This window comes from Mustela lutreola, chromosome 9, assembly GCF_030435805.1.
Source record: "Mustela lutreola isolate mMusLut2 chromosome 9, mMusLut2.pri, whole genome shotgun sequence".
Lineage (NCBI taxonomy): Eukaryota > Metazoa > Chordata > Mammalia > Carnivora > Mustelidae > Mustela > Mustela lutreola.
Window position 1 is genome coordinate 46,175,090 of NC_081298.1, and position 144,179 is coordinate 46,319,268.

The window sequence follows — 144,179 nt, forward strand, 5'->3', positions numbered from 1 at the left end:
ACTGGCTTGCCACCACATCTGCTCCGGATATTCAATCTATTAAGATATCACATCCCATTGCCCCTGAAAAATTCCACTCTACACTTGGAGAATGAGAGTGAAGAGGAAAAATCACATCTGAATATTATTATGAAAATAGTTTGGACCTCATGGCCCCTCCCCCAAAGGGTCTCCTGGACTCTAGGGATCTCTGGACCACATTTTGAGAACTATTGGTCTCAGAATTCAATTCAATAAACATATTTATTTTGAATCTACTGGATGCCCACCTCAAGGTAAATGGAAAGACACAAACTGGCCTCCAGGGAACTTAGAGTGTCTCTTTCCACACCTCCTTATTTTCAATCAAATCTTACTGTTATTTCAAGACTCAGTGTGTTCCACTTCCTCCCTATCACCTGATGACCCTGTAAATAACTAGATTTGTCTTTTCTAAATGTCTGCAGCGATTGTTGTCTGTGCAGTTCATTTGGAATTTCAATCATACACTGTGGTATGAGACTTTGGTTTTGGTAAAACTGTGACTTATTTTATTATTTCATATTTTTAAAATATTTACATATTTATTTGAAAAAGAGCATGAGTGGGGGTAGTAGCAGAGGGAGAGGGACAAGCAGACTCAAGCCACGTGGGGCTCGATCCCATGACCCTGAAATCATGACCTGAGCCAAAATCAAGAGTCAGATGCTTAATGGACTGAGCTACCTAGGTACCTCTTATTATTTCATATTTTGTGGCTGTATCTTGTCCTTGCTACTGACGGTAGGCTCTTTGAGAAATAATTTATTTTGCTTATGGTGCCCAACATATATAGCAAAGACTGTGGACCCTAAATATCTATTTAACAATTTGATTTGCAACTTTATTAAGGATTGTGACAGAGATAATGCTACATTTTCACCAATCCTGTATCCTTCTCTTATCCTCAGGCATTCAGGAAGACTATTCTTCCTTATCTCCTCTGCAGCTGGGTTGGGACTAAATGACTGGATTTTGATCAAAGGGACCAAAATGGAAATAAAAAAGTCACAACCAATCCTGGCCTTTAAAAATACCCAAGATTGCCCTCCTGCTAGGTCTTTCCTTTGTAGCAATGGTGCTGGTCACATGTTGAACTGGTGGACTTACAGGAAGAAAGCAGCTGGATCCTTGATTCACCATACGGAGGACACCTCTGGGGTGCCACGCAACCCCACATATGGTAAGCTAATAAGATTTCAGGTATTATTTATTACCTCAGCAGAGCCTAGCGTATCCTGATAGATCAAGGAGAATGCTCACTAATGAAATAGGAAAGAGGAATAATGAAATAGTAGATGGGAGTACCATGTTGGAAGTCAGGGGAGTGCTACGGAAGATGAGAGTGGACAGGAACAAATTTGGGCTCACATTGTGGGAGATATTCATGCAGAAGAGGAAAAAGAATAAGTAGAATTTGAATTGGCAGAAAGGTGGTGGGAAGACTAGCAGCATATACTCAATAAGATGGGAATGAGTAGGAAATACAAGAGAGAGAGAATGAAGACAGCCTTGACATTAAGGAGTTAACAGTAGATGGGGGCTGGAATAATGAAGCTCTACTAGATTATTAAATTGTCCAAAATCTTTTAGGTGGAACTCATGAATAAAATAGATAGGTTTCTTCAAAGCAAAAACCCAATGGATAACCATTCAATGACTAAGAGTTGCTCGGTGCTTAGCATGTTTGGGGCTGTGCTCTGAGTATTTTATCAATGAATCTTCACAGAAATCCTGCGAAGTATATAATCCTCATTTTACTGTTGGGAAAACGAAGGTGTAGAAAACAGGCCAATATATTAGTCATGGTTCTCCAGAGAAAAAGAATCAACAGGTATGTGTGTGTGTGAGAGAGACAGAAAGAGAGAAAGAGAGAGTGTCAGAGACACAGAGACACAGAGAGAGACAGACGGAGAAACAGTGAGAGAAAGAGAGAAATAAGCTTTCAGGACTTTTTTTTCTGGCATTGGCTCACGTAGTTGTGGAGCTTGGCAAGTCCAAAATCTAATGGGGGAGGCTGGTAGACTGAAGACTCAGGAAAGAGTTGCAGTTCAAGTCCGAAGGCAATCTGCCTGCAGAATTCTCTTACTCAAATTGAGTCTGTCTTTGTTCTCTTAAGACCTTAAACTGACTAGATGAGGTCCAATCATTGTAGAGAGGAAACTGCTTTACCTGAAGTCTACCCATTTAAATGTTAATCTTGTTTCAAAAAATAAATTTCAACTCTTGCATTCCTCCAGGAGTAAACTGCTGGACAGTAGAGTATGTGTTCTTCAACTTTAGTGGATCACATGGAATTCTTTTTCCAAGAGATTCTACAAATTTACATTCTTACTATACTTGGTATAGTCAGACTTTCGAATTTTTCTTTAAAGATTTTGTTTATTTATTTGGGAGAGAGAGAGAGAGAGACAGAGAAAGAAAGAATGCGAAAGAGTATGAGATAGGAGAAGGTCAGAGGGAGAAGCAGACTCCCCGTGGAGCCAGGATCCTGATGTAGGACTCGATCCTGGGACTCCAGGATCATGGCCTGAGCTGAAGGCAGTTGCCCAACCAACTGAGCCACCCAGGTGCCCCAGACTTTCTAATTTTTGTCAATCTATTAGATGTATAATGATATCTCACGGGGTTTTAATTTGCAGTTCTCTGATTGAGACGGAGCACTTTTTCACATATCTTGGCCATTTAGAGTTGCTCTTTGGGAAAGGCTGGTTCAAATCTTTATCTGATTTTTGTGTTGAGTTTTATGCCTCCTTCTAATAGATTTGTAAGTGTTCCTTACATATTCTACATGTTAGTGCTTTGTCAGTTGTAAGTGTTGCAATGATCTTTCCTAATTTTGTGGTGGGCTTGTCTTCTTACTGTCTTTATCATGTTTTGGGAGAACAGAGTTCTTAACTATAATGTAGTCAGTTTTATGTCTTTCCCTTAATAGTTACTGTTTTTCGTATCTCCACCACCCAGAACCTATTGGGGGTGCCTGGGTGGCTCTGTGGGTTGGGCCTCTGCCTTCGGCTCAGGTCATGATCTCAGGGTGCTGGGATCGAGCCCGACACCAGGCTCTCTGCTCAGCAGGGAGCCTGCTCTCTCCTCTCTCTCTGCCTGCCTCTCTGCCTACTTGTGATCTCTGTCAAAAAAATAAAATCTTTTTTTAAAAAAGGTTTTCTATAGAACTGCCCTATGACCCAGCAATTGCACTATTGGGTATTTACCCTAAAGATACAAACGTAGTGATCCAAAGGGGCACGTGCACCCGAATGTTTATAGCAGCAATGTCCACAATAGCCAAACTATGGAAAGAACCTAGATGTCCATCAACAGATGAATGGATCAAGAAGATGTGGTATATATACACAATGGAATACTCTGCAGCCATCAAAAGAAATGAAATCTTGCCATTTGCGACAACATGGATGGAACTAGAGCATATCATGCTTAGCGAAATAAGTCAAGCAGAGAAAGACAACTATCATATGATCTCCCTGATATGAGGAAGTGGTGATGCAACATGGGGGCTTAAGTGGGTAGGAGAAGAATAAATGAAACAAGATGGGATTGGGAGGGAGACAAACCATAAGTGACTCTTAATCTCACAAAACAAACTGAGGGTTGCTGGGGGGGAGGGGGGTTGGGAGAAGGGGAGTGGGTTTATGGACACTGGGGAGGGTATGTGCTTTGGTGAGTGCTGTGAAGTGTGTAAACCTGGCGATTCACAGACCTATACCCCTGGGGATAAAAATATATGTTTATAAAAAAAAAAAGGTTTTCTAGTTTTTCCTTTCATATTTAGGATTATAATCCGACTAGAGTTTTGTTTTGTTTTAGTTTTGGGTAGATTATCCAATTGCATGTTTTTCATATAAAGAATTACTCTAAAATAATTATTTTTAAAGATTTACTTATTTATTTTAGAGAGTAAGAAGGGGGGGCAGAGGGAGAGAGAGAATCTCCACCCGACTTCCTGTTGAACACAAAGCCTGATGCAGGGTTCGGTCTCACAACCCTGAAATCATGACCTGAGCCAAAAATAAGAGTTGGAGGCTTAACTGACTGAGACATCCAGATGCCCTTCTATCATCATTATTTTTAAAAGTATCCTTTCCCCACTTCTCTCCAATGCAAACTCCATCATTTTTCAAGTGTTTATACATGTGCGGGTCCATGCATATGCATTTTCAAAAAAACACAATAGTAAGTTCATAGTTCTCCTAACATGATCCAACTATCAAACATTACTAACCCTTTAAGCAGAAGGGGATGCAAGTTCCTTGGATCATGTTTACTCTTCTAGATACTCCATAACTTAAATACTACTATATAGAATTAACAATACTTAAATACTGTGTTGTATAGTCAGTGCATATTATGTTACATAAAAAGAAGTGAGAATATAAAGATATTATACACACACAAACACTCATAACAAAATGAGGAAATACAACAATTACAGTTCTCATTTCTGGGTAGTTGGTAGTCAGAACTACCCTCTTCCACTATCTGCTCTGTATTTCCTTTGCCTTCGTCAAATACCTCAGTTGGTCTTCGTTCTTTACTTTGTTCTTTACTTGGTTCTTTACTTGGTGGGGTAACTAAAACCTTCACGTCTGAAGAGTCTCAGCCTTTAGCAGTCCTGCCTGAATTGGGTTGTGGTTTTCCATTGACTTTAATTCATAAGGCATGGTGATACTAAGAAATGCTCAAGAGGTCTCCTATATTCTGGGCACACTGTTTTTTACCCTCACCATGGAGTAGCAGCCCCATTTACCCTGGTAGTCATGGTCCATCACAGTAAGTCCCTTCTTTGCCTCAGTTTAAAATGACCTGGTAGCAGTCTTAACTTATGGTTCAATGGAATCATTACCGTGTATCCTGGTGGAAGCATTCCTTGCTTTGAAACTAAGACCTATAGGTCAGCAGGGTAAAAGGTCACAAAAACAGCAGGCAAAATTTTTGCTAGTGGGTCACTGTGGGTAATAGTGAGGATGCCACTCCTATTTCCACCCCTCCATTCCTGGACTACCAAGTCTTGGCTATGGGAGAACTAGCATCATATACTGAATGCTGTTTTAAGGCATATACAGGCTCCTGGAGAACCTTGTCTCAGTCCTGTAAGGTACTGATTGCCACCTGATACTCTAAAAGAGTTTCAGAAAGTCATTCCACTGTTCTATCAAGCCAGCTGCCTCAGGATGGTAGAGAACACAGAAAGCCCAGTGAATTTTATGAGCATAGGCTACTGCTGCACTTCATTGATATGAAGTGAGCTTGCGTCTGAGGCAGAACCATCTATGAACCAGGCCTTAGTTTTCTCTTCTTTTACATTACGCCAGGTCTAGCATTTCTAACTCTCTCACAGTGGGCCATCTTTTTATCCATGTTTTAGCCAACCAACCAAACTGTCAGAGTCCTTTTTAAGCCCCCGAGATGCAACATTCAATACAGAATCCCTGCTCAGTGTGCCCATCTCACTAAATGTGGCCTGATCCAACTTTCTTCTACCTTATTTCATACAGTTAATATCCCTTCCCACACATACTCTCTGGATTTCTGTCTGGATAAATTAGAAAACTCAAGCAGTTCTTCTGGAAGGTAGTGTACCTCATGAGTCACACTTTGCACCTCACTTTTAGTGGCCTGCTGGAACTTGTGTTTAATTATTGGTTGCTATAGCTAGAATGAATTCTTGTGCTCCCCACAAATTCATATGTTGAAATCCTAACCCTAAGATGATGGCATTAGGAGATGGGGCGTTTGGGAGATAGCTACTCATGAATGGGATTAGTGCCCTTATAAAAGAGACCTTAAGGAGATCCTTGCCTCTTCTTCTGTAACGTGACATTACAGTGAGGAGAGGACTGTCCATGAGGAAGCAGGTCCTCACCAGACACTCGACCCCGCTAGTTCCTTGATCTTGGACTTCCCAACCTCCAGAGCTGTGAGAAACCAATTTCTGGTGTTTATAAACCACCCGGTCTATGGCACTTTGTTATGGTGACCCAAACAGACTAAGACATTGCCTAGAAGCAAAGAGGAGTGGTGAGAGTGGGTCCTGAGGAGAATCAGTATTGTCTTTCAGGGCATCTGCCTGAGGGAAAGCCATTACAGTTTCTGCAGGTAATGCAGAGTAAATCCTCTCAGGTGGGAATAGAGATACTATTTCTACAGGCAAAGACAAATCAGAGTTAACGGTCTTAAAGCTCCCAACTCCAAGACACCTGGGTGGCTCAGTTGGTTAGGCTGCTGCTTTCAGCTCAGGTTCATGATCCCAGAGTCCAGGGATCGAGTCTCACCTCAGGCTCCTTCCTCACAGGGAGCCTGCTTCTTTCTCTTCCTCTGCCTACTTGTGTGTGCTCTCTCTCTCTCTGATAAATAAAATCTTAAAAAAAAAAAAAAAAAGCTCCCAACTCCATCGGTTTTCTCACATGTGCCCATCCCACTTTCTAGGATCTCATTCTTTCCCAGTCAGTGCCTTTACCTTAATAGGAGACACCCTGTGAGGCTGGGAATTCAATGTGTGTTGTAGATCAGTCACTCAAACAATGAGGTTCTGAGTTTGGCTCTCAGCAATTTCAGCCCTCCTGTAGGTGATAAAAGTCTCTTTCTGGGCATATATAGACACTATTAGGTCATTTATGTGATGCTTGAGTTGAGAAATTGAATCCCTGAGCTCATCTTTTTCTTCCCCAACTTTGTTCAGTGATGTTAGGAGAAACCAACTCAAGCACATATTTCAGAACACAGCTCATATGCTCCTCCCACCTTTCAGGTTCCCTCTCCTCTCTACCTTTTTTACCCTCATCTTTTCTGCCCCAAATTTCAATTTTTGTACATCTTTCAGGCAAAGCAAATTTAGCACCCAGTGAATTAGTTGTGTACTCCTCAAATGTTGTTACTGGTTTGTTTGTATTGTTTCCTTTGCAAGGGATAGGAACTTAGTCCAAACCAGCTTAGCAAAAGGAGAATTTATTGGTTCATGGAACTAAGGGACAGGTTTAGCAACCAAACTGCAGGAAGAGGAATTTAGCTGTACTCAAAAACCACTGGAACCAGGAACTAAAATCTGCTTCTCTCCTCGCAGATGGGCAACAAATCCCATTCTTATCTTTCAGCTTTCAACCATCTGGGAGGGGTGCCTTCGCTTCCTTACCGTTCAAAGCTCAAAAATGCTGGGCAAGGACTCTCACTGTTCTGACTTACCCAGCTGTCCTTCCCCCCATATGATGTGTGTGTGTTCATATAAGAACACAGCACCTCCCAAGGAAACCAAATAGGTGAGGAGGAGGGGCTGTTTCCAGGAGAAATGAGGGATTTCACCACACATATTAATAATTTCAGCAATCCTTAAGTAAAATATTGGATAACATTTTCGCTAATTTCTGCAACACTTTAAGCAAAACGGCATCAGATCACGGGGAGGGGGGGGCAATAAATATTGCATGCCAGGTAGCAATGAGAAATACTTTCCGAGAGGCCTCTTGAGGTGAGCCTTTAGGATTGAGTGTGATTTGTCAAGCCAGGAGGGGATTCCAGGGAGAGAGAGAGTTCCAAGCTTGAACAAATGGACATAAATACCTCCTCTTCCAGAACTCTCTTTTTATATTCTGCAAAAATGTATTTGATGCCACCATAAAACAAAGGATAAAAGTATCCTTTCAGTGCAAAGTTAGAGGATTAAATGATCTTTAGTTAGACTGAAACACAAGCTGTGTGAATAAACAAGTGACTAAATCCCCAACTTGACTTTCTCATCCGCCCCATAAAGATGGTAATGGTACCTTAAGGCTCAAGTAACGATTAAATGAGATAATCCCGAAGCCAATGCTTTCACACATCGTAAAGGCTCAAAAAACCTGCTAGATCTCAGCAGTTATACTCATAAATGTAGCTGAAAAAAAAATGAATTAAATGCGAAATCCCAGCTAGATACCATTTTTTAAGTATTCAGAGTGAACTCGTTATGCAAACCAAACACCGTGAGGTCAAAATATTTAAAATTACTCCTTTTAATAGTTCAGGTACGCACAGTGTTACAAAACCAGGAGAAACCAGGAAGGAGAGTTGACGAGTGGGTTTAGATGCTCTGATTTTGTCAACTGAGAGGTGAGAAACAGGTGATCAAACCCATAAAGAGCACCCGAGGACCTGCTGAGCGCCCGGATTGCGCGACCCAGGGGAAGCTGCGGCGAAGGCACAGCCTGGGGGCCCACACAACTCAGACGCGCAGGAGCGCGGAATCTACGCCTGGCCCCAGCAACAAAGAGCAACCCAAGATGGGGGCTCCCCCAGCCCTCACCACTCCGCCTGCAAAAGAACCCTGCCCCGCCCCCCGGCCGGTCAACGTCCCTAGCGGCGCGGTCGTGACGCCATTTCCTGTCGCCGGCGCGCACGTGGGAGGAAGTGCCGGTGCCCGCGGCCGCCGCTCTTGCTTGTCTCTCTGGTTACGTTCGTCTGCCGGCCGGGCCGCTTATTCCAGCTGGGCAGCCGCAATGGGAGTCCCGGCTTTCTTTCGCTGGCTCAGCCGCAAGTACCCGTCCATCATTGTCAACTGCGTGGAAGAGAAGGTGAGGAGGCGCCTGACGGCCGCCAGGGGCTCAGACGCGTTTAGGCCGCGGCCCTCGGCGCCCGCCACCTGCCCCCGGGGCACGGTGCTGGGTCCCGCGCCACCCTGTCGGCCCCGCGGACAGGGCGGCCCGACACGCTTTTGGGCACCGGCACCCGGAATCAGGGCCCGGGAAAGCGGGCAGGGCGGGGCAAGAGCCGAAAGGGGTACGAACTCACTTGAGGGCTGTTCCTCCCTTGCCCGCTTTTTCCGGGACCGGGAGGCCCCGCCCACGGCTTTGTTTCTTTCCGGCCCCGTGTGTTTGGTTTTCCGAAGAGTCTTAAAGTCTATTGAGCCGCTCCCGGCGGTTCCACAGAATTAGCTGGTTAGGGCTGCGTAGATGCTGATCCTGGCCTTTAACAACCTTGTAAAGTAATAACTGGCGGCGAGCTTTTCTCTTGTTTACTGTCCGTGCCTGAAAGGCTTCGTAGTGCCAGAGGCCATTCGTTGCTAGATTTGTTAGATTCCACGGCGAAAGCAGCCTTCCAGGACAAGGTAGGACAAGATAGAAGTCTGATAAGTGCCCCTTGTCTAGATGCTCTCCTGTCGGACAGCTTACTTCTTAAAATTTTCGGAATTTCTCGATGCACTCGAACAGTACACTTTTTGTTGTTAGTTTGTTAGTACATTGACTTTTGTCCATTCTTCAGTTTTGTAGTTATTGTTTTCGTGTTACCAGTCCGAGTTCGATTTTATACTCTTAATTATAATTTTTGGGTTGGGAAGGTTGAGGGGGGCACATCATGCCTTCCACCCTTTCGTTTTTGAAGGAAGTACCCAGCTGTGACTGTGAAAACTTACTTTTGTTTACTCCTGGAACCGTGAGATCTTAATTTTTGCTTATTAGCTATCCAAAGGGGGAATCGAAAACCTTGTTTTGATGGTATTCCCAGTATTCTTTTTTTTTTCCTGAAAGGGAAACTGTAACTTAATGCTTGTTTCCTTTGTTTTTTTAAGACTTTTCTCAAACATAATGTACATCTCATTCCATTTTTACTTTAGTGATAACCAGTTCTAACTCTTTTGGTTCTATTTCTGAGTATCATGCTTCTACCTGATTTACTGGTTTTGGATCTAGCTGTGGAATTGCAGCTATGATAGAAGACGGTTTAGTCCCTCTTGCAATCTCCTTCCCCCCTCCAAATAATAGTACATCACTGTCTTCATTTCTTCTAATGGTAAGCTTGATAATTTTACTATGCCTTTTGAAAAATTGTATTTCCTATATAAAGTATCCCTTGACTTTTCACTGTCAAAGCTTAGGTATTAGCTTTTCTACTCTGGCTGCCCTTCTGCAGCGTGTCAGTTATACTTTTCCCTTGTTGGCATCCAAAATTAAATTGTCAGGGCGTTGGCAATACTGATTTATTTCAAAAGCTAAAAAAGTTAGGGGTGCCTGGGTTGCTCAGTCCGTTAGGTATTTGATTTCTACTCAGGTCATGATCTTGCTCCTCAGCCTGGAGTCTGCTTGTCCCTGTGCCCCTCCTTCTGTATCTGTCATTCATTCATTCATTCATTCATAAATACATACATACATACATACTTTGAAAAACAATAAAAGCTGAAAAAAATCAAATAGTATTGTCACTGTGCCGACTCAGGTTATGTGCTACTTTTGTCTTTTCCTTGGTGTTGCTTTTCTCTTTTCCTCTTTACATCATTCCCTATTCAATCTCCCTCTTGTCTCAGATATTCTATCAAGTCCTCTTTCTTCTTGGAGACAGCTTTTTGTGTGGGCCCCCAGGCTGTGCCTTCACCGCAGCTTCCCCTGGGTCGCGTAATCCGGGCGCCCAGCTGGTCCTTGGGTGCTCTTTATGGGTTTGATCACCTGTTTCTCACCTCTCAGTTGACAAAATCAGAGCATCTAAACCCACTCGTCAACTCTCCTTCCTGGTTTCTCCTGGTTTTGTAACACTGTACGTACCTGAACTAATAAAAGGAGTAATTTTAAATATTTTGACATCACGGTGTTTGGTTTGCATAACGAGTTCACTCTACTTAAAAAATGGTATCTAGCTGGGACTTAGCATTTAATTCATTTTTTTTTTCAGCTACATTTATGAGTATAACTGCTGAGATCTAGCAGGTTTTACTTAAGTAGCGTTTAACATGTATTGAGTGTTGTTCTGGCACTTTACAGATTAATTTATTAAATCTTCATACTCATATGATTATTACTCATTATTATTACTATTACAGATGAGAAAACTAAAGGACGGAGGGGTTAAGTAATATACTTAAGGTCACTCAGTTAATGTCAGAGCCAGTGTCAACCAGGAAGAACATGCTCTTAATTTATGTGTTCTTCTGCTTTCACTCTTTTGTAATTGATTTATTTTTATTTCTGAATTTTTTAAAGATCTTTGTATCCTTGGTAGTATAAGCTTTCATGATTATGTACTTAGGTATAGGGTTTTTTAAAATTTAAATTCATTTGGATCAGAACTTGGCTGACTCTCTGAGTCTGGAAACTTGTGTTCTTCAGTTCTAGAGAATGTTCTTTGATTTTTTTTTTTTTTCCCCTGACTTTTTTCCTCTGCCCTCTGAATTCTGGATACTGGGTCTCTGATTTCTTTTTTTTTCTTAACCTATAATGTATTATTTGCTTCAGGGGTACAGGTCTGTGATTCATCCGTCTTATAAAATTCATAGCACTCACCATAATCACATGTGTACAGATATCTACACACACACACCCCACATCTTCTTTATCTATTCATCTGTTGATGGACATCTAGGCTCTTTCCATAGTTTGGCTATTGTGGACATTGCTGCTATAAACCTTGGGGTACACGTGCCCCTTTGAATCACTACATTTGTATCTTTAGGGTAAATACCTAGTAGTGCGATTGCTGGGTCATGGGGTAGCTCTATCTTTGACTTTTTGAGGAACCCCCATACTGTTTTCCAGAGTGGCTGCACCAGCTTGCATTCCCTCCAACAGTGTAGGAGGATTCCCCTTTCTCTGAATCCTCGCCAACACTTGTCATTTCCTGACTGGTTAATTTTTGCCATTCTGACTGATGTGAGGTATCTCACTGTGGTTTTGATTTGTATTTCCCTGATGCCGAGTTATGTGGAGCACTTTTTCATGTGTCTGTTGGCTATCTGGATGTCTTCTCTGCAGAAATGTCTGTTTATGTCTTCTGCCCATTTCTTGATTGGATTCTTTGTTCTTTGGGTGTTGGGTTTGATAAGTTCTTTACAGATTTTGGATACTGGATACTGGACCTCTGACTGATTTATTTTTCTTTCTTTCTGTTCTCCCCTTCCCCCCTCCTCTTTTGTAGCTTTATTGAGATATAATTGACCTACAGCAAACTGTACATATTTCATATGTACAATTTAATAGATATTGACATATGTGTGCATCCATGCAACCCTCACCACAATCGAGATAATAAACATCACTCTAAAATATTCCATCTGCCTCTTTATTATTTCTCCTTAAAGTCCCTCCCTGTTGACCATCTTTAATCAACCACTGGTGTATTTCTGAATCTGTAGATAAGTTTTCATTTTTTACAGTTGAATATAAATGAAATTATATTGTAGGCACTCTTTTTTTTTTTTTTTTTTGAGCTGGCTCAGTTACTTTCATTCAGAATACTTATTTTGAAGTTCATTCATGTTATGTGTATCAGAAGTTTGTTTCTTTTTATTTTTTATAGTATTCTGTGTTGTGCATATATCACATTTTGTTTATTCATTCATCTGATTGAGGAGCATTTGGATTGCTTTGGGCCATCATAAAAAAAAAAATGATTAACAGCTAATGAACAGTGGTGTCCAAACCTTTGTGTGAATGTATGCTTTCATTTCTTTAGAGAAATTACCTAGGAGTGAAATGATTGAATTGTATGGTAGATGTGTGATTATTTCAAAAGGAAAAATTGCCAGACTGTTTTCCCAAGTGATTGTACAATTTTGTATTGCCACTAGTAGTTTATGAGAGTTCTAGTTGTTCTGTTTCTTTGCCAACACCTGGTATGGTTAGTTCAGTTTTAGTCCTTTTTTTTTTTTTTTTTTAAAGTCTTAGTCCTTCTTATGTAGTTTTATCTCTTGGTTTTAGTTTATATTTCCCTAATGATAAATGATGTGGAGCATCTTTTTGGGTGCTTATTTGCCTTCCATATATCTTCTTGAGTGAGATGTCTATTCAGATCTTTTGTTCCTCCCCCTTTTTTTTAAGAGAGGGAGAAGGGGGGCAGGGGCAGAAGGAGAGGGAGAGAAAGAATCCTAAGCAGGCTTCAGGCCCAATGCAGCTTGATCTCACAACCGTGAGATATGAAACATGAACCAAAATCAAGAGTCAGCTGCTTAACTGATTGAGCCAATCAGGTGCCCCACGTTGATTTTTTTTTTAATTGTCAAACCCACTTTGCATTCCTTGGATAAATCCTGATCACGGTGTATTATTTTTATGAATCGTTAGATTCAGTTTACCAAAGTTTTCTTGAGAATTTTTACCTTTATGTTCAAAAAGAATATTTGTGTTCTGGTATTCTTAGGTCTTTGTCCATTTTTAGTATCAGAGTAATCTTGATGTCAGATTGAGTTGCGATGTATGCTCTCTTTAGTTTTCTGAGAAAAGTTTTTGCAGAGTTGGTATTATTTCTTCCTTATGTATTTGGTAGAATTCACCAGTGAAGCCATTTAAACCTGAAGTTTTTTGGGAAGGATTCTTTTAGCTACAAATACAGTTTCTTTAAGTGAACATAAAGCTGTTCAGATTATCTTTTTTTTTTAAATGAGTTTGTATGTTTCATCAATTCTGTCCATTTCATCTATGTAGTCAAATTTGTTGACATAAAGTTGTTCATAGGATTCCTTATTGTCTTTTTGCTCCCAGTGGAAAAGGTAGTGATGTTATCTTTCTCATTCCTATACTAATTTTTTTTTTGTTTCATTATCTGTATTGCTAGAGTGATCTCAAAGGACTAGCTTTTGATTTCATTAATCGTTTTTTCCTGTTGTTTCTTCTGCTTTTTATTGAGTTTTATCCTTATTTTCATTATTTATTTCTTATGCTTACTTTGGGTTTAACTGCTTTTTTTGTCCTCCTTTCTAAAGGAGGCAGTTGAGGTCATTGCTTTGATACATTGTTTCTTCTCATAGGTTTGGAGTGCCTGCTACTACTGTGTTAGTTACATCCCACAAATATTGACATGTTATGTTTTTATCTTTATTCAGTAACAAATACTTTCTAATAGACTTTTTTTACTTCTTTGGCCCATTGTTTATTTACAGCTGTTACTTAATTTTCAAGTATTGGTGGTTTTAGGCATTTTTTGGTTTTTGATTTCTAGCTTTGTTCACTGTCATTGAACATACTTTGCATTATTTGAATCTTTTTAAAGTTTACCTGATTTGATTTATGGCCTAGAATATGTGTGTTGGTAAATGTCATTTTGCCTTAAAAGAGATACAAGTTCTTCTGTTGGGTGGAGTGTTTTTATAAATGTTATCATGCTGGTTTATAGGATATGGAAGACTCGAACAATACTTAGTGATTTTGTTTCTACTATCAATTACTGTTGGGGTGTGGAAATCTGTTACATATAATTATTTGGATACATCTGTTTCTTGTGCATAAATGGGTAGGATTATTTTGTCCTCTTGAAAAATATGCTCTTTATTGTTGCAAAATTAACTTTTTTGGCTCTCCTGGGTGACTCAGCGTGGAGTCTGCTTGCTATTCCCTACCTCTCCTTTTGCCCCTCCCCCATTCATGGTTTCTTTCAATTAAATAAATAAAATCTTTTAAAAAATTATCTTTTTTATCCCTGGCATCCCTGCCCCTTTGGTATGAAATTTGTTTTGCTCAGTATTGAGATAGCCAGGTCTTCTGATAGGTGTATTTCTTTTTCTGTCTTTATATTTAAAGTGTTTGTTTTTATAGGCAACATGCAGTTGGTTTTTTTTTTTCAAAGATTTTATTTATTTGACAGAGATCACAAGTAGGCAGAGAGAGAGGAAGGGAAGCAGGCTCCCTGCTGAGCAGAGAACCCCAATACGGGGCTCAATCCCAGGACCCTGGGATCATGACCTGAGCCGAAGGCAGAGGCTTTAACCCACTGAGCCACCCAGGTGTCGCTGGTTGTTTTTTTTTTTTTTTTTTATGCTGTTTGATGATCTCTTCCCTTTTTTATTGTGGCAAATACACGTAACATAAATTTTGCCATTTTAAGCTTTTTAAAGTGTAGAATGCAGTGGCATTAAGTACATCCACAATATTGTGAAACTATTACCATTATTTATTTCGTCATCATCCCAAACGAACTCTACCCATTAAACAATAATTCTCTGTGCTTCCTCAGCCCCTACTTTCTGCCTTGTGAATTTGTCTGTTTTAGGTACCTAATGAAAGTAGAATCATATAATATTTGTCATTTTGGGTCTGGATTTTCACTTAGCATAATGTTTTCAAGACTTACGCATGTTTGCATGTACCAGAAATTCATTCCTTTTTAAGGCTAATAATATCCCATTGTATGTTTAGATCACATTTTGTTTGGACATTTGGGTTATTTTTACCTTTTGACTACTGTGGATAATGGTGCTATCAACATTGGTGTATAATTATCTGTATTCATGTCAATGCTTAGGGTATATAACTATGAGTGGAATTGCTGGATCTTGTGGTAATTCTGTTTACCTTTCTGAGGAACTGTCAAACTGTTTTCCTAGTCTGCATTGTAAGCAGGGTATTAAGGATTTTTACATTTCACGTGAGTATTGGTATGGTTAGATTTAAATTTGTCAGCTGTTTTCTGTCATACCCAGTTTTTGTTTTCATTTTCCAATTCTTTTGGATTGAGTGTATTTTTTCATTTCATTTTATCTCTTCCTTTGGTTTAACTATTTATTCATTCAACCATCAGTTTTTCACTTTGTGTCCTTGGCTTATATAGGGCTCCATTAGCTTTACAATCTTAAGAAAAATGCCTTTGGGCACCTGGGTGGTTCAGTCAGTTAAGCATCTTTCTGCCTTTGACTCAGGTCATGATCCCAGGGTCCTAGGATTGAGCCCCATATCTGGTTCTCTATTTAGTGGGGAGCCTGCTTCTCCCTTTCCTTCTGCCTGCTGCTCCACCTGCTTGTCCTCTCCGTCCCCCCCCACCCCGGGTCATTAAGTAAATAAAAACCTTAAAAAAAAAAAGAAAAGAAAAGAAAAGAAAGAAAGAAAAATTCTTTAAACTCTCCTAAACTCTAAAGAACTAGTGATTTCTGCATTATACTCCGCGGCTCCCTCCGGTCTCTATTTTCTGGTTATTTCTGTGAGAGCTGTTGCCTTGTTTGACTTCAGCTGGTAGTGTGCATGTTGGTGAACTCAAATTTTTCACTGCTCTGCTCATGTTTGTGAATGACTAAGAGTGCTGCAAATACTGATTTAGGGGTTACCAAAAGATTTTTAGTAAGTAGGTGAATTAGCAAATATGGAATTCATGAATAATGAAGATCAGTGGTATATATGCCACACAGGTAGTTGTGTGAATTAAATCAATTAATACAAGTTAAGTTGTTTCAAACATTGCTTTGTATAGACACTTGGTATTTCAGAATCTTACTGCTAAATTAAGTTTCAAGAGTTCTATGTCCAAGTAAAATTGGGGATATATTTGTGTCTAACTTTTGGTAATATTGTGTAGTGTAAGATAGTACTCTACCCTTCCTTTTTTTTTTTTTTTTTTCCTCTTCCATTTGATTGAGTACTTTTTTATGACTGGCTCTAGTTTAAGGGCAGGAGGGACAATAATGAACAGGATGGCTGTTGGTCCCTGATTCTGCATGCAGTTTTGATCAGTATAATACTTTTGGGGGAGATGGCTACTACATTTTTAGGTAGCTTAATTCACCCACTTGAAGTTTATAATTAAAGGGTTTCTTGTATATTCATGGATGTGAGTAACCATCGCCACAGTCAGTTTCGGGACATTTTCATCACCTCAGAAAGAAACCTATACCCTGTGGCTATCAACCCACTATCCCCTGCCCCTGCTACTCCTATCCATAGGCAACCACTAGTTTACTTTCTGTCTCTCTGTAGAGTCTCTATTGTGACTTCCATGTAAATGGAATCATGTAGTCTATGTTTTTTTACCTGGCTGGCTTCCTTCACTTAACATTATGTTTTTAAAGTACATCCATGTTATAGCATGTATCAGTACTTCATTCTTTTTTATGGCTAAATAATGCTTCATTGTGTGGTGTGGATATACCACATTTTGTTTTTCCATTTGTGTGTTAATGGACTTTTGGGTTGTTTCCACCTTCTGACTGGTATAAGTAATGGTATTACATTCACATACAGGTTTCTGTGTGGACATGTTTTCATTTACTGGGTATATACCTAGAAGTGGAAACTCTGATATAGGATAACTCTGTGTTTGATTATTTGAAGAACTACCAGACTGTTTTCCAAAATGGCTGCAACATTTTAATTCCCACCAGCAGTGTTTCAGGGTTTTAATTTATCCACATTTCACTAATACCTGTTATCTGACTTTATTTTTGCCATCCTAATGGGTATGAAGTTGATATCTCACTGTAGTTTTAATTTATATTTACCTTAGGACTAAATTATACTGAGCATCTTTTTTCATGAGCTTATTGGCCCTTTGTGGATCTTTCTTGGAGAAATGTCTATTCATATTTTTTGCCTGTTTTTCAAATTGTGTCATCCTTTGATTGAGTTGGAAGAGTTTTAAAAATGTACATATTCTGAATACAAGCCTCTTAAAAGATATATGACTTGCAAATTTTTTTTTCCTGTTTTATGTTGTCTTTCCACTTTCTTGACAGTGTCCTTTGAAGCATGAAGTTCTTACTTTTGATGATGAAATCTAAATTACTTTTTGTTTGCTTGGACTTTTTGTTTGTCACATCAAAGAATCCATTGCCAAATCCAAAGTCATGAAGATTTATGCCTGTATTTTCCCCTGAGAGCTTTATACTTCCAACTCTTAAATGTGCATGTATGATCCATTCTGAGTAAACTTTTGCATATGGTATGAGGTTAAGGTCCAACTTCATTCTTTGGTGTGTGGCTATTCAGTTGTTACAACACCATTTGTTGAAAAGTGTTCTTTGCTAATTGAATGGTCTTGACACCTTGTTAAAAATCAGTTGACTATAGAGGTATGAGTTTATTTCTTGTGTTTAATTTCTGTTCTTTTGATTTATATGTTTATCCTTGTACCACTACTATAGTGTCTTGATTACCATTGCTTTGTAGTGAATTTTGAAATCTGGAAGTCTAAGTCCTTTATTTTATTCTTTTTTGAGGATTACTTTGTATATTCGACTTCCTTGCAATTGCATATGAATTTTATAATCCACTTCATAGTATAGATTTTACATTTCTTTGATTAACTTTAGTTTTAGGATACTACTATGATTGGAATTGTTTTATTTTTTCAATTGTTCATGGCAAGTGTATAGAAATTAAATTTTTTTTATATTGATCTTGTATCTTGCAATCTTGCTGAACTCATATATCCTAATAGTTTTTGGTAGTTAATTTAGGATTTTCTATATACAGGATCACATCATGCAAAGTTCTACTTCCTCCTTTACAATATAGATGCTTTTTATTTCTTTTTCTTACTTAATTGCCCTGGGTAGAACCTCCATGACAATTCTAACCTTAAAGGGAGACCACCTACTTCGTCACCATTGAGTATGATATTAACTTTTTTTTTTTGTAGATGCCCTTTATGTAAGGAACTTATCTTCCATTCCTAATTTATTGAGTGGTTGTTTGGTTTCTGTTTTTACCATGAAAGGGTGTTAGATATCCTCAGATGCTTTTTCTACATCTATTGAGATGGTCGTGTAATTCTTGTCTTTCATTCTATTCATGTGCTACATTTTATTAATTGATTTTTTGATGTTAAGCCTTGCATTGCTAGGATAAATCCTACTTGGTAGTGCTATATAATTCTTTTCATGTATTGTCAGATTCAGTTTGCTAGTATTTTGTTGAGGGCTTTTATATCCCTGTTCATTAGAGAGTCTGTGGTTTTGTTTTCCTGTGACATCTTTGTGTAGTTTTGGTTATCAGGATAATACTGGCCTTGTAAAATGTGTTGGAAAATGTTTCTTCCTTTTCTTGTTTTTGGAAGAATTTGTGAAGAATTGGTATTTTTTTTTTTTTTTAAAGATTTTATGTATTTATTTGAGAGAGAGAGAACATGAGTGGAGAAAGGTCAGCAGGAGAAGCAGACTCCCTGCCAAGAGCTCAGAGCCTTATGTGAGACTAGATCCGGGGACTCCAGGATCGTGACCTGAGCTGAAGGCAGTCGCTTAACCAACTGAGCCACACAGGAGCCCAAGAATTTTTATTCTTCTTTGGGTGTTTGGTAGAATTGAGTGGAGAAACCATTTAGGCTCAGGCTTTACTTTTTTTTTTTTTTTAAGATTTTATTTGTGAGAGTGAGCGAATGGGTACACACAAGCAAGGGGAGTGGCAGGCAGAAGAAGAGGAAGCAGACTCCCTGTTGAGCAGGGAGCCCAATGTAGGACTCAGTCCCAGAACCCTGGGATCATGACCTGACCTGAAGGTAGATGATTAACTGACTGGATCACCCAGGAATCCCTAAGCTTGGGCTTTTCTTTGTGGGTAGTTTTGTTTTCTAATTTTTTTTAATTGGTTTTGCCTCATATAGGTTTATTCAGATTATTTCTTTTGTCATTTTTATAGTTTGTCTTTTTATTAATTGTATGCTTCATCTAAGCTATCTAATTTTTTGGTGTACTATTCATGACCTTTTTAGTTTGTTTCTATAAAGGTGGTGTAACATCCTGTCTTCTATTACTGATTCTGATAATTTGAATCTTCTCTTTTTCTAGGTCAGACTGATTAAATGTTTGTTGATCTTTTGAAAGAACAAGTTCTGGTTCAAAGGTTTTTTTTCTTTTAATCTTTTCATTTTCAATTTTGTTATTTTTCCTTTAATATCATTTCTTTTGTTGGCTTTGGGTTTAATTTGCTATCATTTTTCTAGTGTCTTAAAGTACATATATTTTCTAGTATTTTTAAAAAGATTTTATTTATTTTATAGAGACACAGGGAACACAAGCAGGGGGAGTGGGAGAGGGAGATTAGGCTTCCTGCTGAGAAGAGCCTGATGAGGGGCTCAATCCTAGAACCCTGGGATCATGACCTGAGCCAAAGGCAGATGCTTAACGACTAAGCCACCCAGATACCCCTATTTTGTAGTGTCTTAAGGTACATAACCTATAAGGTTAGGTTGTGGATTTGAAGTCTTTCTTAATATAGACATTTACAGTTGTAGATTTTCCTCTGAACACTGCTTCGATTCTATACCATAAGTTTTGGTATGTTTTATCTTCATTTTCATCTATCTCAAGGTATTTTCTGATTTCTCTATTGATTTTCTCATTTCATTGGTTATTTATTCATGAGTGTGTTGTTTAATTTCCACATATTTATGAATTTCCCAGATTTCCTCCTGTTATTTCTAATTTCATTTCATTGTGGCTGGAGAACATATTTTAAATTATTTTTATGCTTCTAAATTTTTTGAGATTTGTTCTATGGCCCAGCGTTTGGTCCACTGGAAAATGTTCCATATGCAGTTGAGAATGTATGTTCTGTTGTTGGATGGGGTATTCTATAGAAGTCTGTCAGATCTGGTTTGTTAATAGTGTTGTTCATGAGAGGAGGAGTAAGATGGCATAGGAATAGACCTAAATATCATCGGGTCCCAGAAGTTCAGTTAGATAGTTATGAAACCATTTTGAACACCTACAAACTCAACAGAAGACTGAAGAGAAGAAGAGCAGCGATTCTAGGAATAGAAAAGCGACCACTTTCTGGAAGGTAGGACATGCGGAGAAGTGAATCCCAGGCGATATATGGGAAGACACATTGCAGGGGGAGGGGTTGGCTTCCAGCAAGCGGTAGAGCAGCGGAGCACAAAATTGGAACTTTTAAAGAAGTCTGCTCCCCTGAGAGACGTCACTCTAGAGGCTAAGTGGGAGATGGAGCCCTCGCTGAGACAGTGTGGTCTCAGGACCTGTGGGGTCACAAAAAGACCAGGGGTGCCTGAATGTGGAAGAGCTCCCAGGTATTGGAGTGGGGAAGCTGGCTGCAGAGACAGAGACAAGGAGTGGGCTCTCAGCTCAGGATTACCTTAAATCATGACCCAAGGCACAGTCTGGCCGTTTCTCTTCGAGCAAGGACCACACGTGTGGTAGATTGGGGGAGACCTCTTCCTTCCTTCTCTGGGAGAAGTGGCACAGGAGTGCGCTGCAGGAATCTGCTGGGTTTGGAGACTCTAAACACGGCCCTGTGCCAGAAATAAAAACAATAGGTCACAGGCTAGGTGAGCACAGAGTGCGGCTGGAGACTGGGGACATGGGAGTGATTGACTGCTTTTTCTCTGAGGAGTGGGGCCCCAAGCTCTCACCTCCTACAGGGCTGGAGATTGGGATGCTGCCATCTTCATTCCCGTCCTCCAAAGCTGTACAGAAAGCATTCAGGGAATAAAAACCACAAAGGACAAAATTGAGCAGATTACTTACTTAGCCTGGCCCTTAACAAGGGTGGTGCAGTTCCTCCTCTGGCAAAGACATTTGAGAATCAATGCAGCAGGCCCCTCCACCAGAATGTCAACAAGAACATCCAGCCAAGACCAAGTTCACCAATCAATGAGAACTGCAAAACTTCAGAGCTACAGGAATACAGCACATAGAATTAATTCATGGCTTTTCCCCCATGATTCTTTAGTCTTTCAAAGTTAAATTTTTAAAATTTTATTCTTTTCTTATTCTATTTTTTAAAATTTTACCTCTTTCGGGGCGCCTGGGTGGCTCAGTGGTTTAAGCCGCTGCCTTCGGCTCAGGTCATGATCTCAGGGTCCTGGGATCCGAGTCCCGTATTGGGCTCTCTGCTCAGTGGGGAGCCTGCTTCCCTTCCTTTCTCTCTCTGCCTGCCTCTCTGCCTACTTGTGATATCTCTCTCTCTCTCTCTCTCTCTGTCAAATAAATAAATAAATAAATCTTTTAAAAAAATTTACCTCTTTCCTGTTTTAACATTTTTAACTATTCTATATTATCAATACCTTTTTAAAAATCTTTTTGAATGGTCATTGTTATAATTCTATTCTATCCCTTCATTGTATTTAGCCTTATTTTTTGTATACATAGAGGTTTTTCTTTCTTTAAAATTTTGGAATACAGTTTCTTCTAACAGATCAAAATATACCCTAAATCTAGCACATGGCTTTGTTCTAGTCTCCAGCCTGATCACATTCTTTCCTCTTTTCCTCTTCTTTTTTCAACTTTTTTTTCTTACTATTTTCTTGTTTAGAATCTTTTTATGTTTTCATCTTTACAATCATATTTCATCCCTTAATTGTGCTTACTGTTACTTTTGTGTATATGTAAGTTTTTCTTTCTTTAAAATTTTGGGAGTATTTTCTTCTAACAGACCAAAACACACCCAAAAATTCTTCCCCCACTCCCTGGTTTTGGGTCTTTTCCAATTTGGCTAGTGTATATTTTTTGGTGTCATTGCTACCCTTTTAGTATTTTGTTCTCTCAGCCATCTGTTCTTACCTGGATAAAATGACAAGGCAGAAAAATTTACCTCAAAAAAAAAAAAAAGAACGAGGCATTACCGACAGCTGGGAACCTAATCAATACAGACATTAGTAAGATGTCAGATCTAGAGTTCAGAATGTTGATTATGAAGGTGCTAGCTGGGCTCAAAAAAAGCATAGAAGAGAATCCCTTTCTGGAGAAATAAAAGAACTAAAATCTAATCAAGATGAAATTTAAAAAGCTATTAATGAGGTGCAATCAAAATGGAGGCTTTTATTGCTAGGATAAATGTGGCAGAAGAGAGAATTAGTAATATAGAAGACCAAGTGATGGAGAATAAAGAAGCCGAGAAAGATAAACTGCTGGACCACGAGGGGAGAATTCGAGAGATAAGTGATACCATAAGACAAACAATATTAGGATAATTGGGATCCCAGAAGAAGAAGAAAGAGAGGGGGCAGAAGGTATATTGGAGCAAATTATAGCAGAGAATTTCCCTAGTTAGGCGAAGAGAGCAAGTATCAAAATCCAGGAGGCACAGTGAACCCCCCTCAAAATTAATAAAAATAGGTTCACACCCCATCATCTGATAGTAAGTCTCAGCGATAAAGAGAAAATCCTGAAAGCAGCTTGGGATAAGAAATTTTGTAACATGCAATGGTAGAAATAGTAGATTAGCCGCAGACCTGTCCAGAGAGACCTGGCAGGCCAGAAAGGACTAACATGATATATTCAGAGCACTAAAAGAGAAAAATATGTAGCCAAGAATACTATATCCAGCTAGGCTGTCATTGAAAATAGAAGGAGAGATTAAAAAAAACTTTCAGGACAAACAAAAATTAAAAGAATTTGCAAACACTGGACCAGCCCTACAGGAGATATTGAAAGGGGTCCTCTAAGCAAAGGGAGAGCCTAAAAGTAATAGACCAGAAAGGAATAGAGACAGTATACAGTAACAGTCACCTTACAGGGAATACACTAAATTCATATCTTTCAGTAGTTACCCTGAATGTAAATGGGCTAAATGCCCCCAATCAAAAAACACAGGGTGTCAGAATGGATTAAAAAACAAGACCCATTGAGGGACGCCTGGGTGGCTCAGTTGGTTAAGCAGCTGCCTTCGGCTCAGGTCATGATCCCAGCGTCCTGGGATCGAGTCCCACATCGGGCTCCTTGCTCCGCAGGGAGCCTGCTTCTCCCTCTGCCTCTGCCTTCCACTCTGTCTGCCTGTGCTTGCTCTCACTCTCTCTCTCTCTCTGACAAATAAATAAATAAAATCTTTAAAAAAAAAAAATAAAAAAAATAAAAAACAAGACCCATTGATATAATGTCTACAAGAAACTCATTTTAGACCTAAAGACACCTCCAGATTTAAGGCGAAGGGGTGGAAAACAATTTACCATGCTAATAGACATCAAAAGAAAGCTGGGGTGGCAATCCTTATATCAGATAAATTAGACTTTAAGCCAAAGACTATAATAAGAGATAAGGAAGGACACTATAGCATACTTAAAGGGTCTGTCTAACAAGATCAAATAATTTTAAATATCTATGCCCCTAGCATGGGATCACCCAGTTATATAAACCAATGAATACACATTGACAGTAACACCATAATAGTAGGGGACCTTAACACCCTCTTAAATGAATAGGACAGATCATCCAAGCAAAAATCAACAAGGAAATAAAGGCCTTAAATGACACACTGGACCAAATGGACATCAAGGATGTATTCAGAACATTCCATCCCAAAGCAAAAGAATACTCATTCTTCTCTAGTGCACATGGAACATTTTCCAGAATAGATCACATCCTGGGTCACCAATCAGGTCTCAGCTGGTACCAAAAGATTGGGATCATTCCCTGCATATTTTGGACCAAAATGCTTTCAAACTAGAACTCAATCACAAGAGGAAAATTGGAAAGAACTCAAATACATGGAGGCTAAGGAGCATCCTACTAAAGAGTGAATGGGTCAACCAGGAAATTAAAGATTTTAAAAAATTCATGGAAACAAATGAAAATGAAAACACAGCTGTTCAAAATCTTTAGGACACAGCAAAGGCAGTCCTGAGAGGAAAGTATATAGCGATACAACCCTTTCTCAAGAAACAAGTAAAGTCTCAAGTACATAACCTAACCCTACGCCTAAAGGAGCTGGAGAAAGAACAGCAAAGAAAGCCTAACCTCAGCTGGAGAAGAGAAATAATGAAGATCAGAGTAGAAATCAATGAAATAGAAACTAACCAACCAACCAACCAAACAGTAGAACAAATTAATGAAACTAGGAGCTAATTCTTTGAAAGAATTAATAAGATTGATAAAGCCCTGGCCAGACTTCCCAAAAGGAAAAGAGAAAGGACCCAAGTGAATAAAATCCTGAAAGAGGAGAGATCACAACCAACACCAAAGAAATACAATGATAAGAACATATTATGTGCAACTATACACCAGCAGATTTGACAATCTGAAGAAATAGATGCATTCCTAGAGACATATAAACTACCGAAACTGAACCAGGAAGAAATAGAAAACGTGAACAGACCCATAACCAGTAAGGAGACTGAAGCAGTCATCAGAAATCTCCCAACAAACAAGAGCCCAGGACCAGACCTCTTCCCAAGGGAATTCTATCATACATTTAAAGAAAAATTAATATCTATTCTTCTGAAATCATTCCAAAAAATAGAAATGAAAGGAAAACTTCCAAATTCATTTTATGAGGCCAGCATTACCTTGATCCCCAAACCAGACAAAGACCCCCCCCCCCAAAAAAAAGGAGGATTACAGACCAGTAGCCTTGATGAACACAGTTTTTAAAATTCTCACCAAAATACTAGCCAGTATGGTCCAACAATAAATTAAAAGGATGATTCACCATGACCAAGTGGGATTTGTTCCTGGGCTGCAAGGTTGATTCAACATCTGCAGATTAATCAGTGTGATACAGTATATTAATAAAAGAAAGAACAAGAACCATATGATACGCTTTAAAAAAATGCTGAAATAGCACTTGACAAGATACAGCACCCTTTCTTGATCAAAACTCTTCACAGTGTAGGGTTAGAGCATGCATACCTCAGTATCTTAGGAGCCATCTGTGAAAACCCACAGCAAATATCATTCTCATTGGGAAAAAACTGAGAGCTTTTCCCCTAAGGTCAGGAACATGGCAGGGATGTCCACTGTCACCACTGCTATTCAACATAGTACTAGGAGTCCTAGTCTCAGCAGTCAGATTACAAAAAGAAATTAAAGGCACCGAATCGGCAAAGAAGAAGTCAAACGCTCACTCTTTGCAGATGATAGGATACTTTATGTGGAAAACCCAAAAGACTCCACTCCAAAACTGCGAGATCTCATACAGGAACTCAGTGAAGTGTCAGGATATAAAAAATCAATGCACAGAAATCAGTTGCATTTCAGAAGAAGAGAAATTAAGGAGTTGATCCCATTTATAATTGTACTCAAAACCATAAGATAGGGACGCCTGGGTGGCTCAGTTGGTTAAGCAGCTGCCTTCGGCTCAGGTCATGATCGCAGCGTCCTGGGATCGAGTCCCACGTCGGGCTCCTTGCTCCGCAGGGAGCCTGCTTCTCCCTCTGACTCTGCCTGCCACTCTCTCTGCCTGTGCTTGTGCGCTTGCTCTCTCTCTCTCTCTGACAAATAAATAAAATCATTAAAAAAAAGTTTTATTAAAAAAAAAAAACCATAAGATAACCTGGGAATAAACCTACCTAACCAAAGAGGCAAAGAATCTGTACTCAGAAAACTATGAAGTACTCATGAAAGAAATTGAGGAAGACACACACACAAAAAAAATGGAGAAATGGTCCAATGTCTATGTTATCTCGAGCAATCTACACATTTAATGGAATCCCTATCAAAATACCATCAGTGTTTTCAAAGAAATGGAACAAATAATCCTAAAATTTATATGGAATCAGAAAAGATCCTGAATAGGCAGAGGAGTGTTGGAAAAGAAAACCAAAATTGGCAGCATCACAATTCCAGACTTCAAGCTCTGTTACAAAGCTGTTATCATCAAGACAGTATGGTACTAGCACAAAAACGGACACATAGATCAATGGACAGAATAGAGAGCCCAGAAATGGACCCTCAACTCTACGGTCAGCTAATTTTTGACAAAGCAGGAAAGAATGTCCAATGGAAAAAAAGACAAGTCTCTTCAACAAATGGTATTGGGAAAATTGGACAGCCAGGTGCAGAAGAATGAAATTGGACCATTTCCTTAGACCACACACAAAAATAGACTCAAAATGGATGAAGAACCTCAATGTGAGACAGGAATCCATCAAAATCCTTGAGGAGAACACAGGCAGCAACCTCTTTGACAGCCACAGCAAAGTCTTCCTAGGAACATCACCAAAGACAATGGAAGCAAGGGCAAAAATGACCTGTTGGGACTTCATCTAGATAAAAAGCTTTTGCAAATTAAAGGAAACAGTCAACAAAACCAAAGACAACAGAGAGAATGGGAGAAGATATTTACAAATGACATATCAGATAAAGGGCTAGTATCCAAAATCTGTAAAGAACTTACCAAGCTCAACACCCAAAGAACAAAGAATCTAATTAAGAAATGGGCAGAAGATATGAACAGACATTTCTGCAAAGAAGACATCCAGATGGCTAACAGACACATGAAAAAGTGCTCCACATCACTCGGCATCATGGAAATACAAATCAAAATCACAGTGAGATACAACCTCACGTCAGTTGGAATGGCAAAAACTAACCAGTCAGCAAATGACAAGTGTTGGCGAGGATTCAGAGAAAGGGGAACCCTCCTCCACCATTGGTGGGAATGCAAGCTGGTGCAGCCACTCAGGAAAACAGTATGGGGGTTCCTCAAAAAGTCAAAGATAGAGCTACCCTATGACCCAGCAATCGCACTACTAGGTATTTACCCTAAAGATACAAATGTAGTGATTTGAAGGGGCATGTGCACCCCAGTGTTTACAGGAACAATGTACACAATAGCCAAACTATGGAAAGAACCTAGATGTCCATCAACAGATGAACAGATAGAGAAGTGTGGGGTGTATGTATGTTTGTATGTGTACACACACACAGACACAGGAATACTATGCAGCCATCAAAAAATGTAATCTTGCCATTTGCAACGACGTGGTTGGAACTAGAGGGTATTATGCTAAGCAAAATAAGTCAGTCAAAGACAATTATTATATGGTCTCGCTGATATGAAGAATTTGAGAGGCAGGGCGGGGGGTCATGGTGAAAGGGAGGGAAAAAATGAAAGAAGATGGGACCAGGGAGAGTGACAAACTTTAAAGACACTCTTAATCTCAGGAAACAAACTGAGGGTTGCTGGGGGGTGGGGAGGGAGGGATATGGTGGTTGGGTTATAGACACAGGGGAGAGTACGTTGTGTAAGTAGAGTTGTGTAAGAATGATGATTTACAGACCTGTACCCTTGAAGCAAATAAAATGTTACATGTTAGTTAAAGAAATGAAAAGGAAGAGTGTTGTTCACGTCATCTGTATCCTTATTTTTTTTTTTTAAGATTTTAATTATTTATTTGACAGAGATCACAAGTAGGCAGAGGCAGGAGGGGCAGGGGAAGCAGGCTATTACTGTTGAATTGTCTATTTTTTCACTTTTGTCATTTATTAAAAGATTTGTGTTTTAAAAAGTTTTTTTTATAATAGCTCTTGTTTAATTTAAGTGTAATTAGAACACAGTGGTATTCAGATGTACTCATTGTTAGTTTTGCATGTACAGTATGATTCAAGAATTCTGTACATTACTCAGTGCTCGTCAGGAAAAATGCATTATAAATCCCATTTATGTTTCACCCATCCCTTCACCCATCTCCCCTCTGGCCACCATGAGTTTGTATTCTTAGATGAGTCTGTTTTTTGATGGTCTTTTTGTCTTTGTTTTTTGTTTTGCTCCTAGTACTCCACGTACAAGTGAAATATGGTACTTGTCTTTCACTATTTAACTGATTTCACTTTGCATTATATCCTGCTGGTCTATCATGTTGTTGCAAATGGCAAGATCTCATTTTTAATGACTGAGTGATATCCCATTGTGTGTGTGTGTGTGTGTGTATCACAGTTTCTTTATCCATTCATTTGTGGATGGACGCTTGGGTCATTTCCATGTGTTAGCTGTGGTAAATAATGCAGTAAACATAGGGGTGCATGTGTCTTTTAAAATTAGCATTTCTGTTTTCTTCTGGTAAATACCCAGTAGTGGAATTAACTGGATAATATGGTAATTCTGTTTTTAATTTTTCGAAGAACTTCCAGCTTGCTTTCCAGAATGGCTGCACCAATTTGCATTCTTACCAGCAGTACAGAAGAGTTTCTTTTATTCCAAATCCTCGCCAGCACTTGTTATTTCTTGTGTTGATTTTAGCCATTCTGACAGATATGGAATATCTTGTTGTGATTTTGATTTGCAGTTTTCTGAAAATTAGTGGTGTTGAGCATCTTTTCCTGTGTTGGCCATTTGTATGTCTTCTTTGGAAAATGTCTTTGCAGGGCCTTTGCCTATATATATATTTTTAAAGACTTTATTTATTCATTTGACAGGCAGACATCACAAGTAGGCAGAGAAGCAGGCAGAGAAAGAGGGGGAAGCAGACCCCCCCTCCCCCCCGCTGAGCAGAGAGCCTGATGCGGGGCTTGATCCCAGGACTCCGAGACCACAACCTGAGTCGAAGGCAGAGGCTCAACCCACTGAGCCACCCTGGTGCCCCCGGCCTTTGCCTATTTTTAAATTGGATTATTTTGGGGGGTGGTTGTTGGTGGTGTATAAGTTCTTTATATGTTTTGGATAATAACCCCTTATAGGACATCTCATTTACAGATGTCTTCTGTTTTGCTAGGTTGTCTTTTTTTTGTTGTTGATGGTTTCCTTCACTGTGCATTCATTTTTGTATAGTCCCAGCAGTTTAATTTTGTTTTTGTTTTCCTGGCCTGAGGGGATGTATCTAGAAAACTATTTCTATGGCCAGTGTCAGAGAATTATTGGAAGTGTTTTCCCCTAGCAGTTTCATGGTTTCAGATCTCACCTTTAGGTCCTTTGTTAATCCATTTTGAGTTTATTTTTGTGCGTCGTGTAAGAAAGTGGTCTAGTTTCAGTTTTTGCATGCAGATGTTCAGTTTTTCCAACACCATTTGTTGAAGAGACTGTCTTTTCCCCATTGTATATTCTTGCCTTCTTTGTCATAGATTAATTGACCATGTATGCATTGGTTTATTTCAGGGCTCTCTATTCTGTTCCATTGATCTGTGCCTCTTTTTCTTTGTGCTAGTACCATACTGTTTTGATTACTGCAGCTTGGTGTAGTACATCTTGTAATCTGGGATCATGATACCCGAAGTTTTGCACCTTTATTTCAAAATTGCTTTGACTATTTGGGGTCTTTTGTGATCTACTACATACTTTAGTATTATTTGTTCTAGTTCTGTGACCAGTGTTATTGGTATTTGGATAGGGATTGCATTAAATCTGTAGATTGCTTTGGATAGTGTGGACATTTTAACAGTATTGGTTTTCTCAGTCCCTGAGAATGGAATATCTGTCATTTTCAGTTTCTTTCATCAATACTTTGTAGTTTTTAGAGCACAGGCCTTAAACCTTCTTGGTTATGTTTATTCTTAGGGATTTTATTATTTGGGGTGCAACTATAAATGAGTTTTTAAATTTCTCTTTCTGCTACTTCATTATTCATGCATAAAATACAGTGGATTTTTGTATATTAGTTTTGTGTCCTGTATCCTGTGACTTTACTGATTTTATTTATCAGTTCTAATAGTTTTTTGGTGGAGACCTTAGGGTTTTCTGTGTATAATATATGATCTGCAAACAGTAATAGATTTACTTCTTTACCAGTGTGGGTGCCTTTCATTTCTTTTTCTTGTGTGATTGTTGTGGCTAGGACTTCCAGTATCATGTTGAATAAAAGCGGTGAGAGTAGACATCCTCCTCTTTCCTGATCTTAGAAGAAAAGCTTTCAGGTTTTCATCCATGAGTATGATGTTGACTGTGGGTTTTTCATATATGGTTTTTATTTTTTATTTTTATTTTTTTTAATTTATTTATTTGAAGAGGGGAGGGCCAGTGGCGGGGAGAGAGAGAATCCCAAGCAGGCTCCATTACTGAGTACGGAGCCCAATGCAAGACTTGATCTCAAGACTTGAGATAACCTGTACTGAAATCAAGAGTCAGATGCTCAGCCCACTGAGTGACCCAGACACCCCCATATTGTCTTTATTACGTGGAGTTGTGCTCTTAATCTGCTTTATTGAGTTTTTTGGGTTTTTTTTAAGTCACCAATAGATGTTATACTTTATCAAGTGCTTTTTCTGCATCTATTGAAATGATTGTATGGTTTATATCTTCTTTTTTCTTATTAATGTGATGTATAATATTGATTCATTTATGAATATCAAATCACATTTGAATCCTTGAATCTCTGGAATAAATCCTGTTTGATTATGGTGAATGATTTTTTTTTTTTTATATTGTTCGTTTGGTGTGCTAATATTTTGTTGGGGCATATTTGCTTCTATGTTCCCCAGAGATATTGGCCTGTAGTTTTATTTTTTGGTAGAGTTTTTATTTGCTTTTGTTATCAGGGTAATGCTGGCATCCTGGAATAAATTTGGGAGCTTTCCTTCCTCTTCTGTTATTTTTGGAATAGTTTGAGAGGAATGGGTATTAACTCTTCTTTAAGTATGGGGATAGGAAGGGACTGCAGAGGGGGAGAGAGAGAATCTTAAGCAGACTCCAGACCCATCCTAGAGCCTCTCTGGCCTCAATCTCACAACCTGAGCCAGCAAGTAGGGATCAGACACTAATCCTGCTGAGCCACTCAGGCATCGCTAGTGATACAGTTTCATTGCCAGTAACCAGTCTGTTCAAATTTTCTATTTCTTTCTGATTCAGCTTGGGTAGTTTATATTTTTCTAAGAATTTACCAATTTCTAGGCTCTGCAGTTTGTCAGGATATAATTTTTCACTATTCTCTTATAATCCTTTGTGTGATGTTGGTTATTTTTCTTTTTTCATTTCAGATTTTGAGTTCTCTCTTTTTTTCTTGGTGAGTCTGGCTAACAGTTTATCTCTTTTGTTTATCTTTTCAAAGAACCAGCTCCTAAATTTATTCTGTTCTATTGTTTCCTTTCTTGCACTGGCTTTGGAAGGCTTCATGTATTTTGATGCTCTGTTACTACGAGCATGTATGTTTTTAATTGTTTTAATTATTGATGGATTGATCCTCTTATCATTATGAAATACCATTTCTGGTAACTTTTTTTTTTTTTTAAGTGTATTTTGTCTGATACTGATATGACAATTCTAGCTTTCTTGTGGTTGCTGTTGCATGGTGTTCCTATCCATTTACTTTCATTTTCTATTTGTGAATTACAAGTGTGTCTCCTGTAAGCACTTGTACCTATATATAACATAATTGGATTTTATTTTAAAATCCGGTCTGACAGTTTCTCACTTTTGATTGGATTCTTTAATCCATTTACATTTAATGTTATTGATGTAGTTGGATTTATATCTATTGTTTTACTTTCTGTTTTCCATATTTATTTTATAATGTAAAACTTAACTTTCATTACTGACTTTTTTTCACTATATTTTTTTGAGTGTTTTTTTAAGTGGTTGCTCTAGGGTTTGCCAACTCAAGAGTTGAGGGTTGCTCAACTCTTGAGCAACTTGAGGGTTAGGGTTACTGGCCCCTCACATAGTTGAAAATCTGCCTATAAACTTCTGATTCCCCAAAACTTAACTACTAATAGCCTACTCTTGACCGGAAGCTTTACTGATAACAAATAGTCAATAAACGCATAGTTTGTGTCTGTATTATATACTGTATTCTTCCAGTAAAGTAAGCCAGAGGAAAGAAATGTTAATAGAGGGGTTCCTGGGTGGCTTAGTGGGTTAAAGCCTCTGCCTTCAGCTCAGTTCATGATCCTAAGGTCCTGGGATTGAGCCCCACATTGGAAGGGCTCTCTGCTCTGCAGGGAGCCTGCTTCCCCCCCACCCCTCTTCCTGCCTCTCTGCCTACTTGTGATCGATCTCTCTCTCTCTCTCTCTCTCTGTCAAATAAATAAATAAATAAAATCTTTTAAAAAATGTTAATAGAAAAATCATAAAGAAGGAAAAAATACATTTATAGTAGCATACCTATATTTACTGAAAAAAACCTGCATATAAGTGGGCCTGGCCCACAGATGCTGATGTTCTGCAGCCTGGTGGCCTGGGCTCAGGAGCAGCAACCACCAAGCAGGCCTACGAGCAGCAACAATGATCTGGAAGCCCAGAAAAGCTGCCTCATCTGCTTGGGGGTGTACCACCAGCCTGTGGCCATAGCTGTGGCCATATGTAAGTGTACTAACTTCTGGGAGGCCACAGGAGTGGGGCAACAGCTGTGGGGAGGAGTTTATGCCTGATGCAAGAGGGGCCTGAGGTACAAGACTGCTCCCTGTGCAATATCGTGCCTGCCCTTTGGGTGGATTCCTCAGCTTGGGTCTGACCTCATGCCTGCCAGCCCAGGGCACTCAGTCCAACCACCCCATCAGCACATGTGGTGACCTGCAGCCCTACCTGGTCCTGGGGTTCTCTGAGGGCTCTCCTGGGACTCTCCTGACAGGCTTAGCTGGCCTCTTCCGCTACTCAGAGGGCAGCAGGTCACCTTCAGTTTGGTCCCATGAAGACTGCGGTGGGCATTTGTAAATAAATGTTTTACAGCTTTTGCTCTCCACTCTTAAAGGTCCTTGTATAAGTGGACCTGCGCAGTCAAACCCATGTTGTTCAAGGGTCAGTTGTACATCTTATCACCTTTAGACTTACAGTAGTTTAATTTATAGCACCTTTACCGCTACATAGCTTGATTCCCACTTTCCCTTTTCTGTGGTATTGCCGTGATACATATTAGACTTATTAATGTTATAAACCCAACAGTGCATTATTATAATTATGACTATACTATTTACAGGAACTTTCTTAGCCCGTGGCATCTTTGCTCCCACTCCATCTCCATTTGTGCTGTTACTGGGAAATACATTGCACTTACATTACATTGTGTTAGAAGCCTCAGTACATTATATAATAATGTACATTAATGTACATTTAATCCAATTGCTTTTTAAATCAGTTAAGAAAAGAAAGGATTAAAGATATGCGTATTTACCTTTATTGTATTTACTTCAGCCTATTTTCTTAAGTTGGTTTTGCTATCAACAGATTCTCCCAGTTTTTGTTTATCTGACAGTCTCCGTTTTTGTTGTTGTTGTTTTGTTTTGTTTTAATTCTAAGTAGGCTCTGCACCCAGCATGGGGATTGAACTCTTAACCTGAGATTGAGAGTCGAATGCTCTAAGGACTGAGCCAGCCAGTCTCTTCACTTTCATTTCTGAGCAGTAACTTTCCTTGGTTTAAGACTTTTGGCTAACAGGTTTTGCATTCTGGACTTATCTTATCCCATTGCCCTCTCTTGATTCTGTTATTTCTGCTAGGAGCCAGCTGCTGATCTCATTGCAGTTCCCTTGTAAGTGACTCATTTTGTGGATTCTTTTAAAGGTTTCTCATTATCTTTCATCTTTAGCATTTTTACTCTTATGTGTCCATCTGTGGTTCTCTTTATTTTACGTGGTGCTCTTGGAGCTTCTTGCATGTTCAGGCTATTGTTTTTCAATACATTTGGGAATTTTTTGGGTTATCATTTTCTTGAATATTTTTTCTGTTCCTCTCTCCTCTCTCTTAGTAGGTACTCCATTTACATGTGTGTTCATGATTTCATTGTGTCCCATATTCTCTCAGGTTTTCTTTCCTTTTTCTTTTTCTTTTTTTTCTTCTTCTGCTCTTTGGTTTGTGTAATGTCTATTCATCTATCTGAGTTTTCTAATTCTTTTGCTTGTTCAAATCTGTTGGGTGTCTCAGGTGAGGTTTTAAAGTTATTGTTCTTTGCAACTCCGGAATTACAGTGTTTTTATTTTTTATTTTAATTTTAATTTAATTTTCTTAAAGATATTTTTTATTTTTATGTATTTGTTTGACAGACAGAGATCACAAGTATGCAAGGAGGCAGGCAGAGAGAGAGGAGGAAGCAGGCTCTCTACCGAGCAGAGAGCCTGATGCGGGGCTCGATCCCAGGACCCTGAGATCATGACCTGAGCCGAAGGCAGAGGCTTCAACCCACTGAGCCACCCAGGCGCCCCCTAATTTTTATTTTTGTTTACATTCTCTATTTGAAACAGATTGTAATCCTACCTTTTTCCCCTTAGGCATACTTTTATAATAACTACTTTAAAATCTTTTCTGTTCATTATGAAATCTGGATATGTATATATGGTTTTTGTTGCTTGTCTTTTTCTGGTCTGTGGTTTATTCTTTTCTGTTTTTCTACATATCTAGTAGATTTTTGATGCAAACAGGATATTTTAGATAATATACTGTAGCACTTCTGGGTACTGGTGCCCCCTCCCTGCCCCACTCCAGGGCTTGTTATGTGTTCCTAGTTTACTTACTGGTTAGATTAGTGTAGTGAACTACCTTTCTTTCTCACTGTGTTACATGGCTCTAAAAGATCAGATGCCTCCTTAGGGAGGTATAGTTTTGGGCCTGCCCATAGCCATCCTGGGATGACCTGTGGTACAGGTAGGGGGCTCTCTCCCACTTTCTCTGATCACACCCAGCCGTTCAACTCTGCTAATTTTGGCGCTTTGCTCTTTTGTTTTCATTATTGCCCTGGGACATAAGTTTCTCTATAGACAATCCAGTCAAACAGGTTCTTTCCAGGGATTACTTTCTGAGGTTAATATGGGGTATTTGTTCCAACCAAACGAAGGTTCCTCCCAGCTATCTTATACCCTGGTTCTCTTCTCAAACTAGCTGGCTGGGGAATCTAACTAAGGGAATCTAAAACTGAGTTCTGTAGTTTGGTATCTGACTTCAATAGCGGGAACTTTATTTACAGTGGAACCTCAGCTAGGATTCATGATTTTTCTAATGCTGCTGTTAAATATTAGGCAGGCTTAAGCAGAACTGCATCTACTTAGCTATTACTAAAAGTAGTGGTTTCTGCCTCACGTTTGAGGAGCCAGAAAGCCTTGTAAGGTTAAGTAGAACAGTAAGTTGGTGTGAAATTAATTTTGAGTGGTTTATGTTAAAACCTGTGGAGTATCTTTTTTTTTTTTTTTTGAGGTTTTATTATTTTTTGGCAGAGACACAGTGAGAGAGGGAACACAAGCAGGAGAAGTGGGAGAGAGAGAAGTGGGCCTTCCGCATAGCAGGGAGCCTGATGCAGGGCTGGATTCCAGGGCCATGGGATCATGACCTGAGCGGAATGAAGGCAGACACTTAAGGACTGAGCCATCCAGGTGCTCCTGTGGAATATTTTTTTATACATACTCACTATTTGTGTCTTTGTACTATCTTTACTTTTTAAAATATTTTCTTTAGGGACGCCTGGGTGGCTCAGTTAGTTAAGCAGCTGCCTTCGGCTCAGGTCATGATCCCAGCATCCTGGGATCGAGTCCCACATCGGGCTCCTTGCTCAGCAGGGAACCTGCTTCTCCCTCTGCCTCTGCCTGCCATTCTGTCTGCCTGTGCTCTCTCTCTCCCCCTCTCTCTCTCTGATAAATAAATAAAATCTTAAAAAAAAAAAAAAGAATTTCTATTAAAAAAAATAAAATATTTTCTTTACCTTGATTGCTTGGGATCTTTATCAAACAAATAGGATGATTTCTCAAACTGCCTATTTGGGATATATATACCCTTTTTTCCATGAAAAGGAGAAGGCTTCTTGCTAGGCAAGAACTGCCTTGACTGCCAGCCTTCTGGGTAGGTGTACTTGTTTCTCTGGGACAAGTGAGTCAGCCTGGGTACTGCACTGCCTTTCCTCCTCAAGCACCCATCTTCCTTGGTCCCTGTGGGGCCTGAGTGGTAAGGAAGGGGGAGAATGCAGGGTACTGACTCTCCTGGCTGTTAGTGCTGCTGGTGCTGATGGGTTATCCAGAAGCTGACCCTTGAGTCCCTCTCTGGGTCTGGAGACCTTTTGTGTTTACCCACTTCTTGGCAGGAAAGCTCCTGTCTGCATGTTTTAGTTGTCAGATGTTCTAGTTTTCCACATTTCAGATATCCCTCACAAGTTTTCAGCCACAGAGAACTCTGGTTTTCTGTCACAGATTCTGAGTTGTGGATGTTTGTTTGTTGTTAGTCTTATGGTCTTGGGTTAGAAAGGGAAGCCTGCAGTGTATGCTCCGTCTATCATTTGGAAAACCCAAAAGATAATTTTCATTAATTGATTTTGGGGTTCAGAGTGGCTCCTTTTATCTGCCCTTTGATTAAGATCTCTCTTTAACCAGCAAGAGACACGTTGGCATTGTATTTGGCAAGGCTTTTAAGGAGTGAATTCCTTTGTTGAGCATCAAAGTCTTCTCTTGAAGAAACTCTAAATTTGTGTAATTAGCATGTTGAATATATCTGCAGTAATTCTGAGAGGAAAATATATTCACAGTCTTCTTACTGGAAATTCCTGGAATGCCCTCTTTATTTCCCCAAAATTAATGCCACCCTCCCACCTGCCCCTCCTCCCCCGCTTCCCCGAAACATGCTTCATTTTCTAGGTAGTATAAATAGAAATTCTCATGCAGCTATATACTCAGCATTCATTGAGGAGCTGCAATATGCCTAGTGGTGTACTACGGACAAAGGGCAGAGGCTATTGCAAGCCAGTGGCCTCCTGTTTTTGTACACATAGTTAAATTGGAACACATTGGCTATGAAGCCATATTGTTTATGGCTGCTTTCACTCTGTAAAAGCAGATATGAGTTATTGCAACTGATATCATATGGCCAAGTCTAAAATATTTTTAACCTGATTTCCTGGGGAATGTAAAAATGGTGAGTCTTGATTCACCTGAGAGTGGTATCTGGCTTCATGCAGAGAAAGAAATGTGTGGACTTTGGAGTGTAGAGGCTAGATGGAGAGGTTATAGCTGACTGCCTTTGTAGAGTTTGTTTTTGTTTTTTGAGGGGAGAGTTTATCAGGTGGTCCTCTATTGAAATAGACGCCACCAAAATTGACCTCTTACTTTCCTTACCATTTTTATCGTATTCATTCTGATCAGGCCCTTTTTCCTGATACACAAGTATATGTGTACAGAGCAGTATCTGAAAGTTGCTGCTCTCTCTGTTCCTTCCTTAAATCCCTTTTGTGATTGTCTTGTCTCGCAATTATAAATGTACATTAAAATGCAGTCTCATTTCTTTCCCTCTCTCAGAGATAACAACCAGGGTCTCAAAATTGTTCCCTTGCTTTTCTTCTTATGCATTCACTGTGTATGTTGTACTCAGCCCTGAACAATACCTGTTATTATTTTTTTTTGTTTTGTTTTAGAACTTTCTATAAATGGTACTGTTTCTATTCTTCTGAAGCTTGGTGGATTTTGGTTTTGTTTTTTGTTTATCTGTTTTTGGCTCAGTATAAATATATTTGTGACTGTCCTTTATTTCTTTGACTCTCCCTTGTGTCTGACATTCTGGTATATGACATCCACAGTTTAACATTAATCCATTCTGTGGGCTCTTTTTCCCACTAATTAAGTTGACCTTTCAATTTTTTTTTTAATAGTCTTACTGAAATGTAGTTTATATGCCGTAAAATTCGCCTGTTTAAAATGTACAATTCAGTGGCTTGTATACAGAGTTGTTACCACTACCTAATTTTAGAACATTTTATCACTCCCAAAGAAATGTTGCACCCATTTGCATTCATTTCCTATTACTTTTCTTCTCCCCCACCCCCAGATTGAAACTCATCTGTTTCTATCTCTATAGATTTATCTATCCTGGATTTTTCATATAAATGGAATCTTCTGTGGTCTTTGGTGACTGGCTTTCATTTAAAATGTTTTTGAGGCTCATCCATGATGTACATGATGGCTTTTAAGTTCACAATGTTTTGCTGTTACAAATGATGCTTTTATATGCTTTATGGGAACTTTTTTTTTAATGACTTACTGACAGTAAAAATTTAGTCTCATATTCTTATTATTCACTGAAGCTCTGGAAGAAAAAACAAAGGTAATATTCATTACAAAAATAAAATTGAGGAGTGTCTGGGTGGCTCAGTCAATGAAGTTCCTGCTTTCAGCTCAGGTCATGATCCCAGGGTCCTTGGGATTGCTCCCTGCTAGTGGGCAGTCTGTTTCTCCCTCTCCTGCCCCTCCTCCTACTTGCACGCGTGCCTTCTCTCTCTCTCTCTCTCTCTCAAGTAAATAAATGCAGAAGGAGAAGCAGTTAGTTTTCTGAGGGATGTGTATGAAGAGTTATAAAATGAGTGACATTTGATTTCAGTCTAGACTGTGGAAAATCAGCAAGGTTTCAGAAGGTGGATGTGGGCAGGAAGGAGAAACTACACAGAGGCAGGAGATGGAAGAGGGTTTTCTAGGAACTTAGAAGAGATAGGGTTGGCCTGAATGATACTGTGGTGGGCCAGAAGGCTAGTAAGGGTCAGTCTTTGAGGCAAGTGATGATGCAGTGATGGTCATAGCAGTGGGACTGAGGAAATGAAGTGGAGAGGCCTTTTTTTCAGGTTAGATTGATGGACTTACTGATAATGGGTTGGGGGCAGAGAAGAATTCTAAGATGATTCCCATGGTTTCTCACTTGGACAACTGAACAATTTGAGATTTTGATAAATATCCTTCACATAGTTGAGATTAACTTGTGTTGAAAACTATCCACTTTCCACAGTTCAGATATCTGCATTAGTTTGCTTTAAGGAGGAAAATCTTTTCTTACCTTATAGTTTAAAGATGGCTTAAACTGTTTTACTTCCAGTTCAGAAGTGAAATGGGTTTATACTGAGCCTAGGATATTTTAGACATGAACAATCAAACTATTATTGTCACTTTTCTCGTAGCCAAAAGAATGCAATGGTGTAAAGATCCCTGTTGATGCCAGTAAACCAAATCCAAATGATGTGGAGTTTGATAATCTGTATTTGGATATGAATGGAATCATCCATCCCTGTACTCATCCTGAAGACAAGTACGTAATCCATTTTTGTCACTGATAGCAGAAGTTACAGGGGAGTATTGTATTCTGTTATGTTGTTTGTTTGTCCTTATAGACCAGCACCAAAAAATGAAGACGAAATGATGGTTGCAATTTTTGAGTACATTGACAGACTTTTCAATATTGTAAGACCAAGACGACTTCTATACATGGCAATAGATGGAGTGGTAAGTGCTAAGAAAAAGTTAGCTTATAATCCTCTGTTTTTGTTTTTGCTGTGTTCCCGAGTGTCTAGAGTTAAAGTCAACTAAATAACGAAAAATGTTGACTGTGGTGAAATTGAGAAAGGCAGCCTGATTCTTCAGTCATGCATTCAGACATTTCTTGTACCTGTTTTGTGCCAAATATTGTGAGATACTGGGGATAATGGTGACTGCTCTTTCTTTTGAAGGGCTTAAAATGAGCAAGGTAGTTACTCGTGGGCTTTATAGGTATTAGATAACACGTGCACAGTACTGAGGGAAGAGGAAATCAGTGCTACTAAGGGAGCTAAGAGATAGGAGGTGACTTTTGTCCCATTTCTTGAAGCATAAAGAATAATGGGAGATTGGTGGGCAGTGGAGGGGGATCAGATAGATAGGAAGAGTGAAGAGCTTCTGGATTTCTCAAATGGGCCCAGTAAATATACTTCCCATGCCTTTGACCACACTAACACATTTGAGCAATTACAGTTGTTTTAGATTGGAAGGGGAAGTAGAGCAATGTCTTGAGAAGGCTTTATTGCCATGCTTAAGAGTTTGTATTTTCTCCTATGGGCAGTGACTAGTCCTCAGAATACTTTAAGAGGGCAATAATTTACTGACCTAGGGTGATATGTCCCATATCAACTAGCTTAGCTTATAAATAACCAGCAAACTATATATCAGCATTCAAGGAAAATTAAGGTAAATCATAACCCTTAAATTTATTTAGCTATACACAAACAGATTATCTTTCTTTTAGATTTAGTAATCCTAGTGGCTAATAGAATGATTTTAAAAATCTAGAAGATTAATTTTTCTGTGAGGTTCTCTTTATACAATGAAAAATCATAGTTACTTGATAACTTGGTAAGTTGCAGTTGAAGTGCAGTGAAGAATAGAGGGAACAGGAATATTTTATTTGGTGCTTATTTCCATTCATATTAGTGAAAGGTCTTGGAGAAAATCTGTCACTTTACATCCAGTGTTCCCTTACTGCTAGATCAAGTATAAACTGTATGCATACCTGTATGAGCGTCTGTATGTCTGTCTGTCTGTATACTCAGGTGCGTAGCATGTTTTTGTTGAAATAGATGTGTGGATCAAAGAACATGGTACTTGAAAGAGTTAGGTTAGGTGGTCTTATTTTATAGGAAAAGGAACTATTTAAAAGAGAATTTAAAATAACTTATTTTATGTAGACAGGATGCTTGAATCCCTTCCAGTTCCAAAACTAAGTTCAAAATCTTAGATTCCAGTTCATTTCATTCAAGCTTATCTAGTGATTTTAAATTATATTTGGTCAGAGTAATTCAAAAGTATTTTCAGTTAAAACCTTGTTCCCTTTCTAGTTGCTTTGCTTTCTTGTAGAGACAGAGTGGTTATTGTGGGACATACAATATAGAAGTACCTTGAAGTCCTACAGATTAAGAAGTTGTTTTCTTTAGTTTTTATGGGACATGGTGAATCTCGTTTGGAGACCATTCTTCCTTTTAGGCATGGACATAAGGTCTTCTTGATCCTGGTTCTGTGCTAGTATCTATTCATTTTATGCTGGCTGGGTGTTTGAGTAAAGTGAGCTGTCCTTGGGTGCCTTGAAGCACCATAGCCCAGTATAAATGGCTTTGGATTGTGGGCTCTATAGTATTAAGTGGCTTGTTAGGATGTTTGTCCATTTTACCTGTCACTCATGTACATGACTGAGGCCAGCTTTTAAGGTCTTCATCCAAATTTAAGTTCTCAGGATTTATTGTCATGAAAGGATTATTAGATATATTAGATATTAGGCATATTACTTTTCCATTTTAGTGTATTATTTTTAAAAGAACAACTAATTGAAAATAATGGATAGATTTTATTACATGTATTTTGAATGGTATGGTATGACTATCTAATAATGTTTTCAGGCACCACGTGCTAAAATGAACCAGCAGCGTTCCAGAAGGTTTAGAGCATCAAAAGAAGGAATGGAAGCAGCAGTGGAGAAGCAGCGAGTCAGGGAAGAAATATTGGCAAAAGGTAAATAATGTGCATCTTGAACTTGGACTTCTTAAGAAATGTATATAGAAAGAGGGAGAGGTGTCCGCTTTCTGTCATAGTAGGTATGGTTTTAATTTAATTGGGATCTAGAATATCTAAGGAAAATTTATGTTCACTGTCCAAAAGTAGTTAATGGAATCCTTTGTTCCCACTAACAAGCTTTTCTTTTCCCAGCTCTGTAGTAGAAGGGAAACCTAGGAATAAAAGGAGGGAATTCTGGTAGGGAGAGCTGTTTGGCAGCCCCTTTCAAGGCAAGTGCAGCTCTTCAGCTCACTTTGATGTATCTGTAAAGGAGGAATATATTAAGAGTGCCTCTTACTTTTCTTTTCAATGGGGCCTGTTAGAAAGCTACAATTCCGTAAACATTTTCCTTAAATCAGTCTGAGTAGCTTGCTTATTACTTTCCCTTAGAACTCAAAGGTCTGTAAAAGGAGGCCCAGGATGACGTGATCCATATCTTCAGGCTTTCACTAAAGTCAGACACACTTCAATAGAAGAGTATGCAGCAGGCACGAAGGCAGTGAAGTACCCAGGGTTCCCTTGACTTGGGGGAATTGTGGGGTGTGATCATCTTTGCAGTTCCCCAGAGCTTGAAATTCCTGTTGGATAAATAGGTGGACCTTGATCAAGTCTCAGAGGGACGGAAGGTCAGGGAGTCCAGATACTCCATGGGACCAGTTCTCTCCTAAGACGCTTCTGTCTGTGAGATGGGGTGTTTTAGTGGCAGGGTGATTTGTTTGGTGTTTTGTTACAAGGTCAGTACGATAGACCAGAAAAGCAACAATTTATTGGCTCAAGATATTGTACTTTGCAGGTAAAAGGATACCATAGTGTAGTCAACTCAGGCCTACAATTAGGATACATTTTCTGTTTTAATTTGCTAGAAGCGTGCGACTATATATTTACTTTAGCTGCAGCTCATAATGCGCTTAAGGCCTGTTTGTACTTACAAAAGATAATCTTTGATTTTAAAGAGGTCTTCTTTCTTGAAGATATTTTGAAATATATTTGTCTTTAAAAAAGCTAATCAGTGATATAGAGAACAAATAGGACTTTTATATCACAGCTGGTGATTTTGTTTCTTATCATATAAGGCTGTAATAAACTTGGCAGTTTACAGGCAACTGGGTGGCTCAGTGGGTGTATCTTTCTTTGGCTCCGGTCATGATCTTAGAGTTCTGGGATTGAGCCCCGCGTCGGCCTCCCTGGTCGAGGGGAAGTCTGCTTGGTCTTCTTCCTTTCCTTCCACTCGTTCGTGAGCACACACATGCGTGCCCTCTCTCTGTCTCAAATAAATAAAAATCTTTAAAAAACAAAAAACTCAGCACTTTAATTTTGTTTTTCTAAGATACCTTTACCTCAGGAATTACTATCCAAAAGAAAACTCCTAAATTGTGTATGTGTGTGTATGTGTATGTGTGTTCTGCTGCAGAGGGCATTATGAAGAATATCATAATTTCCATATTTCTGTGTAATTATAGTGTCTTTTGTATACCATATATTGTTTGATGGTCATGTTAAAGCTTATATTAAATTTGAGAGGATGACTCTTATTTTCTTTCCCAGAGGGGGAGCATTTGTTCCTCAGGTGACAGTATTTCCCTTTCTTTTGTATTTGGACTTGTTTTGTTGTTCTGGCTTAATACTGAGTAATTTACCTGACTTTTTATGGAGAGAACAAAACATTGCCTCTTTTTCCTTTAGGTGGCTTTCTTCCTCCAGAAGAAATAAAAGAAAGATTTGATAGCAACTGTATTACACCAGTAAGTAGTCTCATACTTTGCCAGCTATTGCTAACTCCTAAATGGTAGGTTAATTTATTTCTTTCTATCATTTTAGGGAACTGAGTTCATGGACAATCTTGCTAAATGCCTTCGCTATTACATAGCTGATCGTTTAAATAATGACCCTGGGTGGAAAAACTTGACAGTAAGTTTCACATTTTGGTACTTCAGAAAGATAAGGGTGATTATTTTAGGCTGTACTTTGATATGACTGATACCCCATAAAATGCTAGTTGACTGTCAGAAGAAAGAGAAGCTTCCAGGTTATTAGAGATGGGATGCCCTGCATGGTCCAGTTTTAGGCTGCTGAATTTTCTCTCAGTGCCAATTTTGTCTTCTTACCATCACTTTGAAGCTATAAAACAGGACCCATGATTTAAAAATATATATATAATATTTTATATTACATTTAAATATGTATATATAGGAAAGTAAATTTTAAATGAAAATTTCTACTGTTAGAAATTGAAATAGAGCCAGATTAAAGTCATGGGGCTGTCTTTAAAGAATAGTTGTGTTCTCCTACGTGTTTAAGTAAAATTGTATTGTACTTTCATGTAATTTTAAATTCAAAGCTTGTTGGGGCACCTGGGTGGCTCAGTCAGTTAAGCATCTGCCTTCTGCTCAGGTCATGGTCTTGGGGTCCTGAGATCACGCCCCTCATTGGGTTCCGTGCTAGGTGGGGAATTTGCTGCTTTTTTTTTTTTTTTTTTAAGATTTTATTTTTTTATTTGACAGAGAGAAATCACAAGTAGACAGAGAGGCAGGCAGAGAGAGAGAGAGGGAAGCAGGCTCCCTGCTGAGCAGAGAGCCCGATGCGGGACTCGATCCCAGGACCCTGAGATCATGACCTGAGCCGAAGGCAGCGGCTTAACCCACTGAGCCACCCAGGCGCCCCGGGGATTTTGCTTCTCCCTCTCCCCCTTCCCTTGCTCATGTGTGCTCACTCTCTCACTCAAATAAATAATAAAAATAAAAAATAAATAAATTCAAGGCCTATTTTGCTATAAACTAGATATGTAAATTATATTTAATGGGTATTTTTTATTGATTACTCCCAGGGTTTATGTAGTTTGGGGCTATATCTTTGGGTAGCAGTGAGTATACTAGAAAGTGATTAGTTCTTCTGGCTAAATTTGACTGAAACGTTTCATTTTTTTTCTATTCCTGTAGTAAATTAACCAGTGAAACTAATTTTGGTGTTTAACACGTACCTTATGAAACATTTCTAATAAATAACACTGTCTTAATGGAATTATCCTAATTTATTTTAAGTTGTTCAGTTTTATTGATTTTTGTGCTAGAAAATTGGGGATGCACTGACAGTGTTAAAAACTGTTTTGATAGGTTATTTTATCTGATGCTAGTGCTCCTGGTGAAGGAGAACATAAAATCATGGATTATATTAGAAGACAAAGAGGTAAAATTCCCTTACAAATATTTATTATATCTTCTATTAAAAAAGTCAAGCCATTATATAGGAAATATTTGGTAGAATGTGATATTCCTGGGCTGTAAAATACATTTATATAAATACAATGTATCTTTCTCCCATCTTTAGCCCAACCTAACCACGACCCAAATACTCATCATTGCTTATGTGGAGCAGATGGTAAGTTTCTTCTTACCATTTGATTTGATGCTCTTGGATTAAACCATAGCTAATTGATGGTTTCGTGTGTAGTAGTGGATTATTCCTGGTTTCTTGGAAATTCTAATATATCTTGCTCATTTTATGTTTGAGAAGGAATTGGTATTAAGGTTAATCTGTGATTTATGTTCATTTATCTTAAATTTTAAAAATATTTTTCAACCTTTTGATATTGCATACCTTTAAGTTGGAAGATTTTCGTTGCCCATGTGTCTGGAGGACAGCTTGTTGCTTGAAAACTAAAAAATTTTAGGTTTTTTGGCCTTATCACCTTTATTTATGTGCTTGTTTCGGCTTTACTTTGTGTTGTATCTTGTGTCACAGTGGTGTCCTTTATCATTGGTTGTGGTAGGGTCTTCTCAGAGTGTTCACTGTTCATTGTTTTATCCTTGTTGGTTGGTAGCTGATCTCATTATGCTTGGCCTTGCTACACATGAACCCAACTTTACCATCATTAGAGAAGAATTCAAACCAAATAAACCCAAACCATGTGGACTTTGTAATCAGTTTGGGCATGAGGTCAAAGACTGTGAAGGTTTGCCAAGAGAAAAGAAAGGAAAGGTAGGAACTTTGAAATGGTAATTGCCTCACATTCAAATTTTTTCTGTTTTATTTTTTGTTTTGATAAAATACACTTAACATACAATATACTGTTTTAACCATTTATAAGTTTACAGTTTAGTGGCTTTTAAGTATATTCATTCAGATTGTTTCATTTTTAGAATGGATAAAGAGAAGACTGTATTGTATTACCCACTTGCTCTGTTAGCCCTCATAGGAATGTATCTTTCATAGCCCTTTAAAGTGAACACACATTCAAAAGCATGCGTGCACTTGTCTTTCACCTCTGACTTCTGATACAGCTTATGTCTACATGAAGCTTAGGTCTCCTAGTTAGTAATGCCTCTTGCACATGATTTGTTTGTAGAAGTATTTGTTTCAAATGATTATTTTTCTTTAAAACAATATAAATAAAATACATTAATTTGCTTGATACTTTTAAGTTACTCCTAGTTCCTATATATTTTGGGTTCACTTGATTATATCCAGCTCCCTTTGAGTGTTTTCATCTGGTTAAGAATATGGTGCCTCTTTAACAGACATGCTGAGTGGGGAAAAAAAGGTAATAAATACACTGTATATTCATAGAGAAGGGTCTAGAATTATATACCTTGAAATTTAATATTGGCTGGATGTAAGTCAGGGGTTGGCAAACTACAGCCCCCCAGATTTGACCAGTGAGCTAAAAATGGTATTTATGTTTTGAAAGAGTTGTAACAGCAAAACAAAACATGAAAGAATATGCAACAGAGACCATATGTGTCTCCAAAAAGGCTAAAATGTTTACTATCTAGCCTTTTACAAAAAATATTTGCTGATCCCTGGTCAGGTATGATTGGGATTATGGATAATTTTCTATTTTTAAAATGGTTTGGGGAGTTCTCTTTTTTTTTTTTTTTTTTTTTGGTAGTTCTTGTAATATTAAAACGGATTTTGCTTTAGAGAAATTCACAATATTTACTTCACTGGAAAAAGTTACAGGGTTTAAAGTAGACTTGTTTAATCTTGACTCCCCTTTCCTGCAGCATGATGAACTGGCAGATAGTCTTCCTTGTGCAGAAGGAGAATTTATCTTCCTTCGTCTTAATGTTCTTCGTGAGGTATGTAGTAATAAACATGGGGATCAGTTCTCTAAAGCAGGGTGGCTTTTGATAACTTACAATGGCAACGTTCCTTCTTGGTTGTAGTATTTGGAAAGAGAGCTCACCATGGCCAGCCTGCCGTTTACATTTGATGTTGAGAGGAGTATTGATGACTGGGTCTTCATGTGCTTCTTTGTGGGAAATGACTTCCTTCCTCACTTGCCATCATTAGAAATTAGGTACGTGTGTTTGTATGGGTTTTCAAACTAGTGTTTTAGCCTTCTTGCCTTTATAGTACACACTGGTCCTAATGCGTAATATTTGTTTCCTGGTGGCAGGGAAGGTGCAATTGACCGTTTGGTTAACATATACAAAAATGTGGTACACAAAACTGGGGTAAGTTAACTCTTGAATAATTTCAAAACAGAAGTATTTGCTTTTATTAGAAGATCATTTTACATGTATTTTATCACTTACAGGGTTACCTTACAGAAAGTGGTTATGTCAATCTGCAAAGAGTACAGATGATCATGTTAGCAGTTGGTGAAGTTGAGGATAGCATTTTTAAAAAGAGAAAGGATGATGAGGTAAAGTGTTTCTATTGCAGTAGCTAAATTGCTCCTGTCTCTAATAGGCTGTGATGATCTTGTGATTGTACTTTTAACCTCTTTGAGTGCGTTGTTATATCATTATAGTGTATCTAACACCAATGTAATCATGAGTGGTCAGTGCTTTGATTATTTTATAAAGGTGGTGATGCTTGCTGTGTGGAACTATGTATTGCACACTGTGTGGTTGGTTGTAATTTTTTTCTCTCTTCATAATCTTAATGAAGATAAAAATCCAAACACCTGTCTAATCAGTAGGCTGTGAGATGCGGGTGCCAAGGCCAGATGAATCCTGGGATTGAACTTGTGGCTGCCATGTTTTATAGGAAATATTTATGCCCTGGAAGATAGTTTCAGACTTAGCAGTTCTCTACTCTGGTAGTAGAGTATAGGGGGTCAGGGTTGGATTGCATCAGCCAAGGCAGCGGGTTGCAGCTCTGAGTAGGAAATTTAATACATGAAAGAAATAAAATAACAAAGCACTTGGAAATGATTACATATAATAGGATGAGTACTTGGTGAGAAGTTCAGGTTTCTGACTTGGGTAGTTGGGAGATTGCTGGTTCCATTCACTGAGATAGTAAGCGCTTAGGGTAGAGCAGGTTGAGGTGGGGGACAAGGTAGAATTAGAGTTTAATTTTGGAGATACTAAGTTTGAGATGCCATATGGCAACATTGGAGAGAAGAAAGTCCATGAAGCAGTTAGATGGGTTTGTGTAATGCTCAAGCAGAAGTCTTTTGAAAGGAGATTTGAGAACCCTTAGTAGAGGGTAGGTACTTCAAGCTGTCAGTGTGAACTTGGAAGTCCCTGGGACCCTGTGTGTAGTGAAAGTGCCTCCAATAGAAACGTTGAGAAACATGGACATTTACGGAAAAAGAGGAGCTGGTTGTAGAGAGATGGGAGGAAATCCCTGAAGAGAGAAGCCATTGGTGCTCTCTTGTCTTGTCAGGGCAAGATGGACAGGCCCCTAGTACATGGCCAGAGGTTCGGAGGCTCTGGGGAGTCAGTGGGTGGAGGGGCAGTAGCCTGGAGCCAAAGCAGGGTGGAGGTTGATTGTGGGAGAGGGTCAAAGGAGGCAAGAAGTGGGTAGAATTAACAGATAGTGCTTCTTAGAGAGTGAAGGAAATCCTTAAACTGATCTTAACAAAAAATTCATATGCCTATTTTGAGCAAATATTGCTACTTTACTTCATAATTTTCTTAAGATTAAAACATATCATTTTTTTATATTTTCTTCAACTTTGTGTACTATTGCTAGTGGTCTCTTTCTTAGAACTTTCAGTACCATTTTATGTAACAGAGTGAGTGGACTGTAATTCTTTCCAAAACCTTTGGTTCTTGGTAATCCACTATGGCAGCAAGAATTTTTTACAAGAATTTTTTTTTTAATGTTTTTTCCAATAACATAACTGACTTTGTCTGGGATATCAAATGTCTATCAGTGTAGCCATTTTGAACTGAGACTTCAACAAGTGGAGTTGGTTCTTGCATTTATGCTTAAGAAAAAAACTATACGCATGTACTGTGTACTACTTGATATAAAAACCTTAGAACAGCCCTTTTATGTGGCTTTAGCAGACTCTGTACTAATAAATATTGGTGATATTTGGCATTAGAGAAGGATGTATGAGATTTGATAGGTACCAAAGTGCTTCAGGCTTAAGTAATATGGTTTCCAACTGGACTAGCAGAGAGGGCATTTTAAAGCTCTTTGGATCTTTTTTGGTGTTCTGACATCATAATGATGTCTATCAGCAAGGTTGGGCATTGATAGAAATATATGAACCTTCAGAAATTCAACGTAAAATTATCTAGGTTTATGTGTTTTCCTGGAAACTGTCTGTGGCATTTGACCAATTTCCAAAGGAGTTCATAGCACAAAATAGTAGAAAAGGAATTTGTTATTAAAACTGAGTGATGCTTTTTATATTATAAGCTTTGATGTTTGCCCTTTGTCTTGCAAATGTCCTTCATTTATCCAGTAAACATTTATTGTTTCTCGTGTGCCAGATAGTATTCTGAGTGTCATTGATATAAAAGAAAAACAAAAATGCAGACAAAAATTCCTGACCTCATGGAGCTTACATTCTTCCTGAAATGGACAATAAGCACAAAAACTGAGTGAATTGTGTACTGTGTTAGAGTGATGAGTGCTGTGAAGAAAATTAAAGCAGGTGAAGAAATATCTGGGAAGGTGAAGATGTTGTGATTCTAGAAAAGGTGATTAGCGAAGGCCTCACCAACAGATGACTTTGAATAAAGACCTGGAGAATATGAAGAAGTAAACCATGTAGGTGTTTGCAAGAAGAGCATTTCAGGCAGAGTGAATAGCCAGTGCAGAGGCTCTAGGGCATGTACCCAGGATATTGACTATATGGAGGCAAAGATGGAAGCCAAGAGCCCAGTTAGGAAGCTCTTTAGCAGCCATTCAAGGGAGCCAGCATGGTGGCAGTGAAAATGATAAGAGGTAGTTAGATTTTAAATATGTTTTGATGGTTAAACTACTGGATTAGCTAATAGATTCAATGCTGGTTTGATGACTCCACGGCATTTTATCTGAGCAGTTGAAAAATGATCTGAGCAACTGATGAAGAAGACTGGGAGGTGCTGAGTTGGGGGTGGGGATTCCATTTTGGGCACATTAAGTTTGAGACAGCCAATTGGAGATGTTGAATGAGGAGAGGTCCCGGTTAGAGACTCATCACTATATAGATATAGATGGTGTTTAAAGCTATGAGACTAGATGATTACTCTTATAAGAGTAGAAGTCTAAGTATTAGGCACAGAGGAACACTAACATTGAGAGGCTGGGGAGTCATGGAGCAAAGGCATACAGCAAGAGTGAAAAAAGAGAACCAGGTGAGTGTAGTGGTTTTGAAGCCAAGAAAAGAGCGTGATTCAAGACCAAAGAGTCATGGTCAGATAAGGACTGAAAACTGACTAATGGCTTTCACTGTCTGCAGCTTGTTGGTACCCTAGATAAGGAATATTTCAATTAAAGATAGAGGGAAAAGCTTGATTAAAGAAATCGGTGGATTTCATATCTTAGTAGGTTTTAGGGTAGCCATTCACCATATATCCAACATTCAGCCTTTCTTCTGGAAGAAAGTATACCTTTCAGACCTTAAGTAAGGGTGTTATTTTGCATTTGGCATTACTGACCTGAAAGGGATAGAAGTCCAGCTAGTCAGGTGGCAGCCAGTATAGTACCTACTGGCCCTTGTTTTGGGCTATTGTAGGACCTTAGTTGCTCCAGTGCCTTGATACTCAAGGAATCTTGGGCATGGAAGGAGTGCTTTCTGGGACCAGGGAGGCCTTTGAATGGCCGAACAGTTAGTGGGAAACAAGATCAGTCCCAAATCTGTTTAATTGAAACCATGACTACATTTTGAATATGAGTGGAGGGGAAGAATCAATACAAACTGGACCCTTTCCTGTGAATTAAGGTAGCTCAGAATGAGCAGTATAAACATCTGAATTTCTTTCCTTTCTTTCATGAGATTGACTTTTTGGACCCCGCAGTTGGGTGGGGGCGGGGGTCATGTTTGCACAGAGCCCCACTTCTCTCTTTACCCACTTGGTGCTGTGGGTGCTACAGAATTAGGAACTATTGAGCCCTCTTTAGGTAACAAATTCATTATTAAATTGTCTTGTTAATTTTTTTTTTTTTAATGGCTATCTTGGTTATTAACTGTATTCAGCTAAAACTTAAGAATTGTTTTCTTTTATTTGTATCTTCTCCATGTTGGCAGCCTGTTCGCTCCAGGGTAAAACCAAGAGTCTTTGTCATGACTCTTGTATTCTTTCATGAAATGATTTCAAAAACTATCTGAAAATATTAAGAGAAACAGTTAAATTACATCTAAACTTCGTTTAGAATGCTCTCTATCCATCTGAAGTTCTGATAAAACACACTTTGAACATATAGTCCTTTGCCTAGTTTAACTATGTACCTACGTTTCTGGGGTCTTCCTTTAAAACCTGAATTGTTTCCCAAATCATTCCTGGTAATGTTTATCTCTGGCACTTTTTGTGTATGTAATATTTGACAGAATATGTGGATTTTATACTTTTAGGACAGTTTTAGAAGACGACAGAAAGAAAAAAGAAAGAGAATGAAGGTGAGTTTTAATTAATTTCATAAGATTGGCAATAGCATAAGTTTACGGTGTGGGAGAAAGATGTTTATTGCAGCAGCTTTATTCCTTATCCTGTAGGAGTTGGATAGGGGTGTAATGTCTACCCAGCTGCCTTCTTGCCCAGAGGAAGAATACTGGTGTCAAGTCTTTTCTAAACTCTGGAGTCTGAAAAGATGCACTTGATGCGTGTGGGGTGCTTAGCTATTTGACTTTTTTTGTGATAATCAGGTATTTTTGCAATAAAAATTGTCAACCCTTTATACAGTCTTTTAAGTTACTGCATTCTGTCTACATCTTTGTCAGATTAATCTTCCTGAAACTCTTGTTTCTTTGTCTGGATATGACAAGCGACTTTGTAGTCCCCTTAGAGCCACTTCTCTCTCAAGCTGGCTTGTGGAGTGTAGTCTGATATGGTCCGATATTAGCCACTGAGCTTTTCTGTGCTGTCCTCTAAATGTACCACATCCCTCCTGACTCAGAGTGTTACCTATATTTGCCAGCTCCGCGTGGAATTCATGACTCCCTCACATCTTAGCTTTTCCACTGGGGCCTCCCTTGAGGCCTTGGCCCTAGTCGAGGATGAGCAGTCCTTTTCTTTGAACTTCACTGCTTCTTGCTTGTGGTATTTGTTTTCTTACCTCATTGCATAATGTTCTATAGTTCCTTCTTTAGTTCTTATTTTTCTTGTCCTAACTGGATTTAAAACTTACAGTATTTCCTTTTATTAGAAGTAAGCAAGTTGGGGAACTTAGAAGGGAAAAAAGTAGAGTTATTTATTGTTACACGTAGTTTCAAAACCAGTTAGGTTGAGAGGGGAATATATGCTTTCTACCTTATGTATTACTATTTTCTTTAAGTCAATATCTGCATAAAAAGTATGTTTTACCAGTCAGCCACAATGGTCATCGATTCCAGCTATGATTATAGCTCTAATTAATTGGAAATAGTTTATTCTAGCAAGGTGAAGGGTAAATAAAAGTGGGTTTTCTTAACTATAAATCAAACTCTTGACTAGTTTTTTAACCTTCGTTGTTATATTATTTTTATGTGCCTGAAATCCTTTGTCGAATGTATTCTGAAATTGTCAGTAAACATAATAGAATAGCTTACTGAGGCTTGAATAGATTCTGTGTATCAGAACATTGTTATTATATGTACTTTTAGAACTGTTATTATTAAATACTACAGAGTATTGTTTGCAGGGTGAGTTACCATCAAATCAAATTTTGGACAGTCCTGTAAATGCTAACAGAAATCTGGTTCCTCCTTTTATGTGCTTACAGTGAGGACTCTATTCCCGTACCATCTTTTCTTCCTGTCATCTGACTGTATTGTGATTTAATTTTAATTTCTACATTTGTTTCCACTTACGTTAGAGAGATCAACCAGCTTTCTCTCCTGGTGGAATATTAACCCCTCATGCCTTGGGTTCAAGAAATTCACCAGGTTCTCAAGTAGCCAGTAATCCGAGACAAGCAGCCTATGAAATGAGGATGCAGAATAACTCTGTAAGTGACTGACTTTTACGTGGCACTGAAAAGGGGAGACCATCAGAGGTCTCTTGTGGTTGTATGTGAATTTTGTTACTAAGTCTGGAGTTGTTTTGTGTTGTAGTTTTTCTCAATTTCTTTTTCCTTGAGATATTTTTAACTTTGTTGCATCCATGATTATCAATATGTAAATATCTAAATGATATGAAAGAAAAGAAAATGCATGTAAATATATATAGCTAAGTGGCAGCAGAGTTTCTGTAATGCGAATGGGCCACAGTGCTTCCCCCTTCCCCTAAAGGTACTGGGTGCTAGAAGCATGATGGGGACATCTGAGTATCTCATAGCTGGGGTAAGAGAGAAAGGTGGGTTTTCCCCTTTCTTTCCAGGGATCAGCTATGGGCATTTTATTATATATATTCCTCAGTCTGTCAAATACAGGTATTCCTCACTGCCTAAATTCTTGCTTTCCAACTCAGGCATGGAATAGATTTGAATACATATTTTCAAGTAGCTTTCACTATGCAGATTCTGGTTGCTCTGTACTTAGAAATTCAGGAATTGAATGGATCTGCCACTTGGTATCCCTCCTTGCTTGAACTTAGTGAACCAGACTGAAGAAGCAGATCATCTCAGCCAGCAAGGCTGTAGTCTGTCCAGTAGCTTCCTGTTGTAGTGGTAACACACCATGAGCTCAGAGCACAAGGCAGGGCAGCAACAGGGGTGAGGGAACAGACAATGAATTGATGTACAGCAAATAATCAAAGCTATTGCTTATTTCAGGCTGGTAGGCATAAGAGAGAGTATGTGTTATAAAGAGAGGAAATATATTTTGTAAAGTTTGATATCTAATGTAAATTTTTGTTTTGATATATTCAAGGAAATTGTGTGTTTTGATATTTCATTATTCTAACAGTTACCCTATTGATGCCCCAAATCTTTTATTACAAGGCAATCCTGTATATGGAACTTTTGCCGTATCAGGAGACTGATTTATATTCCTGCAAATTCCCATCTTGAAATTTTAGGACCTTAGCTATGGAATTTGAGAATTCATGAGAATTTGCATCTCCTGAGAGAAGCAGCCTGGGTTTCTGTTATGTTTTTTGTTCTGTTTGATTTTTGTGTTCTTATCTTATTCCTTCCACCATTAACAGTGGGATATGGAGGGTCAGTGAAGGGATTGCAGTGAGACACTTGAATAGAACAGAAAAGGCTGATGCTTTTTCTTAATCTCAGGAAGGCAGGGAGGTTTACACTTTGCCAGCTCTGCTTGCTTTGAGAAGGATTCCAGTATTATATTGAGGCTCCACAGGACTAGACCCATTGTTGATTAATAATGTCTGCCATGGAAGTAGGAATAGAGAGATTGATGATTAAGTTGCTTATTTGATCCTGTTTTAATTCCCCTTGACATAATTATTTCTGTTGCAGTCTTTGCATAGAGGGATTTTCATCTAGAATATTATGAATTTAAGGAAATCACAAGCCTAATTACCACTTCATTTCAAGGGTGATTTTAAAGTTATAGATTTATTGTTGTTTTGTTTGTTTGAGCTGTTCGGCATATTAGTATCTAGTACTGAGTAGTGTCTGCCTGTTGGTCTATACTGTTAATGCTTTACTAGCTGGCTTCTGTTTCCTGATAAATGTGTTTTTAAATTTTGCATTCTGAAATACAGTTTGACTATATCTGTGACCATTTCATAAAATGTAATTGCAAAAAGAGCTTTTTAAAAAGGAATTTGAGAGGTGCCTGGGTGGCTCAGTGGGTTAAATCCTCTGCCGTCGGCTCAGGTCATGATCTCAGAGTCCTGGGATCGAGCCCCACATCGGGCTCTCTGCTCAGCAGGGAGCCTGCCTCTCCCTTTCTCTCTGCCTGCCTCTCTATTTGTGATCTGTCAAATAAATAAATAAAATCTTTTAATAAATATAAAATAAATAAATAAAAAGGAATTTGAATCATTTGGGGTGGTATGTTCAGGAAAGACTTGGTTGGTGGAGAGCAGAAAAGAGCAATAAAGATTTAATATTAAAAAACCACTTTCTGTTTTCCTTTGCCAGTATATTACTTTTGTTACCAGATAAAGATAGTTTGTATCATTTTTGTCAGTTTGGGAAAGTTTGCTTTTTACCCAGCTTCTCTGTACTTAGACAATTGATAGGAATATTGCTTTCATCGTTTAATCCAAATGGATTTAGTGATGGTTTAGAAATTAGTGATAACTTACTGAAAGGTGAGCCACCATTGCCACACCTTCATCTTGCTGTTGATCCTGTATACATATCGGTTCATTTAATCCTTGCTGTAACCAACAAAGAGGACATAATCCCCATTTCAAGTTGAGGCTGACAGAGGTTAAATAAATTGCCCAAGGCCACACACCAGTAAAGATTAGAGTTGGAATGTCAAACTCAGATTTGACTAAAAATATTCATCTCATTTTCAAGTACAATAGCAGCTTCCTGAATTTATGTTTTGTAGTTCGGGTTTTTTTGAACAGTATTGACCATAAAGTGTCAGGAATAAAATGGAAATTACACATTTTTAAAAAATAAGTTATAAACTCACTGAGAAATACAATTTTGCTTTGTTGTAACTTTTTTTGGCATATAGTGTGAACTACATTCATACTGAGTTTTTAGTTGTAGTATCATTAAAGTAGCCTCGTAAGCTCTCAGTTTAAAAATAATTCAGTTTAATCACAATATCTAATATGCTGTGAATAATAGAAGAGAAACTTTATCATGAAAACCTTTTTTGCCACTTGTGGTTTTGGTCTCTTAACATAAAACTAAAGTTGCAGAGAATTTGAATTTTTTACTTAAATGTTAAAATATTTTCAGGTGTTAACTGTGTTCATTGAATTGGCTACAAATGGAAGAAAATAGTGAATTTAAAGTGGTATCTAAGTCTTTGAAATAATGTTTGCATTTTTCTAAGTTACTAATACATTTTTACTTGGACCTTGAATTTTAAACATTATCTATAAAATAATTTAGCAGTTATCTGACAGAGTTTTGTCAAACTTTTGCTTTCCAGATGGTTGTGTGAGGTTGAGCATTTACCATTTAACTTCATTCTCACCAGCACTATTTTGTGTATTATAATTAATACATTTGTATTTTCCTCCTTATAGCTTTGCTGTTTGATTGGTAGAAACTGATCACAAACTCATAACATGAGGGAACCACCGAAGAAAAAAATAATTCCCATCCTTTAATTTTTAAAAATCTATAAAATTAAATTCTTTTTTCTTCTGAAATAATTTTTATTCTAATAATGTTCAGATTCTTTTGAATTTAAGCATAGGAAGCTTAGAACTATATAATTCTTTTTCTGAAGGAGTATGCCAAGAACAGTCTTCATATTTTCTAAATGTACTTACCATATCTATTTAATAGCTTTAAGAGTTGTATTATGAAGCATGATTATAATAGCAGTTGGATGTAACTTCTTATGTGAAATGAATAATTAAATCCTTCCTCTGTAATATCATAATTGTTTGCAGAGTCCTTCAGTATCTCCTAATACGAGTTTCACTTCTGATGGCTCCCCATCTCCAATAGGAGGAATTAAGCGAAAAGCAGAAGACAGTGACAGTGAACCTGAGCCTGAGGATAACGTCAGGTGAAACCATTTTTTGGTAACACTTTGTTATGAAATTGCTGAAATAGATGCTATCTAATTAATGCTATTTAGCTTAGAGCAGCAGTGCCTTCAGATGCTTGCCTGTGATCTTTTTATCCACCAGTAATTAATGTGGAGGGTTAGAATAGTCAGTAAATTCCAGTGAGATGTGTAAGCTATATCTGTTAAATCTAAGTATCTAGATTAGTATGCGTGCAGGTTTTTGTCCTCCAAGCCACTTTTCCCTCTGAGACCAGGCACTAGATCAGCTAGACATGCGGTGTTTAGCTCTGACTATGTGATCTGAATGTTACTGTTTTGAGATTAAATTTTCAAGCTGCTTAACACAGGAAGTTCAGTTACACTTGGATACTTAACATAGTTTATTTTAATCTTCTCAATTGGAAAGGTTCTTCCTCAAATGAAATATGCAAAAGTCATTCAGTTAAGAGATAAATATGTATATTTTTTAAAACCACAAATGTGCGTGTATACAATTACATTTCATGACAAAGAAGTTTCCCTTTAGCTATATACTTAAAATTTCTAATAGGAAACTTTGATTCTTTATCCAGAAATTTGAGATCATTATATAAGATTAATAATCTCTTTTATAATTAAATCCAGATTTGAACCCTGGGTTCCGCATGCAAAAGGCCAATAATCTTAACAATTGTAATTCATTAAGAAGTTAGCAAAATGGTATATTTCAAAATTAAACAATGGTGGTCCACAACTCGTGCTTCTTTTATAGGACATGGATGGTATGTTTGCATTTATGATGAGAAACTTCTCAGGTGTCGTGTATGGTTCTGTATTTTCCTAATGTCCTTTGAAGTTAGATTCTGAGATCTCTGATGGCTTGTGATTGAACATTTTCCTTATCCTCTGTTTCTGCAAGTCTGGATTTTCCTCTTGGAATATGTTATCTGTTTTATTGGGTAGCCATCTTGATCAATACCAGCTTAATAGTTGAATTGATTTGTTAGTACTTCATTGTGTAATCCCAGTGCTGAGAATAGTCAAGGTAGAAATGCTTCTGTCAAAAAGTGCTCGAGACACTTGACGTGTATTTCATTATTTTCTGTAAAACAGTTATAATCCACATCATAGAGGATATTTCTCCTAATTGATGTTCTGTGAATGCATTGGGGCAGGGGAGGGAATTAAAATTGGTGTGGTGTATTCTGGAACATGACTGTAATTAATTAGTAAGATGTGGCACATGGTGGAAAATAGTCCTTAATGAGAATCATCTTGATGTTCTTGATCTGTCCTAATTTGTTTCTTTAGTGTTCTTTGGCTTCTTTGTGTTATGTTTAAATCTTTTAGAGAATGAATAATGAGTACTTAAAAAAGCATTTTGAAAAAGTGGTTCTTTACATGTATTTTCGGTGATTAATAATAATTTAGTGTATTGACTGCTTCTGAGTTCTACCAGAACATACAAACATGTGTGTATGTTTCCTTCACTTAAGCCAACAACTCTTAGCTGAAAGAGGGATGAGGCCCAAGGATGGGAGAATTGGTATAAACATAATTTTCTGCCTGGTTCCTGGAATGTTATTTTACAAACCACTTTTTATCTTTTAAAAAATTACCCATACAAATCTCTTCTTCTTCATCTTCTTTTTTTTTTTTTTTAAGATTTTATTTCTTTATTTGACAGAGAGAGACACAGTGAGAGAGGGAACCCAAGCAAGGGCAGAGGGAGAAGGAGAAGCAGGCTTCCCCCTGATCAGGGAGCCAGACTCAGGGCTTGATCCCAGGACCCTGGGATCATGACCTTAGCCAAAGGCAGACATGTAACAACTGAGCCACCCAGGCACCCCGCAAAACTTTTTTTTTTCTTTTTAAAGTAATTTGGTTGGCTGCTTTGTTTAGTTTAGATGTATTTTAACAAACTGAGGAACTTACATAAAATATCTTCAATATTTGAATCTTACGGTATAGTTTGAGAATTGGTCTACAATCAAAAACAAGTAAAACAGTATTAAAATTTGAGCAAACAAGTGTTCAGTATCTCCTTTAGTAGTATTTTTCTCTTTTTCCAAAATGTAGTTTTATAATGGTCTCATTAGAATTAGTGTTTGGATTTTTGATGTTTGATTGTCTTAATAAATTCTGTGAAAGTGGGCTTTTTTAGATAATTAAATGAAGCTGTGTTAGCATTACTGTTTAACTCATTCACATTTCACCTGGATATTAAGTATAAAATGATTTGGGTGATAAACCAGTGGACAATTATGGAAAGTATTAATTCAACATGAACCGGCTTTGCCTGGGTTTTAGGCTATGGGAAGCTGGTTGGAAGCAGCGGTACTACAAGAACAAATTTGACGTCGATGCAGCTGATGAGAAATTCCGTCGTAAAGTTGTACAGTCTTATGTTGAGGGGCTCTGCTGGGTTCTTCGATATTATTACCAGGTACAGAGAGAATATTTTCCTTTAAACCTAGCTAATCATTTTAGGAAGATCATAATTTCTGTGTATTATTGAGCTTTAATGAAATTAAATCCAGACTCATTCTTTTAAAGCTTCCTGTTCAGAAATTCATTACCTTAAATATTTGTTTATAAAGGCTTTTACACTTCTCAGGTGTTAATATATAAGTAAAGATAATTTTTGCTGTGCTTAAGGATTTCAGCATCAAGTAGTGTGGGTTGAGTGTACTTTGTCTTAATATAATTAAGTATGGTGGTTTTTTAATTGGAAGTAAAAAATAATAGTCACTAATGACTGAACAAAGGACAAAGACTAGAAAATACTAGTAAGAATTTGAAAGGCATTTGAATGATAAAATTTCCTCTGTGTAGTGTAGTGATGTTACATGAAATGCATTCTAATTGGAGTAATCCGTATCTGACTTAAAGCCTTTGATAATTGAGATGTCAGATTGGTGAGAGATTAGGTAGATATATAGGGGATTTTAACACTAGTTGTTAATATCTGGTTTCATTCTCTGAGAGCAAGGCAAGTTAAGTTTGGTGTGATCTAAGAAAAGATGAAGTTTGTTATTAAGTAGAGAGTATAATTTAATGTATTGTCAACTGTATAATAATAAATTCATGTTTTACTTTTGTTCTCAGGATTTTAATTCATTTAGGCATAGAATCAAAATACATATTAAGAGTTGTTTTTTCTATCAGTAAAAACTACTTTTTGATGGGTTTACTTAAATATTTTTATAATAAAGAGAAAATTGTCACAATAAAATACAATAAAGAATTATAAAATGAAACTTTCGGTAATTTTATTTAGTCCCTGTTCAGTGTGATGTCCCTTCCCATCTATATGCTAAGTAAGTAAGTGCCAGCTATCACTGCTCTTCATTTTATTTGATAATGGCTGCTGTAAAATTGGAAATAAATGTAACCAAGCACATTTTAAGGGTAAAAATCTTCACCAAATTGTACTATACAAATTGTATTTACAAAGTTTGGTATTAACTTACTGATTATTAAAGACACTTTGCAGTAGTTTTTAAATCAAGGAGCTATTGATACAAAGTAAAAGTTCAGTTAATCAAAACAACTCTTAGGACTCATGGGGAAAAAAATATATGGAATGTACACTGGAAGTTATGTATTTTATAGGCTAATACTCTAATTTTTATTTGCTTTTCTGTGTCCGTATTGAACGTAGATTTTTGTTTTTGGTTTTTTTTTGTTTGTTTTTGGTTTTTCTTTTTTGTTATGATTCTAGGGCTGTGCTTCCTGGAAGTGGTATTATCCATTCCATTATGCACCATTTGCTTCAGACTTTGAAGGTATTGCAGACATGCCATCTGATTTTGAGAAGGGCACTAAACCAGTAAGCTTAATTATTTAGAGTCATGAAATTCAAAGAATTTTGGCTTAGATAAAAATTGTGTGTCTTATCTTAAACCTTTTTTCTTTCTTGCAGTTTAAACCATTGGAACAACTTATGGGAGTTTTTCCAGCTGCAAGTGGTAACTTTCTACCTCCATCATGGCGGAAGCTCATGAGTGATCCCGTTAGTGTCTTAGTATTTTTAGTATGTTAGTAACTGGATTTTTGTCATGTTTCACGAACATTAGTCACAAGTGCTTTTGCATCTGATAGTTAAAACAGTGAAGTCCAAAAACAAAGTGAAAGTATTGAGTTTTTCTGTATGTTTTTCACCTCCCCCCCCCCCCCCCCCACTTTCCTTGGCTGTGAGAACACTACCTGGTATAAATAAAATTAATTTGTGTTTAGGAGCAATTCTTAAAACTGTTATTTTGTTCTAAGCCTACCTGTAAGTCTTTTTTTTTTTTCTTTTCTTTTGTTCCAGCCATGTGTGGTGGCTACCATTGTTCAGACATCTCTGAGCTTATTTTGTGTGCCAGATAGAAAGGAGAGCCAGGCAAGAAGTAGGAATCGTTAGAGTCCGTAAACTCTTCATTGACTGTGTTGGGTTCACAGTTGTCAGTTATAAAATCCCTCTCTAAAAATGCCCTTATTTTTTTTCATTTTTTAAAAATAAAATTGTTAATTTTGTTTTACTATTGGGATTAATGACCTGAAATCTTATTAACATTTTTTAAAGAAATGAAACCGTATTTTCTCATCAGGCCTGATAACATGAATGAAAGAAATGTCAGATTCTTTAAAACTCAGACATGTGTGACTTTTGTTTTGAATCTTTATTTTTCTCCTTGACATAGGATTCTAGTATAATTGACTTCTACCCAGAAGATTTTGCTATTGATTTGAATGGGAAGAAATATGCATGGCAAGGTAAAATTTAGACATTATTCCTTTTTGTTAAAACAGTTTCCACTTTTTGGTAAACTGTAAATGAACATGATTTAGGTAATGAAAGAATTTCTGTAAAAGATAAATATTTTAAGACTTGGATGTCAAAATTTGATTTTTTTTTTCTATCTACCCTGGCATTGGCAATGATTAATAGTAACATTCTGATAAACAGTAAATAGAGTTAAAGTAGACCGATCGTTCTTTTGTCTTCTCTGATTAATTAATGGGACTTGGGAATTGCTTTCATTTAGTAGCTCATTGACACCTTGTAAGGTTGCTGAGAAATACAGGTTTACAGTTTTTATAAGAATGTCATTTTTAAATTACTACTAAATTTAATGTGTTATTTACCACTCAGCAAATGTGTGATGATGACAATGTAAAACACAATAAAGAAGTCTCGCACATAGTAAGTCCACTATTATTTCATGCCAGAAGCCCTTTCAGCAAATCACTTTAAACTTTGCTTCCACTGTATATTTTTCTAAGATAATTTCATTTGGGAAAACCATGTTTTTACTTCCTGCTTGGTTATTTCCTGTGGTATAGATGACTGGTAACATGACTCAGAGAATTGTGAGATGGGAGGAGGGATAAGTAATAATTTACAAATTGAAAATCATTTTATGAGATTTTAGGGTTGATTTTGGGTTTATGTAGTAAAGGAAATTTCATACTACTTTAGTGGGTTGATAATGGGAAATGCAGCCCACTGATTGGGGTTAGCAGGTATTGTGCTCTATGGTCATATTTTATTGTATGTAAATTGGTTGGAGTCTTAGGTTGTTTTTAAGGTGCTTTGTGGAGGGTATTTTGATTAATAGAAGGAAAGGGCTAAGAGGCAGTAAAGTAAAAATGTAAGTACATAAGTAAGTGTCGAATAAATAAGTAAATATATAAACATGCCGATGTCTTGCTTTCTATATATAATCATCCAGAGGAAAAGTGAGATAGTGCACAATGGTTATAATTTCTTCACATCCTTGCCAACATTTGTTACTTTCTTTTTTTATTCAGTAAATGGCGTATTTAAGTGTTTTTGGTTGAAGTATAATTGACATACAATATCCTGTTTCAGATGTACATCATGGTGATTTGGTATTTTTATAGGTTATGAAGTGATCCCCATGATAAGTCTAATAACCATTTATCACCATACAAAGTTACTACAGTATTACTGACTATATTCCCTATACTGTATATTATATCTCCATGACTGACTTACTTTATAACTAGAAGTTTGTACCTCTCAATCCACTTCACCTAGTTTGCCTATCTCCTCACATTCTTTCCCCTCTGGTAACCAACAGTTTGTTTCCTTATCTGTGAGTTTGTTCATTTGTTTTGTTTTGTTTTTTAGATTACATATGTAAGTGAATTGTATGGTATTTTTCTTTCTCTGTCAGGACCTGTTTCACTTAGCATAGTACCCTGTAGGTTCACTGATGTTGGAAATGGTAAGCTTTCTCTTTTTTATGGCTGAGTAATATTTCATTTTCAATATGCACATATATGTGTGTATACACACACACAAACACACACCGCATCTTTATCCATTTGTCTGTTGATGGACACTTGGGTTAGTTCCATATTTTGGCTATTGTAAATAATGCTGCAGGGAACATAGGGGTGCATTTATCTCTTCAGATTGCTATTTTTCTTTTCTTTGGATAAATATCCAAGGGTGGAAATGCTGGATTGAATGGTGTTTCTATTTTTAACTTTCTGAGAAACATCTAAACTGCTTCCCATCGTGGCTGCGTGTAAGAGTTCCCTTTTCTCCACATCCTCACAAACACTTTTTTGTTGTTGTTTTTCTTTTTGGTGATAGCCAATCTTAAAGATGTGAGGTGATGTTTCATTGTGGTTTTGATTTGCATTTACCTGGTAATTAGTGATGTTGAGCACCTTTTCATGTGTCTGTTGCCCATCTGGATGTCTTCTTTGGAAAAAAATGTTCAAATCCTCTGCCCATTTTTTAATTGGGTTTATTTATTTATTTTTGGGTATTAAGTTGTGTAAGTTTCCTGTATGTTTTGGGTATCAACCCCTTATTGGATGTATGATTTGGAAATATCTTCTCCCATTCAGTAGGTCGCCTTTTCATTTTGTTGATTGTTTCCTTTGCTGAAACAAAAGCTTTTTAGTCTGATGTAGTCCCATTTGTTTATTTTAGCTTTTGTGGCCCTTTCCTGAAGAAACTGGTCCAAAAAAAATATTGCTGAGGCTGATGTCAAAGAGCTTACTGCCTGTGGTTTATAGTTTTAGGTCTGACATCCAAGTCTTTAATTTTGAATTTATTTGTGCACATGGTGCAAGAAAATGGTCTAGTTTTACTCTTCTGAATGTAGCTTTCTGGTTTTCCCCACACCATTTCTTGAAAGACTGTCTTTTCCCATTGTATATTCTTGCCTCCTTTATCATAGATTAATTGACTGTATATATTTGGGGGTTTTTCTGGGCTCTTTGTTTTATTCCACTGATCTATGTGTTTGTTTTCATGTCATACCATACTGTTCTGATTGCTATAGCTTTGTCGTATGATTTGAAGTCAGCGAGTGTGAGACCTCCAGCTTTGTTCTTTCTCGAGGTTGCTTTGGTTCTTTGGTGTCTTTGTAGTTCCATACAAATTTTAGGATTCCTTGTTCTAGTTCTATGGTAAATGCCAGTGGTATTCTGATAGGGATTGCATTTAATATATAGTTTGCTTAGGATAGTATGGACATTTTAACAGTATTCTTCCAATCCCATCAGCATGTAATATCTTTTCCATTTATTTGTGTCTGGTTTTTTTTTTTTAATAATGGCCATCCTAAGGGGTATGAAGCAGTATCTTTTTTTTTTTTTTTAATGAAGCAGTATCTCACTGTGCTTTTGTATTTTCCTAATTATTGGTGATGTTGAGCATTTTTTTCATGTTCTTCTTAGCTATTTCCGTATCTTTGGAGAAATGTCTTTTCAAGTCTTTTGCTCATTTTTAAATTAGATTTATTTATTTATTTATTTATTTGACACGCAGAGAGAGAGAGATCACAAGTAGGCAGAGCAGCAGGCAGAGACAGAGGGGAAGCAGGCTCCCTGCTGAGCAGAGAGCCCGATGTGGGGCTCGATCCCAGGACCCTGAGATCGTGACCTGAGCCGAAGGCAGAGGCATTAACCCACTGAGCCACCCAGGCACCCCGGTTTTTGTTTTTATATTGTAGGAGTACTTTATATATTTTGAACACCAGTCTCTTATATATGATTTTGTATTTATTTTCTTCCCTTTTGTGATTGTCTTTTTACTCTGTTTGACAGTGTCCTTTGATGCACAAAGTTTTTAATTATGAGGGAGATTCAGTTTCTGTTGGACTATTTTGTCGTTCCTGTGTTTTTGGTGTTATATGCAAGAAGTCATTGCCAAATCCAGTGTCATAAAACGCCCCCCCACCCCGCGTGTTTTAGGAATTATATAGTTTTAGCTGTTAACATTTAGGTCTTTGATCCATTTTGAGTTTACTTTTGTATAGGATGTAAGGTTAGAGTCCATCTTCATTCTTTTGCTATGGATATCCATTTTCCCCAGCACCATTTGTTGAAACAACTGCTCTTTCCCCATTGAACAATCTTGCCACCCTTATTGGAAATTATTTGACTGTGTATCTGAGGGCTTACTTGTGGGCTCTCTATTCCACTGCCTAATACGCCTATCCTTACGCCAGTACCAAACTGTTTTAATTACTGTAGCTTTAGTAAGTTTTGTCATCGAGTGGTGGGAGTCCTCCAACTTTATTTTTCTTCTTCAAAGTTGTTTTGGCTCTTTGGGGGCCCTTGAGATTCCAAATGAATTTTAGGATGAGTTGAAACTCAGACCTTTAATACTTTTATATTTTATGTAAGTATTTTCAGTTATTAGACTGCAGCAAGAACATAACTTTTTTGAGGTCAAATTTAGTACTGTGAGGAGTTATAGTTATTCCCCATGTCTTTAAAACTTGTTAAAAGTAATGGTAATACTTAAGTTCTTACCTAAGTTGCATGCATCTTAAAATGATAGAAGATAAAATATATCTGGGTAGTTTTTTGACATTTACTGAACTCTTGCAATGTTGTGTTTTTGTAGTATTTCCTTAATATATGTAAGAGGAATATAGAATACCCATTTCTAATGCTACATATTTTATGAACAGAGTATTTTAAGTCCTTTGATCAAAGTCACACAGTGGCTGAACTAAGATTGGACCCAGGGAGTGTGACTACTGTGTATTTACCTAAGTGCTGTCACTACTTGGGTTACTTATGTTGTTGAGGTAGTGCATGTTAACGTAATAAATAAGTACTCAGGAGAAATTAGCTGTAAATGTCATTTTTACTATCAGCTCACTCAAGAACTAAATTTATCACATCTGGGTATAAGGCATTTCTTTCTGTCTTGCACAGTAGGGCTGATTTTTTGTTTAGTAACCTTATTGCTTTCATTAGCACTGCAAGTTGCTTACCAGTTGGAGCTGGCTTTTAGAGTTGATATTGTAGGACAGTCTTTCTGATAATTTGTTTAGGTCTTAAGTGTATGACTAAACAAAACTTGAACAACTCCCTGCATTTTTTCCATGTATATGTTCACCAGTAGATGAAACAGCCTAACTTTGGTGATAGATGATAATATTCTTGAAATCACTTTTTAGGCCCTTCAGAATTCACTTAGTTTCTTTTTAACTTTAAAAAATGCATATTTCCCTTCTAGATAATGAAATTGAACCTGTTTCTAAACTTTGAAAATATGGTAGCTAAATAATTAATGACAACTTTGGGAACCTTTCATTTCTCTCATTTTAAAGGGAACAGTCACAATTGTGGCAGTTTGGACTGGCAATAGTTTCTAATTAGCATTTCTCTTTTCTTTTTTTTTACACTTTTTATTTTGTCAAAAGACTACTGTATACAGTATAACATATACATGTGGTTCAATAACTTTGTATATCTTTCTAGAAATAGATACTGTATTACTGGTGTGCTGCTTTGAAAATTATGAATGTAGGTTGAAACAAAACAATTACTTTAATTCCAGCACATTCCATAGGACAGTTTTCAGCCTGAATATGAACAGCTTGGATCCTACCCAGCCCCCAAGATTACTTAAGGAAGTCCTTAAACACTTTTTATATCTAAATTAGTTATAACGTTTTGAAATGTAAAAAACAGAATGCTGTGCAGTTTTAGAGCTGGAAGACATTCCATGTATTTATTCACATTGAACAGACCTTCTGAATATTTTAGTTGAAAACAAAGTCCTAGAAAGATGAAAGGACAAGTTCAGACTCTTTGCAGATTAACTGGCTTGCTCAAGGACATCCTCGTAAGTAAGGCAAGAGAACATAGACTGGTGTCCAGGTGGCCACTTGTTCATTTAATTTAAAAGTTTTATCATCATGGAGTTAAGATTCTGCAAACATGGTTTTTTATATGAGCTATCTTAAGGATGGAAAATATATGAAACTTCTTTCTTCTCTGAACACATGGAAAGTATTTGCATCTGAGTTTTGAATAGAGTTCAATTCCAAAATGTTTTTACGGCAACAGGGATATTCTACTAGAATCGTTTATTTGAACGAGTAATAAGTTGAATTTGGGTGATCCTAATAGCTCAGTGGTTGGTGTGCGTTTCTTTCTCCAGGTGTTGCTCTGTTGCCTTTTGTGGACGAGCGAAGGCTGCGAGCTGCTCTAGAAGAGGTTTACCCAGACCTCACTCCAGAAGAGAGTAAGAACTCTGCTTCCACTTGGTCTCAACATTGAGTCTGTATCTTACAGACATTATATTTCTGTATAGTATTAGACTCTCTTTTCCATTTGTCAAATTTCACATACAAGGGGCATAAACTGTTGATTTTTACTTCTTCATAAGAAAAGTCAACTTTGCTTCTTAAAATGCATTATCCAAATTGAATAGTAAATACAGTTGTTGTTTTTTTTAAACTTACAAGTGTTAGATTTATTAAAAAGCAATACTTTGAGGGGTACTAGGGTGGCTCAGTCAGTTAAGCATCTGACTGTTGATCTCAGCTCACTTTTTGGTCTCAGTGTTGTGAGTTCAAAGTTCACAGTGGGCTCCATGCTAGTTGTCGAGCCTGCTTTAAAAAACACACACACACACACACACACAAAAACAGCGTTTCAGGAATATCCTTTGACTTTCTGATTCCTTTTTTTTTTTTTTCCCTTTTTACATTTATTTATTTATTTTAGAGAGGGCAAGCATGCATGAGCAGGGGTAGGGGAGGAGGGAGAGGAAGAGAGAGAATCCTCAAGCAGGCTCTGCCTTGAGTGTGGAGCCCAACGTGGGGCTCAATCCCAGGACCTTGAGACCATGACCTGAGCCGAAATGCAGAGTCAGCCACTTCACCAGCTGTGCCACCTAAGTGCCTGCCCCTTGACTTTTTGATTCTTACATGACATGCACACACAAAACTAATTTTCCATGCTGTGAGTGTATTAATTTCCTCTGTGTCCCTTCTTTCCTTCATCCCCTCCAATAAGTTAACTTTGTTTGAAAAGCTATGTTGAAATAAAGGCATTTACTTAGTATGCTAACCTGAAATGTTATTGGTATGGAGTCGCATTTAAAATACTGACAGTTAAAAGTGTTGGAAAATTGCAAAGCTAGACTCTATTGGAAAATTTATTTAATACCAGTATAATAAACCTATAGAAATAATTTCTCTGTCAGCCATCCTTAGAGTAGTCTTTGTTATCAGATGGTGTAATTTGTTTGGGTTTGCTCAGGAAATGGTTATGTATTTCTTACAGTAAGAAATTGAGTTCTATATAAGTTTATCCCTTATCTTACAGTACTATATTGAAATATGTTTTAGTGATAATATTTTCTGACAGTCTTTGATCTTTGAAACCTTAATGTCAAACTTGTTTTTCTTCTACAGAGACCTCACACATTTAGGTCTGTCACTTTTAAATTATTTTTTGTAGGGACACTCAGCTCTTAAGTGTCTGTCTGCCTTTGGCTCAGGTCATGATCTCGGATCCTGGGGTCAAGCCCTGCATCGGGTTCCCTGCTCAGTGGGAAGCCTGCTTCTCTCTCTCCCACTCCCCCTGCTTGTGTTCCCTCTCTCGGTGTGTCTCTGTCTGTCATATAAAAAAAAATCTTTAAGAAATAAAAAGTATATTTTATTGTAGACCTTATACTAAAGTTTTTAAAATTTAGATGTTTCTTTTTATTTTATTCTCATAAAGTTGCTCTTGCAGATATAATTGTTTGATCTTATTTCTTTCCTTATTTTCCCCCCAGCTAAAAGAAACAGTCTTGGAGGTGACATCTTATTTGTGGGCAAACATCACCCACTCCATGACTTCATTTTAGAACTCTACCAGACAGGTTCCACAGAGGTATGATCTCTTTTTCCATCATGAAGTGCTTTTAGACAGTATAATCGGTTAATTCATCAGAAATATATCTGTTAAATCTATTTATTTATTTATTTATTTTAAAGATTTTATTTATTGATTGGATAGAGAGATCACAAGTAGGCAGAGAGGCAGGCAGAGAGAGAGGAGGAAGCAGGCTCCCCGCTGAGCAGAGAGACCGATGCGGGGCTCGATCCCAGCACCCTGGGATCATGACCTGAGCCGAAGGCAGAGGCTTAACCCTCTGAGCCACCCAGGCGCCCCACATTTGTTAAATTTAGATAAAATAGAAACAAGTGGGGTGCCTGAATGGCTCAGTCAGTTAAGCTTCTGCCTTCAGCTCAGTCATGATCCTGTGGTCCTGGGATCAAGTTCTACATTGGGCTCCCTGCTCAGCAGAGAGTCTGCTTCTCCCTCTACCGCTTCCCAAAGCTCATGGACACATGCTTGCTCTCTCTCAAAAATAAATAAATAATATCTTTTACAAAAAGAAAAAGAGGGCACCTGGGTGGCTCAGTGGTTTAAGGCCTCTGCCTTCGGCTTAGGTCATGATCCCAGGGTCCTGGGATCAAGCCCCACAATGGGCTTTCTGCTCAGCAGGGAGCGGGCTTCCTCCTCTCTCCTTCTCTGCCTGCCTCTTTGGCTACTTGTGATCTCCGTCTGTCAAATAAATAAAATCTTTTAAAAAAAAGAAAAAGGAAAATAAGAAAATGTACCATTTTAATCTTTAAAAACCATTTTAAAAGTATATAATTTTGTGGCATTAAATCTATGTACAGTGTTGAGCAGCCATTCACCACTATCCACTTTCAGAACTTATCATCCCAAATAGAAACTGTTATCCCTTAACAATACCTCTCCATTCTCTCCCCTTATTTCTGATAACCTGTCTTCTACTTTCTGTCTCTGAATTTACCTGTTTTTGGAAGTGGAATAAATGGAATCCTATAATATTTGTCCTCTTGTGTCTGACTTATTTTACTTCGTGTAATGTTTCCAAGGTTCATCCATGTTGTAGCACGTATTAGGGCTTCCTTTTATGACCATAGTATGTATACACCGCATTTTCTTTGTCCATTTATCTGTTGGTGGAAACTTGGGTTGTTTCCTCCTCCTGGCTTTTAAGAATAATGCTACTCTGAACTTTGGTGTACACGTATATATGTGAATCCCTGCTTTCCATTCTTTTGGGTTTATGATCAGGAATGTATTTTTCTACAGCCAGTGGATGTACCACCTGAACTATGTCATGGGATTCAAGGAAAGTTTTCTTTGGATGAAGAAGCTGTTCTTCCAGATCAGTAAGCATTCATTTGTGCACATTGGGGTGACTGGGAGGAAGTTTAGCTAGCATTTTTTCCTTATTGCCCAAATGTTTTATTTTCTAGTAGTAGTAAGAAAACAAAACAACAGAGAACCTGCTGGACTATAAAAATACTTGGGGTCAGAGCCCACCTCTTCAGCCTAGTAGCTGTATCACTGTGTGCAGGGAGCCCCTGGGGGTCCCTAAAGCCCTTACAGGAGATCCATGAGTTCACGGCTATTTTTATAATAATACTAAGATGCTATGATATTATTTGCTTTTCTCATTCTCTTTCTCTCTTGAGTGTACAGTGGAGTTGTCCAGAAGCTGAATGTAGTGTGGTAGCTATCTCAAGAGATTGAATCAGAAGCAGATAAGAGAATCCAGCTATTAAGATAGATATTAAGCCAGATATTAAAGAAATTTTCAAAAATGTAAGACAATGACCTTCTTTTTTTTTTTTTTTTTTTTTGCTTGGTAAAATGGTTTTTCATTAAAAATGTTATTTATGTTAACATGTAATAGGTTTATTACTGTTATCTTTAAATTAGTATTTTAGAAATTTCTTAGTTTTAATTTTTAATAGGTAAATATTGATACACATAACCAACATAACCAGAAGCTCTTTGAGGTCCTTGATTTTTAGAAATGTTTTAAAGGGATTCTGAGATCAGTTGTTTGGGAATTGCTGGTCGGTCATATCTTCCTCTTTTGTAGATAATGGGTGGTTTTCCAAAGTGATTATACTATTTTGTAATCTCAGTGGCAGTTTGTGAGAGATCTTGTTGCTCTACATTCTTGCAAACCCTTGGAATTGATTGTCATGACCTTAATTTCTGTCAGTTTAGTGGATGCTTATTGGCACCTTGTGTCTTATAGATGCATTTCTCTAATTACTAATGAAATTGAATGCCATATGTTATATTTATTAGCCATTAGGTTTCCCTCATTTACCAAGTACCTGTTCTGTTCTTCTGTGCCCCTTTCTGGTTTGTTTGTATCCTTTACAAATTCTGATATGAACCGTTTGCCCAAAATAGTTTTCTGTTGAGATTACAAGCAAGGAAGACAGGGTCCTTTTTTTAAAGATGTAATTGGTTGTGTCATTTTTTTGTTGGTACATTTTAATGATTTCTCTTTCCTAAAGCAACGTTTTAATTCCACTTGTCCAAAAGGTTACAACTTACTCCCTTTTTTCTCTTTAGGATAGTATGTTCTCCTGTCCCCATGTTAAGGGATCTGACACAGAATACTGCAATCAGGTAAGTCTTCAAAAATTAATGTCGTTTGATCAAAACACAGCTCTGAACTTCCAGATAAGTTTAAGAAGATCCCTGAATCACAAGGAAATGGCAGCTATTATTCCACCAGTGTTTTGAGATTGGAGAGTCCCTGTGTTGCAGACCTCAGAACAGAGCCTCTTGACTTTAAATTATGTATATTGTTAAGGTTACTGATTTAACAAGCTTGCTTCTCTGCTTACTGGTTTCCCCTGACAACCTCTTAATTCTTCCTGGATTAGGAAAGTAGGAGGTAGAAAGTAGGAGTTTCTAAGAGTAGTTTACTATGTAGGAGCAAACAGACCTCTTTACCCCAGAGACCCACACAGCTTCTCTTGTGTTATAACAGATTATTTTAATTATATTTACAGGTGTGGCCCTGCAGCATTTAAAAACAAAACATTACATACTTTATTTTGGTTGAGATAGAATAATTTTGCAGAAATGTTTACCAATAATTATTATAAACTAAAATTAGATCATTTCTGCTACCTGGAAAAATGTATTTCATTTCTTTTCTTTTCTTTTCTTTTCTTTCTTTCTTTTTTATTTTCAAATTTTTTTAAATTAACATAATGTATTTGTTTCAGGGTACAGGTCTATGATTCATCAGTCTTCACACAACACACAGCACTCAACACAGCACACACCCTCCCCAGTGTCCAACACCCAGCCACCCCATCCTTTCCACCCCCCATATTTAATTTCTTGCATTTCTTCATACAGCATTCTGTATGTGTAAAATATAATGTGACTGTTTTGAATAAAAACCAACACACTTATTACTCATTTGCTTAATTCTTATATGTAATTACAAATCTCGATTGCAGGATTTATGTTACCATTTTCTTCAGTCTTTGGGCAAGACTAAGGAAAACACATCCTAGTAATTCAAGGATTTTGTAAAAGCCTGCTTGCGAAGACTGTTACTGAATCCTTCTCTCCAAGTCATTGTTACTATTTCTCTTACTCTTCAGAAGTATTTTGGATTTTATTTAAATTTATCATTGTAAAGTGTGAGCATATTTATTTTCCTATTAATAGATTTAGATAGATAGCAACTGCCACTTTAGAGGAGCTTTTATTTAAAGAAAACTGTCATGAATTTGGAAAATCTTTCTAAATTAGTTGCTTTTATCTTTACACACATTTTTAATTTATCTTTACATGTAATTTGTTCTGGCTCTCTGTCTTTGGGTTCTTCTGTTAAGGGTGGAGTTTAGAATTGTGGGCCATGCTCTTGCACCCATCACAAATAGTCTGGTTCAGGTAGATCCAGTGTGGACATTTTATTAATCCATGGGATCTCTCTGCCTTGAAACAGTGCTTCAGGCCAGTTAATCCTACCAGTTCCATCCTTGGATTGTCACATGCTTGCTGATGCTCCCCAGTTCTGCATGTTTTCAGGGGCCTTTCTGCCCAGCCCTTTAGAAGTACTTAACTTTTTTTTTCTACTTAACTTTACAATTAGGACAGAAAGACTTGTCCAAGGGAAGAATTATAAAATTGGCAAATCCTCTAACTTCTGTGTGTATTTTGGTGTTATTGTTGGCTGGTTGGTTCTGAGCCTGAAGAAGGCCTTTGATATTATTTGGTATCCCTTGTGTTCTCCTAAGATTATTAAACTTAACAAGACAAATACCAGATCTAGGTAGAAATTCAGACATATGTTGAAAACTTTATAATAAAATCAATTTGAGTTAATGTCCTAGAGATTTATGAAAGACCACATTCACTTTTACCTTATAAGCTAATTTTCAGTGTTTCCTATGAGGGGTAATGAGGTTGATCCAGTTTATTGCAGTTTTTGTGTGTGTGTTTGGGGGCTTGTTTTTCATCCCAGTCTTGTGTTTGTTTTATAAATGAAAATCTGAGAATGCAGGCTTTGGTTCCAATTGCTGGTTATTTCCATTTTGACTCCTGTCAAATTTTTTTTCCCTTCTCTGTTTGTATGCCTCCAGTATTCCATCCCATATTTGAGAAGTTCTTCAAGTTGAGTTTAGGTGGGTTTTCCTACCACATAGCTCTTACCTGTAGTGTTAAAAAGGCATATGATAAGAGGTTATTGAAGTGTTTAAGTTCCTAGAAGGACTCTTAGAAAAATACAGTCAGCTGTGACCTAGGAGATCTCCCTCTGCCCCAATTCTGATTCCATAAATCAGCCAACATATTAGTAGCTTAACTTTGAATAGAACAGAGCTATCTCCCTTATTTTTCCTGATCCCATTCTTCACCATTTTAATTTGCTTAGATGTAATATTTTTAGACTAATTCTTTGTTAACTTCAAATATAGGGGCGCTTTGGTCGCTCAGTCAGTTAAGCGTCAGCTTTCAGCTCAGGTCATGAACCCATGTCGGGCTCCCTGCTTAGCAGGGAATGTGCTTCTCTTGCTCCCTCTGCCTCTTCCCCTGCTTGTGCTCTTCCCTGTCCTCAAATAAATAAAATCTTGGAGGGGGGGGGCCTTTATATATATAAAACCTCATATGATCTTAAAATTAAATTTTCTTCCCACTGCAGTGGCACAGTTTTCTATTCATCTGGAGTAGAGAGACAGACAGACAGACACACATACACACACACACACTCACCCTTTGTTTTACCTCAGACTCCGCGTTCTGGCCTTCTTTGTCCAGTGCCCCCCATCAATTCTCCTAGCTGATCTCCCCTTTCTATCCCTGACCGTCCTGCTGCTCTGCTCTCTTACATTATGTGCTTTGGCTTCTCATTCTACCTTAATTCCTATATCTATACTACTGCTCTGGATTTTCTTTTTCCCAGTTGTTGTTTGTTTCTGGCTCTTCCCAGTGAGCCTGTGTTTTAGGGGGTTTTGTTGTTTTGTTTTGTTTTCCTTTATTTTGAGTTTCTTCTGAATTACTGTAATGATCTCCCAGCTAATTTATTTGATTCCACCTTCCCACTGAATCTACTGGCATATGCTATGAGGCTTATCTTTGTTAAACACTGCCGCTCCTCAGAAATCTTCGCTCTGTATTGTCACTGGAATTATACTTCTTTGCTTTTTGAAGGCCTGTCCTGGTTTGGCAGAGCTATAGCTCTGTGCCTGAATCCCCACAGTTCCTCAAGGACACCTGCCTCCTCCTTCAATGCAGGCTCTTCCCATGAGTATCCCATTGACTTTTGTGCCTTCCTTACATTGTTTGGAATGTTCGTTCCTTTATATCCTATCTTTCATAGCTTTTCTTCTCTTCTGAAATGTAATCTGAAATTTACTTAGTCTTTTATGTTATTTTTATCCGTAGCACTGTTAAGATTTTGGTGGTTTTGGTTTTGGTTTTGGTTTTGGTTTTTTTCCTCCTAGCACCTGGCATAGTTCTAAACTTGTATAAAAGCCCAGGTGTTCATAGTGTTCATAGTGTCAAAGCCCAGTGTTTGCCATCATCTTCCAGCAACGCTTATTCCTTCAGAGGAGGGTTTCTCAGACTTTCTATGAATCAGGCAAGGGGTAGAATGTTTTATCTCTTCAAGGAGGTTTTCTAAAAATGTGAATTTTTAATGTAACCATTACTGCAGTATTTGTAAGACTCATGGTTGGCAAGCAGATAACTTGAAATCAGAAGCCTAGAGGAAGGAGAATATATACAGTCAGTCACAGATTTGATGGTGAAAGCTCTTGGGAGGGCTTAATTTCCACTGCCTGGTTAGCCTCCTCTGATAGAATGTCAGAAAAGATATCTTAAGTCCTATAAACTTAAGTGCTTTAAAATGTCAAGTATATGAATCATGAAGTTTTTTTTTTACAAGAGCAGTTTGCCTTGGTATGCTGATTTAGCATTAATTAAGGAATGTTGGGAAGGTAGAGTAAAAATATGTAACTTGATATTTGGAGTTTTCTGCTATCTTTGTGAAGTGTGCTAGCACTCAAGCAGTAATAGTACTTAAAATAGCATTTCTAAGGCTAATTCTTAAAGTGAATTGAGTTGGAAAGGGGTGTTGTACATTCCATTCCTTTTCTGTTGAGACTTTGCTATAGTATTTTCTTCTTACTAATGGTGTCTAAAGTACTACTTGTAATACAAATAAAAGCACTGCTCAGTTTTGTTATTTTCAACCATGCTTAGGTTTATAGTTTTTATATTCTGTCCTTAATGTGCTTGTGATGACAATTAGGTGATTAAAATAACAGGGAGGTTCCCTACCAATGGAAGGATCCATTATGCTACTCCTGGACATGATGGTCTGGTAGATAGAAGCCTAGGCTTTGTAAGTCACCTCTGTGCCACCTGGAAGAAGTAGTGAAAAACACTTGTGTTTACAGAGTTAGATGAGCAGTACACATCTAAACACAGTTCTCTTACCTCAGAAGGGCCACCTGTTGAATCTATAAGCTGTTCTGTTAACTCATTTCCTCCCTGAAGGTGCTTTTGTGTTATCTCAGTGTTACTGCTTTCTCTCCCCTGACTAGCTCCACAGTTAAGCTCTTTTGTTTCTGGTGGTAGAAATTGTCAAAAGATTAATCTTGTTTTTCTTCTTTATTATTTCTATTTTTATTTATGTATTTTATTATAATAACATCATTTTTGTTATTTTAGTTTTTCTATTTATAAGAATTTTAATTACATAAACCTGAAAAAAATGAAGGAAATTTGAAAGGTTGGGTCTCAATAAAGTTCCCCTTTGGGACTTTGACTAATGGGCTCCTGCCTGGTTTATGTGTTTCAGGTTTTGTTTTTTGTCTTTTTTTTTTTCTTTCTTTTTAAGATTTTGATTTATTTATTTGACAGAGATCATAAGTTAGGCAGAAAGGCAGGCAGAGAAAGGGGGAAGCAGGCTCCCCACCGAGCAGAGAGCCTGAGATCATGACCTGAGCCAAAGGCAGAGGCCCAACCCACTCAGCCACCCAGGCATCCCTGTATTTTCTGTTTTTGGAGAGGTTTGTTTAAGTTGTGGCTGGTGTTTCACGTTGGAAAAGTACAGTTGAGTTGTACTTTTCTTTTGTTTTATTTTCTAAAAATATAATAGTTCTTAGTATATATTTTTGGGAACAAATTACTAAAAAAAACCCACCCTGAACCAATGAAAGCTTAACTCATTTTAGGAGAGAATAAGTCTTCAAATTGTTCTCCAAGATCCAAGGGAAAAGAATGCTTTAATCTTTGAGATCAAAAATAGCATCACTTATCTCTTCAGTGGGGACCTCCAATCTTATTTTTAGATGCTCCTTTTCTGTCTCCTAATAGTTTGTTTCCTATGAAGTATATAGATCACTCTGTTGAGTTTGGTTCTGAGGGTAAGTAGGGGAGATGTTGGAGATTTTTTTTCCCATTATCTTGGAAATTTTTTCCCTTTTAGAACATGACCATGAATGATGGAATTTTTAAAGCAGTTTTATTGAGGGACAGTTGACAGTAAACTGCACATATTTCATAAATAAATGGATTTGTTTTCTCAAACACTGGTTTCGGCTGTCTTATTATGTTTCTTGTAACCATTATCCTTCAGGAGAGATTATCCCTGTAAATCTGGGGTTCTCTACTCTGCCTGGGAACCCATTACCTTGACTGTTTCTTTCATTTAGTTTCCATTTTTCTGTACATCACTTACAGATCTTCATCTCAAGCCCTCACCTGAATGTGATCTTCATTCTAGTTCCAGCCCTGCTATTTATTTTGCCTGCCCAGCATTTGCACCTCCAGCGCCTATTGAAGGCCCTTACCTAGACTGTGTCGATGATCTTTTAGCTCTCTCTTACACACTGTTGCCAGGAATTTCTTTTTGAGTTGCATTCCTGATCATGTTTACTCCCTGACTGACTACCTGACATGATTTCACATTGTGGTAGAACTGGCTGTCAATGATATTAACCCAGTTTGGCCAGCCTATGTTCCTGCTCACCTCTGCTCACAAACTTGCTTGCTCCAATCTAGCTCTTCTCAGCTGAGGTTTCACTTGGGAGTTAAGGCTTGAGACGTTGGGATGCCTGGGTGGCTCAGTTGAGTGACCAGCTCTTGATCTCAGCTTAGATCTGGATCTCAGGGTCATGAGTTCGTCTCCTGATCTCAGGGTCATGTGTTTGTCTCCTGTGTTTTGCTCCACGCCCTGTTCCATGCCCAACTCTACTTAAATTTAAAAAGAAAAAAAGTCCTGGATGCCTGGGCAGCTCAGTCAATTGAGCATCTGCCTTCTGCTCAGCTCACAATCCTGGAAGTCCCAGGATCGGGTCCTGTATCAGGCTGCCGGCTCAGCAGGGAGTCTGCTTCTCCCTCTAACCTTGCTTCCTTTGTGCCCTCTCTCTCTCAAATATATAAAATCTTTACATAAATAAATAGATAAATGATTTCTAAAAGGCCCTCAGGCCAGTTCTCAAACTTAAAGCATTCATTTCATATAACCAGTCAGTTTGTGTCTTATTCCTTTAGAATGGGAGTAGTTATATGTCTTTCTTGGGAGAATTTAGGATGTAATCACTTAGATCATTTGTATAGGGATGGCTTCTCTCCCAGATCCCTATTGAGAAGGCTGCTCCAATTAAACTGAGCTATTACTTAGTTCCTTTGGAAGCCCTTTCCATGTCTTGGTTACATTTATTTCCTCCCATTCTGTAACCAATCCTGTCTCACTTTATATCATGACCTCTTGGATGATGTTTTCCTTGGTCCCAGGTGAAAGAATCCTCTTCCCTCTCCCCCTTGCACACATGCTTTTATCCCATATTAACAAAGACATGAGTGGAAGGTATGTGTACACACATCCTTTGACTCAGCATCTTTTCTGTGTCTGTTGTTGCCTTTTCCACTTTCTTATGAAAATGTTATTAAATATTTCCTATTTCCTTTATCAGAAGGGGAGACAAGCTTGATGCCTGGCCAGGATTTGTATCCCCACGCCCACCCTGAGACTGTGTATGCTGTGGGAACTCTTTAAGTTTGTTTGGTAAACTGCTGAAAAGCTCTCCTGACACAAAGATAACTGCTTTGAGACATTCTAGTTGCAAGTCTTGCTTTTTATTACTGATTTTCTCTCTTTACTTTGTATCTGGAAGGCCCTAACGAACCTCTATATTTAACTACCATTTTCTTTGTCACCCTCTTAAACCTGTAACAGTGCCCTAAGCCACTTTGCCCAGTAGAGAACATTTGAGATAAAGACAGTTGCCAGTGAAGAGTGAATTGTAAGAGGAATTGATTCAGTAAATGAAGTATTGTTTAGCTACTCTTGAGATCAGCATTTTTATTATAAATGAAGTTATTTTTGTGTACTTAAAATGTAGTTAAATCCCAGTGCTACAAAAGTAGGTCCTAATAATTTAAAGTGGCAATATTTGAAGAGAAAAAATTAGCTATCTAAAATGTCAACCAATTCAATAAAACCTTCTTGAGTAGAAACGTTTTCCTGCCTCACATTGAGGTCTTTTATCCATTTCAAGTTTATCTTTGTGTATGGTGTAAGAGAATGGTCGAGTTTCATTCTTCTATACATAGCTGTCCAGTTTCCCAGCACCATTTATTGAAGAGACTGTCTTTTTTCCACTGGATATCTTTTCCTTCTTTGTTGAAGATTATTTGACCATAGAGTTGCAGGTCCCCATCTGGACTCTCGAATAAAACCATTTTCAAGTGTAATCATGGAGGAATTTTAGAAAATAAAAAGCACAAAGAAGGAAAGGAGATAATTATACAGAGCATATCACTGATTACTTTTTTGAATATATGCCTAGGCTATTGTATACGTATTGAAATGTCAATTGAGGATTCCATTTTTGTGGAGAATCATAGTTTCTTTAACCAGTACACTATTAAATCCCACACTTAGGTTTTAGTTTTTCAGCATGAATACAAATATCTTGAGCATCCTTAGGTATAAACCTTTGAGTACAGATCCAAAATCCTAGAAGAGGCATTGCTATATCAAAAGGAAAACTTAAATATTTACCAGCTTTCGGGACATGCAAACCCCACCAGAAAGGAAGCTTGATCCAGCTTATACTCAACAGTCTGAGTGTACAGATTTATAAAATACAATAAGCCTTTTGTGTAGTTTTCAAATTGTGACTGTTCCTGATACAAGGGAAGCATTAAGAGAGCACGATAGAGGGCTCCAACTGGGAAATTTAACGTTTTTCCCCATAGATTATTTGTGTTCACTTTCTGATTTTGTGAGGATTTCTAGTGGCATTTGCATCTTTTCTTTCTTGCCATAAGAACTAATTTTCCCTAAGGTGCTGGAGGGTAAGTCTTTGCCCCCCACTAAACAAAATGAAAGGTATTTCTTTTAGGGATGCCTGGGTGGGTCAGTGTGTTGAGCCTCTGCCTTCAGCTCAGGTCATGATCTCAGGGTCCTGGGATCCAGCCCCACATCGGGCTCTCTGCTCAGCAGGGAGCCTGCTTCCCCTTCTCTCTCTGCCTGCCTCTCTGCTTACTTGTGCTGTCTCTCTCTGTGTCAAGTAAATAAATAAAATCTTAAAAAAAAAAAAAAAGGTATTTTTTTTATTGTCTTTTTGTTGTTTGTAAACCTCTTACCCCTGTCTCCAGTATCCTGTTGGAATTGCTCAAGATTTGAAGCAGTGTCTGTTTCTTCTCTCTGATCACACCCACAGTTAGCTAGAGCATGGTTTTTCCCACAGAGAAATTTACGTGTAGGCTATGTACTAGGGATTAGCAGCAGTTTGGTGAAAAAGATACCTAGCTCTTTGGTCAAACTATTGATTAAAATAATTTTTGGAGAGAAGACTTTTGAATTTTAGTTACTCTTTTTAAACATGAAAAATACCTCAGTTTACATAATAGTTGAGCCAAGGGAATATAATGAAGTCATTAAATTGTATGTTGCTCTCTCCTAGTATTAATTTTAAAGACCCACAGTTTGCTGAAGACTACATTTTTAAAGCTGTAATGCTTCCAGGAGCAAGGTAACAATAATGCGGTTATAAAATATGAACTATCTCATTTTATTTTGTATGAACAGTGTTTATTCCAGTACTAAATATTGTATTTTCAAATGGTCAGAAAACCAGCACCAGTACTGAAACCTAGTGACTGGGAAAAGTCCAGCAATGGACGGCAGTGGAAGCCCCAGCTTGGTTTTAATCGGGACCGGCGGCCTGTCCACCTGGATCAGGCTGCATTTAGGACTTTGGGGTGAGTAATAGGTTGCTATCCTTTGTATGTTTTGCTTTTTTTGAATCATTCACAAGGATTAAGTTAGTATTTATCCTACAAATATTTAAGAGACCATTAATTGAAACTACTTGGCAAATATTTTAATGACTTTGATACTCTCATGCTCTTCATTTTTAAAATTCACTTTTGTTTCTTTGGTTTATGCTTTATGTGTCATTTGAGAATTCTGTTATTTTTTCTTAAAAGGTTCTCCTGTCTTTCTGACAGATCTTTCAAAGGAATAAAACATTCTCTTTACCTTCAAGAAAGTTTTAGCTGAATTAATATATGGCAGAATCTGTTTAAAGTGTTAATCAAGGGGTGCCTGGGTGTCTCAGTCAGTTAAGCGTCTGCCTTCAGCTCTGGTCATGATCCCAGGGGACTGAGCCCCCCATCAGGCTCCCTGCTCAGCAGGAAGCCTGCTTCTCCTCTCCCACTCCCCTTGCTTGTATTACCTCTCTGTCTTTCTCTGTCAAATAAATAAATAAAATCTTTAAAAAAAATAAAGTGTTAATACATTACAATATATGATGCATAGTACATAACAAGTACATAATAAAGTATATGATCAGTACATGAAGATAACTCAACTTTGATCCATATTCCTACTTTTTGGAATTTATCTTGAGAAAATAATTTTAGAGGGGCATAAAGTTATATGCCCAAATCTATAGTGCATTATTAATAATAGTAGTACTAAATGAGAGGAATAATTTAATAAAATGAGACATCACCATAGTGAAGTACTCAATAGGTATACATCCTATAATTATGAAGCCAACGAAAAATATAGGGAAATGTTTCATAGAATTGAAAACGGCAAGTTATAGAACAGAAGTATATGTAGTGATAGCAATAGCATGGGTCCCTGAGGGCAAGATTTAAATATGATACAAAAAAGAAAAGTAGACTCCCTCTTTACATGAAGTAATTAATTAATAATTAATTATCAGTTAAGAATCTTGGTGTGGCAAACAAACATACGCTATCACCCTTACCATTGGTACTATTTTGAACTTTGTTGACCATAAATCTTTTTTAAAATTTTTTTATTTTTTATAAATATATATTTTTATCCCCAGGGGTACAGGTCTGTGAATCGCCAGGTTTACACACTTCACAGCACTCACCATAGCACATACCCTCCCCAATAATTATAAATCTTTTAAGTTTGTATTATCTTTATCAGATCTAGTAGTAAAGGGACAACTACTAGCATTTATTTAATTTATATCAGCTGTCATGTAATGAATCTGTCTATAAATTTTTTTCTGGTTGGTGGGATCCTTTTACAGCCATGTTATGCCAAGAGGCTCAGCGGCTGGCATTTATGGAAATGCTGCACCACCACCTGCAACTTATCAAGGGAACTTATACAGGCCGCTGTTGAGAGGACAAGCCCAGATTCCAAAACTTATGTCAAGTAAGTTTTTACAAATTGATATTTGACATGCTAAATGAAATATTACAGCAAAGGTTGGTTTCTAATCTCATTGCTAGAAAGATGTATTTTATCAGGGCAGAGATCGTGGACTATAAAGACATATAATTTAGAAGAATTATAAGGGAATGTAAAGTTTTCAGATACTTTTATTTTGGCTGTATATAGTTAATTGAATAATATGAATTGGATTTCTTACTTTTATCTATAAATATGCCACAGTGAACCTGTGCAGAAGGAGGTGTGTGGAGTGAATTGCTTTTTATTCCATTAATACAAGTACTGGGGCAGTTAAATCTGGTGCAGTAGATACGGAATTGCAACCTCTTAATCAACTGAAAGGCACTAGTATCTCCCTTTCATGATGCACATTGTATATTGTGATGCATGTTAAGATAAAGCCAGGTATTGGTTTAGGAATACTCCTTTAATTTCGTGGTTCTCTGAAAATCTTGGCCTTTCCCTGACCCCTTGTAACCTGTTTTGTGGATAGAAGTGGTTCAGAAATGTTACCCATTGAAAATAATTACATGGCATTTGGATTATATTGGAAAAGGAGAAGAAGGAGTTAAATGTTAGGCTTTTTATAGATTTTGTATTAATTTTAAATTGTGTCCCCATTTTGTTATTTTTTGAGTTTTGTGGCTGTGTTCAAGTCATGTGCCAGGTTCTAAAAACCATCTTCTTCATAAAGCCTTTGCTTCTCCATTCCTGATTATCTGGTTGCTGCCCAACCAAACTGGGACAGCATGGTGGTGGGGGAGACAGGACATGTGACTGTGGCAAGATGCTAAACCTTTGTTAAATCTAAGTGTTATTTTATTAAGTTTCTTTCTGATTGTTGGAAATATTTCATCCAAATTAAATTAACAAAAACAGGGGGCTGCTCTGAGAAATCTTTTTTAAACCAAAGTTGTAGTTGTGAAAGAAATACCAGATTAATGTGAAGATTGTTGGGAAGTATTTATCCTATGTGCCTACCACTGATTTCATGCTAATTAAGTTACAGGCCCACTTTTTTTTTTTTTTTTTTTAATACTACCCACATTTTCCTGGTACAGTATCCAGGAAGAAATTGGTTCTGAAGGTCTCATTCTGTCTTAGAGCTCTCTCTTTTCAGTGTATTCTCTCTGCCTATCTCTGTCTCTCTCTCTCTCTGTGGCTTTATGATATTGAATGGAACAACATTAAGACTACATGACAGGGGCGCCTGGGTGGCTCAGTGGGTTAAGCCGCTGCCTTCGGCTCAGGTCATGATCTCAGAGTCCTGGGATCGAGTCCCGAATCGGGCTCTCTGCTCAGCAGGGAGCCTGCTTCCTCCTCTCTCTCTGCCTGCCTCTCTGCCTACTTGTGATCTCTGTCTGTCAAATAAATAAATAAAATCTTTAAAAAAAAAAAAAAGACTACATGACAACTATGGAGTTCAGAGGTTTTATTCTACTTAGTGAAACACAGAAAGGGCACAGAGTTTAATGGGCCTTGTGGGGATCTGCTTATGCAGTAGTTTACTTAGCTGCTTTCCCCCTAAGATTTAGCAAATGACATTTCTGAATATTTCCATATATATATCAAGCTATGCCACATTCAACAGAGAGGTCTAATTACTCTGGAAGAGTCACCTATGCCCTGACATTTTACTAGTAAATGGTGAAAGCATATCCAGCTTTTGATAAAGCCAGCTGTTTGACATATTCCTTTTTAGTTCCTTTTTTTTATGACTCTTCACCATGTACTTCTATCCATAATGGTATCATAGCTTCCAAATAGGAAGAAAAAAATGAGATGCAGAGTGCTAGAACCAAGTATACTCTCTATGGCTTAGGTTAGCTGGTATTTCTCAAAATGATGGTTATGAGGCATTTCTGAGGTTGTTCCATTTAGTAAACTTTGAGAAATTTGGAGAGAGGTTTGATCAGCAAAGGTGAAAGCAGGTATTCTCCATTATGTAGCTTCCTTTCATTTCATGTTTCCTAAGGCCCAGTCTCTGGACCTGCTGTCATCATAATCCAGATTATCACCCAGACAACTACTTAAAGCCTTTTAGAATCCTTTTTTTCCACTTAAATTGGTTGACTTTAAATATAAGATTATATCAAAGGATATGACATTGTATTTTTTCAGATATACATAAAAATAAGTATGTAATTATGAAGATAAAATGTTTGTTCACATTCCCCAGAAACTGATCTTATATACCACCTGTGGTATGCATACCACACTTTGGGAAATATTCCCTAGATCTTCTAGGGAATCATAGACCCATATGGGAATCTATAAAAACCATGGACTGCCTTCACAGAAAATAAGTCACTCACTCAGTATGGTGTTCATGTAAATCCAAGTGCTTCATTCTCAGGCCCCCTTTCATCCTGCAGGATCCATCTCCAACAGTAAGAGTAAGAAGAAAGTCAGGAAGGTCTTTTATTTATCAAGGTCACATCAGAGGTAAAGAATTCATGTCTTTCACGGCCTGTAATTTTTTATAGTTCTTAAGTTTGTCATCTTCATCAACAGTCAGCTCTTACCAGATTAGCATCTGTGCATTTTATTTCAAATAGTAGGGTCACCTCTCCCTTTTTATTACCTTGAGTCTCTCATTTGCCATTGTTACCGGTCTTATGAGTGACTTTAATTAGAATCTATTTCATTCAGAGTCTCTATTTTAATTATATCATTAAAAATAGGGAATATGTTTTGTAAAGTAGGGATTGATTTAGGGCAAGAAATGAGTGTCCCTTTCTGCTTGGTGACTTGTGTAATGCTGGGACTTTCAAAGGGAATGCGAATGGTAGGAATGAAAAAGTTTATGGGAAAAAATCAGCAAGAATGTGCTATTCAAACTGAGCCTACTGAGGGGAATTTGGGCTACTCTGGCTTGATGGGGGGGAAAAAAAGAGTTTAAGGTATATGGCAAAAAGTCAGGTGGTATTAAGCTTAGAATAACTGGGGGCGCCTGGGTGGTTCAATTCTGCGTTTGCCTTTGGCTCAGGTCATGATCCCAGGGTCCTGGGATCAAGCCCCTCATTGGGCTCTCCCTCTCCCACTGCTTGTATTCCCTCTCTTGCTGTCTCTCTTGTCAAATAAAAAAATAAAATCTTAAAAAAAAGAAAAGCTTAGAATAACTAGTACAAAATTCTGGGAGCATAAATGGGAACCAATTATGAGGGTGGGAAAGCTGATTTTTTTCCCCTCCATACTTCTAGTGACATTTTAAATGGATTTTAACCGTAATACATGTTAATTAAAGGAAACATGGCAGATAATAAAATATAAACACCCGTAATCCCACGGTCCTGCAATAAAGCAGTAGTTTCTTTCATTATATTCTTACATGCAGTTTTTGAAAATTGGATTATTATACATGTATCTTCATATGCTTTTTTACTACAATGTAACATATAAAGTTCTGAGTCACAGGTGTGAAGTTTGATTAATTTCTATGAAATGAATACATTCATGTAACCACTACTTTGATCAAAAAGTAGAAAGTGACCAGTCTCCAGAAGGCCCAGGTGCCACTCCAGCCCATTAAAGTAATTATTTTCCTGACTTCAATGTCATAGATTTGTTTCATCTGTTTGTTTAATGGACTCTTAACACGATTGACCTTTTTGAAAATTTGCCCTCTTTTGTTCCATATTTTGTTTCTGAGATTTATCTGCATTGTTTCTGCAGCAGTTCGTTCATTCTCATGCTTCCCCTGCTCCATCAGTGACTATGTCGTCATTTCTCTCTCTTCGGGATAGTGTTTGGGTTGGTTCCCGGTTTGGGGCTTCTGGAGTAGTACTGCTATGAAATTCCTGTGTCTTTGAGCACACATAAGTAAACATCTCTGATGGGTAGGTATGTACAAGTAGTGGAATCGCAAGGCTACGTGCACGTTCAGGTCACATGCATGTTCAGCTCTTGTGAATAAAAATGCCAGACACATTTCCCAAGTTAAATTCAGTTTATACCATTTTACCTTCCTTTAGCGGTGCAAGGAAGGTCCAGTTGCTCCACATTCTTACCAGCCCTTGGTATTGTCAGTCTTTACACCTGTAGCCATTCTGTTGGATGGGTAGTGGTCTTCTGCTGATATTTAATTAACATTTTCAGATGTTTTAGCCAAAATTTTTTTCTGATTTTCTCCCCATAAATCAGTCAAGATGGTAACCAAAGTGCATGTGTTAAGTACATTTATTTTTCCTTCCTGTCTTAATTAGATGTGTGGAATAATGTTAATTCAAAACTTCTGAAATGTTGAAAGTAGTTTTAAATCCCTGATCCTGCCTTCACAAACCCTAAGCTTGTGAGCCTCCTGGTTAAGGTAGTGGCTCTCATCTGATCTTCCTGAAGTAACCTGGAGAGTCACCTATACCAACAGCACAAGTTCATCTGAACTGTGGAGTAGCATAGTGTAGCATGTAGAGTGGTTAAGAGAACATAGCCCCTGCTTTTACCATGCCACTTAGGAGCCCTGTGACATCCCCGCCACCCCCCTCCTCATTTCTAAAATGGTACTGAGAATACCCCTCTCACAGAATATCCATAATAAAGGAGTTTGTTATTAAGCACTGGAAATGGTGCCTAGCACACAGTAAGTGCTATGAGGGCATTAAATATTAAAAGATCAGCTTTCCTTTTTATAAAATCGTGAACTGTGAAATTTGGTCAGAAATAGTTACAGTAAAATTGAGATCTAAGCCATTTAATTTTTTTTAATGTTTGTAGTATCATAGCTATTTTCTTTATGTGGTACAAAATAACACCCAAGGCAGGCCATTTGGTCAAACTCTGTGTCTGCTATAGGTGTTTTTCACTGTTGGTTTTTGATTTGTCTTTGATGTGTCAGTTTTTGGCTGATGAGTAATTGTCTGGGTACTGATAACTTGCTGGAGTCAAGTGCAGCCTTGAGTGCTCCATGTGAATAAAGCATTTCATTTCTGTAACCCAGAGAACCCAGTATGTCACTTCTCTTCATTTCAGTTGGTAAACTTGTCAATTAGCTGCATTTGGAAAGTGATTTTTGATTAGTGCAATCAGTAAACATGGAATCTTTCCTGTGATTGCCGCGCTGATTAGGTAAATTGTCACTTGAGGAGCTATTGGCAAAGCCTTGGTTTATATGGCCTTAGAGCTTTAGAAAAGGGATAAGTTTTTAAAGACCAAAGGAAAAAATTAACTGTCATTTTCCCTCTCTCGCTGGTACCTTTCTGAAGTGCAATTCACTACCTCAGAATTTTTTTTTCTTCCTCTCAATGGATCTTCTGTTAGAGCCATACAAATGAATGATAATAAGTTTGTTTTACCTTCTACTTCATTACTTATCAGCCAGGAAATATTTCTGCTTTATGAATACTTAAGGGTTATATATATTTCTCGGAGCCACATGAAGAGATTTGTTTAAAAGTAGCCTTGAAGGTTTTCTTTGATCCTTTTTATTTTTCTTTTCTTGGTTGAAAGCAAGAGATGTTTTAGTAAGTGTGTGACAGAATTTTTACATCCTAGGAAATTTGCTTAGGTTTTAACAAAAACTATAGTTTTTGCATGTGCTAAGTTTATGTGAAAGCAGTTATTCTGGAAGTGAGAAATAGTAAAAGCAAAATAGAGTGTGAAGTACCTGGCATACTAAAAATGGAAATAAGGACTTTTGCCATTTGTCTAGGCAGGTGCGTAGATAGACTATTAAGAAGGATTCCTTCTCTCTACAGACAGTATTTGTACTTAATGAACTTTACATTCCAATTCCACTTAGAAATATTGTTGTGCTTAATCTAACATGAAGCATATATGAATCTAATGAATATGTATTCTGGATGATGGTGACTTTCCCTCCATTTATTTGTTCTGTTTCTAGGAGAAAATATACAAGATTTTTTTCTGCCTTTGTTTTTCATGAAACATTTTTGAGGTTTTTCTTGATTTAGATGTATCTTATTTTTGCTTGATTTAAAATTTATTAGGGATCCTGTTTGGAAGCTTCTACAAGTACCATGGAGAGTATGTATTCTGTGATGATACCATGTATATAGAGACCCCATGGAACCAAAATCATGGAATTAAGTCTTCATGGTAAAAAGAGGCATGTGTCCAGGATGACTATAAGTGATTCCGGGACATGAGAAATACAGAGCTAGACAGGGGTCCAAATGAAATTCACTGTATTCCTTTTGATTTTGGTTAGTTAAATTAACTAATTTTATATATGTAAGACACTAAAATAAAATATACTTCTGGAAACATTTTAACCAGTTCTCATGAAACTAACTTGTGTACAACATCTGAATAGACCAGTGGACTTCCATGTTTAACAAAGTAATGATCAGAGGGCACCTGGGTGGCTCAGTCGGTTAAGTGTCTGCCTCAGTTCATTAAGTGTCTGCCTTTGGCTCAGGTCATGATTCCAGGGTCCTGGGATCAAGCCCCAAATTGGGCTCCTGCTCCTCCTCCCTTCCGTGCATGTTTTCTCTCTCTTTCACTCTCGTTCTTGCACTCTCTCTCAAATAAATCTTTAAAAAAAGAAAAAGTGGCCCAACCATTTATTTTACTTTCAGTAGATTGCTTTCTCATGAATGGTAAGGTGTTGAAAATCATATATGTGTTGAAGTAAGTGTATTTCACGTTTTTCCATAGTAATAAACCACACATTATCATTGCTGTTTTTGTAGGAATTTCTGGTTTTACCTCTAATGATTATGATTTCCTATTTATATATGGTCTGTAGAAATGATTCAGAAATTATTCTGGGCCTGTAGGGATCCTTCTTTCCCTGTTGGTTGTGGGTTCTGTGGTGATAACCCCCGTGTCCCCATTCAGGTTTGGAATATCTAATGACTGCATGAAAACTCCTCAGCAGTGTTCCTCAGTTTGACCTCTGCTAGTAATGGCTTTTAAGAGATGGAAAGGGTCTTAACTGAAATCAACTAGAGGTGCCACCTTCCTTTTTATGTTTTTTTAGATTTTATTTTTATTTATTGATTTTTTATTGCCATATAACATGTATTATTTGTTTCAGGGGTACAGGTCTGTTACAGGGGTACACAATTCATGGCGCCCACCATAGCACATACCCTCCCCAGTGTCCATAACCCAGCCACCCTATCCTTCCCACCCGTCTCCTCCAGCAATCCTCAGTTTGTTTACTAAGATTAAGTCTCTTGTGGTTTGTCTCCCCCTCTGGTTTTATCTTGTTTCATTTTTCCCTCCCTTCCCCTATGATCCTATGTCTTATTTCTCAGATTCTACCTATCAGTGAGATCATATGATAATTGTATTTATCTGATTGACTTATTTCGCTTAAAGTAATACCCTCTTAAGTAATTACCTTAAAGTAATCCATCCATATTGTTGAAAATGGCAAGATTTCTTTTTTTTTTTTTTTAATGAGATGCCACCTTTCAATTCAGAATGGGTCTCTGCATGAAAATAATGGTGGTGAAGGCTTCCTGCTGCTTTCCAAGAAAAGCATCTGTTGTGGGTTTGGCTGCTGGACACTTCATGCTGGCCGAGGCGCAGTGCGCTTTGGCTGCCCCCCTGCTCTGGCCAAGGGTGGTTGTCTCTAGGAAAACTGTCTTCAGGGGGCAATGTCAGCCTTGTTGAGGTGGGGAGAGCCCAAAACAGTAGTAGTAGTTGTTCACACCATAATCATGTGAACAGCTAGATCCTCTGCTTGTCCCATGTTCTCCTTTGTGGGGCTTTTAAGCATAATTCCATTTTTCTCTCCACCTCCCCCCTTTTATAAGTAAACCCAGATTGCATTTTTTTGGTTCCTAACCAGAGATAAGCTTTCATTTCTTTTTTCCTTTAAGGAAGTAATTTTGAAAAGCATGTTTCTAGTTTGTGTTTCCATTAAAATGTGAGTCTGAATACATTATGGTAAGCCTGGTTGTCCTTGGGTCTCAGGAGTCTGGAGGAGGTTACTGTCCTCACACAGTGAACTCATTAGACAACTCCTGGAACCAGCTGTTTTAATTAGGTCACACACAGACCCTGCTGAAGGGTGGCCAAGGTGACTGCAAGACTGGAAACCGGAGCAGAACAGCACTTGGTTAACATGACCTGCTGAGCTGCTGAGTGCCGGCCTGACCGGTGTTTGGGGCTGCTCCTTTCAGCTCAGCTACGTGCAGGAGTAGCAGCCATTTAGTTGTTCCTTGGAGTCAGATGTTGCCAGTTCAGCTTTGTGTTAGAGGAGGAAGTTTGAGTCTCAGAAAACCATGGAAAAGTGGGTGGTCCCTTTATTAGCATCTTCTGGCCTGTGTTGGAGAAATGTGTGCCCTCCACTTTGTTGTGATAGCTAGGTAAGCCAGAGTTCCTTCCAGTTTCCGTGCTAAGGGGGAAATTCTCAGGATTTCTATTGAAGTTACTATTCTTTCAGTTGTATTTATGGAAAAGAACCTAAATTCCTTTCTTTTGCACAACATTTAAAATAAAAATATGAAAAACATACCTTTACATACTCATACACACATACATAGGTAGTAAGAGAGAAATGTGGGCGTTTAATGACTAAGACTCCTGAAACTATGTTTCATTATCAAAGGAAAAATAATAAAAAATTTACTGACCCTGTTGATTTTGTGTCTTTTTACATTTGTAGTTTGTATAATTATGCTAGTTTATTTAGTTTGTATTTTGTCTCTTTTTTTTTGTTTCAAGAAATTTTATTTATAAGATTATAATATGGGTAGCTGAATAGTGATTACTTCTTAATTGAATTCTGGAGTTTCTTTGATGTTGAGTTGTGTCAGTTCTTTATATATTTTGGATACTAACCCTTTTTCAGATATATCATTTGCAAATATCTTTGGTTCTGTATGTTGTCTTTTAGTTTTGATTGTTGGCTTCAGTCTGCAGAAGCCTTTTATTTTGATGTAGTCCCACTAGTTTTATTTTATGCTTTTGTTTCCCATGCCTCAGGAGACCTATCTAGAAAAATGTTGCTGTGTCCTGTGTCAGAGAAATTACTGCCTGTGCTCTCTTCTAGGATGTTTATGGTTGTGATTACTTAAAATCTTCTGTTGACCCTTCCCTGTTTATTTTCCAGATATGAGGCCGCAAGATTCCTGGCGGGGTCCTCCTCCTCTTTTCCAGCAGCAAAGATTTGACAGGTAATATTAAAGCAAACATGACTTTTAAATATTTTTCCACATCAACATTTGAGGTTTGGGCTTTCTCCAGTGTTTGAAATGTACTTTCTTCCCTCTGAACAGTTTATGTTGTGCTTCTTTTAGGAAAATAGATGCCAAACACATTGAATTAAAAGACTCCTCTTTATATACTTTCCCACTTCCCTTGGTCCTTGGCCTTTATTTTAGTGAATGTTTTAAGGTGGCCTGAAAAATGCAACACAGCGGGCTTAAAATTGTATTGGGTTTTGGTCAGGCTAAACAAATTTCTTTTTATAAGGCTTGTGCAGCTTAATGAGGCATAACTAATGGTGTTCCACTTTTATCATTTCTGTGCGGGCAACACCGCATTAGTACAGACCAACCATTGATTCTTGCTACAGACCTCTTGAAGTCCTAATCAGCTTCTTTGGTACAACTTTTTCAGGGCTGACAAGCCTATTGTAGGGCAGTGTCACTGTAGGTCAGTAGTTATTAGTTGCCACTGAAAACAGTTTCTTTAACTGCTTAAGACTGAACTGAATTAAACGCAGAAGGGACTCAGAAAAGGATTATGGGATCTGCAGTCTAATAAGTACTGGGGACTAGGAAGAGTGTGACATGGTTTAATAACGAGGGATGTTTGACTTAACGTTCTTTCATTGATAAGTTGTGTGCTCCTAAGTCAGGTGGTTTCTACATGACAAGACAGCTAGGCATATTATGAATAATTATATTAACATCTGTAGAATAATTTTTTACAAGGCAGCTTTCAAACCTATCATTTTATGCTGGTTTGCCAGCATCAGTAAATGCTGAAACCAATTAAACCTATAGTAACGTTTCCCTCTTTGCCTTCCCAATTCTAATCTGTTTTGTTCCCCTCTCTTTTACTGTTTTAGCAGTCTGATCATCTGAAATGAATAAAAGTGTTGTTATGAACGGGATTATAAATGTTGCTCCCCTTTTAAGAAAACTTTCTTTGGAGATTCCCAAACTTCATTTCACGATTTTCTTCAAGAAGATAAAAGAAATCATGTTACTAAATTATGTATTAATAGTAGCAACTACTTAGTGCAAGCTTTTTAAATTTAAGATGACTCATACAATGCCTGAATTTATGTTTTGTTTTCAATGTAAGTGCCCCAAGCATACCCTACTTCCACATCTTTGGGATACGACCATTTTCAGACAAATTAGAAAATGAGTAAGGCGTAAATTTTTCCTAAATTACAAATTACCACATTGGAACTGATCTCATTTTAAATAACTGTCTTTCTGCTTTAAGTTTGTTGAGTTTGATTTTCAGTTTCCCTACTTTGTTGCTTGCTTCTCTCCTGTGTTGTTAATAATCACGAACTTTTACAGTCTGCCTACGAAGTGTCAGCACTGTGAGCGAACATGCCTTTAGAAAAGACTTCATTTATTCCTCCTAGCAAGCCTCTGAAGTAGCTGTTTTTTTTACAGATGAGGAAACCTAGGTACACAGCAGTCGAGCAATTTCCATACATTTCTCTTTTGTACCATTCTTTACTAAGAAACTTTGACTTGAACAAACAGAACTTTTTAGAATGCCTGTGTGAACATAATGTTATAGTAAAGCTGTAGGGACTTAGAGGAAATAAAAGATCTCCTTCCACTTTTGAGACATTCTTTCTTCCTTTCCAGTGGCTTTGCTTCCCTCTAGACACTGAAAGATGTCCTAAGATCATCACCATTGTCCTGATTTCCATCAGGTTTTTGTTCTTCTGCCCTAGCCAAGTACTTGTATTGTATCCTGACTGTCTTTGTGAACCCAGCAGGTTAGGGACAAGTTTTGTGGAGCATTCATTTTTGGTCTAGTTTCATTTGGAAACTTGAAATACTACCTTAAAGCAGAAGTTAAATGTGAGCATAAGAAAATTCTTAGACCATGTCATTTAAGAAACGTAACATTCATAAAGAAAACAAAGTTTGAATTCAGCCACGTGAAATTTGTCCATTAACCTGTTAGCAGATACAGACTGACAAGTGTGTCTAACCATTCTGACTTCACAAAGCATAGAGGTGAAAATAAAAACTTGTAGTCACTTTGACTTTACTGAGATGTGACACAACTGGTAAGTAGTAGAATTCTTACTGGAACCAGTTTTACTGATTTTTTAAAAAATATTTTATTTATTTATTTGACACAGGGAGAGCACAGGCAGGGGGAGCAGCAAGGAGAGGGAGAAGCAGGATCCTCACTGAGCAGGGAGCCTGACCCAGAGCTTGGGCCCAGGACCCCAGGATCATGACCTGAACTAAAGGCAGACACTTAACCTGCTGAGCCACCCAGGCAGCCCTGATCCTTCTTATTAGTTCAGTACTTGCCCATTTCACTATTTTGGGTATTTGGTTGAGAACCCTACTAGAAAAGAAAATGTTGAATGTACTTTTTTTTTTTTTTTTTTTGCTAAAATACACTGTTTCTTGAATTTTCCTAGTTTGAAGTAGTATCTATACTCCATATGTTCATTGCATTTAAAAATACAACAAGGGGCACCTGAGTGGCTCATTGGGTTAAGCCTCCCGACTCTTGATTTTGCCTCAGGTCATAATCTCAGGGTTGTGGGATGGAGCCCTACCTCAGGCTCGTGCTCAGCAGGGAGTCTCCTTGAGATATCTTTCTCCCTCCGTCTCTCTGCCCCTCCCTTGCTTCACTCATGCTCTCTTTCTGTCTCTCTCAAAAATAAATAAATCTTTAAAAAAAAAAAATACAACAGGAACTGCCTCACCCTTGCCTTCTCATGCAGAGACAAGCCAGCTCAAACTGAGTGAATGGTAGAGAGTATTTGAGTTCTCTTCCTCGCTAGAGTTCTGCCCTGTTGTGTGTGTAATTCTTGCCAGGGAAGACTTCTCTTTTCTGGCCATATCCAAGGTGGCCATTTACTTTTTAACTTATGGGCATTAGGCTTAGTCAGTCATGGAAAATCTTTAAAAACTGCCATATATGTAAATTTCAAATATCCAGATTGGTCATAGTGACTTCATATTGTAAGCTACTTTCCAAAATGGGAATTTAGAAACTTAAGAATTTTTTTTTAAGATTTTATTTATTTATTTGACAGAGAAGAGAAATCACAAGTAGGCAGAGGGGCAGGCACAGAGAGAGGGGGAAGCAGGCTCCGCTGAGCAGAGAGCCTGATGAGGGGCTCCATCTCAGGACGCTGGCATCATGACCTGAGCTGAAGGCAGACTCTTAACCGACTGAGCCACCCAGGTATCCCAAAACTTAAGAATATTGTTGTCATAGATAGAAACCAAAAAACAGAGTCTTAACCATAGAGGGCAAACTGTTGGTTACCAGAGGGGAAGTGGGTGGGGGATGGGTGAAATAGGTGATGGGGATTAAGGCACTCACTTGTCATGATAAGCACCAGGTGATGTATGGAATTTTTGAATCACTGTGTGTACACCTAAAACTAACACTGTGTTTTAACTATACTGGAATTAATTTTTTTAAAAAAACATTAAAAAAAAAAAAAGAAAATCGAATGTTGGCAGTAATGTAAATATATATATGTAGTTGCCATCCATGATGCCAAATGCCTCAGGTAAGTTGTCTCAGTAGATAGCTACTAATTTAAAAAAGGTAAAATGTGTCAACCTCAGTACTTTGGTCCCAGATTTAAAGTGTATTTTTGAAGGTAAATTTACTTGTAACTACTTGCAAATTAATACAAGTAGTATAGAAATATGGTAGACCTGTGGAAAAGAAAGGACTGCCAGTAAAAAGCAAAAGAGGATGGTACCTGTGTCTCCTACTGTTCTTTTTATTTAATTTCAATTTAAATATTTTTATAAAAATTATCTTTCAAAAACATTTTAAGTAATTATTTTGAACAAAAAGAGGACTTTGTGCTTTTAAATTGTGGCTTTGTTTCTAACCTATTTTTAGAATATAAAATAATGTAAAATTGCATTTATAATATCGTCCATACCAGCAGATTTTCCAGAAACCCAGTTGAGTGAGTTTGATCATTGCAGAACTGAAAATAAAAATTGATTACAGTTAACACAATGTGTGAGTTGCATCTTTGGTATGTGGGCTTTATGTTAATGGCCCAGTTTTGATAAGCCTCCTTGGTTACAGTACAAAACATTAACCCCTCACTCCTTAGAGAGCAGAAGAGAACATTCCTATCTCTCTGCATAATTGTTCTTTCCAAAGAGATGGGACACTCTTACTAAAATATATTTGTATTAGTAATGAGCCTGAAAAATAATAAAAGCCCTGAATATATGGATATTCCCTCTGAAATATATTTTTTGAGTACAGCAGATTTTATTGGTTAAAGCTCTGGTTTCACCACTAACTGTGAAGAATAGTATTGGCTTCTCTATAGTTCTTCAAGGAGTTGTTCTTTGAGTCATCACACAAAAAGAATTATCTTTGGTATTTAAAAAAAAAAACACAAAAAACAGCTCCAAGTGAAGGCAAGGAAAATGGGAGGGTAGAGAGGATGGATTCAGGTTTGAATAGCTGTGAGAAGAATGCATTACCCAGCATTACCCAGTGAGCCCAACTTCAAGCTGTTCCCCCCACCCCCAGCACCTGGGAAGTGAAATTCATATGCTGGTATGATTGCAGTTAATGCTTTAGCAATTTTAGAATTCTGTGATTTTTCCTAAAATCTGTAATGGCCTCAAAGCATCTGGTGTTAAAATATATTGGAGAATTTTGCTTCTATTCTTTATAGTGACTGTTCTGTAAAATGGAAGTTGAAAATGCCTCGATAAAATTGTTTCTTACATGGTGATTATCTTTAGAAGGTGTATCTTGGCTACATTGTTTATGTGACAGTTTTATATTATTACTTAATACTTCATACCTGTTGCTTTGTATCTGCAAAGTTAAAATAGGCACTTGAAGACAATTAAAACATTTCTTTTGACTAGTAATCCGGGCCGGCAAACTGGGTTCTAATAGCTGTTGAATTTGTGTTCCCATGTAAACTGTACACCAAATGCCAGTCAGCCCATGCCAATTAGTGCTCATGTTGCTAGGTCACCATGGTCAATTGAAAACTGCATCAATAGAACTTGAAAAGGTTTCCTCCCGATCAGACCTTCTGACATATTGAGCAGAATAATGGATGGGAAAAAACAGCCAAGTCCCCTACCCTAGATTCAAAATACTGAGCAGTAAGAATTCATTTGCAACCTGCAATTAATAGAAAGAATGGACTCCAAGAACGAGTCTAGACATTTTTAAAAATAAAGCCCATTTTCCTGTCTTGTACATGTTTACTCTTTGGATAGCATCTTAAATGTAACCAACTTGGTGATCTTGGGTCCAAATATTCAAGTGACCGAAAAGGAAATTTCATAGTTGAAAATGAACAAAATATTTTAAGTCATACGTTCCTGATTCATTCGAGTTTAGATCCCTCTTCTTTAAATGCTGATACTTAAACATGTTAGACTACATTGAATATGAGGGGCGTAAAGGTCGCTCTGATGTTGTAAGTTCCATTTGACAAATGCAGGCAAATTTGATTGTCCTAAGAGTTGGAGATGATGCTAGCCAGTTTGAGACTTTGAGCTATGTAACAGGTTTGACTTATAATGCAGACATAATACTTCTCCACAGAGGCGTTGGGGCTGAACCTCTGCTGCCATGGAACCGGATGCTCCAAACCCAAAATGCAGCCTTCCAGCCAAACCAGTACCAGATGCTAGCTGGACCTGGCGGGTATCCACCCAGACGCGATGATCGTGGAGGGAGACAGGTGATACAGTGTGGGCTGTGGGATGAAAAGCATGCTGTACACTTGGTACTTAGCCTTGCTTCTCAGGACACTGTATTTTCTTAAGAACATTTCTGGATGAGATACTGGTAGTGTCGGTCAGCTGAACTTGGTTCCCTCAATTTAAAATGTATATAGAGTGAGTCTATACCTTACTATATCTGCTACACCCTGAAGATGCTAAAGGTTTTCCAGCCCCAGAGCTCTTTTAATCATAGCGGTCAGTAATATTTAGCACAAATAGAGTCAGTTGCCAAAACATTTTTTTATCCTTTAAGGATGTTCTTTGTAGTAGTAGAAACTAGATTTCATAGTAGATAATTTTATAGAAACTGAAAGTAACAGTCTACCCTTTTAGCTGTTACCTTTATTCATCTTAGAAGTCTCCTCTGTCTTGATTCATCTGGGATACCCCTTTTCATGGAAAGAAATATCTCCTTCATTATTTCCCACATATGTTTTTAGCTAAATTTAAATAGCTTTACAACGAGTATAACAATTCCTAGACAAATTTATTTAGCATGTGTGAGCTTCATTTCCTTCTCTGTAAAGTATCCAGTTTAAGCAGAATTTAAGACAGAGGTCTGTTTGCCTCAGTCTATTTGTCCCCCCAGCCATTTGACGCCTGGCTAGTATTTACGTGCTCTGCAATCAAATCCTTGCCAGAGAACAGGGTCAGAATGCTACGATTTAGTGTGTGCAATGTTCATGGAGTTTAGCACCTGTGGTGATTTGAAGTGGATTTAAAATTGCTTACCTGGTGTTGCCTACAGGCCTTTTGCATTGCTTCAAATATTAATTTTCTTACACAGGTTCTTGGCATGTGGTCCCTTTGTGTAAGACCTCTCTTTTGACAGCTTAGAAAGATTTTTTTTTTCTTCTACACATTTTTGTTTATCTTTTTACAAGGCTATTCACTTTATAAGAAAATAATCATCTTAATTATCTTTTGAGAGAATTTTGTTAAAATTTATTAAAATCTGTTCATAGAATTTTATTTTGAATTACTGTCAGCCCCAGAGGTCTAAAAATCATATCAGTAGTTTGCCATTTTATGCTGAAGAGTTGATGGGATGATAGTAGGCAGTCTACAAAATGAGTATTACTGAAATGGGGACATACTTATAAATTAGAAGAAACCCTGGAGAATTTTTAGTCCGATTACCTCATTTTCCAAGTGGGAAACAGCGGTGGCAGCAGAGCTGTGTCCTGGCTGCCGGGTTCTTCTGAGCCCAGTTCCTCTGGTTTCTCATCTCCTTCAGAGAAGGTCTTCCCTGGAAGAAACTCTCTGTTTTTACAGCAGGTAAAATCGTTATTCATTTAGAAGATACAAACCAATTGGTAAATTATAATTCTTTTAGGACCTTTTACAAATACATTTCTTTTTCTCACTCTTTTTTTTTTTTTTTTTACAAATACTTTTTCTTAAATCATGGGTTTTGAAGTACTATTAAATTGCAGAAGTTCATTGTTTAAAAAGTGTAATTATGACCACTCTATTTAGTGATGTTTACATGACTAAAAATAAAGCCTTAATGGTCTACACATACTCATTCTAATTTTTAAACCACTGAATGACAACACTGGGCCAGGGAGTGGGGTGGAGAGTCTGTTTCAGAATCCTAGAGGCCTAGAAAGGGAATTGTGAGGGAGTTTTTTTGTACAGAAATTTTATTTGTAAACTTACTAGGATATGTTGTGAATGTCACTAGTAATTATGTAATAATCTAATGTGTTACTTAATACTCTACTATTTATAGCTAAACATACCCCAAAAAAATCCCTAAAATTAATAGTTCATTAGGCCTCAGCTGCTTTATCAAGCTCTTGTCTTAGTTAAACAAAATGACTTTTCCAGCGTATGTCTAAAGTTGATGTGGACATCTTACCACAATGTGACTTGAATTACTGCTAGGGGTGGCAGGGAAGATTGAGAACCACTAGTCTTTTACACAGGTCCCTTCACTGTAGTTCATTTGTGTGCATTTTAAGGAGTTTCTTAAGTGCATATTATAGCTCCTTTGGGTAGTTTTCAGTGGTACCATTTATAGCAAGCTTTGCATGAAACTGGGGGTTTCTATTTATGAAAGACCTTCCATGTTAAATACTTTTAAGACCTATTCAGCTTCTTTATGGTGTGTTTTTCCAGAGAGATATAAAATTAATTTCTTTGAAGGGGTGTTAATCCAGAAGATAAACTCTTGCTTTTGCTTATTTACAGGGATATCCCAGAGAAGGAAGGAAATACCCTTTGCCACCACCCTCAGGAAGATACAGTTGGAATTAGGCTTTTGTAAAGCTTTCCCAAATCCTTTCATCATTCTACAATTCTATGCTATTTGTGGAAAGATTTCTTTCTCAAGTAGTAGTTTTTAATAAAACTACAGTACTTTGTGTATTTCTTTTAACTGTGTATATTTCTACTGACCTGATCTCACTGTTTATGTTGCTTTCCAAAGATGTGTGTTGCATAATACAGTGGATCTGAATTTATTATTGCTTGTAAAACACATTTGATGGAATAGGAATACTGGTTTTTCATTATGGTTAAAATCAAACCAGCTGTGGATTTTAAAACACAGTATATTCTAGATCATCTAAGATCCATGCTGATTTTTAATGCACAAGAATTAGGTATGAACTCCTGAGCTGGAACCCTCAACTAACTAGAGTATATATTGTTCAGTATTTCTTTGGAAACATTTCATTAATGTACTTGTCTTATGGAAATTTCGGGACTTTAGTAAAAAAGAAAAAAGACAAAAAACTGAAAACTCTGGTGTCTTGTGTCCTTATTATAGAATTTCAACATTGAAAATCTTGGCCATGTGTTGTTTTAAGTCATTTTTTCAGACAATCATTTCTATAATTAGATGTCAAAAGAACACCAATGAAGAAGGAAGACAACCCAACGAACTCTTATGTTAGTATGTGAGCTACTGACTTGGCTAACTATACAATCTCTAAGAATAAGTTACTTATGTTTTATAAATTTCATATAGACTTGTCCTTCCGTTTTAAGGCTTGTTTTACATCTTTAAGAAAAGCTGAAAAGTTTAATTTGTAGCTACTTAGCCTGTGCTCCTTAGTGTATTTTTTGCATTATTTTGTAATAATTTCAGTTTGTACTCATTTTTTTTTTTTTTTGCTAGTCAGCACACTTACTCCTTAAATTTATTCTTGATGTTCATACATGGCATTTTCATATGCACTTTCATTTGTTTGCCACAACAAATTTACACACATGTGTAAAGACTTGCTGCTTTGTTACCATTTGCTTATTCTAGCCTAAGATTGTAGAATAAGGTTTTTCTTTGACCTTCTGATTTAGGACATTTTTGCTTAATACTTCAACTAAGGCACACTTGTTAATCTTAGCCTATGCAGAGAAAAGGCCACCTTAATCTTAAATAAGAAGGTATTTTGAAGCTGTTGAGTTCTTTGCTGGTGACGTCCTTCATTGTTAAGACAAAGCCTCTCTGCTGGGAATTAACAACACAACCATTATAACCTTCACAATATGTTAAAGTGATAACACCTTTTAAATTTCTCTATGTTCCAAAAACTACAAATGGATAGCCACCTAAATCAAGTATTTCATATTCCAGAGGAGCCCATATAAATGTCCTACTCTCTATAGCTTCATAGATACCTCAAACCCACACTTCCACAGAACCTATATTTTCTCAGATTTGGTTTTTTTTTTTTTAAATTTTTAGCTGTTATAAATGTGTATAAAATAATTGTTTTTGGTTGGCCTATACACAGTTACATATAACTGTTAAAATGTTTTAATTTGAATGTTTAAAGTATTTTGAAGGCGTCTAAGCCAAAAGCCTGTGGAAAAGCTTTGCCAGCTAGATTCCCTCTACCTGGTGGGGTGTCCTGGAGGACACCTTCCCCCTAGATAAACCCTCATTGACAGGCCTGCTCCATTCCTTCATCCTTGCTCCCTCCTTTTGCTCCTTACTCCTCCTTCCTCTCCTTCCAACTTGTCCCCCCAAGTCTGAATCTGCCAGAAAAATGTCCCATTATTTCAACAAATGAAGGCTTCTTAGAACTTCAAATAGAATATTTAAAGCTATAAGCATTCCCTCCATATTCGGATATAAAAATAGTTAATGAACCCAATTTAAATAACTACTCATACTATCTAAGTAGGAGACAGGTTTTCAGGGTCTTCTATTAAAGATGCTTAAAAATCTTAGAACATGGAACAGTGATACTATTGTAGCTCTAAGGGCCCTTAATGAGCAGTTGTCTTCCCTTTAAGGATCAAATGAGGTAATGCACGTTAAAATAACAAAGCCATCCACAAACTATTAGATTGCCATTTGGCGTTACAAAGGCAAATTGAGTGTAATGAGCTATGGTTAATTTTCGTCCTAGGGCGCGGGACGTCTGGGCGGGCCGGGGTGGAGCTGAGGGTTGTGAGCTTCCATTTTCCGCGGGGCGCACCTCCGACCGAGTCGAGGGCCTCCGGGCGCGGTGACATCGCAGCCGGGCGGGACAGTGGCGGCGTCCGGGAGCCACTGGCCTGGCGCGGCGGGGACAGACGGGCTCTGAGGCAAGGTCCCAGGCCCGCGGGCAGGCGCGCCGGCGGGGCGAGTTAGCGCACCCCATCCACACGCTCCTTTCGGCGCCCGCTGCCTCTCGCGCCCGCGTTCCGACCCCGCGTCCAGCCGCTCGCCGGCTCGGGAGCCCCGCGAGCCGCCGGTGTCTAGTATGGTGGGCACAGGAAAGTTCAAACCCCCGGCCCGCAGTCTGGGAAGTGTGGTTTCCGCCGCCGCCAAGCTCAAAGTGAATTATTGCAGCCGCAGCCCTCGGTTCCTGGAAGTGGCGCTGCAGCTTTTAAACCTGCTCGTTTTAGCGTCTCAACTCCCTGCACGAAATGCAAACACCGAGCCTGTAAGGGGATAGCGGAGCTCTTCCTTCCAAGGCTGCAGTTTTAAGTTCTAAGTCTGAGCGTAAACCAAACTTAGCTAAGCTTAGAAATCTGAAGTTCAGACATTCTCTTAAGAGTCAGCTAAGATTCCCCATTCCCGGACTGCTGAGAGCTGCCAGGCTCCGTCCCGCTAGTCCGACGCCTCTTTCTGATCGCTCCAGAGGGTCAGGGAGCGGAGTTCTCGCCAGACTCTTCTAATTTCTAATTAGGAAAAAAAGTCAACAAACAATAAAATAAGAAATGGCCCGTTCTCGACAGATTTTTCCTCCACTCAGGGTAAAGTTAATCTCTTGTGTTGCTTGTTTCTGGATTTCGTATTTACGGAATGAGGAGGGCTAAAAGGAAACATGCTTTGATTTTTTTATGTGAAATGGGAATAGAGCTATATTCACTACTGCAAAATAGCACAACTTAGAGTTACGCAATGTTCGTGGTTAAACCTTTATTAGAAGTTACCTAAACAATAACTGAAATAGAGGTTACACGGGATTTAAAAAATAAAATAAAAGGCATTTCATTCAATTTTGGGTACACATTTCATTGAGTTGCGTGTATACATCTAAAGCAAAAACAATGAAACCAAAAAACTCTCCCAGAAGCTTCCACTACCCCAAAATGAAAAATGATAAAATAAAAGTGATCCTGAAATCACAAAGTTTTCTAAGTACTTACTAGGGAGAGCAAATTCCTGATGGAATGTGAATGCAGCGCCTGTCTGCCATTTTCTCTGAATCTTCTCCAGATGCTCACCAATTCTCACTAGCATTCTCACTAGCAGTTTAAAAAAAAAAAAAACTATCTAAATTTTTTTTTTTTTTTTTTTTTTTTTTTTTTTTTTTTTTTTAGTAAATTGTATCCTAATTCCCTGTCTCATTGGGTTTGGGCATGACAAGTAGCAGCATTTTAAAAAACTGGACCGAAATTGTCAACATAAAGGGTTTTCACACAAGCTACTGTTGTGTTAAATCATTGGGCAATATCATTCATGCTTTGAACATCTGAAACTTGTACTGCCACTACATAATGCATTATTTATGCACAAATTCATATCTAAAAACCCAGTCCATGGGTCTTTGTGATTGTGGTTCGCAAATTTACTCCGAAAGTCTTTTAAATCAGCAGTATTCAATGCAGCTAACAAAGACATTCTTTGGAAGGTGCTTGCATTTAGTGACCAGGATAGAGGTTCTGATTTGCTTTAAATTGAAAGTAAACAATTGCTAGCAGAATGGAGTTTGGACACAACATCTGTGTTGATAAAAGTCTGGCTACTTGTTTTGACCATCGGGTTTTAATTCTAAGCAAAACCTTAAATAGAAAACTGGGTTACACCCTCTATGCTTTCTATACAAAACACCATTCCTGCGCCTTCAACATTGCACACTGCCACACATTCAAAGCTTCAATTCATATCCCAATGAAGATTACAGAAAAGTACCTGCAATCCCTGTTCCTCTCTGCAACTTTGCTTCTGGGTTTTTGTTTCTGTGCCTCAACTGGAAAAGATAAGCTTGTTGTGAAACCCCAAAACATTTAGGAAAATATCACATCTGCAGTTAGCATTTCTGGAACCCAGTTTTGCTCTGGCCTCTGCTAAACTTTGAGAGGGCTTTGTTCCACTCAGACCCTGCCTCGGCCCTCCCTCTTGGTTGTGAAGACACTTATCCTCCTCTTCAGTTAATGAGTTTCACCTAGTCTGGCCGTTTGTGTTTTTATAAAAGATCTGCAAAGCACTAATTGCAACAGAAGAAAAAAAGCTCTTGCTTTGCATTAATCAGAATGCAGAATTCTATAGTAAAAACATTTTCTATTCCAATGTTTCAAGAACCAAACCTTATCCTAATTTCAGAATGTGCACACATAAACTCTGTGAATTTCTGGGTGTAGGATGTTAAGCCATCTGCAGCGATTACTTGTGGCAGTGGTTCCTTTACTACTTAAAGGAATGCTGAAGGGAAAAAACATGCCTACAGCAAATACACTTTAGAAAATACTGTATAAAGAAGGCTGTTTTTTCTTAATGATCTTTTGGATACAGAGTTCACTTAATCTAAGGGGCTCTTTGTTCCAGAAATAAATTATCAATGGAAAAATTGTCCATGAAGATTGTTTTCTTTAAAAATGTTACTTGGAGCCTTTAGTCCATAAGCTAGTATTGGTAAGTATTGGGTTGTAATAGGTATATATATCGCAAACCATGTGGACTTTCGGAACACATTTCCTAGAAGTTAAATTTCAGAATTCTGGTACTGATGTGAGGGAATCAAATCAATATAGAAAAGCATTTTGAAATTTGGCATATCAGTAATAATTACGCTAGCTTGGCAAAAATTTTGAAAGTCAGTTCTATCAATATGCAAAAACCCAAATTGGGAGAATTTTCTGTAGGTGTATTGCATCATTTTTATATTATTTTCTTGCTCAAATTATTTCCTTTTATGTAAATAGTTTTTTAAAAAAATTAGTTCTCATTTTCCCAAAAATGCATTCACATACCGTTGATAAAGCTGATCCCTTACTTGTTCAGTGGTTGTTTTTTCCCTCTGTGAAAGGGACTGGAGTTTTATTATTATTATGTAAAATACAGTTTAGAGAAAGTGCAGGTTTAATTTCTAAAACACCTTCTGAAGGATTCACTTTGTACATTCAGAAAAACACCCAAACAATGAAGTGAAATGAAATGTTTCAGTCTCAAACTAATTCTAAAACTTCAAATGTGTAAGAGTTTTAGGGTCTCTGTTAAGTAGTTGTGATCATCTATAAATCACAATTCATCCATGTTAGGTCTTTAATTTTCATTCATTTTGTAAGCTAACAATCTTCAGCTTGCTTTTGGTATTTTAACTCCAATACCAGTTATTTAAATCATGAGTAAACTGAGCTGCGGTGTCATGTCATGCCAGGAGGTGGGGGTGGAGAAAAAAGCCAAACCAAAATAAAACCTATACAACTTAGTGAAAAAGAAATGACCACTTGACTTTAACCAAAAAAGTACTTAAGATTCTTTTAAGTTATATTTAAATATTCATTTGAAACATAAGAAATATAAATTGCCATATTAAAGAGTAAATACATTATTTGTACAATAAAACACCAACAAAATCGGTGTGCAACCCCTATTAAGTTGTAAATATGATGGGAAAATTATAAATAATTCTTACTCTTTACATTCTGATTACAATTCAACAAATCACCTTCTCTTCCTTCTTGACATGCTTTGAAATATAGAGATTGATGTCAATTTTAGCAAATTTGCTTCCTTGTTCTAGTATTTTATCAAGGTATTCAAATTCAGATAAGCAAATAACTTAGAGCAAATAACAGATCTACGGAAAGACAGCGTGCATTTATTTTATCAACTGATTTTGGGAGACCAGATTCCACATAAGAAGTAGTTTACAATCCTTCCTTCTTATGAGCCGCTTCTTACGGTAGGAAATATCCTCTTTTAGAGTAATGTAGAAACACTCATTTGCCAAATAACGATCAAAACATTTTAAAATCGCCATTAAACTTAAAAAGCTTTATCAATCCATATAAGCAGTTATTTTGATTATTTTTATTCCATTTCTCTATTACCTAAATGGCAATAATTCCCCTGCAATAATGTTGCTATGTGCATGATCCATCTTGAGCTACAATGTACTTTCAATCAAACATTAATGAAATTGCACTTAATGGGGAGGCCTTTGAAAATTAATCTCTCAAGTTCCACTCCAAAAAAGAATTCATTATTAAAGCTGGGTTGGTTTTTTGAGCTACAAACACCAACAAAGTTTCCAACTTTTAAAACTCTTGAGAGCTTTGGTTAGGACGTGGTGGATGTGGACTCAGCCAGCTTTCCGAATAATTTAGGAACTTCTGAAGGAGTAAATCACCACCTCACAGCCTCCTGGTGTCGCATTATTCAGTCCCGGGACTGTCGCTGTTCCCCACCCCCAGCAAAGAGGTGCCGAGGCTGCCCCTCTCCACGACCCGTTCATTAGTTTCTGATCGCCGTGTACGTAAGAGTCCGCTTCGGTGTGTTTCCCCCATCCGTTCTCGAAGTTTCTTACACAGCCTGCGCGCCGCAGGCCGGACCCCGCCCCGGGGCACCCGCGCGGTCACCACGTTCTGCCATAGAGCAGGTTGGCGCCGAGCACGCCGCCGCCGTAGTCCCCCGCGGTCGCGTCCAGGGCCGCCAGACCGCCCCCCGGCCCGTGCAACGCTGGCGGGCTGGGTGACAGCTCCTCGAGCTCAGGCGCCGGCGTCGGGGCGGGCGGCTGCGGGCCGGCCTGGCCGGGTGTCGGGGTGCTGGCACCGTTCTGGCACGGCTTGCCGTCCTTGACTAGCACGGGCACCGCCACGCGACGCGGGGACGGCGGCGGGGGTGGTGGCGGTCCCAGGCCACCCTCCTGCTGCAGCTGCTGCGCCGCCTTGTCCTTGGCCTGCCGCTTCATCTTGTAGCGGTGATTCTGGAACCAGATCTTGACCTGCGTGGGCGTCAGGTGGATCATGCTGGCCAGGTGCTCGCGCTCGGGAGCCGATAGGTACTTCTGCTGCTTGAAGCGACGCTCCAGCTCGTAGACCTGCGCCTGCGAGAAGAGCACGCGGCGCTTCCTTCGCGGCGCCGCCGCAGCCGCATGCAGCGGCGCCAGCGTCTTGGCGGCGTCCGCGATGCCCGTCAGCGACCCCATGCCGGCTACGTTCACGCCCGCTGATGGCCCCATGAACCTGGAGACTGGGGAGGGCCCCAAGGGGAGAAGCCGGGTGAGCGCCAGGCCTGCTGGGATCCTGCTCCCGCCGCCGCCCCAAGCTCTTCACACCGCGCGGCCCGCGACGCCGGTGGGACCCCCGCTGGTCCCAGCACCTTACGCGCGTCCCGGGGCCCGGCGCCCCTCAGGCACCCCGGGCCGGGTCCCAGGACACCCTCCGCGCGCCCCCAGCCAGGTCCCGGCACCCTCCGCGCGCCCAGGAGCCCGGCACCCACCGCGCGCCCCCGGCTGGGTCCCAGGACGCCCCGCGCGCCCGAGCCGCGTCCCAGGACCTCTCGCGCGTCCGTCCCGCCCGGGACCCTCGGCTCCGCGCGCGCACCGGGCTGCGATGGGCAAAGCCCGCGCCGTCCGCCTGCCCTCAGTCCCGCGCTGCCCGCCCCGCTCACTTGACGAGTAGCGCGGATCCGGGTTGGCGCCGTACCAGCCGGTGGCCGCGGCGGCCGCACCGCCCCGCATGCCGTCCGTGTAGGCGGGCAGCTCGCCCACGTTGCCCAGGCCGCCGTTGCAGTAGCCGCCCATGGCGCCGTGCGAGAACTGCGAGACGCCCGGCGGCATGTGGTAGGTGGCGGCTGCCGCCGCCGCCGCGGCTGCCGCCGCCGCCGCCGCCGCCGCGTTGTGGCCCGCCATGGCGTGGGGCGGCTGCATGCCCGCCACCGCCGCCGCCTGCGAGGAGGGGCCGAGCGGCGGCGCACGGTAGGCGGCCGCGGCCCCCAGGGGCGCCCCCAGGCCGGGCGGCGCGCCGTCCATGGCGCCGCCGAACTTCTTGTAGGTCTCTTCGATGGGGCTCAGGATGTCGGACACGGAGAAGGGCGTCGTGTGCTTGGGGCTCAACGACATGGCTCGGCGAACGGCCAGGTAGGGGGGCCCGGGGCGGGCGCAGGCGGGACGCGGCGGCCGCTCGTCGCCGCCACCCCGGCTGCGGCGGCAGCGCCTGTGACGAGGAGTCGGCGGCGCGTCGAGCCCCCGAGCCGCGGGATCTGGGGTTTATTTTAGTCTGCCGCCAGGTTTACGACAGACTCGGGGGGCGGAGCAACATCCCAAACGAGCAAACAATGGTCATTGACATCTTTTTCTCTACCCCCCCCCACCCCCGTAATGGAGGCAAAAAAGGTAAAGGGGGCAGTTGGGTGTTTCTTGAGAAGATCACACCCCTCTGCTTTCTCCATCCTTCCCGCCTCCATCCTCAGCAGTTACCCAAGCCCTCAAGCACCAGAAATTAGAAACTCCGAGGTCGGCGTCGGGGCTTGACGTCAAGAACTCAACGCTTCTTTCCTACCAGACCGGAGTTTCCCTAAAGGGACTTTGTAGCAAAGTCCACTATATTTGGGCATCGGGAATGGGTGCTGAGCTGCAGGGGTTATGCAGGGCTCACCTGGTCCTCTACAGCGACCAGCGCCTCATTCGCTCCATCATCCGAAGTGTTGAAAAAAAAGAAAGAAAGAAAGAGAAGGAAAGACAGAAAAAAGAAAAGGCTCTTGGGTCCCACCGTAAAAGCGCATAAAGAGATGAGGTACAATGACCATCATCTGCCATTGCAGGACTTCTAATTTATGCATCTTTAGACCCTTAAGCATCATTTTGTGCGCAGCCAAACGGGCACTTCCAAATTAGTTCAAAGTGTCCAAATCCAAAGAAGAGAGAAAACATGCACACAGAGATACCCACAAATGCACTGATGCTAACTTGTAAGTATTCTGTTTTTAATCTGTGGGGGTGGAGGTTGGATAAGGGAAAGAGGGTACATTTTTATTTGTTAGAAGGTTTCATGTTCACTTTACACTAGTAAAGTTCTCCACAATTTTCTTTCCGTTGCTGCTGCTCTTTTCCCCTCTTCTTCGCTCCCTCCTTCCCCGTTTTTTTCTCTCTTCCCGCCTCATATCTCTGTCTCAAGTAAATATTCAATTTAGGATTTATTCTCCTATCACTGCCATGATCCAAAAAAAAAAAAAAAAAAAAAAAAAAAAAAAAGAGAGAGAGAGAGAGAGAGAAAGAAAAGAAAAAAACCCAAAACCCAAGTATTTCTAGCTGTTTAAAATGGATCTTTTTGTTGTTGTCAGAAAATATGTAATTTGTTTAAGGAATATGAAATGGATGCAGAAACCATGTAAAAAAGATAGTTTGTCTTGAAAAATAGAAAGCCATAGATAACTGATTTTTTTTAAAAAAAACTGTCATTTCTTAATTTTCAAATTTACCTGCAGAGCAAAGAACTTAGACATTGTGAACTCTCCACCAAATGCTGAACATGACAAAACAAAAGAAGTGTGCAAAGCACAGTGAATAAATGTTGAAAACAATCTTGCAGTTAAAAAAATGAAAATGGGGAAATGAGAATACAGTTTTTAAGTTTTCCTGCATACTGGTGGGGCAGGAAAAAGAACAAGGGGTATGCTTTCTTAAGCGAAATTTTATTGTTCAAAAAGAAGAAGAAAAGAATGTGTGAAAAACGTTCTAGGTTAACTTAGCAGTACCTGTCTTGAAGACAAGAACAGTGTTACCTATTCCTTTTCCTGTTTGGTTTTAACCCTTTGGTTGGAATGTCTTCCAGAGTTTTGATCTTACTGTTTTAATCATTGTTTTGTTCATTTCAACCAGTTTTGCAAAGAATGTGTTCTCTCTGGGGGTGAGGGGGTGGGAAGGGACCAGTATGGTCATCTGTGAGAACAAAGTATCAACCAGGCAAGTGTGTAGAGGAGTATTTTAAAATGCTAAAGGAACAAAAGGCAAAGTTACATGAATTGTTTGTAGTTGTCAGTTAATTGATTTAGCAAGGTTAGTATTGCTACAATTTTAACATGATACTACTTTTACAGGTCTGTGCTGAACTTGAAACACTTGGGCTAGGTCTTCATCTTCACCTGCAACTGGAAGAGCCTATTAATTTTTAAAAAATTGGTGGCACACAAAGAAGCATTTATATATGTACTTAGGTGATTGTTGGAACCCTGAAACTGCAGTTTGGCTTTAAATTTTGTTTTAATTAAAAATTAAATTGTTTCCTTGTAGTAGTTTGAAACAAAAGAAAGTAGAAATACATTTCAAACTTTTATCAGAGACAACAAGGAAGCAAAAATCATTGTGTGATGGCATCTATGGATAAAAAAAAGTCCATGTGAACCATTATATTTTATTTTTCAAGTTCAAACATGTCTCAGAAATGAAACCTTTGGTCATAATGTTCATGTTAATTAGTTACCCAAATTGAAGAATGTTTATAATTACATTTTCCCAGTTATTATTTAGTCTGTTTTCAGGTTATACATTTCATCTAGTATAATTTGTTTTATAGAACTACAGGATAGCATTTCCCATGAAGTGGTTATACTGCAAGTTGTTGCTTATTTTGTTTTTCAGCTGTACTGAGTCCTGCTACAGGTTCATTTACATATGGAAGGATCCCGTTTTTTAAATAAAAAGTACTTTATCATATCTGGAGGCTCTCTGCAGAGAGTCACTTACTGGCTGCTGGAGAGTTTGATACCCTGAATGTTACTCTTTCACTGGAGGTCAGTAGTTAAGAAAAAAAAAATCACAATCTTTGACATTTCTCTTTATCAATTATTTGTGCCTCATTCTAGAAATGACATACTTTCATGCTGGAAACACTGTTTGGATATGTGCAGATGATGTCTAGAGGATGTATATGTACATTTATATACAGACACAAATTAAAACAGTCCACTTGATATTCCATTAAAGCTTTTCATCAAATTCACTTCATCAGATTGTTGTCTGTCCCAATTATGTATGGAAATTTATACTCCGTAGTTTCTTAAATATTATCGACTAAATTGAATTTCATAGGAAATGTATTTTTAAAGAAAGTTTTTTGTTGAGTTTGCTTTCCTTAAAAACAATGCTGGCAGGCTGGGGAGGGGTGGGGTGAGGAAAGAAGCAAATACCACTAAAGGGAATACAGTGAAAAGAGATGGCCCTCCTACTCTTCTCCTCCAGCCTCTCAGTTTCCCTTTTTCCCTGTTTTGTTTTTTTCCTTCCCCCTGCCCCCTGGGATAGTCTGTACAATTTGAAACATGACCATTTTACACACTAGGTGTAACATGTTTTATATGGTTTGGTACCTTGCCTTTTTCATAGTTTAGGTTTTTGTAATTTTACACATCACATTTAGCACTGGAAACTTAAGAAATAAATGGGCTCTGGCAAAGATAGAAAATTTTCCTAGACAAAAAGTTTCAGTGGGATCTCTTGGCTTTGGACAAAAATGTGAAAAATGTGGTATTTATTGAGATTATCTGATGTGTTAGTTAACTTTAAGTCTAAAGATATTTTGCAAAAAAAAAATTCTGAAGTAGAAGCCTTTTCCAGATTTGGGATTTGCTGTTGTGAGAAGCTCAGAGAAAGGGGCCCCGAGAAAAGTTGAAAAACCTTCTGACATATCCAGCCAGTACTTAAAGGGAAATGTTTCTTTAAATCGTCGCTTTTCTATCTAGCAAATAGATTTCTTATGTGTCCCAGATTTCCTAATAAAGACATACTATGTTTGAAAATATAACTCTCTGCTTGATATTCAAGATAGTAAGTGACTTTTTTAGAAATGAGACACTTGCTACATTTGTGATTGGTTTAAAATATTTGTGATATTATTTGATTGGTAAAATTCCCATTTTGTGGAAGTAACTTTAAAATACAGTAGAGAAGGAATAAAGAAACATGTCAGAATAGTACTTTGAAGCAAAATTTGAGATTATAAAGAGGAAACAAAATGTTATAGAAATAAAACACAAAAGTTTTAAAAAATTAAAAAAAATTGCTGGGATGCCTGCCTGGCTCAATCTGTGGAGTGTGGGACTCTTGATCTCAAGGTTGGAAGTTCAATCCTCATATTGGGTGTACAGATTACTTAAAAATAAAATCTTAAAAAAATTTTTTTTGCTGATTCCCATCAATTTCTGAAATTTGGTTCTTATTTCTTTTTAGTCATAAAGACCTTTTGTTTTAAATGTTCATTTCATTATCTTGAATCTCTTATGATAATATTACACTTGGATTAATGTGACTTCGTTATTTCTCTTTCCGTCTTCCAATGGGGTACAACAGAGGTAAGAGTTCTGCAGTACTTGCATCCCTCTCTGCCCTACTTCCCTCTCTGAATCTTCAGTCCATCTCTCCATGGTACACTGAAGTACAGCTAGGGCCTAGGGCTGAGGAGAAATGTAAGGTCTCTTCTTGAGAGAACAAGGAGAGGCTAGAGAACTTGATACCCTTACCTCATCTCTGCAATCATCCTTTCATATTTTCTCCACAAAATGCAAACTTTTTGCAATTTATCTCCTATTAAAAAATCTTGAGTTACTGTTTCCTAAGATTCAGGTACTTTTGAAAATAGTTTTCTGACCAATGAACACATTTTAAGTTGATGGCTATAAATACAATGTGAGAACAAATGGTAGGTATTAAAGATGATATTGTTGTTGAAATTATCATAATAATAAGGTCCAGTTGATTCCTGAAAAAAAAAAACCAGAAGCCTATCTTTCTGGAGTCAAGCTGTAAAACTAGTTTTTACAGTCTCCATAGAGTGTAACATTAGGCTACATCAGGAATGTAAATATATGAAAATTGACCAGTATGTGATAATTCTCTCACCCTGGGATTATGAGCTTGAGGTAGAAATTTAAATTTTTGTGTGTGATTTTTTTTTTTTTTTAAAGATTTTTTCTTTATTTATCTGACAGAGATCACACATAGGCAGAGAGGCAGGCAGAGAGAGAGGAGGAAGCAGGCTCCCTGCAGAGCAGAGAGCCCAATGTGGGGCTCCATCCCAGGACCCTGGGATCATGACCTGAGCCGAAGGCAGAGGCTCAACCCACTGAGCCACCCAGGTGCCCCAAATTTTTGTGTGTTTTAAAACATTTTTTTTAGAGCAATAAAATACATGATAGTGAAAACAACGGCAGTTTTGAAATATATTTTTCCTTTCCTTTTTTTTTTTTTTTTTTTTAAGATTTTATTTATTTGACAGAGAGCACAAGCAGGGTAAACAGAAGGGAGAAACAGGCTTCCCCTGAGCAGGGAGCCGGAAGCTTGAGCAAAGGCAGCTGCTTAACCAACTGAGCCACCTAGGCACCCCCATTTTTTATTTCTGAATAACAAGTTTACTTCTGTGCCTTGCTTACCTAGAAAATTTAAGACATTTTAGAATAGGGACACCTGGGTGGCTCAGTTGGTTAAGTGGCTGCCTTCAGCTCAGGACATGATCCCAGTGTCCTGGGATTGAATCCTACCTCAGGCTCCTTGCTCCGCAGGGAGTCTGCTTCTCCCTCTGCCTCTAGCTTGCCACTCTAAATCTGCCTGTGCTCGCTCTCTGTCTCTCTCTCTCTAACAAATAAATAATAAAAAAAAAAGACTTTTTAGAATATAACATTTCCATTGAACAGTATCTTTGACATATTTTTACATATTTTGGAAGGTCATTAAATAGCTTTTTTATAAGAAAAAATGATTCTTTGAATTTTAGGCAAAACATATTTCTATTATTTTGTGGAAAGAGCTAGTCATTCTAAAGGTTTAACCATATCTCTGCCTTATACCTGACTAGAGGGCATACGTATAGCTTTTTAAAAAATACAGATTTTTGTAACTTTTTTCTCATATACCCTCAATTTTTCCATAAGAGGCTCAGTGAATTTAATGTAAAATCTCTTTCTCTCAGCAAGTCCCATTAAAGATGTGTATCACCTTACATTTACAAATTGAATTGTAATTATCAAGGAAGGTAAGAGTCTTTACACCTAACTTGGGTATAATTGGGTTATTTGTTGCCATCGCTTGAAGGAGAAATTCTCATTTTTGACATTTTAATAAATTATGTGTTACATTTATTATTATTAGAGTTTTACTATATACATTTTGGAAGAAGTAACTATGATGATAATATAATTTTAGAATAATTTGCCCAACTTTATCCTTTTTTGTCCTGTGTACCAGTAATGTTGATGATATATTTGCAGATACTTGTATATATCTCTCTGCATTCTAGGTTGAGAACTGTGTTTGAAGCAATAGGCTAGTGTTCACCTCAAATCAGTAGGAGTTTTGGTAGATTTTATTTTTTAACTTATTTTTATTTTTTAAAGACTTTACCCACTTATTAGGGAGAGATTGAGAGAACAAATGGGAAGAAGGGCAGAAGGAGAAGCAGACTCCTTGCAAAGCAGGGAGCTTGATGAGGACTCGATCCCAGCACTCCTGGATCATGACCTGAGCCAAAGGCAGACGCTTAACCTACTGAGCCACCCAGGCAACCCAGTTTTGGTAGATTTTAAACAACTTAGTTATTGGTTCAGTGATTTGCTTTAAAATATATACATAATTTTATTAATCTACTTTAAATGACATAAAGATATTAAATGCCATAAAGAGAACAGAACAGATAAAAGTCTGAGAAGAACTGAATAATCTGTTTGTGAAGTAATCTACTAATGGCATCTGACTCTTCAGTAAACCTAATATTTATTAAGTTTTTGAAAACGGAAAACAACACTAAATTTTAGAAGGTAGTTTGATTTCCATGCAGGGAATGTCAACAGGTTGATACTGAAAAAGTGATTCAGGCTGGTTTTAAATTGAACTAGAAATAATGAAAATTTTAGAAAAATGCTATAAGCTACAAAGCTATTGAAATTTGGCCAAAAATGCCAAATAAGAATTGCTTAAGGGGACGCCTGGGTGGCTCAGTGGTTTGGGCTGCTGCCTTCGGCTCAGGTCATGATCTCAGGGTCCTGGGATCAAGCCCCACATCGGGCTCTCTGCTCCGCAGGAAGCCTGCTTCCCTCTCTCTCTATCTCTCTCTCTGCCTGCCTCTCTGCCTACTTGTGATCTCTGTCTGTCAAATAAATAAATAAAAATCTTTAAAAAAAAAAAAAGAATTGCTTAAGAAAATAAGTACCAGTTTGAATGAAAGGAACTTATCATTGGCATACAGGGTAATATAGAATTATCTAGTAGAAGAAATGTAAAACATTTGCAATAATCTCTTCCAAAATAAAAAGTGTATATATCCAATAAAATTTTTTTAAAAAGGGGAACAACTAACTTAGCCATAAGAATAAATGGCAAACTTCAATGGGCAAAATACTTTAAAGTTACACAGTAAATGGGGTGTCTGGGTGGCTCAGTAAGTTAAGCCTCTGCCTTTGCCTCCGGTCATGAATCCAGTGTCCTGGGATCAGGCCCTCAGACCTGTGACAGGCTCTCTGCTTGGCAGGGAGCCTGCTTCTCCTGTTCCCCCTGCTTGTTCTCTCTCTCTTTCTCAAATAAATCTTAAAAAAAAATAAAATTATACAGTAAAAAAAAGTTTAAAATTGAACTTGCAGTTGTTTAAAGTTCACTTCTTAATGGGATAAATAAATATGAACTGTGAAGGGTATTTTAAGTCTGAATGTTGTACATAGTTGTCATTCTAGGAATTACATAATGAAATACTTTATTATTGTTTTAATTTGTGCTTTATTTCCTTACATTGAAGACATAAAATATTCTGAAAGATCTGAATGAAAACTTTCATATATGAAATTGTATTTTTCTATAAATAGTCTGGTATGTGTGATGATTTCATCTGGACTTAATTCTCTGAAATGTAGTATTTCCTTAGAATAACCAGTGATAGTGCATATATGATTGAGCCACTATTGTGAACATAATTGATGGCAGACTGCCTTGATGCAGCTCTTATGAACAATTTGCTGAGATTCAAAGGGCGTTGGTAGAAATGGTAGTTTAGAAATTGCCTTCTAAAGACACTGGAGGATGGAAAAGAAGCCTGGGGTTTCTGGCGTCCTCTGAGATCATTCACATAAATCCCTGGTTTAGTAAGTCCAAGTGTTGTGTATGTGCTCTGCTCATGAAAAATATTTATGTGGCAAAAAGATTATTTGTTCATGGATCTTATTATATTTTTTTAAAGAATTTATTTGAGAGAGCGCAAGCAGAGTGTAAGGGCAGAGAGAAGGGGAAGCCGACTCCTTGCTGGGCAGGGAGCCCCATGTGGGGCTCTATCCCAGGACCCTGGGATCATGACCTGAGCCAAAGGCAAGACACTTAACTGACTGAGCCACCCAGATGCCCCAGTCATGGATTTGTGTGTGTGTGTGTGTGTGTGTGTGTGTGTGTGTGATTTTATTTCTTTTCAGTGTTCCAGAATTCACTGTTTATGCACCACACCCAGTGCTCCATGCAATACATGCCCTCCTTAATACCCACCATCAGGCTCACTCAACCCCCCATCCCCTCCAAAACCCTCAGTCTGTTTCTCAGAGTCCACAGTCTCTCATGGTTCATCTCCTTCTCTGATTTCCCCCAACTCACTTCTCCTCTCCATCTCCCAGTGTCCTTATGCTCTACATGTAAGTGAAACCATATGATAATTGACTCTCTCTGCTTGACCTATTTCACTCAGCATAATCTCCTCCAGTCCCCTCCAACAGAAATGATGAATACCTAGCCATGGATCTTGAATGAACAAACTGGAGTATCTATACTATACCTGTTTGAAAAAGAGTAATGGAGAATGTTCTGTATATTCAGTATTCCACATGGGGTTGCCTTTAACTTCTTGGTAGTAAATTAACAAATGTAAATACAAAAATCAAACACTTTTCATACCAAGTACGTCTAATCATGAGGAGTCCTTAGCTTTTTTCTACACATAGATTGCTATATTTCTATGTGTTCAAGCAGTAAGTTGTATCTCTCTTACATAGATATTTTTTAAAAGATTTTATTTATTTGAGATAGAGCAGGCTCCCCACTGAGCAGGGAACACAAGGTTCCATCCTAGGAATCTGGGACCATGACCTGAGTTGAAGGCAAATGCTTAACCAACTGAGCCACCCAGGTGCCCCTCTCTTACATAGATATTTTAACATAGAGACTCAGGATGAATTAATTATGTGATGCAATAGAGAAAAGCTTAATTATGTATTTATTCTTCCTCTACATTGATTCATAAAGGACATGAGGCAATTTATAAATATATTTTTGTGCTTTTAGCATTTAGTGAGAATCTGAACCTCGTGTAGTTGAAACTCACACGAAGCTTTCCAGTGATCAATTGAAAAAGCCAGTTTCTACCTTTTTTATTTTTAGGAAGAAAAAACCTGATTCCTCAGGGAAAGAGGCATTACCTAACACCTCACTTAGAAATTCCTCATGGAGGACTTCACATGAGGAACACTGATTATAAAATACTTAATAGTTCTATAGCAGATGGAGTTATTCCTTAAGGTTGGCTCACTGTAGTGGCCATTCCTCAAAAATTTGAGACCCCAGCTGCAAATCAATTTAATTAAGGTAACTGAATGAAAGATGGAAGCAAAATAATATGATCCGGGTTTGTAGCCTTCTAATATTCCAGGAATGAATTCCATACTTTTCAAAGACTTCCTAAAAACCACAATAGTGTTCAACTGTTTGATATTAGAACGTTCTTATACTGAGGCTAACTAAGTTACTGTGATTTATAAGAATTGTATCTAATTCAGTCCTTTCATACTAAATTGTAAGTCTAGCCTTTTTCTATAATTTTCTATAAAGCCCTCTAAATATAAGAAGATATATTATTACCATATTTTCTTATGTTTTCTCCTTTTCATACAAAAGCCCCCAGAACAAACAAACAAAAAAATCTGAAATGAACATGGACAATTATATTAACCAATAATTTGTTAAGTGATTACTAAATGCTTAAAAATGTCCTGAATGCTATAGAAAATTGGAAAGAGAGCCCCTCTTTTTTTTTAAATTAACATATTATCTATTATTTGCTTCAGAGGTCCAGGTCTGTAAATCATCAGTCTTAATTCATAGCACACGCCCTCCCCAGTGTCCATCACCCCTCCACCCCATCCCTCCCACCCTCCTCCGCTCCAGCAATCCTCAGTTTATTTTCTGAGATTAAGAGTCTCTTATGGTTTGTCTCCCTCCCAGATCTCATCTTGTTTCATTTTTTCCCTCCCTTCTCCCCATGACTCCCCGCCCTGCCTCTCAAGAGAACCTCCCTTATACCAGAGCAGAAACTTGGCGTACATTTCTTGATCTTGAAACAGTTACTTTTATATGTATATATGCATCACTTTATTATTTTAAATTATGTTTATGTTTTTATGTTTGTGTATGTGTATGAATATATGTATGTATATATGTATGTATGAGAATACAGGCCAAGTTCTAAACAGTTGATTTACTAATGAGCTTTTTAGTGTATAGCCCATTTGTAAGGTGAAGAATAAGGCTAATATCCTAAATTATGAACATTCATTAATGTTGCTAATGTGTGAGGCAAGTTCATGAACTTTCAGTGTTTATTTCATTTAATAGTTATAATAGAAGAGAACTTAAAGTATGATTGACATTGCAGTGAATTCAAGTGAAAAATATTTTGAAAAGGAGTGGGGAAAGAGATCTCAAAAAAATTCTTTATAATGCTTTCCTGCCTCTTTGCAAGGTTGATCATGGATCAGAATTTATGCAGTGTTTGAGTAGCTATTGTTAATGAGACTATTATTACACAGTCACACTATTTTGATGGCTATCTAGAGAAAGTTTATAAACTTACTATTCAACTTGATGTTTGTTTTGTATACATTTTCTTTATAAGGACAGCAGAGAGTTTGGAAGTTTTACGTGACTGTAAGTAGAGTTAAGAGAGCAGTGATAAAGGTGTTTCTTTCCTATACTTGCTAAAATTATTTCCTTAGAAAAAGTAACAATATAATTTCTCAAGTTATAGTGAATTATAAATATTTGATTTGTAGATTACAGGCAATAATTATTGATGTCAGCTTAGTATTACTAAAATTATCAAAGTAATAGAAACTTACTGCAAAACAAGCTAAAAATAATATCTAAGTATATAGAGCAATTCTGTCCAAGAGTGATACAATGTGAGCCATATGTATGATTTTAAATTTTCTTTTTTTTAAAGATTTACTTATTTATTTACTAGAGAGAGTGAGTCTTTTTTTTTTTAATTTCTTTTCAGCATAACAGAATTCATTGTTTTTTGCACCACACCCAGTACTCCATGCAATGCGTGCCCTCCATAATACCCACCACCTGGCTCCCCCAGCCTCCCACCCCCCACCCCTTCAAACCCTCAGGTTGTTTTTCAGAGTCCATAGTCTCTCATGGTTCATCTCCCCTTCCAATTTCCCACAACTCCCTTCTCCTCTCCATCTCCCCATGTCCACCATGCTATTTGTTATGCTCCACAAATAAGTGAAACCATATGATAATTTATTTTCTCTGCTTGACCTATTTCACTCAGCATAATCTCTTCCAGTCCCGTCCATGTTGATACAAAAGTTGCGTATTCATCCTTTCTGATGGAGGCATAATACTCCATAGTATATATGGACCACATCTTTCTTATCCATTCATCCGTTGAAGGGCATCTTGGTCTTTCCACAGTTTGGCGACCATGGCCATTGCTGCTATAAACATTGGGATACAGATGGCCCTTCTTTTCACTACATCTGTATCTTTGGGGTAAATACCCAGGAGTGCAATTGCAGGGTCGTAGAGAAGCTCTGTTTTTAATTTCTTAAGGAATCTCCACACTGTGGGGGAGAGCGTCTTAAGCTGACTCCATATTGAGCATGGACCCTGCCACAGTGCTGATCTCCCAACCCTGAGATCAGGACCTGAGCCAAAACCAAGAGTCAGATGCCCAACCGACCCAGCCACCTAGACATCTCTGATTTTAAATTTTCTAACCGCCATATTAAACAAATGAAAAGAAACAGGTGAGATTCAACAAAAATCTATCTCACTGAACCCATTATATGCAAATATTATTTCAAAATACAACAAACATTAAAATTATTAAGAAGTCTTTTTGGTCACTATAATCCTTATAATTTTACATTACTGCTCATATATATATATATATATATGTATATATATATACATATATATATATATATATCTTTATGTATCTAAACCAACCTTATATTTATACATTAAAAAGATAATGGTATCACATACATAGTCTGACCTCCTTTCTTCACTTATATTTTATATTAATTTCCACATCAGTGTATATATATATATTCCTAGTCAGTACAAATACATACCCTTATGGCATTGCACATAGATGTTCATTATTCTTTCTAATGATCATGTTATAGTCTATGATATGGTTTTAATATATGTTATTTTATCAGTCCCTTGTTAATGAGTTTAGGCTTTTCTCCTTTCCTCTCCTCCCATCCCCAACCTTCCCCTTCTCTCCCCCCCCCCCCACTTCCTTGGGTTATAAACAGTGGTGTAGTGAACATACATGTGGATCCTTGTGCACTGGTACAAATATTTGTGCAAGATTTCTAGAAGTAAAATTGGGTCAGAAGTAAGTTCATTATGCATTTTGGTAGAAATTAGCCTCCACAGCACCTGAGTGGCTCAGTGGGTTAAGCCTCTGCCTTCAGTTCAGGTCATGATCCCAAGGTCCTGGAATCAAGCCCCGCATCGGGCTCTCTGCTTGGCACTGAGCCTGCTGCCCACCCACCTGCCACCTCTCTGCCTACTTGTGATCTCTCTCTCTGTCAAATAAATAAATAAAATCTTAAAAAAAAAAAAAAGAAAGAAATTACCATCCAAAAAGTTTATCTCAGTTTACACATCAACAGTGTATGGTACACTCTCTTCTCCCTGCATCTCTCACCAACACTAGATAATCATTAAGTTCCTTTTTACTAGTCTAGTTCAGTTTTACATACATAATTTAGTATCTCTTTAATGTTCTTTTTGCTGAAGTACATTCATTTAAAAAACAAAAAGGAAACAAAAGGAAAATTAGCCAAGAAATATGTAAAGCACGAGGGGGAAAAAATCCGCAAAATACATCTGCAAAATACATCCAGAGATAACCACTATTTAAAAAATTTATTTAATTTATTTATTAGAGACTGCAGGAAGAAGGCCAGGGGGAGAGGGAGAGGGAAAATCCTAAGCAGGCTCCATGCCTAGGCCATCTCAAAACTGAGATCATGACCTGAGCCAATACCAAGAGTCAGACACTTAACCTACTGAGCTACCCAGACACCCCGAGAGATAACCACTCTTAAATAAGTATTCAAGCTACAAATTTTAGCTTAAACTCTAATATATTTGCATTTCTCTTCTTGTTACTTTTCTTTGAGAGGAATATGGCATAATACAAAGTGATTATGCTTTAGAATTAGGCTTCAGTTGAATCCTACTCTACGAAACTGTAAAATTTGGCTGTAAATTTTACTTAACCATTCTGAACTCAAAGTTCTCATCTGTAAAAATGTGAAGGTTAACTTAAATATGTTTTAAAAATGAAATCACATATCAGTTCCATAAAATGTTTGCTTTATTTTATTGCTTTGTTTTGCTCTCACCGCTTTCTTTCTGAGAGCAACAAAAGGACGTATTTTCTAAAATACTGTGTTTTATTACAATGGTTGGAAACCCACAATATGTCAAAGGAGGTTACTGAGAAGTAATGTTAGTATAGTAATTGATCTGGACTTGTGGAAAGGAGTACTTTCCTTTGAGTACTGAGTCTTTCTCACCATCCTCTGGCACCTCCCCTTCACTTATCTCCTCTTGCCTCATGACATTATACAGCCAAAGTGTTGAATCACGTTATTCTTCCCTTTTGGGGAAACACGAACTACCAGGCACAAAGGAAATACCTTTTTCTTTCCTTTTGGAAGAAAATTATCCAAATAATCCTAGAATCAACCAAGCAGAAACGTTTTTTTTTTTTTTTTTTTTTTAAGATTTTATTTATTTACCTGACAGAGATTATAAGCAGGCAGAGAGGCAGTCAGAGAGAGGAGGAAGCAGGCTCCCCACTGAGCAGAAAGCCCGATGTGGAGCTCGATCCCAGGACCCTGGGATCATGACCAGAGCTGAAAGCAGAGGCCCCAACCCACTGAGCCAGCCACCCAGGTGCCCCCATTAATTTCCATTTAAACTCATATTATTCGTAACTATTTTGGGCTGCAGATTACAGGAACCTGCCTTGAAGTAGCTTATATGAAGAGGGGGTTTTCAATGATACTGGCGTTGGTTTTATAGACCAGAGAAGGATAGGCATGCAGCTGGATGTCAGAAACAAATGGAACCAGAAATTTTAATGTCACCAGCATGCTCATTTCCTGATAGCTTTCTGTATGTTAGTGGTGTTTCTCCTATACAGATCAGTTTTCTAAATGTGGAAAGAAACCACCAGTAATAGTTCTTGTCCTCCTATTCTGTGGGTCCCTTCTCAGAGTCATTTCTACTTTAATCCTATCATTGGCTTAGCATGTCCACTTTGGCCGCAATTCTATGACAGGCAGCTACCAATAGAACAATTGGGTTCAAGATATGTGTATGTTTGAGAGGAGGATAGAGAACAGCTCCCAACTGGAGGGAGGGACATTATAAGCAAAACAGAACAGAGCTACCAGAACTTTGTCAAATCCAATAGATTTTATCTAGTACCTTTTCTTTGACATCTGTGCTACAACTGATGGTATTGATCATCACTTTCTGGAAAACTTCCTTAGTTTCTGTTACTCTTCCCCCTTTGACTTCATGGTCATTCTGCTTCATGCCCCTCACAGTTAAAAAATTGTGTTCAAAACTCAGTCCTTGATATTCTGATCAGCAGATCTCAAACTTTTGATTGGTGGATCTCAAGCTGCCACCTGATAACCTTATCTTCACTTTTTCTGAATATCCATCAGGAAGAGGAAGAGCATAGCTGGCTGTGCCACTTCTCTTCCAATTTACCAGAGACCACCAGCTCCTATCTCTTGATCTCATGGGTTAAAGGAAGTAAAGAGCAAATTTTTTTTTTTTAGATTTTATTTATTTGACAGAGAGAACACAAGTAGGGGAAGCAACAGGCAGAGGGAAAGGGAGAAGCAGATTCCTCTGCGAGCAGGGAGTCCTATGCAGGGTTCCAGCCCAGGACCTTGGGATCATGACTTGAGCCAAAGGCAGCTAATGACTGAGCCACCTAGGTACCCCACCCTGAGTCATTTTCATTTAAAATGAGAGCAAATCTTTTAAAAAAGGACTGGACTCCCCTGCTTTACATTTAGAAAATCCATTGTTCTTATAGCATTAGCAACATCTCTCTGTGAATGACCCATCCTACTTCCAGGATACTTGTGATCTAGTCAGTCTTACTATCAAGTGGATATTCCAGGCATAGTCCTACCTCCCTGTCTTTGTTCTTTTCCTCCCAACAATACACATATCATTCACACATCAAGGCAAGGCCCAGTTTAAACTCTCTCTTCCATAAAGACTTCATGGCTACCCCAGCCCTCTTGATCTCTCTTTTTTACTGATGGCCTACTTCAACTTAAATTTTCTAGTACACAATTAGATTTATCAATTAGATTTATCATTTGTTGTTATTTTGTCATTGTTGGAGACATGATGTGGAGAGAGCTGGATTCTTTTTTTAAAAAAATTAGATATGTTTGGGCGCATGGGTGGCTCAGTGGGTTAAAGCCTCTGCCTTCAGCTCAGGTCATGATCCCTGAGTCCTAGGATCGAGCCCTGCATCGGGCTCTCTGCTCAGCGGGAAGCCTGCATCCTCCTCTCTCTCTGCCTGCCTTTCTGCCCACTTGTGATCTCTGTCTGTCAAATAAATAAATAAAATCTTTTTAAAAAAATTAGATACGTTTGACATACGTTGTATTAGCTTTAGGTGTACCACATAGCGATTTAATAGACGTGTATCTTGTGAAATGGTTACAATAAATTTAGTTAACTTTCACCACTGCATTTTTTCTTTTGATAAGAACTTTTAAGATCTAATCTCTTTACATCTTTCACATGTATTGTTAACTATAGTCACTGTGCTATAAATTACATCCCCAGGACTTACATATCTTATAACTGCAAGTTTGTAGCTTTTGGCCAACTGTGTTTATTCCCTTTTGCTCCCAATCCTTGGCAACCATCAATCTGTTCTCTGTATCTGTGAATTGGGGCTTTGTTTGTTTGTTTAAGATTTCATTTTATAAGTGAAGTCATTCGATATTGGTCTTTCTAACTTATTTCACTTAGCATAGTGCCTTCAGAGTCCATCCATGTGGTTGCAAATGGCAGGATTTTCTTCTTGTTAGGGCTGAATAAAATTTTCTTGAGTGTGTGTGTGTGTGTGTGTGTGTGTGTGTGTGTGTGTAATTTTCTTTATCCATTCATCAGCTAATGGACACTTAGATTGTTTGCTTGTGTTGACTATTGTAAATAATGTGGCAGTGAACATGGGAGTATAGGTATCTTTTTAAGATAGTGATTTTGATTCCTTTGGATAAATGCTCAAAAGTAGAATTGCTAGATCATATAATAGTTATATTTTTAATTTTCTGAAGAACCCCATACTGTTTTCCATAGTGACTGCACCAATTTACATTTCCACCAACAGTGCACAAGAGTTCCCTGTTCTCCACATCCTTGCCAATACTTGTTATTTCTTGTCTTTTGATAATAGCCATTCTAACAAGTATGATATCTCAGTGTGGTTTTGATTTGTATTTCCTTAGTGATGTTGAGCCCTTTTTATGTAACATGTGCAAAAGATTAATATTGCTACTATAAAAGTGCCTTCTAATGCTGGCGAGGTTGCGGAGAAAGGGGAACCCTCCTACACTGTTGGTGGGAATGCAAGCTGGTGCAACCTCTCTGGAAAACAGCATGGAGGTTCCTCAAAATGTTGAAAATAGAACTGCCCTATGACCCAGCAATTGCACTATTGGGTATTTAACCTAAAGATACAAACGTAGTGATCCAAAGGGGCACGTGCACCTGAATGTTTATAGAAGCAATGTCCACAATAGCCAAACTATGGAAAGAACCTAGATGTCCATCAACAGATGAATGGATCAAGAAGATGTGGTATATATACACAATGGAATACTATGCAGCCATCAAAAGAAATAAAATCTTGCCATTTGCGACAACGTGGATGGAACTAGAGCGTATCATGCTTAGCGAAATAAATCAAGCGGAGAAAGACAACTATCATATGATCTCCCTGATATGAGGAAGTGGTGATGCAACATGGGGGCTTAAGTGGGTAGGAGAAGAATAAATGAAACAAGATGGGATTGGGAGGGAGACAAACCATAAGTGACTCTTAATCTCACAAAACAAACTGAGGGTTGCTGGGGGGAGGGGGTTTAGGAGAAGGGGGTGGGATTATGGACATTGGGGAGGGTATGTGCTTTGGTGAGTGCTGTGAAGTGTGTAAACCTGGTGATTCACAGACCTGTACCCCTGGGGATAAAAATATATGTTTATAAAAAATAAAAAATTTTAAAAAAGTGCCTTCTAACAAATAAGCCAATAGAGAATGGACTGTTTACAAAAGAAATAATGCAAGTAGGTAATAACCACCTGAAAAAGTGTTCATTCCGCAGAAGTATTAGGGATTTGCTAATGAAAACAGCCCTTAGGAGCCATTCCTCTCTCCCAGAAAGATTTACATTCTATCTAGAATTGGAAAATAAAGGACTACAAAGGCACATTGTTGATGATGGTATAAAGTGATACAGCTTTTTTGGTCTGAAAATGTTGTACAAGGATACACACACACTCACACACAAACACATTGTCCTGATGGTAGCGTAATTTGTAGTATTGTAAATAATATGAATTCCCATCAATAGGAAAATGCCAGGTAGTTGCTGAAAAGAGTGGGGGAGGGCAAAATTCAGCTGCATTCACAGCCATGAATAGATTTTGCAGGTTGCAAAATCGTACAAAATAATCCCATTTTGTGAAAGAAAGAAGGAAGGAAAAGAGAAGTATGTATTTATACATATAGTTAAAACTTCATCAATCTGTTTATATGCCTGGAAAATTATTTGGAAGGAGTCACACCAGTTTCAAAGAATTACCCAGGGAGCAGAATTAAGAGAAATAAAGTGAGGAATTTTCACCTTTTAGATATGGCTGCAATTCTTAGGATTATCTGTTTTTAATATGTTAATCTTGTCTCTCCAGTTATTTAACCCAGGCTCCAGATAACGTCATCTCCTCCTGGTAGCACTTACTATAGTGCTGTTCATTTAAATACTTGACTCCACTTTCTACTTGGTTACATGTTTTTTGATTAGTAAATCTGCTGTAATTTTTATCCTTATTCCTCTATAATATAATGTTAGCCTCTATCTTCTTCTGGCTTTTTATCTTTGGTTTTCTACAGTTTGAATTTTACATGCCTCGGTGTAAATTTTTAAGTATTTTTCTTACTTGGTGTTCTTTCAGCTTCCTGAATTTTTAGTTTGCTGTCAGCCATTAATTTGGGAACATTCTTGACCATCATTATTTCAAATGTTTTTTCTGCTCCATTCTCTATTTCTTCTGCCTCTTGTATTCCAATTATGTGTATGTTATATATTTTGAAATTGTCCCACAGTTCTTAGATTGTCTTGTGGTCTTGTGTTTTTCATTCTTTTTTTTTTTTTTTTCTTTTTGCCTTTCAGTTTGGGAAGTTTTGTTGACATCTCTTGAAGCCCATTGAGTAGTTTTGTGGGGTTTTTTTTTTTTTGGAAGATTTAATTTATTTGAGATAGAGTGAGAGCAAGAGAGCATGCACAAGCAGGAGGAGAGGGGCAGAAGGAGAGAGAGAAGCAGACTACCCGCTGAGAAGGCAGCCCTATGCAGGGCTCAATCCCAGGACTTTAGCATCATGACTTTAGTTGAAGGCAGACACGTAACTGACTGAGCCACACAGGTGCCCCCACTGAGTCATTTTGATTTCTAGTTTTTCCTTTTAATTCTTAGAGTTTCCATCTCTATCTTATCTTACCTCTGTATATTTGCTTATTATCTTACCTCTGTATATTTGCTTATTTTTCCCCATTAGATCTCATAACATATTAATCACAATTATTTTAAAATCCCTGTCTGATTAAAAAAAAAAAATCTGTGCCATGCCCGAGTTGTAGTTCTGATGCTTTCTTCATCTCTTCAGACTGTACTTTTTCTTGTCTTTTACATGGCTTTTATTTATTTTTTTAATAGCCAAACACTATGTGCCAGGTAATAATTATTATATAGGCTTTTAGTGTAAGATTGTAATGTTAATCTGGCTAGGATTTGGGCTGTCTTTAATTTGTAACTGTAGGTGCTGGAGGCTTCAAATTTCTCTAGTGTTCTTTTTTTTTTTTTTTAAAGATTTTATTTATTTATTTGAGAGAGAGACAGTGAGAGAGAACATGAGCGAGGAGAAGGTCAGAGAGAGAAGCAGACTCCCCGTGGAGCTGGGAGCCCGATGCAGGACTGGATCCCGGGACTCTGGGATCATGACCTGAGCCGAAGGCAGTTGTCCAACCAACTGAGCCACCCAGGCGTCCCTCTAGTGTTCTTTCTTTTGGCTCTCCTGTTGTTAGAGGGTTTACCTAAGGACTCTTTCTTGAATAGAATCTGTGTCTTGAATCTCTTTTAGCTATCCCACTGTTCTTATAATGAAGCCCTGATGGTGTGGTGATAAAGTGTAGGGGGAGGGAAGTGTTCTATAGTCTTATTAATAAATCTCAGTCTTGGGCGCCTGGGTGGCTCAGTGGGTTAAGCCGCTGCCTTTGGCTCAGGTCATGATCTCAGGGTCCTGGGATCGAGTCCTGCATCGGGCTCTCTGCTCGGCAGGGAGCCTGCTTCCTCCTCTCTCTCTGCCTGCCTCTCTGCCTACTTGTAATCTCTCTCTGTCAAATAAATAAATACAATCTTTTTAAAAAAATAAATAAATCTCAGTCTTCTAGTGGGCCCATGTCCCTCAGTGTGAACTTCAGAAGTGTCTCTTAGCTCCCCACAATTTTTCGTGAGGCGGGAAACCTAGAGAGGGCTAGAGTTGGAGAAATTTTCTTCCTTCAGATTGGCTAGATCCCTGGTAAAGTCCTTCCCCTGGAGAGTGGGCATTTGTAGGGGAATTCCCTGTGTGTATTTTACAATGTCATTTTTCCCCTTCCCCTGCCACAGTCTTGAGGGAATCTTTTTTGGCTTTTTATCATAAGAAGTTGGTGGGGACCCCCCCCCCCACCACAAGAAGTGTAGACCCCACTAAGCCTAAGCCCCCAAGAGATTATCACTGTAATGTTAGTCTACCCTCAGCCTCCAGAAGTTAATCAAATTTACCATTTAAGGGTCCCTACCAGTTTATGACTCTAGCATTTCTGCTCCAGGTAAGCTGATAGCTGTGACACTCTAGGTTTTCCGTCTTGATAGATTTCAAGGTGGCAGACAGCCTTGCACCCTCAGTTTTCTAATGGGTACAAACCATTACTTTTTGATTTGTTCAGTTTTTTGCTTGTCATAGGATGGAGAGTGATGACTTCCAAATTTTTTGCATGTTTGAGGTGAAATGAACTAAACACTTAGAAGCCACAAAATAAACTATATTGGACTGTAGAATTTTGTAGAATATTTAATAGCTTATTTTTTGTTTTGCAAATTGCTAGGTTACATAAAAGTTTTTATTTTTTTACTTTGTTGAGATTTTATTTTATTTGACAGAGAGAGACACAGCAAGAGAGGGAGCACAGGCAGGGGAAGTGGGAAAGGGAGAAGCTGGCTTCCCACTGAGCAGGGAGCCTGATGTGGAGCTCGATCTCAAGATCAATACCTGAATCCAAGGTAGATGCCTAATGAAGGAGCCACCCAGGTGCCCCTATATAAAAGTTTTTAAATGTAAAACTAAAGCCATCTTCAAATATTTAGAGAGTTATATGAAAGATTTTTTTTTAAGATTTTATTTATTTATTTGAGAGAGAATGAGAGAGAGAGAGAGCACAAGACAGGGGAGGGTCAGAGGGAGAAACAAACTCCCCACTGAATAGGGAGCCCAATGCAGAACTTGATCCTGGTACTCCAGGATCATGACCTGAGCTGAAGGCTGTCGCTTAACCAACTGAGCCACCCAGACACCCTGTATATAGACAGAACTTAATATAAGGAACTTTTAGGAAAATTATTCAACAATGTTGGACATATAGGTTTATGATTTGAACATCCATTTCTAATTGTGAATTGATTTGGGAATGCCAGTAAGTTTTTCCTACTCCTATCAGTGAGTATGTGGAAACAGATGCTAAGTAGCAAATCCTCAGGCACTTGCAGTAAAAGAAAAACTGTCTTTGATGAGAGGTGGCCCTACATAGCTTCTGATGAGGAGATTTTTTGATTCTCAGTGTATCTTTTAAGCCTCCCAAAGGAGAAAAAGTCTACTCCTTTTTCAAATTTTTGTCTAAATACGGTTTAAATCCATTTACACACTTGTAATGGCAATGGCCTTTGAGGAAGGCCATTCCAGGCTTGCAGCTAAGGGCTAGGCTTGAAACCCCTCTGCAGCAGGATGTTGCAGCAGGATGCCCAGCAGTAGCAATGCCTTCAAAGGAGACCCCAGTGGGCAAACTTGCATGTATGTGTAATGCTTAGCTGTCTTGACATTGCTCACAAGAGTGCCTGTGAAGCAGAAGAGAAAGAAAATGCCTTCGCACAAGCTCCTGTGAAGTGACTTTCCCTTATTTAGGAACTTAGGTTCAGGGAAGAGATAGGCTCAACATGTCTTAGAGATTTATCTCCATTGCTGGGAAGCTGCTATATGTGGCATGCTGGCTGCAAATACAAAGCTTATGTGTAGCAAGGCGATTTTGTATTGCTTTTGCACTAAAAGCTTTATTGTTAATGAAAAAGAAGGAAAGACCTTGGTTGGTTGTTTTACATCTTAGTGTTTTATTTTGAAGAAACATTCATGTTTCCAAAGGTTAAAAAATAAACCAGGTCTTTAAAAAGTTGTTTTCAAGGGCTAAGAAATATCATTTTGAAATAATAATGTTTTTGAATTATATATAATTCATGGTTTCTGAACTCTATACAATTCATTGGTTTTTCGCCCATTAATGAACCTAAGGTATATTTATGAATACATTTTCTCATTTTATTTTCCAGGAACCACTTATGTTGACTTCAATATACTCATTAAAAAACTGAGCACAGAAAATTTAGGTTTTGCCCAAGTCACATTTGACATTGTAGCAGAGTTGATAAGTTTATATAAAGCAATTCTTTCCTAACACTCATAATCTTTTAAAAATTCAAATTAAATTATAATTTATAAACATTAAAGTTCACTCTTTTTAGTGTTTAGTTCTGTGAGCTTTGACAAAGGTGTAGAGTCATGTAACCACCGCCACCATTAAAATATAGAATATTTCCATTAGCCAAAAACATTCAGTTGTGTCCTTTCAAAGTTTTAGATTTTACTTTCAGGTCTATAATCCAGTTTTAATCCATTTTTGTGAGGACGTGAGGAAGTATGGATGTAGTTATTTACTTTTTTCTTCCTTCCGTCATTTCTTCTATCTCTGTCTGTCCTTCCATCTCTCTCTTTTTTCTTTTTCACTTTCGAAAGTGGAAATCCAATTATTCGAGGACCATTTGTTGAATTACTTTTTTGTTTTTGTCGAAGATCAATTCATCTTATAGGTGCATGTATAAAATTTCTGAGCTCTCAATTTTATTTCATTAATCTATATGTGGATACGTCTCATGGATTTTAAATTTATTAGTGTGGGTAAAACCTAACATGGCCATCGTTATCCCACTAATTGAGTTGTGACATGCCAAAAAAGTAGAAAGCAAAGATATATATATATATATATATATATACACACATACATACACACACATATACATTTGACTTTTAAAAATGTCTTACTTTAACTCATTGACATTTATATTTCCAATCTAAAATACTGAGATTATGTTTGGATCAACACCTTTGGTACTTATACCCTGAAACTAATTATGTTGCCAGTATAATGAAATGAAAAAGTTAACATGTTTAAATCTGTCATGTGAAACTATTTCAGATATCATAGTAAAACCATTTTGCCATCCTGGTTGTCTGTGGTTCCATAATTACTTTTTAGTTTCAAGAAAAATCTGTTTCAATATTAAATGTATTCAAGAACAAAACATTACTAAGAAATTCGAAATATTTCTTTCTTTGAACCCTTAGTAATAGGTCTCTCTGTTTTGTCTAACTTCATCTTGTCTGACCTGAGTTTGAGTTGCAGAGTGTGTATCAAAATTGGTGGGACTCCCAGATTCTCCCTTGCCTACATTCAAAGCAAGACTTCTTTGGTTCCTCTGATGAGAGTTGTTCCACCAGATATTTTGTTTCTCAGGTATTCCAGGTTCTTCTTCAAGCCCATATTTAGCTGTAGGTAGATTTTGTCTCTATTGTTGGAGGTGATGGGGTACGGGAAGCAAGGGACGGAGTACCAACTGCTAGAATCTCTCTCCCTACACCTCCAGATCTGGGGCTCTAAATCAGTCCCTCATTCCAGGGTGTGGCTGTGGAAGTGAGAGGAATGAGAAGAGTTTTTGTAATTGTTCTTGTTTGTTACCTTGACCCAGACAACCCTGATATGTCCAGTTCTCTTCCCCAGTGACTCCTATTATCTACCATTGATTGGGTCAGCTTTCTACAGTCTTTGAAATGTTCGCCTCTGCCATGACACTGGTTGAGCACGGTACTCCCAGACCATAGTTATCTCCAAGTCTGTACCATGCACATGGCTGAGGACAAAATTCCGGAAAGCCACAGCTCGGCTTACAGATAGGACAATTCTTTACTGCACCTACTTAGGGTCACGCTAGGTTGCCTCCAATATACTATGGTGTTTCCTGCTTACCAGACCTTGGCTCTCTCTCTTTTGACATCTTTCAGAGTGTGCCTCTGAAGGGACTCTGCCTAACACATTTTGACTATTCCCCAAAGGCAAACCATTGTCATTTACTTAATGCTATTCCCCTCCCTCCCTGATAAAGTGAGTTGTTTTTACCATCCCTTCTGCATAGGCCAGAGTACAACTCATTAAGTCAGTCTTGGGGGTTTGCAGAGTTCCTCAGCACTTTGCAACACCCCCCACCAACACACACTTCCACCCCACTCCAGTGTTACAACCGGCCTTTTCACCTCCCTTTTTTGAGGGCATTACAGCCAGGAATAGCTAGTTCAGTGGTGCTAAATGAGAAACATTCTAAGCCTCCTGATTCAGAAACCCAAACTCATTGTGTTCATGGTACCTTATTTGAAGGGACTGCTATAATTGGAAGACATCTCCCTGTACCCTTAAGGACACTTGGAGCAGCAACCAGCTGGGGCAGCAACCAGCTGGGGCCAGAGGAGAAGCTGATTTTACTTGTAGGCTTCATTACTCTGTTTTGCTTTCCAAATGTCAGTCTTCTAGGGAGGCACCTGTGCAAATGATCCCAGGGCTTTTAGTCATGCCTTCCCCTGCCCTCTATTTCAGGGTGAACCATTTAAAGACTTGATATTTCATCTTCTACATTCCTTTATGCATTTTTGAAAAACATACATGGGGTGATACTACACAGACAGTAATCTTTACTCCTATGGCATTTTCCATGTTCATGAAAAGGTATTGAATAGTTACGACATTAATTACTTCACCAGATCTTTACTGACAAATATTCATGTTGCTCTAATTATCAGATACGGCAAGTAGCAGTCCCTGAACATCCATGTATGTACATGTTTGTGTACCTGAACAATAATTTTTTTAGGATGCATACTTAGAAGTAAAACTGAGTTTATATTTTGATACACATTACCCTTTGGGAAAGCAACACCATTTATGTTGTCACCAGCAGTACATGAGGATCACCTTTTCCCTACACTTTCACCAGCTTTGGACTTTATTATTTTCTTCATCTGTCTCACATTATACCCATGCCATGGGAAACAGAATATTTTAATATTTTCATTTGCATCTCTTTGATTTTCAGGGGGGTTGAGAATCATTTCGTATACAGCATAGTCATTTGGACTTTTTTCTGTGAATTGTCGGTTCATAATTTTTTCTACTACAGTGATAATCTTTTCTGTATTGATTTGTAAGAGTTCATTATGTAGTAAATATATTCTTTGTCTTGTGTATATTGCAGTTTATCTATTAATTTTGATTCTAGTGTCTTTTGCTGGATGACACTTAGAATTTTTATGCAGTCAAATGTGTTGGTATTTTCCTTTGTGACTTCTGGTTTTTCACTCTTTTCCCACTTAAAGATTTTAAAAATATTTTAATGTATTTATTGCTCCTAATGATTTTTTAAAATATTCTTAGCATGAGAAATTTGTTTTGTTAAGGGAAGGGTTATTAGGATGACTTCCCATGGTGAATGAAGGGTAATATGAAGTCACTTCTTCACAGGTATGGTGAAATAGAATCTTATCAGCACCACAGAAATTGAGTGCAGTCAAGAACCTAGTTCGATGACATTGGGTATGTCAACAGTTGTTTAAACAATTGCCCCAAATGTTTCATAATTTAAATGAAAAATAGAACTTATGTTTCTCTTTTATTAAGTTGAACAAATCTTTTGTTTCCAGCCTTGACCAGCTTTATAGTTTTTAGACCAACTAACCAATTGGCTTAGATTTTTCTGTATAAGGGGAAAGAGACTTGGGTAAGCAATATATTATTAATTTCTGTTGTAACCACTCTGAGAAACAGAATGGACACTCTGAAATTAGTTTCAGATGTTGAGACTGATGACACCACACCACACACACACACACACATACACACATCAAGAGGGTATGAAGATACAGGTCTTTAGGGAGAGCAGAGCAGGGCAGGCATCTGAAGAGATCCAAAATGGCTTGAGAGCATAAGGAAAGGAGACTGGCATGACTTTTGTGGTTGGGGAAGGAGATAGGGAAAGGGTTCCTGTGTGTGGGCAGGAACTTGCTTGGTTTGAATCTTTTGGGGTCAAAGGAGGGAGCACCCAGGATTTCTTATCAGCTTTCCCTAATGTGGGGCAGAGGGGCAGGTTACAGGCAGGGGTGTGACTTACAGGCTTATAGTGGTCAGATTCCTTATTATAACCACTAATCACCAAGCAGTGCATATTCTGAAAGGTGGGAGCACCAGTATATTGAAGAATTTACGCTCCCCCTAAAATGCTGGTTTATGTGGAAAGGTATTTATGTACTTGCTAATAACCAGAAACTACAAACTGGCCAAACAAACACCTTTAAAAAAAAAGAGTATTTGTGTCAGGAACTGCAGATAAGTGTGATGTGGATGTTCATCTCACCTAACCTAACACTTCTTGACAGCCCTGACATTTATGTTGAAACAAATTTTAAATGATTTCCTCAGCCACATGGATATACATGGTATTATACTCCTCTAACGATAATGCCTCAGTCCTAGGTTTTTCCATTATTTGGTGAGTTAGTTACTAATGTCCTATGAATCAGATGTCAGCAATATATTATTCCTACAATACTGAGTATCGAGACACTATGGCTATTTTTCTTTGTAAAAATTCTATTCATTGATATATGATTTTCTCATTTCCTCCTGAAATCATTCCATCATTATCAGTAATTTTATTCTCTCTCTTTAGGCAGCAGTTACTGCCCTTGACTGCTTGATTTTCAGATTTTCTTTCTTTCTTGGAAACCACTTTCAAAAGTACAAATATATATAGCAGAGCATTTACTTCTTAGATATTCCTGCTTTTGTTGAGAGTGTAAGTGGCTATTTGATTTCAGTGGGTTCTTTGACTTAGATTACTTGCATGTATCTTTGTGAATCTCTTTAGTTCTGAGATAAGTTTGGTTTCATGTTCAATACTAATTTTCAGGGCCTGAATGATTGGTTGGGAAAACTGAGGAATCAAATATTACTTATTTTTTTACCACCTAATGCTAAGCTATATAATTAAGTTTTGCCTAGTGTAAAAGCTTGTCATACACCAGGCTCTTGAGTAAAAAATTCCATTTGTAATTAGTTGTTTTCAAAGAGTTAGTATTCTATCTTTTTATGTTTATACTACTATTTTTGAATTCTTTGTTCCATGCTTCCTATGTAAATTTTTATTGTAGGTACAAAAATTTGCTCTCTTTTTCAAAGTATTACTCAAGCAACTTTCACTGCATGAATCCTTTTTATTCTATTATCCTACTTGTTGGAATTACAAACCAGAGATTTCTGAGATCAACAGGAATTTCACGAGATCAAAGTCATGGAGTTGAGGGATTCCTTTACTAGACATATTTGGCAAATATAAAAACTGTTAAAATAGAAATATCAAAAATTAAAAATAAGAAACTAATAGTCTTTGATCCAACTTTCTTGGAAAATAATGAACACATTTTACTTAAAATAGGGACAATAGTTTTCCAATCAAAAGAGTAAGTTGGTTCCCTGTTCTTCAAATCAGAACCTCATTAGTAAAATGCAAAGGGATTGTGCTATCAGCATTAACATGGATTAGATTTGTTTCTTAAATCAAATGGAATTAAATCACTAAGCTCTGAACTCAGAAAAATTTCAGCAAGTACTGTACAATCTTGATATAACCTATACTATAATATGACCAACGTAATCATTATAATCTAACAAATTACATTCAACATGCCTACACATTAATTATTGAAAGATAACTGTAAATTGTTCCCTATGAAAATAAACATACTACTAATATGATGATGAAATAATGTTATATAGTATAATCATGATGTTATCAGCATTGCTTCCAAGAAAAGGTTAAGCTTTAATACAATATGATCCTCTAACATTACTATTTAATGTTCTAATTTGGGCCTCCTTTGTCACAAATATAGGTTTATGTCTCTTTCTGGATTCTGTTCTCTACCATTGGTCCATTTATCTTTCCAAGCATTAAACCACACTGTGTTATTTACTGAGACTTTTTAATAATTTGATATCTGATTAAGTCCTCCTATTTTGCTTTTCTTCAATTGTCTTGGCTATTCTTGGCCCTATACGTTTTCATAGAAATTTTAGAATCATTCACTAAATGTTGATATCACATACAAATGAATGACTAAAACCCTAAGAAAAAATCACTAAAAGCCACATGTTTCAGGGGTTCCTACGCTGTTTCACTAACTGGTAACTATGCAATGATAGATGGGAATGAGAGTAGCAAGATACCACATCGACTGGTGCTTTCTTTTTTTTTTTTTAATTTTTCATTTTTTATAAACATATAATATATTTTTATCCCCAGGGGTACAGGTCTGTGAATCGCTCGGTTTACACACTTCACAGCACTCACCAAAGCACATACCCTCCCCAATGTCCATAATCCCACCCTCCTTCTCCCAAACCCCTCCTCCCAGCAACCCTCAGTATGTTTTGTGAGATTAAGAGTCACTTATGGTTTGTCTCCCTCCCAATCCCATCTTGTTTCATTTATTCTTCTCCTACCCACTTAAGCCCCCATGGTGCATCACCACTTCCTCATATCACGGAGATCATATGATAGTTGTCTTTCTCTGCTTGACTTATTTCGCTAAGCATGATACGCTCTAGTTCCATCCATGTTGTCGCAAATGGCAAGATTTCATTTCTTTTGATGGCTGCATAGTATTCCATTGTGTATATATACCACATCTTCTTGATCCATTCATCTGTTGATGGACATCTAGGTTCTTTCCATAGATTGGCTATTGTGGACATTGCTTCTATGAACATTCGGGTGCACGTGCCCCTTTGGATCACCTCGTTTGTATCTTTAGGGTAAATACCCAGTAGTGCTATTGCTGGGTCATAGGGTAGTTCTATTTTCAACATTTTGAGGAACCTCCAAGTTCTTTTCCAGAGAGGTTGCACCAGCTTGCATTCCCACCAACAGTGTAGGAGGGTTCCCCTTTCTCCGCATTCTCGCCAGCATCTGTTATTTCCTGACTTGTTAATTTTAGCCATTCAGACTGGTGTGAGGTGATATCTCATTGTGGTTTTGATTTGTATTTCCCTAATGCCGAGTGAAATGGAACACTTTATCATGTGTCTATTGGCCATCTGGATGTCTTCTTTGCAGAAATGTCTGTTCATGTCCTCTGCCCATTTCTTGATTGGATTATTTGTTCTTTGGGTGTTGAGTTTGCTAAGTTCTTTATGGATTTTGGACACTAGCCCTTTATCTGATATCTTGTTTGCAAATATCTTCTCCCATTCTGTCAGTTGTCTTTTGATTTTGTTAACTGTTTCCTTTGCTGTGCAAAACCTTTTGATCTTGATAAAATCCCAATTGTTCATTTTTGCCCTTGCTTCCCTTGCCTTTGGCGATGTTCCTAGGAAGATGTTGCTGTGGTTGAGGTCGAAGAGGTTGCTGCCTGTGTTCTCCTCAAGGATTTTGATGGAGTCCTTTCTCACGTTGAGGTCCTTCATCCATTTTGAGTCTATTTTCGTCTGTGGTGTAAGGAAATGGTCCAATTTCATTTTTCTCCATGTGGCTGTCCAGTTTTCCCAACACCATTTATTGAAGAGGCTGTCTTTTTTCCATTGGACATTCTTTCATACTTTGTCGAAGATTAGTTGACTGTAGAGTTGAGGGTCTATTTCTGGGCTCTCTATTCTGTTCCATTGATCTATGTGTCAGTTTTTGTGCCAGTACCATGCTGTCTTGATGATGACAGCTTTGTAATAGAGCTTGAAGTCCGGAATTGTGATGCCACCAACTTTGGCTTTCTTTTTCAATATTCCTTTGGCTATTCGAGGTCTTTTCTGGTTCCATATAAATTTTAGGTTTATTTGTTCCATTTCTTTGAAAAAGATGGATGGTACTTTGATAGGAATTGCATTAAAGATTGCTTTAGGTAGCTTGGACATTTTCATAATATTTATTCTTCCAATCCAGGAGCATGGAACATTTTTCCATTTCTTTGTGTCTTCCTCAATTTCTTTCATGAGTACTTTATAGTTTTCTGAGTATAGATTCTGTGCCTCTTTGGTTATGTTTATTCCTAGGTATCTTATGGTTTTGGGTGCAATTGTAAATGGGATTGACTCCTTAATTTACTCTTTCTTCTATCTTGTTGTTGGTGTAGAGAAATGCAACTGATTTCTGTGCATTGATATTATATCCTGACACTTTACTGAATTCCTGTACAAGTTCTAGCAGTTTTGGAGTGGAGTCTTTTAGGTTTTCCATATATAGTATCATATCATCTGCGAAGAGTGATAGTTTGACTTCTTCTTTGCCGATTTGGATGCCTTTAATTTCCTTTTGTTGTTTGATTGCTGAGGCTAGGACTTCTAGTACTGTGTTGAATAGCAGTGGTGATAATGGACATCCCTGCCATGTTCTTGACCTTAGTGGAAAAGCTTTCAGTTTTTCTCCATTGAGAATGATATTTGTGGTGGGTTTTTCATAAATGGCTTTGATAATATTGAGGTGTGTGCCCTCTATCCCTACACTTTAAGAGTTTTGATCAGGAAGGGATGCTGTACTTTGTCAAATGCTTTTTCAGCGTCTATTGAGAGTATCATATGGTTCTTGTTCTTCCTTTTATTGATGTGTTGTATCACAGTCACTGATTTGCGGATGTTGAACCAACCTTGCAGCCCTGGAATAAATCCCACTTGGTTGTGGTCAATAATCTTTTTAATGTACTGTTGAATCCTATTGGCTAGTATTTTGGTGAGAATTTTTGCATCTGTGTTCATCAAGGATATTGGTCTATAGCTCTCTTTTTTGATGGGATCCTTGTCTGGTTTGGGGATCAAGGTGATGCTGGCCTCATAAAATGAGTTTGGACGTTTTCCTTCCATTTCTATTTTTTGGAACAGTTTCAGGAAAATAGGAATTAGTTCTTCTTTAAATGTTTGGTAGAATTCCCCTGGGAAGCCGTCTGGCCCTGGGCTTTTGTTTGTTTGGAGATTTTAATGACTGTTTCAATTTCCTTACTGGTTATGGGTCTGTTCAGGCTTTCTATTTCTTCTTGGTTCAGTTGTGGTAGTTTATATGTTTCTAGGAATGCATCCATTTCTTCCAGATTGTCAAATTTGTTGGCATAGAGTTGTTCATAGTATGTTCTTATAATAGTTTGTATTTCTTTGGTGTTAGTTGTGATCTCTCCTCTTTCATTCATGACTTTATTTGGGTCCTTTCTCTTTTCTTTTTGATAAGTTAGGCCAGGGGTTTATCAATTTTATTAATTCTTTCAAAGAACCAGCTCCTAGTTTCATTGATTTGTTCTATTGTTTTTTTGGTTTCTATTTCATTGATTTCTGCTCTGATCTTTATGATTTCTCTTCTCCTGCTGGGCTTAGGGTTTCTTTCTTGTTCTTTCTCCAGCTCCTTTAGGTGTAGGGTTAGGTTGTGTACCTGAGACCTTTCTTGTTTCTTGAGAAAGGCTTGTACCGCTATATATTTTCCTCTAAGGACTGCCTTTGTTGTGTCCCACAGATTTTGAACCGTTGTATTTTCATTATCATTTGTTTCCATGATTTTTTTCCATTCTTCTTTAATTTCCCGGTTGACCCATTCATTCTTTAGAAGGATGCTGTTTAGTCTCCATGTATTTGGGTTCCTTCCAAATTTCCTCTTGTGGTTGAGTTCTAGCTTCAGAGCATTGTGGTCTGAAAATATGCAGGGAATGATGCCAATCTTTTGATATCGGTTGAGTCCTGATTTAGGACTGAGGATGTGATCTATTCTGGAGAATATTCCATGTGCACTAGAGAAGATCGTGTATTCTGTTGCTTTGGGATGAAATGTTCTGAATATATCTGTGATGTCCATCTGGTCCAGTGTGTCGTTTAAGGCCTTTATTTCCTTGTTGATCTTTTGCTTGGATGATCTGTCCATTTCAGTGAGGGGAGTGTTAAAGTCCCCTACTATTATTGTATTATTGTTGATGTGTTTCTTTGTTATTAATTGGTTTATATAGTTGGCTGCTCCCATGTTGGGGGCATAGAAAATAAAATTGTTAGATCTTCTTGTTGTACAGACCCTTTGAGTATGATATAGTCTTTGAGTATATTATAGTCTTTGGCTTAAAATCTAATTGATCTGATATAAGGATTGCCACTCCTGCTTTCTTCTGATGTCCATTAGCATGGTAAATTCTTTTCCACCCCCTCACTTTAAATCTGGAGGTGTCTTCGTGCTTAAAATGAGTTTCTTGGAGGCAACATATAGATGTTTTTATTTTTTATTTTTTTTATCCATTCTGATACCCTGTGTCCTTTGATTGGGGCATTTAGTCCATTAACATTCAGGGTAACTATTGAGAGATATTTAGTGCCATTGTATTGCCTATAAGGTGACTGTTACTGTATATGGTCTCTGTTCCTTTCTGATCTACCACTTTAGGCTCTCTCATATGCTTAGAGGACCCCTTTCAAGATTTCCTGTAGAGCTGGTTTGGTGTTTGCAAATTCTTTCCGTTTTTGTTTGTCCTGGAAGCTTTTAATCTCTCCTTCTATTTTCAATAATAGCCTAGCTGGATATAGTATTCTTGGCTGCATGTTTTTCTCATTTAGTGCTCTGAATATATCATGCCAGCTCTTTCTGGCCTGCCAGGTCTCTGTGGATAAGTCTGCTGCCAATCTAATATTTTTACCATTGTATGTTACAGACTTCTTTTCCCGGGCTGCTTTCAGGATTTTCTCTTTGTCTCTAAGGCTTGTAAATTTTACTATTAGGTGACGGGGTGTGGGCCTATTCTTATTGATTTTGAGGGGCATTCTCTGAACCTCCTGAATTTAGATGCTCGTTCCCTTCGCCATATTGGGGAAATTCTCCCCAATAATTCTCTCCAGTATACCTTCTGCTCCCCTCTCTCTTTCTTCTTCTTCTGGAATCCCAATTATATTAATGTTGTTTCATCTTATGGTGTCCCTTATCTCTCGAATTCTCCCCTCGTGGTCCAGTAGCTGTTTGTCCCTCTTTTGCTCAGCTTCTTTATTCTCTGTCATTTGGTCTTCTATATCACTAATTCTTTCTTCTGCCTCATTTATCCTAGCAGTGAGAGCCTCCATTTTTGATTGCACCTCATTAATAGCTTTTTTGATTTCAACTTGGTTAGATTTTAGTTCTTTTATTTTTCCAGAAAGGGCTTTTATATCTCTCGAGAGGGTTTCTCTAATATCTTCCATGCCTTTTTCGAGCCCGGCTAGAACCTTGAGAATTGTCATTCTGAACTCTAGATCTGACATATTACCAATGTCTGTATTGATTAGGTCCCTATCCTTCAGTACTGCCTCTTGTTCTTTTTTTTGTGGTGAATTTTCCTGCCTTATCATTTTTTCCAGATAAGAGTATATGAAGGAGCAAGTAAAATACTAAAAGGGTGGCAACAACCCCAGAAAAATATGCTTTAACCAAATTAGAAGAGATCCCAAATCGTGAGGGGGGATAAAGGGGATAAAAAGAGGTTCAGAGAGAAAGAAAGAAAAAAAAAAGGAAAGAAAGAAAAGAATTAAAAAAAGAAAACGAATAAAGAAAAATATAAAAAAGAGAAATATATATTAGATAAAATAGTTAAAAACGTTAAAAAAGAAAAGGGTAAAAGTTAAAAAAAAATTTTAGCAGAAGAAGAGAAAGAAATGAAAAAGAAAAAAATTAAATTAACTACAAGACTAAAGAATCATAGGGAGAAAGCCATGGGTTCCGTGCGTTGCTTTCTCCTCCTCTGGAATTCTGCTACTCTCCTTGGTAATGAAACTCACTCCTTGGTAGGTGAACTTGGTCGTGGCTGGATTTCTTGTTGATCTTCTGGGGGAGGGGGCTGTTGTATTGATTCTCAAGTGTCTTTTCCCCAGGCGGAATTGCACCGCCCTTACTCGGGGGCCGGGCTGAGTAATCTGCTCGGGTTTGCTTTCAGGAGCTTTTGTTCCCTGAGCTCTTTCCGTAGAGTTCCGGAGGACAGGAATACAAATGGTGGCCTCCTCATCTCCGGCCCGGAGGAGCCGAGAGCCCGGGTCCCCACTCCTCAGTGTGCCCTCAGAGAACAGCATCCAGTGACTCCCGTCTGCTTGATCTCCGGCCGCGCTCCGAGCTCACCGAGCCTGCGACCAGTTCAAGGTAGCCCTGAGCTGTGATCTTACTGTCGACTCTGTCTCTGTAGCCTGCTTCCCCATTCCAATACCCGCAAGCTCTGTGACACTCAGACACCCCCAATCCTTCTGTGACCCTGTGGGACCTGAGGCCACGCTGACCCCGCGTGGGCTTCGCCCCGGTTTAGCCTCTGGAGCAATGTCCCTTAGCAGAACAGACTTTTAAAAGTCCTGATTTTGTGCTCTGTTGCTCCACCGCTTGCCGGGAGCCGGCCCCTCCCTCCGGGGTCTATCTTCTAGTCGCTTTGGATTCACTTCTCTGTCAGTCCTACATTTCAGAAAGTGGTGTTTTTCTGTTTCTAGAATTGCTGTTCTTCTTCTCTTCGATCTGCCGATGGATTTGCAGGTGTTTGCAGTCTTTAGATAAGCTATTTAGCTGATCTCCTGCTAGCTGAAGTAGTCTCAGCCTGCTACTTCTCCGCCATCTTGACTCCTCTCCCAGCTGGTGCTTTCTGACCCTATTTGACCTGTGACACCACCACCACTTTTACCACCAAGGAGAATACAGCTGCCTCTTCTCACTTCCACACACAAACTTCAGATGACACAAACCTTCTGTCACTTCTTTCCCCTTCTAGGTTAATCTGATTCCACCTTCAGAAAGAAATGCTGGAGTGGAAGTACAAGGAAAGAGGGCATAAAGAGTGTTATTTGCTCTGCATCTCAGCCCTAGCCTAATGGAAACATTCATTTTATAGTTTATCAAGAGACATATGAAGCAAGGTGTTGCAAAGTATTTGGGAAGGCCTACACTGGAGTCAAGTCTATCTTTTCAGGCAGGAAATTAATACCATCATTCTCTCTATGGTTTATCACCACACACCCATAAGCCATCTATCAACTTCAGTGTGAACACAATACCTGATAGGTCCCAGAACACAGAAATAATTGTTCAGGAAGAAACAGAATTAAAGGTAAAAACAATTCAAAAATATTCTTTAGGTTAAAATAAAAGGCTGAGCAGAGTTTAGAGGAAAGCCAATGTAAAGGTATTGCTACATATTGGTGTTGAGGTCCTTTTTTTAAGGTACAATTGACATATAACATTATATTTGTTATCACATAATGGTGTGATATTTGTATACATTGTGAAATGATAATCACAGTAAGTCTAGTTACTGTCCCTCACCATACATAGTTACATTAGAATCACTTTATCACCTCCTATTAAAAAAAGTTTTAGGATGTTTGGAATGGATCAATTTGGAAGAATGGACTTATTTATCATGTTGGCTTTCCATCCATAAATATGCTATGTCTCTCCATTTGTTTTGGTTTCTCAATGTTTTATAGCTTACTGTGTAAAGATCTTATGCATATTTTAACAAAATTTATTTCTAGTAAAATGATTTTTAAATATATTGTATACTGAATAAAATTTTTCATTTTCTGATTATTGCTTGTATATAGAAGTAGAGTTGTATAGAAATACTTTATTTTTATTTTTTTAAAAAGTTTTATTTGAAAGAGAGAAAATGAGTGAGAGAGAGAAGGAGCAGGGGGAGGGGCAGAAGTAGACTCCCTGCTGAACAGAGAGCCCAGTGTGTGGCTCCATTCCAGACCTCCAGGATGATGATGGATCCTCAACAGACTGAGCCACCCAGGTGCCCTATAAATACTTTAATTCCAGCATATTTGCTAAATGCACCACTTCTAATAATGTATTTGTAGATCATTTTGAACTCTCTGCACACACAATCCTATTGTCTATGAATAAAGATGGTTTTAAATCTTCTTTTTTCCATACTTAAATTACCTCATGACAGTGCAGTCTAGTTCAAAATGTAAAAATCTTCAGTGTAATTAATGCACCACAGTGACAAATGAAAGATGAAAATTCTCAGAAAATTAAGAATAGAACTCATACAACTCAATAGAAAAAGAATCCCAAATAATCTGATTTTTTAAATGAGCAGAGTAAACATTTTTCCAAGGAAGACATACAGATAGCCTACTGGTGCATGACAAGGTGCTCAACATCATGAATCATCAGAGAAATGCAAATCCAAACCACGAGATGTTACCTCACACCTGTCAGAATGGCTATTATCAAAAAGACAAGACAACTCTACCCTATGACCCAGCAATCACTCTACTGGGTCTTTACTCTAAAGATACAAATGTAGTGAATCGCAGGGGCACATGCACCCGAATGTTTATAGCAGCAATGTCCACAATATCCAAACTATGGAAAGAACCTAGATGTCCATCAACAGATGAATGGATAAGAAGATGTGGTATATATACATAATGGAATATTATGCAACCATCAAAAAATAAACTCTTGCTATTTGCAATGACGTGGATGGAACTAGAGAGTACTATGCTGAGCAAAATAAGTCAATCAGAGAAAGACAATTATCATATGATCTCCCTGATATGAAGAATTTGAGAAGCACCATGGGGGGCTTGAGGGGTAGGGAAGGAAAAAATGAAACAAGATGGGATTGAAAGGGAGAGAACCCATAAGAGACTCTTAATCTCACAAAACAAACTGAAGGCTTCAGGGGTGGGGGTGGTGGTAGGGAGAGGGTGTTGGGTTATGGACATTGGGGAGGGTATATGCTATGGTGAGTGCTGTGAAGTGTGTAAGCTTGACAATTCTCAGACCTTTACCCCTGGGCATAATAATATATTATATGTTAATACAAAATAAATAAAAATGTTATTTTTATAAAAAATTAAAAAAAACAACAAATGTTGGCAAGAACATGGAGAAAAGAGAACATTTATGCACTAATGGTGGGAAAGTACATTGGTATAGTCATTATGGAAAATAGTCTTCAAAAAATTAAAAATAGAATTATTATATGATCTGGCAATTCTTCTGGATATTCATCTAAATGAAATAAAATCATTATCTTGAAAAAAACATCTGGGCCCCCATGTTCACTGCAACACTATTTATAATAGCTAAGACATGGAAGAAACCAAAGTGTCCATCATTTGGATGAATGGATAAAG

General features: G+C 38.0%; 2 protein-coding genes and 1 long non-coding RNA gene across 4 annotated transcripts; 1 reads left to right on the forward strand and 2 right to left on the reverse strand.

Annotated features, from left to right (window-relative positions):
- Window positions 1-8,005: 8,005 nt before the first annotated feature.
- LOC131808200 (uncharacterized) lies at window positions 8,006-8,871 on the reverse strand. Its single transcript, XR_009344722.1, has 2 exons — window positions 8,797-8,871; window positions 8,006-8,563 (listed from the first exon to the last, which is right to left on the reverse strand). It is a non-coding gene; the product is annotated as an uncharacterized LOC131808200 (long non-coding RNA).
- On the forward strand, window positions 8,446-99,380 carry XRN2 (5'-3' exoribonuclease 2). Of its 2 annotated transcripts, XM_059134193.1 has the most exons (30): window positions 8,446-8,579; window positions 39,129-39,256; window positions 39,339-39,450; window positions 41,370-41,481; window positions 43,207-43,265; window positions 43,342-43,431; window positions 44,634-44,706; window positions 44,848-44,898; window positions 45,341-45,498; window positions 46,524-46,598; window positions 46,686-46,819; window positions 46,919-46,976; window positions 47,060-47,167; window positions 51,266-51,310; window positions 52,705-52,836; window positions 56,331-56,449; window positions 58,742-58,877; window positions 60,156-60,263; window positions 60,357-60,446; window positions 61,120-61,192; window positions 66,867-66,950; window positions 68,493-68,590; window positions 69,830-69,909; window positions 71,117-71,173; window positions 79,990-80,058; window positions 80,156-80,287; window positions 81,604-81,731; window positions 90,775-90,838; window positions 96,450-96,588; window positions 98,828-99,380. In XM_059134193.1, the coding sequence occupies exons 1-30, from the start codon at window positions 8,505-8,507 to the stop codon at window positions 98,891-98,893; spliced, it is 2,853 nt and encodes a 950-aa protein (XP_058990176.1). In that variant the 5' UTR covers window positions 8,446-8,504; the 3' UTR covers window positions 98,894-99,380. The 2 variants fall into 2 exon arrangements, with proteins under 2 accessions (XP_058990176.1, XP_058990177.1); XM_059134194.1 differs by lacking the exon at window positions 47,060-47,167.
- A 5,999-nt stretch (window positions 99,381-105,379) lies between these two features.
- Window positions 105,380-107,154, reverse strand: NKX2-4 (NK2 homeobox 4). The gene is made up of 2 exons (XM_059133754.1): window positions 106,692-107,154; window positions 105,380-106,271 (listed from the first exon to the last, which is right to left on the reverse strand). The coding sequence occupies exons 1-2, from the start codon at window positions 107,140-107,142 to the stop codon at window positions 105,655-105,657; spliced, it is 1,068 nt and encodes a 355-aa protein (XP_058989737.1). The 5' UTR covers window positions 107,143-107,154; the 3' UTR covers window positions 105,380-105,654.
- Between the last annotated feature and the right edge of the window lie 37,025 nt (window positions 107,155-144,179).

Coding starts and splice junctions, on each gene's coding strand:
- XRN2 (XM_059134193.1), top strand. CDS start 8,505: ATGGGAGTCCCGGCTTTCTTTCGCTGGCTCAGCCGCAAGTACCCGTCC. Junction 51,311..52,704: donor AAAAAAGAAAGAGAATGAAG/GTGAGTTTTAAT, acceptor CACTTACGTTAG/AGAGATCAACCAGCTTTCTC. Junction 90,839..96,449: donor CAGCAGCAAAGATTTGACAG/GTAATATTAAAG, acceptor ACTTCTCCACAG/AGGCGTTGGGGCTGAACCTC.
- NKX2-4 (XM_059133754.1), bottom strand. CDS start 107,142: ATGTCGTTGAGCCCCAAGCACACGACGCCCTTCTCCGTGTCCGACATC. Junction 106,272..106,691: donor GGATCCGCGCTACTCGTCAA/GTGAGCGGGGCG, acceptor GGCCCTCCCCAG/TCTCCAGGTTCATGGGGCCA.